This window comes from Mytilus californianus, unplaced genomic scaffold, assembly GCF_021869535.1.
Source record: "Mytilus californianus isolate M0D057914Y unplaced genomic scaffold, xbMytCali1.0.p SCAF_7, whole genome shotgun sequence".
NCBI lineage: Eukaryota > Metazoa > Mollusca > Bivalvia > Mytilida > Mytilidae > Mytilus > Mytilus californianus.
This window is the reverse complement of record NW_026262723.1, coordinates 97,986,237-98,130,415: the sequence shown is the minus strand read 5'-3', so window position 1 is coordinate 98,130,415 and position 144,179 is coordinate 97,986,237. Positions and strand designations below refer to the sequence as shown.

At 32.7% G+C, this 144,179-nt stretch overlaps 2 protein-coding genes and 1 long non-coding RNA gene across 4 annotated transcripts in view; all 3 read right to left on the bottom strand.

Annotated features, from left to right (window-relative positions):
• The window catches only part of LOC127708808 (glutamate receptor ionotropic, NMDA 2B-like), a 66,227-nt gene extending 33,764 nt beyond the window's left edge, over positions 1–32,463 (bottom strand). The window contains exons 1-3 of one of the 2 annotated variants that reach the window (XM_052213934.1): positions 32,416–32,463; positions 3,490–4,045; positions 917–1,119 (exon numbers count right to left, since the gene is read on the bottom strand). In XM_052213934.1, coding sequence (XP_052069894.1) covers positions 917–1,119; positions 3,490–3,903 — 617 coding nt within the window. In that variant the 5' untranslated portion in view covers positions 3,904–4,045; positions 32,416–32,463. Of the gene's footprint in view, positions 1–916; positions 1,120–3,489; positions 4,046–28,092; positions 28,487–32,415 lie in introns of those variants that run through there. The other variant, XM_052213933.1, reaches the window with a different exon arrangement.
• Positions 32,464–71,870: 39,407 nt separating this feature from the next.
• Positions 71,871–143,653, bottom strand: LOC127708812 (thioredoxin domain-containing protein 11-like). The gene is made up of 14 exons (XM_052213951.1): positions 143,480–143,653; positions 136,289–136,508; positions 135,412–135,532; positions 130,531–130,637; positions 128,472–128,562; positions 127,899–128,008; positions 126,474–126,542; positions 125,588–125,719; positions 124,321–125,001; positions 122,225–122,273; positions 118,731–118,873; positions 99,444–99,556; positions 93,654–93,734; positions 71,871–76,392 (listed from the first exon to the last, which is right to left on the bottom strand). Exons 1-14 carry the CDS (start codon positions 143,596–143,598, stop codon positions 75,927–75,929), a joined length of 2,502 nt encoding a protein of 833 aa, XP_052069911.1. The 5' UTR covers positions 143,599–143,653; the 3' UTR covers positions 71,871–75,926.
• Positions 140,491–142,731, bottom strand: LOC127708833 (uncharacterized). The gene is made up of 2 exons (XR_007985403.1): positions 142,055–142,731; positions 140,491–141,484 (listed from the first exon to the last, which is right to left on the bottom strand). It is a non-coding gene; the product is annotated as an uncharacterized LOC127708833 (long non-coding RNA).
• Positions 143,654–144,179: the final 526 nt, after the last annotated feature.

The window sequence follows — 144,179 nt, the reverse complement described above, 5'->3', positions numbered from 1 at the left end:
CAGTTGTTCGAATGTCTACATTTTACGGTTTTGTTATCGCGAACTTTGATCTTAAGATACCAAAATAGTCATCTGATCTGTTTATTTCCCGACCGAGTCTTACTGCGTAGCGTAGTATTGTGGATAAGTCTTGCTTCGCAGGCGGTTGGTGCATACAAAGCAGAATATGCTTCTCCTGTCGACAAACCTGGTTGTACTCCTTTTTAAATATTTTTCGATTCCCTCAGATATTCTCACTTAATTTGATATTCAAAAGGATTTTTTTTTTTTAGATTTGAGAAACATCGATGTTCTTCTGTTGCCTTATGGTGTTCCAAACTTTCTTATTCGGCATATCATGATAATAAGATTAACAAAACTGCCGATGTTTAATATTACAACCGCAATATATTCTGTGCACAGACGCCCTATATTTGATGTTAGGGCTAACAATAAACTCAATATAACAGAGAAAATTAACGGCATGATGTAAGCTACTAACATTAAACGAAATATACTATATTATTTTAAAAGAATAGTTGTACGTTTTATTTCATATATTATGAAGATTTCTTTCTAACATGAGCAAAATTGTACGAAATGAGGTTTACATACTTTTGAACTGACATGATGTATAGCAAACCTTTCTGAAATTGTCTGTTTATAAATATAGAAATGATTAATAAACTAAGGTTGTATCTTCCTCAGGCAAAGTTGACCTCAGATGGATTTGGCTAGTATTTTAGGTCCTTTTTGGTCATATACCTCTTCAACTGTTTCGGTTCTTATACATCCTTTTTGCTTTCACCTATTTGCTTTGGGTGTTTATGATGAAGGTGAATCCAGAAAAGAGCTTCGGACACATGAAATTTATAAAGTGTTGTTTCATTTTTATATAAAGCAAAAGCAAAATAATTTCGCTACATGAAACACCTACCTTGATAGACGTGTTATATGGCCATTTTCGTTGTGTTCTTTTACCAATAACTCGATGGAATTAAAAAAATCTAAATACTGTACAGATGTAGTTGAGATGATTGTAAACGATGTCCAGTTGTATCGTAGTAATAAATTAACCATGGCGTTACTCTCGTGTGATATTGTTGGTGCCATCTGTAGGATATGAGTGTTCTTCGCTTCCTACAATAATCATGTTATTAAAACTACATTTCATTATATTAATGTAGTATTCTAAGATACTTTAAAGTGATAGAATGGTATCAAAACAGTATCTTATTTTCAGTTCACTTATAAAGTAGAAATATGTTTTAATAAAAATGAAAAGCAAGATCAGAGTCTCAAGTTTTAATTACTTCCCTCACGAGTGACCGTAAAATCATTGTACTACGACTTACTTACTTGCCTAAAGAATGAACAGGTCAGAGTTATCAGAATCGTGTGACTTAATTACTTACCTCAAGAGTAAAGGAATAATTAGAGTCCAATGACTTAATTACCTGAAGAGTGAACGACAGATCAACGTACTTAGAATCCCATGGATCACTTGCCAACCTCATGGTTCCACAAATTGATAAAAAAAATATGAATATTGCCTCATGACTTGTTTCCTACATGAAGAGTGTACGGGAGCTCAGTTTCCAAGGACTGAGTTACTCATCTTACGAATGAACGGCAGATCATAGTCTCACTGTTACTCAACAATCTGTAGGGTAAACGGTAGATTAGTCCCACGACTTAACTGAACGGCAGATTACACTCTCAGGAATTTAAATCGCTTAACAGAAGATTGAACGGCTTACCAATTTCTTTCCCTAGACTTTATTACTAACTTTAAGAATGAACTGCAGACCAAAGTCCCACAGTTAAGCATTTACCTGAAGAGTAAACCTTAAAAAGTGAACGGAAGATCAGAAGCTCCATGACACAATTTATCACATAAAGAGTGAACGGCAGTTCAATCCCATGACTTCATTTCAGAGACCACCTGATTAAAGTACCCAAACTTCGGTGACTTTTAAAATTACTTGAAGTGAACAATAGGTTTTCACGACCTTTAAATTTCAACCTTTAGAATGAACGCCAGATCATATTCTCATGAATTAATCAATAATATGAAGAGTTTACGGTAGATTGATCTAACGAATTATTCCTAACCTGAAGAATGAACTGGAGATAAGGTTCCCACGACTTAGTTACTACGTGATACAACTTTCAACCTAAAGAGTGAATTTCAAATCAGTCCCACGACGAAGAGTTAATAGAATATCAGATCAACGACTTACCTGAGAGTGGGTAGAAGATCAGATCAACGACTTAATTGAGAATGGATAGAAAAGAGGGACGAAAGATACCAGAGGGACAGTCAAACTCATAGATCGAAAACAAACTGACAACGCCATGGCCAAAAATAAAAAGACAAACAGACAAATAATAGTACAGACGACACAACATAGAAAACTAAAGACTAAGCAACACGAACCCTACCAAAAAATTGGGGGTGATCTCAGGTGCTCTGGAAGGGTAAGCAGATCCTGCTCCACATGTGGCACCCGTCGTGTTGCTTATGTTATTACAAATCCGGTAAATAGTTTAATTCGGTAGGTCACATTCGTGAAAAGGGAAGGGTATTGTAGTTACGACATAAGGAACATATCCGATATCATCTGTGAAACGGTTATTCCATAACGGTCAACCAACTCGTGATGGCGTCCGTAAAATTGACGAAGGGATGATTTCAACTTCACCATTTGGAACTCTTGGTTTAATAGCTTTCTTGTGAGCAGCAATCCTCTATCAAGGAAATCATGATAGGAAATACAAGCCCGGGAATATCGTATCAATTGGGAGATATATACTCCGTATGCAGGCGCTGCTGGAATGTTGCTACATAGAAATGGAAAGTTCACAATTGGGAAGCTGGAATCATCTCTTTTGTCGTAAAGTTTTGTTTTCAAGCGACCCTCATTGTCAATTTCTAGATGTAAGTCAAGATATGAGGCAGACTTAACTGTATCTGTAGTATCCTATATCTCTAGTTCGATGGGATAGATTCGTTCAACATAGTCACCAAATGTTGTATCATTTAGTGAGAGAACATCATCTATATAGCGGAACGTAAAGTTAAAGGATATTGCTAACTTATTATCTTTCTTCCTAAGAAGTTCCTGTATGAAGTCAGCCTCATAATAATAAAGAAACAAGTCGGCAAGAAGAGGGGCACAATTGGTTCCCATTGGAATTCCGACAGTCTGTTGAAAAACACGTCCTCCAAACGTAACAAATATGTTGTCAATCAAGAAATCAAGCATAGAAGATCAGATCAACGACTTACCTGAGAGTGGATAAAAGATAAGATCAACGACTTATCTGAGAGTGGATAGAAGGTCAGATCAACGACTTACCTGAGTGTGAATAAAAGATCAGATCAACGACTTACCTGAGAGTGGATAAAAAATCAAATCAACGACTTACCTCAGAGTGGATACAAGATCAGATCAACGACTTACCTGAGAGTGAACGACAGAACAATCCAAGGAAATAATTACTAACCTGTAAAGCTAATGATAGATCAGGGTCCCATGATATAAATGGATATCCAAGATCCTGTGTTAAACTCATGACGTAATCTCCAGCAGAAAAACCTTTATCTGGGTTTATATTCAAAAACATAACTGTATTGATCTTTTTGGGGAAAATGTCTTCACAAAATATTTTCAAAATTTCGTCTGGATTTTCATTATGTAGAAATTTGCCTACAACTTTGAAGTCATAGATTCCTCTTATGTTCTTGCCCAATAGAAAACTTTCTTTTGTAACTTTCTGTGGAAGTTTATTATATTGACGACTATATGGAACTATGACTAAAAATTCAACGTCTATCAAACTGTGCGACGTCACAGGAAATAATCCTAATATGAACAAAACGGTTGTTGTGAAGATGTTACATAAGTAAGGTATGTTCATGTTGTCAGCAGTCTGTTTATGTACGGATCACGTATTCTGACCTCGTATAAACGTGATCAACTTTATTATCATAGTGCATAGTCTGTAGGCAATCTGTCACCACGCTGTGATATACATCATGAAGCTTTTGTTACAACAACATCTAAAAGAAAAATAGATATTAAAATACATTATCAAAATTATTACAGATAATTGTCGATTTTTAATCAAGCAATCGTTACGGACACAGAAGGAAAAAAAAACACTTGTTATTTGAAAAATGATATCATTAGATAGAACTGTTCCAATAGTAGAGAGTTTCGAGTGTTTTCTTTAAGTAACTTTATCATTCCTTAGAAATAATTTAACCACAGGATGTTTCTCCATCTAAATTACCAATTACAGAAAGGGTTAGAGATAGCAAGAGGACAATCAAAAACCATTACGTGAAGAAAAAGAGGCGACTCCACGACCAAAAACATAAACAACCAAAACATGCCATCAGCGGACCACAGGAAGCTAATGATTGAACAAAACGAACCCTATCAAAAACATTTTTGACCTCGGGTGCTCTTGAAGAGTAGGCAATTTACTATTGCAGAAGTGGCATCCGTTTCATATTCTTTATGCTCAATGAAATAAACTTTATCTATATTATATAATCAAACAATCAACATATTAAATATAAGTTTTTACACCGATATTTGACAAAGAATTTATTTCATTGATTGAAAAAAAGGATACATCTGGTATTGGGAAATGTATTCATATCGCATAAATCGCAATACAGTAATCAAACTCTTATGCATATTTGTTACATATCTATATGGTAACATGCAACAATGTTCGACAATACTACATAGAAATGCTATGTGAAAGGACAGAAACAAAAAATAAACAGGAATTTAAACGGTCATGTGCCAAGTTGGACTTTTAGGAACTTCCCGCTAAGTAAAAGGACAAGTTGATGTGATGATGTATATAGAAACCAAACAAAGGTACAGGTACAGGTACAGCTAGTACAGGAAATGATTCACTATCATCTACACCGGCATCTCATAATCTGATTTGTATGCACGTTGTGTAATATATGATGATACTAAATATATATTGCAGTTGTTGCCAATTTCATCACTGTGACTTGATATTGTTTGCCTCATTGCACCATACTTGGAAACAGACGCTTTGCTTGTACGTTTCATTGAGTGACGTATTCAATTTCTTACAAAAATGATTTTAGGGAGAGGACATAACTAACATTGCTATCAATATCATATGCTCAACAAATTACGGGATAAAGTATCAAAAAGTAAAATAACAAAATTTTGGCATTTTGGACTTTCCATGTTCCCCTAAATTACGGTAGATTAAGTGGTGTTGGCTTTGTTGAAAGTATATAAGAACAAAAATTGTTTCAGTCTAGCAAAAAGTAAAATAACAAAAATACCGAACTCCAAGGAAAATTCAAACGGAAATTCCCTTATTAAATGGCAAAATCATAAGCTCAAACACATCAAACGAATGGAAAACAACTGTTATATTTATGACTTAGTACAGGCATTTCCTCATGTAGAAAATAGTTGCTAAACCCTGGTTTTATAGCTAGCTAAACCTCTCACTTGTATGACAGTCGCATAAAATTCCATTATATTGACAACAATGTGTGAACAAAACAAACAGATATAATAGGTAAAAATGTCAAAAATTGATGTACAGCATTCAACATTGTGTTATAATCTTGATCACTATAAAAACAAACAACTGTGTCAACAAAGAAAAACAAAATGGCATAAATAAAGGCAACAGTAGTATACCGCTGTTCGAAACACATAAATCGATAGAGATAAAAACAAATCCGGGTTACAAACTAAAACTGAGGGAAACGCATCAAATATAAGAGGAGAACAACGACACAACAAAAACACAACATAAAGACACTCTATAGACAAAGCACATAAGCAAAAATGAAAGACAAGAATACAAAACAAAAATGACTATAGCACAATAACATAATGGCGGGATGTATAAATACCGAGCCACGCCAAACGGATATTACCAAAAATAGACTAAACAGTAAAGGTAAACAATGTACAAAGACAAATCAAAAGTCCACTATAACACGTAATTAAGATGCTAAACAACGTCAGTACCTAGAATCTATACTTCAAAACCATCATGTATTATTTGTGAAGTTGATACGGAATATTTATCAACAAGGTCTTAACTGTAAAAACAGGAACGGAGAACGAAAGACGAGCTCCTTAAGTAAAGTGGTTCCTAAAAAAAACCGGCATTCGTGTATAAAAACAGTTTAATAGTGTGCAAGTCGATCCAAAACGTCAAAATCGCGCAATAAGCCAAAATAATAAAAATGACACAAGAATCTAGATCCTCATGGATGTTCTGTTAAAACATTTATTTAAAAGAATATTTCAATAACAGGTCTGTAAATAACCTTTTTTATGTTTTTCGGTCTTTTGTTTTGTTTTGTTTTTCTTTCTCTTTTAACAAACAGTAACATAAAAACTCGAATACTTTTTTCTAAATATTGGAACTAAATTGCAGTTGATTTTTCTTCCGGTGACCGTTTTTTTCTTAAATGTGCATTAACTGTCAAATTCATGTTCACCGATAAGACTCAAATTCTCATATTTGATTCACAATATACTAAAATGTTTATCAAAATTACACAAAGTCATAAATAAACAATTAAAATGCATAGTCTCCTTATCAGAAATTCCTGTGTATTTTAGACTAAGACACCATCTAATTAACAAACGGGATGACCCCTAAGGATGCCGATGGTCATTTGACCCGATATAAACATAAATGTAAATATAAATTGACAGACAAGCTCGTGCAATCGTATAGTGACGATTTTCTAGGTCTGTTTGGTTTCGTGTCATAGATTTAAAGGATAGGTAAATCATCGTTTTACCTGTATAAGATCTTTTTTTTTTTCTTTTTTTTTGGGGTGGGGGGCGAATCAGTTTAAGAAATGCTTCTTCCTAGTAGCTCCCTTGTTTCACTTTTCAATGTTGATATTCTTTTCGTTTTAATAACTGAATTCGAACTTGCTTTACACATTGACTCGCAAGCCAATAAAACATCAGCATTGTTTTCGGCTTATTATGACAAAATTGGACTCAAACTGTTTCATTATAGCGAAATGATATAATTTCAATATTCCGCTTTTAGAAATTTTTGAAACAAAAAAATATCTTATCTTGATTTTTTTTTTTACATCACAGTTTATGTCCCAATAAAATACCCAGACATGCATTTAATCTAGAAAAAATTATGAGACATGAGGTTTAGGTTACAGTGTGCTCCAAAGTATAGTATCTCCTTTAAATTATAACAATGCGAAAATATTTTTTCGAACTTTTCTTGTGAATTTATACTTTGTTTTCATTTTGCGTGCGTTTAAAAAAGAAAACTGGCAATGGCCTTAAAACATAGCAAATTCAATTAATTTCCTTGGTATCATAAGAGGCTATGCTATAACCGACTACTTTTCCATGTCCGAATACGTGCGTTTTCCAACACTATAAACGCAGGTTTAACAGGTTTTAAAGCCAGAATTAATGTAATAAGCGTTTCATTAAGTTTGAAAGCATGCTGGGAAATCAGTTAATTGTTTCAACCCTGCCTCAGCCTCTGCTACGAAAATGTAATTACTTAGGCACACTTAGTCAATTTATTCTTTACATTATTACATAATTAATATGACTTGCTCCTGGACTTATTTCTCTGCCTTGTATAAAATATTTAAGTTACAAAGTTAATTGTAAATCCAGAAATGATCATAGTGTTATATAAATATTTTGCCTATCAGAGATTAAGCATCGATTTTTACTATAATACAAGTAATTATAGTCTGAGTGAAGAGTTCTTCTAAAACCCTCATCTTACGCCTCGTTTATACATTTTGTTATATTGATATTTTATAGTAAAAGATGTAATTCAATTTATTGGAAAGAAAAACTTCAAACTAACTCATCAAATACCATGACATAATGTTTAACTCAATTTTTGTTGATTCCCATTTTGACGTCACTTTTATACCGTTATTTCTCCTTTATATGATTAAACCCGTCTGTATTTGATCAATCAGTACCAATTGGTAAAGTTGAAACCGTAGCATAGATGTAAAAGATTAATTTGCTGACATTGTGCCGCTCAATTTGCTCTTCTGTACTACAAAATTGAAAACAAGATTTGTTTAACAAAAACCAATTTAAACAACCATGTCCTGTTATAAATCGCTAAAAATAACACTCTTAAAGATATTTGCGTTTTTCTATTAGGCATAGTTATTAAACAATCATTATGATTATAGGCAGGAAAAATTACTGAACTATATTTTATTACTATATGGATAAAACAGTTACAGTCTCAGTCTAGAAGATATTTAATTATAAGTTCTCATTCGATAATAAGTTAGGTTCGTTTTAAAAAACGATATCATCGTTAATCTTTAACATAGAGATGATGATACACTTTAAATACAATCACAATTTATATAACAAAGGCAATTGCTCTTGAAAGATTATTTTCAGATCAGTAATTAGTGATTTTAATCTGAATTTTATGGTCCAAGTGAACACAAAATTCAATGATGTAGAATTGGTCTAGCAAACATTCCTTATCCGGAAACAAAAATGTGACAAACGAACAAAATCAAAATGAAGAGGTAGATGAACGTATAAGTACACCTAACTCGTGTTAGATTTATAAAATGAAATGATGTATTTGTTAAAGATCAATTATATCTATGGTACTACAAAACATCTTTTCTTTCTTAAAACAATATGAAAAAATTAATTCGTCCTAGTTTAGTCTATTTACTAGAGTGATCATCAATCATATGGGAGAATGGTGCAATCAAACTTGTCTGAGTTGTCGTTTCAAACCAAAATGTTTAAGTACCTACTAAATTGATTGAGTGTTTCAAGAGTTCTTCTATGGAATCTATTAACCTTCAAAGCCTTGAAAATGAAGATTGATACTTATTTTAATTGATATATCATATAACCTTGAATGGTCACAAACCCTGAAAGTATGATATTATCTTACAATCGTCTTGAAATAAGTAAGGTTTCTAATCTGTTGTTGAATTGGAGATTGCAACTTCATGATAATTTCATAGCCCGATTTAGGTAGAGTGTGTATATTCTGCTGGTTGCGGGTTGCGGGTTGCGGGTTGTGATCTAATAAGTCAGTTGAACAATAAGGAGGGAAGAAAAAAAATCACCAAAACACTGTATATACTTGTAAAAGGTTCTATTTGTGAAACTTCGAAAAATTGTGTAAGAATGTGTACTATTATTAATAAACTTTTAGTGATTTATTGCTAGTCATTCATTATACCAATATATCAGAAAATAAATACAAAATATCAAAACCAAAAATATCACTTAATATAGAATTGATAAAAAGTAAAAATTGTTAACCAACTAGGCCAGTGCTCTAGAAAAAGCACACAAGCAATGACACTATTTAAAGTGTACAAAAAAAAACTTTTCAGGAAGAAATTACATAATTTTCTTAAAATTTCCCTGAATTAAGTGTGATAATGAAAATAATGATCATACATGAACAGAATTTTTTTAATAATTCAAGTAATTTAAAAGTGTCCAAAGATTGCTAAGATTTTATCTTACTATGATCCTAGATCATCTCATATTAGATCTATATTTGCCATACATTTGGCATACAGACCTTAAACTATTTATGTGCAATAACACATTGCTTTGTGTTGTTATATATTGTTATATTAAAGATATATTATCATTTTTCTTCCTATTTGTTTGTGTTTCTTTTTCTCCTTTTCTTTAGATAAAACATGATTTTAATTGAAACCATTAGATAATTAGACAGATTTACCAAATTTTTAAGGTCAGAAATTTATTGTGTGAATCGAACCATCTAATTTTAGGATGGATTTATTGGTTTTAGAGACAGATTCTTCAGACTAAATTTTATATAACAAGTTTGATTGTTTCAAATGAAGGATTTATATCCTTCTGTCCAAACTCATTAAATTAAAGCAAAGGAGGTGTAAATTGAATAGTTATGTGCAATTCAGCATCCCTTTGCATACATATAAAAAAGACCTTTCATCCTTTTTTTTTTATAAAAATGAAATAATTTTATAAAGTACTAAAACTTAAAGAAAAAGAAGCCATAGCAAGTGAATACAAAGTATCTTTGCAAGAAAGAAAAGAAAAGTTATCGCATAAGTCAATAGTTATGTTTACAATTATATATGATTGCAATCACCAATTGCAGTCAGCAGGGTTTAAGAACATCCGTTGTTCGACCTGTTAGTCAAATGCGTTTTGTTTAAATATACTTTTTCACTCTTTTGGTCTTTTGGAAAATGTTGTTTGTGCTGTATTTAGACCCCTCTAGTAAGAAATTTGTTTTGCATGTACACGTATAAAAATTGTGGTTTTTATCCAACGCAATCATAGGTTTGAACGTTGTTTTCAATTTAGGTTCATATAATATATATATATAAGTACGTCTGAACCAGTGACAACTCTACAACAGATTTATCCATGACACCAAATCGCCTGCACTGTATCCGACGCGCTAGACCACACGACCACCTAGGCTTCATAATAATAAAGCTTTCGGTGGCCGGATGTTACCTTTCCTCGTCAGTTTTAATCTAGCGTCGTAATACAGTACATGATATATAAGGCATGAAGATGGAATTGTTAGACGAGTTATATATATATATATATATATATATATATATATATAAACAAATCTAAATTGAAAACAACGTTCAAACCTATGATTGCGTTGGATAAAAACCGCAATTATTATACGTGTGCATGCAAAACAAATTTCTTGGTAGAGGGGTCTAAATACAGCACAAACAACATTTTCCAAATATATATATATTGTATATTTTATATAATATATATTGTCAGATACAATTGGTTTAAGTTCAAAATTCACTATTTTAATGTTTCATTGTTATGGTCAGTCAATATGTCTTAATAAACTGGAGAAACAAATAAAGGTTTAAAACAAAATAAAATAATGTATATTTTTTTTCCAAATTTGTGATAATTTAACAAATAAAAAAAACAGAAATACTTATTTTTTTTATTTTCATCATCAGGACAAAAGTCATCTTCTTTTAATATTCTTTCAATTATTTTTAACAAAATTTGATAGTTTTTTCATTTCTTTCCCTTTTTCTTTAACCAATTTGCATTAAAGTTTGGCGAATTGTTTATATCTATTGACGATTTATATATATTTTGGATTTTACATTTCCGAGTGATGTGGTTTTATTCATTAAAAAGGGGGGGGGGGGGTGTTTCCAGTTTTCGGACAATAACTCAAGAATGCTTTGAGCAGTTTTCATGATACTTTGTTGACTGGTTTATATCTATTGAAATAACCTCCCTTCAGTTTTTCAAATTTTCTGATATGACATTGAGAAGTTGTGGAACTTTATTCATTGAAAAAGCGACAGGCGTATCATGCGCTCATGGCACAGCTCTTCATTAACTTTTAACCTGTAAAGGAAAATTAGTATTTAGATTTTTATGTAACTTTGTAATTTAATGAAAAAGAGCAGCCCGCAACCCGCAACCCGCAAAATAGTGATACTGGATTTAGGTAATACTGATGATTTTGAAGGGCATTCTTCTACCAAAATCTTTATACAGGTTTTCCACTCAACATATGTGCAAAAACATGAGAAATAAACAAATATAGCTTCGTAAAATATCCCAAACAAATAAGAAAACGAATAGTGTAAAAAAGTAAAATTTCGAGTGCATGATGGCTTCCATTTGGACACTCCTGCTGTCGCTCTTTTATTAGTTTTGAGATTGAGATCGTTAACTATTATGTTCGTCTGTTTGAAAATAATTCAAATGACAACGGTGAGCGCCCTTCATATTTAACATGCTTATATTCATATTTCTAATCAATTTTTGTACAATTGGTAACAATATTACTCATAAATATGCTCATTTGCTCTTTCACAACGAGGGCTCATAGACACTGTAATTTTGACCTTTTTTGATGGTTTTTATGCTTTCACGCCTGTTATTTTTATAACGTTCATAAATCTTAATCTCGAGCTCACCTTATTCCAGAAACGTGTGTCGTACTAACAGAAATCGTACAATTGTCAGGGGCCAAATGATAGCTCTTACTCATTATACATCTTACTTAATTTTGACACCCTAATATTATTACGTGGCATATTTGTGCAAAATGGTTCTTAGAAGAATTTTCACGTTCTATACTTTTATAAGACTAGCCTTATCTTTTATAAATGTAAGGAGATACAACTGACATTTCATAGATTCAAAAGTCCATATACTAATGTGATTGTGGACTCAATTATTATTTTTTAACCAGAACTGTTTTTGGATTTATCAAATCAAACCTCAATGGACTTCCGACTCTTTAAATGCTATTGTAGAAATTAAAGTGTTCAAACTGAATATGCCATGTGTTGTCTAAGTATCAAAATGATATATTATGATTTGAATGCATACATTGACTTTATATTTTAAGGGGTCCAGTTGCAACATTTCAAACAAGTTAATTAAACTCGTGTAGAAATTTTTACACTTAGTAGCATTATGGAAACACTTATATTCGTTCACTATGTATTAAATGGTTCCTAAAGCACAACATGAATTTTGCCGATTTATATGTTTATTGAGACTGTCTAGTGAGCATTCATCCTCCCAACCTCAACATAATAAATAAGATTGAGAATGGAAATGGGGAATGTGTCAAAGAGACAACAATCCGACCAAAGAGCAGAAAAAATGCATTCCAACGAACCTTGGGTAATATTAATAACAGTATTAATGTGTTCCTCTTATTTTAATGGTTTTATATCATGATGGGTTTTTAAGTTTCCTTAGCAAATATGTATGCCGCCATTTCATCATATCATTATCTATCTATTATTTCAGTGGAACCAACATCAATATTTTCTACTAACACTTTGCAAATGCAATGAAAGTCAACTATTTCTGCAGTTAAACTATGTGGATACTCACGATTTATTTTTATACAGGAAAAGCATTGAGTTATTATTTTGTAACACCTTTGATATAATACGAAATCCTTTTTTGAAGAAACAAAGCAATGAACAAAAACTTAATAACGATGTTGGAACTTAACAAATCATTTTTACGAATTAAACAATAAATTCCAAGAGAATGTTATATATCTCTCACGGGTACAATCTTGATAAAACATTGTAAAACAATTAACACTAGTTCAGACTACATTTACACATTAGACTTCATCAGTTCTAAATGATGAATATATCAAATCTATTCCCAAAAGCTTAACAAATAATTATTAGGTAATCAAAGCAAAATATATTTTACAGATAAATACAGAATAATTTACGAGAACCAAACAGGCACTACTTCTTTACTCACTAACCACTGCCATCTGACTCCTCAGTGTTTTAACTTCTAATTTAGACTCATCAGTACAGCTTCTTGAATACGCTCATCTTTTTTACACTTATTCTGGTTTAAAAAGAAATGTTCTAAATGACTGTATTAATGAAAATTAATTTCCGAGATGTCCGTTACCATAAGAACTAAAGCATACTTTGATTAGATACTTACCCTTTGTACATCTCAACATCAAAAAACCTAACTAAGTAATTGCATCATAGCTAACTCATGTTTACTGCTCCACGTCGGAACCTTTATTTTTTATTATTCTTTTATTATCATTTCTTTATGTTTCTTCTTCTTATGATGACAATATAAAACAAGGAAATGAGATATGATTGCAAATGAGAAACCATCCAAAAGAGTTTAAATGAAGCAGATTTACGAAACTATAGGTTACCGAATGTCCTTCATTAATGAGCAAAACCCACATCAAATAGTGAGCGATAAAAGACCTTGACATGGCAAATTGTGAAACAGTTCAAACTAAAAAGCAAGGGCCTGATTTATGACAAAACAATAAACGTCAAATAAATATGATAGGCAGCAACCAACGACAACCACTGAATTACTGATTTGAAACAGGTCCAATCTAATTAAAATATAGATCTCTGATTTCGTTATCCTCTTATATATACGAGCACGCGAGTTAATATAGGTCTGAATTTTAATCAGATTGAAACAGGTCTAGATTAAATGTAGTGGGGTTAAACATGTTCGTTGGTACTCAACTCTCTCATAACCTCATGACAGTGGTGTAACGACACAACATAAAAGCAAACTAGAAAAATCAGTTGGAAATCAAATATTTCTTCTGCATACTATATGTCAAAAAAAATAGTGAGACATCGTAAATTGTCCTCTTTTGGGAGTAACTAACTCCAGTAATCCTGAAGAACGTTGCAAATGGTTAACAATGTCTAAACAAAGAATTAGCAATTAATAACAAAAGTCATACCATTATTTTCAATATTGGTGTCCGAGCAATGAATTTAAACAGGATTCTCCTGAAATTCTGGAAGGCGGCTTTATCTTTAACATTGAATAATCTAGCAGTTAATCGGCCCAAATTTGTTTTCTCCCTTTAATATTTTTAAAGGGAAATATTCTACAAGTTTATGCGCAATAATTTTGCTGAGATTAAACACTCCAGCAACTGTCAAGATAATGGACAGTAACAAAAATATGATTCTATTTATATGCATTGGTTATTTCCAGTATTTCCTTAGGAAATTGTTTCATTGACCTGAGATATGCTACATATATTTCATTGTCCTATGGTGGATGTAACATTGAATGAGCCAGATGCTCCAAGAAACAGGAATCGCTCATCTGGTAAAATATTCTAAATTGATATTAACATAAAAATAAGGACAAATTATCCATTATTTTTTATGTATTGCTGATGTTCTTTCTAAGTATTATTCTAGTTCTAATGAATGAGCAAAAATGCTAAAATCGTCATTTAGGACAATTATTTACTTTAGCATTTTGTAGATCTTGTATTGTTGATCATGTTTGCTGTGTCCAGTTTCTGTCTACTACAGTTTTAAATTTAATAGGTTAACATGTTAAAAGATGTCAAAAATAATCACTTAAGGGTAACAAATCCTGTAAGGAACAGACTAATGGTTGCAATCATTTCACGTTATAGAAGATCTTTTATTGCTAATCTTTTTTTGCTGTTTACATTTTATGTATGTCTATTATACTTTTCGGGATGAAAGCAAAAATGCTATAATTAGTCAAAAACTGGTCATTCTTGTGTAAAAACAAGCATTCGAAGCTACATTAGTAGATATGAAAACACAATATTTATTTGTCTATGATAAAATGGAATTAATGTTTATCAAATATTGTCTTATAGTTTCAGATAATAAAACAAAGTGAATTGAGCGTTTTATATTCAGCAGGAAGTACTTAAATGTTCCGATTTAGTTGAGTTCATAGTTTATTTTGGATCCCTTCTTAGCCATTAAAATTATATTTAACGTCTACCTATTACGAGGCCTTCTACACTGACAAAAGTGAATCAGTTTGATTTTCAGCAGAATTTAAAAAAAGGAAGGAGTGAACATCTCAATTTTTTACAGACAATTCTATAGAAGGACGGGGTGACAAAAAGTGGGACAGTAATTACATGTTAATGCAAAGCAGAAGTCTATTCCTTACATCGATTGCATGCCTCCTCCGTCAGTGTTATACATTTATATGATAGCAGGAATTACCAAAATTGTGTGACCACACCAAGCAGTCCATAAAAAAGGACAAACAACAACGAACAACACAAAATATCTGAAAGTATTCTCAAATCACAAATTCGTCCATAGCCTGAATGTGTAGAATCTTTATAATAGAGATTTTTTGAAATCATCATTCGTAGTATTAAATCATTTTCAAAATATTAACCTTAAGTATAGAAAAGAAAGCTGATAATTACAGAGGCTTGAGTCAAAGAAGTTTCAACAAATAGAGCCCGTTTCTTTTGAAAGACAACAACAATGGGTTCCTTTTTAAAGCTGTATGCATATTTTTTCTACAATTGAAAAATGTATCAGTTCGTCGTTACGTATGGTAAGTTGCATACTTTTCTTCGAAACGGCCATAAAAACTTCCGACATAAGATAAAATTTTATAAAAGTTATGGGAGTGAGAAAAGAATACTTATTTCATTTTCCCTAAAAATTAGGTTTCATGAATATTTTTGTGTGAAAACTACCGACAATCATGTAGTAGCATTTGAAAGGCTATTTATAGGATATTACTTGACCACTGTGGCGGCAATCTAACACCATAAGGATCAAGCTTGTTGAAAAAAAGATCTTTTAAAAAAGTTACCACAAACGACGGACGACGACAGACGCCAAGTGATGACAAAAGACGGGAATTCTTTTATAGATCCATATTTTAAATGAATTATACAATTTGTTATTGCTCTAAAAGCAATTATTTCAGGCGAAAATGTTATTACGCGTTTCTCGTTTCATTCCCCATGAGAACATACACTGTTATTTTAAGAAATCGTATCTATAAAATTGCTAAATAAAACTAATGGTTCTATCTTAAATTGTTATTCTTGCTCTTTATCATCAGACAAAGAGTGCTTGTTTCGAATATGTTAATAAGTGAAAATACTTTACCGAATTTAGTATACGACTAGACCTTCTATTGAAATAATTGAAACCTATTCATCTGCAATATTGAATCTGTTCATAAACTTATCGTATTCTCTTTCCTATTTAAAATGTCTTTGTTTCAAATGAAGAGTTACTTTTATCACTTTATATTTTATATTGCTATCTAAAATCATAATAGTTCATTCTCTAAAGCTAGCATCTATTGATTTTGTAATTTTAATGCTAATTTAAAAGGGGGGATGCCGTCTAACATCTTAATATTTCTTGTAAATGTTACACTTTGGTATTGTTTATTGTTTATTTGTGTATGTATTTAGTAGCAATCCGATTGTTTGGATTTCATACTAATAAAATATCTTATTTCATCTTATCTTATCTCATCTTATTATACCAGTAATGAATTAAGACTGGAAAAGTACCGAAGCAACAAAGTAAAAATGACAATAGTCTCGGAGACAAAAACAACAAAATCCTAGACATGCTGACGTAGAACAATAGAATGCTCTTCAAACGAGAGCTTTGGCAACACAATTTTTCGGAGTGATAGTCAATGCTCCGATTGTATGATTTACTCGTTGTTTTGAACAAGAGGTAAAGCAAAAAGTAAATTGACACAAACATTTTTAAACAGTAAATACAAAAAGAAGAAGATGTGCCATGAACTAAAGGATACAATTGTGGGAAATAACATGACTGGTCCCATATACGTGTCAAGTGTGCATAATATTGCTGCTTAGACGAGAATGAAACTATGATGCGAAAGTCGGCCCTTTTGTCATAGATTTTAGTACTGTATGTGAAATCCGGTGTATAACTTCAAGTAAAAAGCTGTATAAAGACAGCGAAAGCTGTACAGTTTCTACTTTCATCTCCAACTCTGGTGGCTATATCAATTGAATCAAATCAGAACATTATAGATTAGTAATGTAGAGATGATTTCCAATATATGTAAAAAAAAAAAAAAAAAACGAAAGATACTAAGTGGACATTAAAAACTTACATGTCGAAGAAAAACAGACAATGCCATGGCAAAAAAAGAAAAAGTATGAAAAGACGAGCAAGTCCTAGAAACACCACAAAACACTAAATGTAAGCGCCTAACCTCTTGGCATTTCTCTGTCTTTTATAGGTAAATGTATGAACGCAGACTCGTAAGCATATACAGGAATCGAAAAGGGAAACAATTGGTGTCCTTTCTAGTCCCATAATTTATTAATATATTGGCCCTCAATTGAATAAAAATGTTTTCAGCAAAAATTCGAGCCTACTGATTCTCTGTTCTTCTTTAGAAATTATTTAGCTTGTGTTTGCAATATTTACATTTTGTTAGTGACTGGTGAAAAGGTATGATAGTAAGACGACACTAGTTTACGGTGTTTAAATCTCTCGTTAATCGATTTTAAAGAAATCAATGTGACAAAAAAAAACTGATGGTATTGCATGATCTCCAAAAGGAGCGAGACCGAGGGTGTTCACAGGGTACGCATCTACTGCTATGGATGCATCACCCACCATGCTAAACTATATTCAGTTAAAATATCACAATCAGTAAATAACATATCATACGATTATACTGAAAATTTAAGACCTCGAAAACATGTTGCTAGTGAGTTGAGACACCGGTACATCGTAATTCGTGATAGTGACCGTGAAACTTATGTAGGGTCAATTTCAGTCGTTCTTCCTCATAACTCTGTATGAGCAGTTATTGCGTAAGGAGCACATCACTGTTAAAGAAGTCCGCATAGTGTAGACATACACAATCGTAAAGTATTAACTTGGATATTAAGCAGAGTGTAGACATACACAATCGTAAAGTATTAACTGGGATATTTAGCAGAGTGTAGACATACACAATCGTAAAGTATTAACTGGGATATTAAGCAGAGTTTTAACATACACAATCGCAAAGTATTAACTGGGATATTAAGCAGAGTGTAGACATACACAATCGTAAAGTATTAACTGGGATATTTAGCAGAGGGTAGACATACACAATCGTAAAGTATTAACTGGGATATTTAGCAGAGTGTAGACATACACAATCGTTAAGTATTAACTGGGATATTTAGCAGAGTGTAGACATACACAATCGTAAAGTGTTAACTGGGATATTTAGCAGAGTGTAGACATACACAATCGTTAAGTATTAACTGGGATATTTAGCATAGTGTAGACATACACAATCGTAAAGTATTAACTGGGATATTTAGCAGAGGGTAGACATACATAATCGTAAAGTATTAACTGAGATATTTAGCATAGTGTAGACATACACAATCGTAAAGTATTAACTGGGATATTTAGCATAGTGTATAAAGTATTTACTGGGATATTTAGCAGAGTGTAGACATACACAATCGTAAAGTATTAACTGGGATATTTAGCATAGTGTAGACATACACAATCGTAAAGTATTAACTGGGATATTTAGCAGAGTGTAGACATACACAATCGTAAAGTATTAACTGGGATATTTAGCAGAGTGTAGACATACACAATCGTAAAGTATTAACTGGGATATTTAGCATAGTGTAGACATACACAATCGTAAAGTATTAACTGGGATATTTAGCAGAGGGTAGACATACACAATCGTAAAGTATTAACTGGGATATTTAGCATAGTGTAGACATACACAATCGTAAAGTATTAACTGGGATATTTAGCAGTGTGTAGACGTACACAATCGTAAAGTATTAACTGGGATATTTAGCATAGTGTATAAAGTATTAACTGGGATATTTAGCATAGTGTATAAAGTATTAACTGGGATATTTAGCAGAATGTAGACATACACAATCGTAAAGTATTAACTGGGATATTTAGCAGAGTGTAGACATACACAATCGTAAAGTATTAACTGGGATATTAAGCAGAGTGTAGACATACACAATCGTAAAGTATTAACTGGGATATTTAGCAGAGTGTAGACATACACAATCGTAAAGTATTAACTGGGATATTTAGCATAGTGTAGACATACACAATCGTAAAGTATTAACTGGGATATTTAGCAGAGTGTAGACATACACAATCGTAAAGTATTAACTGGGATATTTAGCATAGTGTAGACATACACAGTCGTAAAGTATTAACTGGGATATTTAGCAGAGGGTAGCAAATACCCTTTTTAGTTGAAAATGACAATTTTATGAAACATATATAGTTTTGTTGTTACTACAGTAAATCATACTTCTTACAAAACTGTTAGCTTATAATTTTGTAAATTAGCAATAACTTATGTCCACTTATGATAGAGGAATAAATATGAAAAATGGGAAACTAACAAAAGGATAATAGTTTTTGTAAAACAAAATTATTAATACAGTACACAATGTAAGTAGGTGTCATAGAGCGAGTAAATTTGCAGATAATAAGGAGGCGTTTATGTGAAGCTATTCCACGACGTAATGAGTTCTATAACCCCCGTGATAAATCATTACAACTCAATTTCCTTTCGATATCACCATAATAATTAAGTGGAGTTTTTTCAATCAACTGTGACAAAGGTATTACATTAGTATAAATATCAGAGTACTCAGCCGAAAGTATTGGATATGGAAGTTGTACAAAGAACTGACGAGAAACCTTATACGTTGCAATTATACACTGATAACAGACTGAACAGTTCTCTGTAATGCCATAATATTCATCTTTGTTTAATCAACAGACTAGATTTTTAGATTTAGTACAAAATACTTGATTTTTTGGAGGGCGGGAAAAAAGTACAGCGTTTTTAAAATTGTTTTGTACTTTTATTATGATAGACTAGGTTCTTGGGAACATTTACCCAAAGCTTCTTTTTCATCCAAAGCAAACTTTAACACAAAGAACCATTACGAAACTAACACATTTTAAAAAGATTAAAGAATAAAGGCAATAACAACGTCTGGAGATTATGAAGTCATAACAAAATAATTACAAAAAAAAGGGTATCGCCCGAATATTCCGTCATGGCTCTTAAACGCTAGTCTTACAGGATTTGTTGCTATCCTCTTCATATTATTATTATTATTATTATTATTATTATTATTTGCTTCAAAACAATGTATAAAGTAGCACGACTTTGTGCTTCCGGCAAAACCAGCAAACTAAATAACTGAACAGATCTGGTAAACTTAAAAATCGTCCAAGCTAGAAGACCAAAGATGAAGATTATGCATATATATGGTACAGTTGATCTTGGCATTTATTTATTAAGAACTATCAAACATAGGTGGCTTTTGGATTGGTAAATAATTTGATTTTTATTATTACATGAATGATGCTACTAGAGTGTAAATATAATGTTTTATTTCATTATTTCAACTGTTTCCCAAATATTTATTATTTCAAAATAGAAATTCTTAATTCGAATGCACTTCAATACACTAAATGCAGATTATTGGCAAGAAACTGAAGATAAAATTTCACGTCTGGGAAATATAATGATATTTGTAAATAACTGAATTTTAAACTTCTCCCTTGAAAGGTAAATTATATAATTCGGTTTCAACAAATTTTTTAAATTGCATAAAGAAAGCCATTTTGAAAATTGCTCTCGTTCAAAAAAATTATTATAATACGCAGGAAAGATTTAGTTCAATAAATTGATTTGGAAACACAAATTCAATTAATGTAGGTTTATATTTGGAGAAAAACTATTATAAAATAAAAATAAATCACTTTTGGTAATCTCAGAAGTGTGCGTTTGGGATTTTTTATCCGCTTCACATGCTATTTGATAGATAGTTTGTACGCTTCAAACCTTGAAATTATGCTGTTAAAACAAACATTAATGTATATGCCATTACTAACGTACAAGCTTCCATTAATCTATAAAAATATCAATTTCTCAAGCATTAAGCCACAAAATCGTGCACTTTCCTGATGTAAATGATAATAGTTCAATTTTTATGTTCAATAGCAGTTTGCTAATAGGTGTTGCCAATGAAACACCAAACTGAAAAAATGTATGGTCAACAAAAATTGCGTAAACAAAACTCAATGTGCAAGAGTTTTTATCGGTTTATAGGGGGGGGGGGGGGGCAATACCTTTTTCTGTTAACCTGTTTTGGGCTATTTCAAGGTGTTGTTAACTGTTATTTGAAATATATATAAACTGTTAACTGTTTTCAACCCACTGTCTGTTATCTGTTCTGTTAAAATTGGAAATGTTGTTAACTGTTTTATATGAAAATGGGATTCATGTTATCTGTCACTTGACGCTTAAAGTGTTCACTGTTTTTGACATAATTCAAATCTGTTAACTGTTATTTAGAAATATTTTCAAGATTCACACTAATCACATTAAATTTGCTGTTAATCTCTTTCTTTACGGTACTCCCTCAAAGGAGTAACATAAACATTATATATGTTACTGTCTTTGGAGATCTTTAAGTTCATTTCCGTCTCCTTTTAAATTTATCCCAACGTTTTTCAATAAATCGTTGTCAAATAATATAATATCCCAGCACCCCAACTCCATAGATCACGAGGTGTTTTGAACATCTATTTAGACCAATTAGAATAAACTAATTGATCATGGCCATGTCCAACGTCAGGAGCCCAAGCCATTGCATGGTGTCACCTCGTGATCGGTGTGAGTGACTAATACTTTTCTATACTTTTTCTTTTCTGTCCATGTTTATCAATTTAACAAACACATTATAGAATATATTTTCATAATTTGCAACATGTTAATTACCAAGAGTTGCAGATGTTACTGTATCTTTCAAGTTGTTATGCCTACGGAAAGCGAAAAGAGGTCTTTTATCATGATACAAATTTTGCCTCTTCGTCATCTTTTAAATTATCACAGTGTTTTAAAATATTGTTCTTTAAGTGTGTTTTCTGTCTTGAAAACACTGGAGAATACAGAGGGAGGCGACTGTTATACAGATTTGGGTTTAACCAATAATGTGTCATTTCTTTGTTTTGTAGTCACCTCAGGCCTTCATAACAGTTTCAATTTCTTTTTCTTTATATCCCCTTATAATAAGGCTTTAAAAAAAATGCATATTGTGTTTGCAAATCTACTAGATCGTTCGTACATCTCTTAAAGCGAAGTATTTCTCCTTTAATTATGAGGACCTCTCTAAGTATTGATAATTTTCAGGGTTTTTTTCCGGAATGTCGTGAGGTCTAAGATTCCTGTTTCTCTAAATCTTGGACCTTTGAATACCAACACTTCTAAAAACTGCATTTTAGTTTGTGATTTCTCGTATTTAAATTTTAAAAGTGCATGGTGCCTGTTCGCATGTTCAAAAAATTGTGCTATTTCATCATCTGTACCTTCATTGTAAATAAAAAAAGCCACCGTCCCTAAACCTATAGAGGCTCTATATTTTCTGTTTATGTTGGAAAGTCCTTAAAATACTATTTAAGACTTCATAAACTCTCAGATCAGTAATTTCAGTTGATAAACTATTTCCCATTGGAACTTCAGTTGAAGTTTTGTAAAATTTATCATTGAACATATATTCATTATTTTCAAGACCTATCTTTAGAAGTTCCAATACATATCGCAGGGGAGGCAATGGTATCGCATGTTTACATTTAATTATCGTAGGCCAAGCATGTTTGACTTAGTCAATCATTTCTGCATGGGAAATTTTGTTGTACATTTCTTTTATGTTAAAACTGACTAAGTAGGCTTCAAGTTTTGCCTGCAATTTCTCAATAATATGAAATTCTAAAGAGTCCCTTAAATGTGTTTCTTGTACTACTGCCGGAAGCATGAATTTATCCAAATACTTCCCTATTCTCTCTTAAACAGTACCAGATAATGAAACAATAGGCCTCCCTTGAATTCTGACATTTTTAAACAGCGTAGGATTCTGTTGAACCCTTTGTATTAGTTCAGGGTCCAGTTTGTGCAATTCAGACAGAAGATACAACCTTCCTGGTTTAAGATTTCTCTTAGAAGAAAGATATTTAAATGTGATAGGATCATCCATGACCCCTTTTCTATACATTTCAAAGATGATATTATTGAATTCTGGTTGGTCTCTATTATATTTAATTTTTCAATTTCTATGAAGTGAGTAGCACTACTAAGTTGCCTAAGTCCTTCATTTATTTATTCTGTTTTATCCCATATCAGAGGAAGGGGGGGGGGGGGTATCTGCACGGAAGAACGCGAAAGAAAATTGCCATTTCACGATGAACGAACAATTAAAAATTTCTTGCACGTTGATCTTTTTACCGATTTCACGAAACACATTTTTCACGGCTGCACGTGAAATAAAAATGGCAAAACACGTTGCACCCTTTACCACCCTCATATCACTGTGGTGTTATTTTTATCTGCTTTTTCGAATAAGTATTTTTTTGTTTTGTTTCAGGGAAGAAATTGCCTTCTTTCCAGCGTAGTGAGATTATCATGGGCTTTTTGTATTGTTAAGCTATCTATCTCAATCTTAGTTTTGAATATGTTCCGGACCATATGAGTATTTGGACCATACGCGTATGGTCATGACCATCTGCGTATATACTCATATGGTCCGGGTAATTGACACGATGAACGTTGAAAAGGTGTCACATAAATAAAGAGTTTCTAAAAATGAAATTCTGACTTATTCAATCATATGGTAGTCATTTTACATGATTAATTTAATAGAATGAATATTACTTACAAGTAAGAATTATAGTTAAATAATTTTAACATGGTCATTATCGATTTGTCCATACGAAACGCAATATGTCGACTTTGGAAAATTACTTCAAGAAATATCTAAATGAACTGTTGAACAATAAGTAAATTGCTTAACTCACAGACACTTTGGTCATTGAACCCTCTTTCTTTTCTTTTTAAAATTTCTTTTGGTGTTTAAATTTGTTTTTATTAAATTATAATTTCTTAAAAATTTTGTATTGTTTTTAGTAAATGTGTTCATGTGTTCTTGCTCCTATTCATACGATCTTATAATGACAGTAAGATCGTATGAATAGGAGCAGGAACACATCAATTTAATGAAAATAAGTAGAAATAAGAAGAAATTTTGTTTCTGAAATTATAATTTAAACACTAAGAAAACAGTAAAAAAATCCATGCCCCAAACGCATGTGGTTTCAATATCGGAAGTATAAAGGCGATTTGAATTGACTCTTAGCGAATGCAAGATAACAGATATACCAAGATTTAGACAATATGTAAAAGATAAAAGAATTCAGATAGTACCTTGTGCGTTTTTTTGTTCAGAGAATGAGCTGTGTGTTCCTGCCAAGAACGATAGAATTATTCGAAAAATATCTATATGGTCTAAATACTCGTATGGTCTGGCCCGTTAATAACCAAACGAGTATAATACTCATATAGTCCGACCATACGCGTATGGTCGGACCATATGAGTATACGCATATGGTCATGACCATACGCGTATGCTCCAAATACTCATATGGTCCGGAACAAATATATATTTCTCAACTGCATCGTTTGAAAGATGGTTCGTATCCACATGGTTATCACAATCTTAACTGCATACTCACTTAGACAATTAATATTCAAAAACTTTGGAACATTTCAGGGAAATCCATGGACAAAGGACAAAACCGAGACAACAAGCAGACAGCATATATATAGGACAAACGGGGTATACAATGCACTAAAAGTACATACAACACATGAACACAAACCTGATCAAAACTGGAGTGAACTCAGGTGCTTTGAAAGGATGAACAGTTCCTGCTTTTTGCAAAACACTCGCTGTTTTGTTTTGAAAATTCCTCAAATTCATTTAGGACAATCAAATACCTTTACAGTGTTCGATTTTTCAATATGGTTGTTAAGTGTTATTGAAGTTTTTACACCTCTGGTATCTGTTATTCAGTTAAATTTGGTGTTAACTGTTATCAGCATTTTATATTTGTTGTTAACTGTTTTTTTCCAAATTCGAGGTGTTGTTAACATGTTAACGGACCCCCTATTGCCCCCTCTTTATACGACGTATCATGCAAAATAAGTCATCTGACGTTAATTTGACTTGCAAATTCAAAAACATTCAACATTTTTAACATTAAGGAATTTATTATTTAATACACGGGATGAGGTTTACAGATTAGAGAATAATGGGCAACAAATATAGAATTAAGTACGAAAAAAATAAAGAATTGGGGAAAATATGCAAAAAATATAAAGAATACACTGTGAATTTGAGATAAAGAACAGCAATCAAAGTGCTGTTCCTTTGCTTTTTGTGTGTTTTTTGCATGCACTGGGTTTGTGTCGTGGATGGATATCCCATATCCTTTGTTTTCTAACGAAGAATGAAAAAAGAAATAATGAAGAATAAAAAAATACCATAAAAATGAAAGAATACAGAAAATGAAAGACCCTCCCATCCAGACCCTTTAAGAGTGATGCAGATTACTGGCGAAACCTTCAAGTAACTGTCAAGATGAAGAGCAGTAATAAAGATATTTTTGTGTGATATATATATCTTTATTCCGTTTTATAAGTGAGGACTTTACCTTCCTCATGCATAGCTCTGATTCATGTTATGGCATTACTTTAGTGCATACATTAGGAATGGTGCTGGGGTACTACAACGTATGTATTATTATATTTGATGAGTTGATGTAGTCCTGGGGTACTACATCGTATGTATCTTTGAACCTGAACCAAGTTTGGCTATATCTGGGTCATGTAGTGTTCATTGTTTTTTGTCTTTGTTTGTACCTGAACCAAGTTTGGCCATATCTGGGTCCTGTGTTGTTCGTTGATATTTGTTTTTGTTTGTACGTCTGGTTTTTATGTGTTGTGTGGTATGTTGTGCTATCCAATATTTTTCGGTAATTTCTGTTCTCCTTTATTACTATTTTTTTTTCTTGCTTTATCCAACCCAAACAGAATGAAGACATTAGTTTAGATATCAAGTCGAAGAAAACTGACAACTCCATTACAAAGAGTAATTTATTAAAACACACCACATATGTTTCATAAATAAGGTTACAGTGATTGAAGATTTAAATTTATGCCATTGAATGCCTTTTTCTTTAAAAAATACTTCAAACAAAAAATACAGGGGTGATCATTTCAATCTTGAATCTTACACAAAGTCTTACAGGATTACATGGACAGTTGATAAAGAAAATTGGATGGGTATCTCAACGAAATGATATGATTTTCTGGTGATAATTACAGTTTTTTTCACATTATCTCTTTTTGGTGATCAAATTGAGTGGTTAGTCCTACAATTTATTCTGTAAATGTTTGTGTTGTGGTATATCCTAAAGTTGTGTCAACTAATGAAAACTTGAAAATACTAAACTTTTCGTCATTTAAGATATCATATATTAACTGAAATAATTAAATTTTGTATTAGTCTATTGACTGTTTCTATAGGCAACTATGTTTACATTTGCCTTGTCTTTGTCAAGTTTGCTCAAATTTGACTACCGATCGAAAAGTAAATAACGTGTCAAAAAGCAATTTGACGTTGCTAATATTTGATTTTCATGAAAGCAGAATGAGCAATTCGTTTTTTCTCTGCAGACAATGCACATCGTATGTTTATCTTCGTTAATTCATACACTTTTATGGAAAAATGCAATACTCTGCATGTCAGAAACTCCAATGTTTAATGCATTTTACCTGAACAATTGGACGACAAAGGAAGCTCATTCCAAAATATGTTTATTGGTTGTCTTTCGTTCATGTCTGTCATATTTGTTTTTCGTAAATTATTTTGTCATAAATTAGGCCGTTAGTTATCTCAATTGAAGTGTTTCATATTTTTCATACTGGGGCCTTTTATAGCCGACTATACGGTATGGGGTTTTTGTCATAGTTAAAGGCCATACGGGTGCCTATAATTATTTACATCCACTTCATTTGAACTTTGGTGGATAGTTGTCTCATTGGCAATCTTGCCACATCTCCTTATTTTTATATTCATATGAAGGTTCACGCATCTCAGGTATAGAAAAGACCAACGTTTGAGCAGAATATAAAGAAATTTGTATTATTCAACATCGAAATAATGTTTTATTTCGATACAATAAAATCTTCTATAAAAACTGTTTTGCGAGAGACCATAATGTTTCAGTGCATGTATAAAGTCTCTACTAACATATATATTAATTTATGTTGCCATTTGTATGGATCACTGAAATTATATATCATACAGATGTGACAACAAAATTGAATATTGTGTAAGACTTAACAAAATCTATGAAAAATTCTATTTTTCTAACAAATAATTTTTTGATTTTCAATTAGGCAAAATAATAAATCATATTACCTGTATTATATTTTAGTATAATATCTTTTCAGAATATGAAACATATGTTAAAATAATCATATTAGATCAGAAGTTCAGTTAAACTAATTATTTTTGTTCATGATGATTAATGGAATCTAAGTACGATTGAATACAACAGAAACAAATCACAAGTGACTGAAATAAAAAAAAATTAAAAAAAAATGAACTAATGTACAATCTTATCAGGTTTTTTTCTCGAATATTCAACCAACTCTGTGAAAAAAATGAGTTCCAGAAATTTAATTTTGCGCTACTGAGCTGTCACCGGAAAAAGCGAAAGTAAACCTCTCGAGAATATTTCACGGTTTACAGAAGTATTATTTAATATACATTAAATTATATAAAAAATATACTTACATCGGTACAAAATGTTGTCAAAAGAGTGAACCACGCAGCTCTAAGGATGAACAAAACCCAGTAAGAAGGCACCTTTTGACGTTTGTCAAATCCAAATTATTTCAATGCTCATATGAACTTTTGTTAATCATTAATTCTGAAAGCAAGTCTCAGTATATCAGACACAATTTAGGCACTATATGTACTTGTGTCCGCATCAATTAGATCACATGAAAGCTTGTAAAGTTCCTATATACGATTCAGTAATCATTTAGTATCCTTTTATAGAGTTTATTTCACCCTATTTTAACGAATTGTTGTTTTTCCTTCTTTTTCTTAAGATGGTTTGCAGTGGGAATAATTATAATGTAACTCTAAATACGTTATCAAAGATGCGTAGTTGTTCCTATATCGATCTGACAACTATATTCAACATCTGTTGATGCAGTCTAAACTATATAAATCACACCGTTGGTTAGTCAGTTATTATCAATACAGAGCTTAAGTGGTGTTATTGTTTTCATCTCAATGACCACAGATAAGACTTGGACTTTGTAAAGGTCTTTCCTAGCAAAAATATATCTCAGACAGAGATTTGTTTGTTCTTAATCTGTGCAATTCTTAATCTGTGCAATCTCAAAGATGTCTACCAAATAATCTTAGTTTTTTGTACTTTATTCCTTGCTTAGCTTTTCCGAAATCTGCAGGATTGTAGTTTAAATCAGGATATCGTAGGGAAAAGAGGGACATCTTTAATTCTTCGCCACCTTAGGGGGGTAATCAACACCTACATTAATAACGTTGTGTGATATTCGAATGTTGTAAAATACTGGTAAAATACAGTATCTTATATGTTTTAATGTATAATAAGTCTATAACATAAAGTATACACTTTAAAACATGTTAAAAGTTCGGAAACGTTCAGAATACAATTATTACACAACTAATTTGAAAGTGTGTACTTTTGAAATATTTATTATTATTATTATTATTATATAAACATTATAAAAGGTGGTAAATTGTTAATACCTGTGTCACATATGACCACGGATATGTTCCAAATTTTGTAACCATAATTCAGTCTACTTTTTTCTTGGCTGTGACATCACTGAAAGAGACTTATCGTCGAATTTGTACTTGCCATGATCAACATGACGTGTGCCACTAGTGGAGCAGGATCTGTTTACCCTTTATTGCCGTAATATTACCTTTCATTGCTTATACCCACATATTGTAATTCTGGCGGATATTTGTCTCATTGACAATCTCCTTATTTTTATATATATTGACATAAAGGCCTTTATTTGGTTCGGAATATATGTACTTTTTACCGAAAGAGTCTTATTGTAGAAGTTTGAACCTTCTGGATCCATATTCAAATAATTTATACATGTTCTGTGTGAAAAGTGCAGCTAACTCACTTTATAAAGTATAAAGTAATTACTCCATTGCTAATACATCTGTAGTTCAAGAACGTTTTAGAAATTAACTGTTTACTGAAAGAGCTATTAGTGTTCAAGAAATATTTGATTATATTTGATAATTATCATGTATGCATTTACATTTTAAAACGTGTTTAAGAGAAAATAACCTAAAATGGCACAAAGATTATAGATATTACAGTAAAAAGATAGCACCAAAGAATGATCGTAGTTACTGTAATAATTTACATAACAAAATTAATTACATCTGTTACTAGTACTTATCAAAAGAAGTTCGTTAGCCTGAGATTACTGTGTTATAGTAATCTCAGAATTAGCAAAATAGAGAGGTGGTTGCCGTAAAGATCTCCTTTCATTTTGATCAACTAACAGTATACTTTCTCCCATACAAGTTATTTTCATAAAATCTACCTAAAATACCATTTGATGTATGAAGAAATGCAAATCATGTCTTCCTGTACTGTTTACACATTGATGTGTGGCATCTTGTATGAGGTACATCGACCGATAGTAAGAGTATGACGGCATGATTTCTTATCAGTAGGTTAGGTTAAGTACTCTGAACTCGCTTTCAATAACATCAAGCATTCTTTGGTATGGTATTTGTTATTTATTTGTTATTTTTTGTTATCTATTATATCGTTATTTCAGAGTCAAGTGCTTTTCCTGTACTATTTTTTATTGTTATGTTTTATGTACGTTTTATTTACCCACTGATCGAGATTTAAAAAGGGTAGGGTTAAGATTTAAAACAACTAGTTTAACCCTAACTTAATTTCATGTGCCTGTACTTAGTCAAGAACCTCGTCAGTAGTACGTCATATCTTAATGTGTTTCGATATTTGGAGAATTTAGTGTTATTGGAAGATCTTTGATGTTTCTATTAAACTCATTAACAACTATTATAGTTTCTTGACTACAGTGCTCAACACATTCTATCTATATATAGACACATCTAAATTGTAGTCGTTTGGTTGCAGTCTTAGTTTCGTATCCATAATATGCAGACAGTTATGTGGCACCTTTCTTCTTTACAGATCGATCTATCGTATATCTAAATGTTGTCTTTTTAAACAATATGACGGCAAATATTACTTCACTGGATTAACAAATGTTTATTAGAACTATTATATCTTATATTTAGATTCAGATTCTGTGATCTGCATGCTGAAACACTGAACCTATAAATATCCATGGTAAAGATGCTATCATAACTAATTTTACTTAGAACGGAACCATGAAATATCAATTGACATAAATGGTCTTAAAAAGTAAAACCAGTCCATACTGTTATATTGTTTATACGGGGTTTTTTTTTCTGGACAGAATCAATTGTTATTGGCATGAGTCTAACTTGCCATTAATTCCGTCTCCTCTCCAGAATTTGGCTGCCAAGTTATATCCCTTGTGGCGACATCTGGAAATTTTTAAATCTATTACGATCTATAACAATTCCCCTCAGATTGGTATGTTAGAGATAAAATGAGGTTCACTTACAACATCTAGAAGTAGAATAAGTAGAAATGTCAGTAACAACAAAGATATGTCATGTGTTGGTTCCATCGACGTCGACAAACCTTCAAATATAATCTGTAGAAGCTACTAACGAGATTGTTACTGAAGAACTGTTTAATTAGATATTGCTACATTTAAATTTTGACTAAGAGGTTTGGTGCAATTACATGGTTTGTTATAGCGAGAAATTTCTAATCTCACACACACTGTTTTTGAAATCAGGAGATTCCATACAATTTAAAAACAACTTTATCAGTTGTAGAAATAAAACCATCAAGATTACACGAGAACTCATCCTTTAACAAAGACCTTTTTCGTGGAAATATCGGACTGCAATTTTTTGTCTTTTAGTTTGTCTGAATTTTTGGTTTTACTTAAAAACTTGTTGATAGTAAATATGAAATCATGTTTGCTACAGTCTAATATCAGTTGTAAGATCGGAGAAGATTTCATAAAGTAACGCCATAAACGGTATAGGAAGTCACGATCTTATGCAATGATAAAAGATAATAGAATCATTGAATATAGTTATAATAATCGAATAAACATTAATTCCAAAAAGTACTAGATGCAAAAATCAAAACCGGTATCAATAACTTTATTAAGCATTAATGAACGATTTGAACAACAGTTCCTACATTTGATTGCTTTTAAAATGATATTACTGTACACACTTGAGCGTGAAACACTATATTTACTACATTATAAATATAAAAATAAGAAGATGTGGTATGATTGCCAATAAGACAACTATCCATCAGAGACCAAATGACGTAGATGGAAACAAACATTGTCTGTCCCCAACATATAATCGAATGTCTACCTCCAGTTACATCTGATGTCAGTGGATATAACCACCTCAGAAATAATGATAACTATGTACACCTTAGATGTAGACTACGAATAACTAAAAACTCTTTCATTCCATCTACTGCCAGAATATGGATTAATTTAAATCAAACTTCAACAAACATACGGACGAACTCATAATTTTAATGGAAAATAAAGGGTGACCCATTCAAGCCTCCAACACATAATGGCGAAGGGTCCAGAAAATTTAACATATTGCATACAAAGCTAAGGCACCAATGCATCGCCCTAGATGCTGACCTAGACGAAATACATAAAGTAAACGATTCTAAACGTTATCCATTAATTTCTATAATGCCGATAACATTAAAACCAACGAAGATCTCTGGTAAATGATCATATATATGAACATACAAATTAATATTGAATTTCTATTGTTTGGAAAAGGTAGATGAATATAATTACGAAATTATATCTTAAATGTTTGCGTTGTTTCATTAAACCCTCAAAGAGATTTTTGAACATTCCGAGTTAGCAGTTTTGTCAGTTTTGTCTTGTTTGTTTGGTTTTTCTTTACCTTGTCATTCTTTCTTTTCTTGTTCCAACGTGTGACTCATTTGCTATGATTTCCTCAACTAATGTCTTATAATTTTCTATGTTTTGCTGTCATCATACATATGTATTGTATATGTAAAGGGGGTTGACTTAATATCAATTTCCTAATCAGTTGTGTCCAATCCTATTGCTTGATTATTGCAATAACATGTTATTAAATTAAATAAACATTAGTGATTATTTCAAATGATTTTATTTTTTGAAAAAGAATTTCGACACCACGCATGTATATTATTTTATAGAGCTATATACTATTTCAAATCTTTTATATACACATATGGTGCACAGATTATGTCAATATATAGATTGATTTGAAACATTATATGAATATGCACGGAATTCAAGATTAAAAAGCATCCATCGCAACAATGTTTTCGAAATCATTAAGACTTTTTTAAACATTCATTTGTCTGCGTTTCACATTCTAACATTGTGAAGCCAGCCGCGTTGTCAATGTTATAGCAGCCAATTTTATGATGTATCTAACTAACTATAGAAAAATTATAAGACATCTTAAAATCCTAGATAAACTATAATAGCACGTGCTCTGACAGAATTCAACATTTACACGTGTTGTCGAGACCCACTTTAGCTGACATTCAGATTTATTTGACAATGATGCCAGCAGCTCCTTTTTCTATCAACGACTTTTTCCTAGTCAATATTTATTCAAATGCAGATAAAACATCCTATTTATGTTCCACCACTTTTTCTGCTTTTGTTCATTGTTAGTGCTGTATATCACATTTGTTTTTCGTTTATTGTTTTGTACATAAATCAGGCCTTTAGTTTCATTTTCGTTTGAATTGTTTTACATTTGTATAGTTTGCTATGCGGTATGGGTTTTGCTCATTGTTGAATGCCGTACGATGACCCATTACTGCTGACTTGTACGTCATTTGGTCTCTGGCGGAGTGTTGTCCCATTGGCCATCATACCAAATAATCATATTTTTATATTGTAGGTTTGCAGCGGATATGGATTCAATGTTGAAATGAAGATCAAAAAGATTATTCAAGCTAGGTTGATGAGCATTTCCTGTTCTGCTATAGAATCCAGTCACATAGCCAATGCTAAAATTCGTCGGTGATAAGGCTCAATACCATAGCATATTCGTAGATGTCTCTTGTCTAAACATAAACATTATCAAATGCACGTAGTCATTCGGTTCATGTTTGTACGTGTGTCAGAACATAGTTCATCTTATTGCTATCCGTTTTGGTCCATTATATCGTATCGTCAATTATCTGTCTACCCCCATAAGAGTTCCGAATTGGAAATAAAATATGTTTATGTTTCTTTTCCTACCCTAAAAGAAACGAATGTGAATAAATTCTTAATACAGATTTAAACATGCACAAAGATTTGACGGATTGAAACAGTACAGATATTCAAAGTAAAATATCATAACACATAAAAGTTCAGAAAAGGCAATACGGAACCAACTGACTATGGCATATTTGTATGCCCCCGCCAGTGCAGATATTGATCTAAGTTTTGGTACATAATATGTAATGATGACTTACAAAATGAGTTTGCGGTTCGTTCAAGTTTATCGTATTTTGCAAAATTACTGCAGTACGTTGAAAATGTCATTAAAACTGTAACTGTCCGTATTTTTGTAATGCCAGCCTTTATGAACTTAAGACTTATTGATAGAGTTTTCATTTTGTTCCGGTTGACCGACTTTTGGTGGAATTTCCGACTGATTTTTCTCAAGAAAGATGCATTCGGGGTCATTTTTGTCGTATCGACGTATCTATTAGTTAATATGCGTTGCTAAGTAAGTTTTATAAATTTGTTTTACGGTATCCTTAATTTTCCGGACTATTGTCCACATGATAACTTAAAACGCAATGAAAATTTAAAATTCAAGTTTCCAGTTTGTCCTGGTACGATAACTTGCAAAGAGTAAATGCTTTACAACTTCAAAATTCAATGGATTTCAAAGTTTTCCACAAATATTGCTCTTAAATGGAAAGAGCTATTATAAAAAATACGGAATGATTGTAAGGTGTGTATATATATATATATATGTCTGGCAGGTTTCATCTGACCTTGACCATATTTGCATGGTTCATTGGTCAATGTTGAATTTCTCTGAATTGTTCGGTAAGTGTTTTTCAAATACTTTTCAAATAACTAACAACTCTTTAAATCTGCTCTTTTTTTCATATTGATGTGAAAAGGTTTTGACGTTTTATACAGACAATTCAAACTTTATTTAATCAATCTCCCACCTACTGCACAATGAGTTTCGTGTCAAAAAAAATTAAAAGAGTTATATTTGTCAGCATGTTATTCCTAAGTTAACTTGATTTGGATTGGGTATGATTAACCCGTTTTTTTAGAAAGAATTAAGTTACATATTCCAAAACTGCGTCTTTTGTCTCTTTGACAAAAGTATCTTTGACAGCTGCATGTACAGAATAAAGAATGAAAACGGGGAACGTGTCAAAAAGACAACAACCCAACCAAAATATACAAGTCAACCCAAGGCCAGCAATGGGTCTTCAACACAGCGAGAAATCCCAAACCCAGAGGCAGCCCCGAGCAGGCCCCGAAACACAATGTACACTAGATCAAGAAAATGGACGCCATTCTATGCTCCAAAACATATAGATGAACCAAAATTAAAGAATGTACAAGACCAACAAAGACTAGAGGTTCCTTACTTAGGACAGACTCAAAAATGCGGCGCGGTTAAACAGGTTTTATAAGCGTTTAACCTTCCCCCATCACCTCTAGCCAATGTAGACATATATAACTTAAACGTCTACAAGTTTGAGTGTCACTGCCAAAGAATAAATTTTGGGGTCCCTAACAAATATTGCCTCTCCAGCTGCCCCAAAGAGCCCACTCTTAACGAAATCTGCAGGAGGGGTCTTTTACATATATGTATTATAGTTTGGTTGCTATCTCCCTTTACGTATAAAGGAATATGACGCATATGACTGTGCTAGCTATGAAATTTAATAATGATTAAACTACAAGCCATCCGCTGTATTTCAAAAAGCTATCTGTTTCTTCAGAAAATAACCATACTTTGCGTAGTGATTATGTAAGCAATCCATTCATTTTTTACACGAGACTCAGATGAAGTCCAAACAACAAAAAGAATAAACAATTATTATACTGTATACAATTCTATAAGCAATCATCATTCAAAAATATTAAAGAGGTACACCAAAAAATTTAAATAGTTTTCCCCATTTTCACGCAAATCTAATTTTGTAACTCGCAACTTGACGTTCGCAACTCGCAACTCGACTTTCGTAACTCGCAACTCGACTTTTGTAACTCGCAACTCGACTTTTGTAACTCGCAACTCGACTTTTGTAACTCGCAACTCGATACTCGAAAACAAGTGAATCTCAAATTCATATTTAGTGTCAGTTGGTAATTTTCCACAGTTATTTGCTTTGGATTTAAAAGTCCAAAAAATTTAATTCCCTCATTTTTTTGTTAGCTATTGCTGCTCTCTGTATAGACACAACGCATTGCGTAATCAGTACTCTTAATGCTAAAATTGACTTGAATAGTTCGAATAAAGTTTTTTTAACTGGTGCCCATAATAGTAATGGCATTTTTATTGTTGTTGTTTTTTTTGTTGTTTTTTGTTGTTGTTTTTTTTTTTTTTTTTTTGGGGGGGGGGGGGGGGGTAGGGAAGTTTGATGATGTTTCTTTTGCTGTGTGACTTTTAATATCGTAAACAAATTGTTTTATCCAAACTTATTTGAGGTTGGCAACGTTCTGATGTTGCCATTTTTTAAAAAGTTTATAGTTTATAAAATGCAGAAGTTTGTTAGAATTTAACCAATTGAGTACCTAAAATCAGCGTTGATTGATGTTTTAATTGACGAGAAGAGGGATTGAATGATTGTGGATATCAACAGTTGAAAATTCGTAAATGTAAAAAAACAATCTACATCGGGTTATTTTGTCCTACTTAAAAAAAAAAGATCAGCTGAGCAAAAATAAGATTATTTTGTAAAAAAAAGAGGATGATTGCACACTAATATATACTTCCTGGTTAAAAAGAACTTCTCTAAAAAGATCCGAAGATTTTCGTAAACGTAAATTATATAAACAATCGTTATCACCTTTAATTCTTATATAATTACGCTGATAACGCTTGGAAATTCACGCATTTGTTGTATTAGTGTGTTTCGATTATATGACGTGTTACAGATTCATTTCCATTTTTTCCTTATAACGAACCTCACCTGCTTTAGTTTGGCAAATGACTTGGGTCTTAAGAAACAGGGACGTTTATTAATGAATGATCCGGACGCAATGAGCGCTCAGCTTCTCACATTAGAGAGGAAGTTACAGGAAGTCAATGCGAATATGTCATCGATAGCAACTGAAAATTCCCAACTAAAAGTGGAGTTGGTCGCAAGCAAAAAGCAAATAGAGCTGAACACAACAAACATACAGAATCAATTGTCGGATAATGGTATGTACATATTCCACAAAGTAAGGGTAGGGAATGATGCAAGGTACCATAAAAAGTTTGTACAGAAATAATGCAATTCTGAAAATGTTATTTTTAATTTCTTTTTTTTATAAACGTTATTTATTGTACGTTTTTTTTATACGTAAAATACATGAAAATACCTTAAACTGCAAGTGTCTGCGTTAGTGAATTTAATTTGATTTTTTTTAATTTCTAAGAAGAAAGGATTGTCCGAATGATAATGGTACTCAACTAGTTTATACAGGTATACAAGTAGATTACTGCGAACAAAGATCGTTTTTTACAGATAAAATAATAAACCAGAAACATGCATTATAAAAATCGAAGAAAAATGAACAACAGCGTCGTTGAAAGAAACGAATACGAACACGAATACGAACAGACTCCACTGAGCGAATGGACCTCATCAAATCAAAGCTCGAGTGATATTGTTTTCTCTTTTACTGCTACATATTGAAATATCTTCTATTGAAACATCTGGGTCATGTGTGGTTCTTTGTTTTTCTTGTCAGGTTGTACGTCTTTCTTTCGGAGAAATCGGGTTTTGATGGTTAGTATGATCTGTTGTGCTCTTCAATATACTTTATCTATATTCAATAAAAGTAAGACCAGAGTACACGAAACAACGTGCTAATTCTGGCATTTTTTTCAACTTCGAGAATTTTTTACTGTACTAAAATGGCATGCCAAATGATCTCTTTGCTAAGCTTCACATTTTTAGAAATGATGTCGTCGGCACCTGTGCCATTTTGAAAAAAATGGCTTTATTGTCTTCTAAAACTGACTTCATTTTAACTTCTAGGGCAACGTTCAAAATTATTTTATATTGGTTTTCTCTTTTGGGCTATCTTTTGTTGCATTGTATTTTGGGTGTGTTTATTCTGAGAAGAGCATTTGTTTTCACTTAATTCTTGATTTATACATCAGAATGGTTTCTTTCTCTGATATGTCTATGTAAATGGTGCCAGTTTTTGTATTAAAAAAATTAGTAGATTTTCTCGGTATAAAAGAGAGCCGAAAAATGTTGACAAATATAATGCCTACACATTTTCGATTTTCTCGGTATAAAAGAGAGGCGAAAAATGTTGACAAAAATAATGCCTACCCATTTTAAAATGAGCATAGAGTTGGCATGATATAATTATTTCGAATCTAATAGTCGATTTTCTTACATGTTGATACACATTTTTAGTTTTTATGTTAAGTACAAAATTAAAATTCATTCATATATATTTTTTTATTAATTTCTTTTTATTATTTATTCTCAATTATCATCGTATTATAATTCAACGTCATAATTATGATTCAGGTATAGCAGGTGGAGGAAGCCATGATGAGACCGGAAGTGGTATTAACTATTTATGCTTGCCACATAATCCCGATCAAAGTCCAGCACAATTTCCTCTTGGGCTCGAAACAAGTAATTATGTTGCACATGTTTGGGGAACCGAATATCAGTTCTCCTTCGGTATGGTCAAGGTTGATGACGACGTTCCTTGCGCAGTATGTCTCAATACAATGGCAGAAATGTCTTTGATGATTCCTGCAAAATCTACTTGTCTGTCTCTCTGGAAAAAACAATACAATGGATTTCTATGTGCAAATATGTATCATCATGCAGGGGCTTCTGAATATGCATGTGTTGACTATGATGCACAATATTTTGAAGGTAAACGCGATAATCGTAATAGCAAATTGTTCTATCCAGCTGTTACAGTCTGTGGCTCATTGCCCTGCCCACCTTATGAAATCGCTAAATATCTGACATGTGTTGTTTGTTCAAAATAAAAAAAAAAACAACTTTATTTTTGAATTTGTTTGAATAAAATAAAGCATATGCTCGAAAAATATTGATTGAGAAAACAATAATTGTGTCAATACATGCGAACTAGTGTCAAGCTAGCCGGTTATAACAGCTATCATTAAAGTACCCGGCGTAAATAGATATAAGAAGATGTGGTATGAGTGCCAATGAGATAACTCTCCATCCAAGTCACAATTTATAAAAGTAAACCATTATAGGTCAAAGTACAGCCTTCAACACGGTGCCTTGGCTCACACCGAACAGCAAGCTATAAAGGGCCCCCAAAATGACAAAAAAAACATTCAAACAGGAAAACCAACGGTCTAATCTATATAAAAAAACGAGAAACGAGAAACACTTATGAACCACATCAACAAACGACAACCACTGAACATCAGGTTCCTTACTTAGGAAAGGTGCCAACAAATGTAGCGGGTTTAAACGTTTTAAAAGGCGCCAACATTCACCCTACTGAAACAATAGTGTAACATCACAACATAGAAAGACACATTATAAAATATCAATTGAAATGGCTTAACTCAATCAAAAGACATATTAACAAAAAACAAGTGAACATACACTGAACGAATAAATTTGATCTATGACACAATGTAAATACAAAATTAATAAAACAAGGGGGTTTGTTGTTCCTAGTACAAGAAAAAAAGTGAAAATTTATCGTCATACTAAACACTTATCAAAGGTGGTATATATTAAAAATAGTGAGACGAGATCTAACACTAAATACGTAAACACTGAATAACAGAAATGCATTACAAATTGTATCAACAGGTCAAATTAACACGAAAGTACGATTTGAGAAAGCCAAAAACAATTAATAATAAAAAATCATGCATCAGAGACTAAAATCAACTAAAACACACCCCAGGGATTTAGTGTTTTAACGTCATGGACAGTCAAAGAAGACATGACTTGTGCAATGCCAAAACAAAAGTATCGACAGGCAGTAGGATAGTTAGGAGTTAACCTGTTAATAACCGTTGTAACTGAAAGCAATGTTGTGAAATATAAATAAGATTGATTGTTTTTTTAAATAGTTTTTAATAAGTTTTCTACAGGTACAGCCAAATTTACTAATAAAATCTTTGTATTTATGAAAGAATTGAGTAAAAGTTTTAAGTAATTTATGGTAACGAAATCCCTGACTTAATAGTTTACCAGTGATGCATTGATTACGTTCGTTAAAATCTATGACATCACTACACACACGGGCATAACGGAGTTGGGATATATAAACACCGTATGATGGCGCCAAAGGAACATCGCCGTTTTAAAAAGGAAAAGTAACAATAGGGAATGAAAAATCGTCTCTTTTGTCGTAAATTTTAGTATGGAGTTTCCCTGTAAAAATTGAAAAGTCTAAATCTAGAAAAGGACAACTACTGCTGTTTATGTTAGATTTATTTAAAGTAAGTTCCTTTGGGTAAATTTCGGTAGTATATTTAGAGAACTCTGGATATCTAAATGTCTATTTGACCAGCCTGCACTTATATTCAAGAGATTGGCATGCACGCGTTCGATGAAATGTTCTTGGCAACAATTAACTTTTATGATAAAATACATTTTACTCTATATATATATAAGAGTCAAGTCTAAGTCCGGCCTCAAATCTGAGTCCTTTCCTCAGATCTGTGTCCCGTGACGTCATCACACTAAAATCTTTAGCCTTTTGTCAAATCTCAAATATGTGTCCTTTCCTCAGATATGTGTCCTCTGACGTCTCGACACATGGTGACCCTTTATTTTTTCAAAGCCGTTTCCTTTTTATAAAGTAGACTTTCAGTAATTTGGCGTGACTAGGGACAGGCACATGCAGAATGCGTCGTGGTTAAAGCGCCCAACTCTGCTCTTATCTTGGACCGGCGTCAAACAACTCAAAGTAATGACAAACTGTAAAATCAGTTGGAAATGGCTTGACTCATCAGATCGACAGCAAAGCAATAATTCGATCAATAAAAAAAGACAGGACATCAATCTATTTTACTGTTTCGCCTTCAAGATTTTTTTTGACAACAAAAATATTTCCTCCAATATGTTTTGATAATTCTAATGTCATCACGCGCTGTCATCACATAGGTCATGACTTGTTGAGAAGGACACAGATTTCAGAATAGAAAGGACATTTAGTTATGACGTCTATGACGCAATATAGAATAGGATACAGATCTGAGGAAAGCACAAACATTTGAGACTAGACTTGAGGCTTACAATAATGTTGCACAGTTACATAGTTATATTACATGAAATTTATAAAATGTATAATTAAAATCAAACAAGTACCAAAGCGCTGGCTTCTAGTCGGATGGTATCCTCGGGGACTGACGGTCCACAAGCTATGAAACCGACCAATTGATAGTACCAACAATGAAAATGAAAGTCAACATGAAAAGAATGTTTCCGTAGAATAGATTACTAAAGTTACACCCCTTATGACTGAATATTTCCCGATTTTTTTTTATTATTTGACAGCGGGATTTTATTATTTGTCCCTAACAAAATTAAATATGTACAAGCCCTAAATGTGATCGGTCTTCGATATTTACACAGATCAGTCAAAATGGGAAGACAAGTATAGCTATTTATGAAAAATGCCGAATAACGACACTATCAACTGCATGAAATATTTAAATCAAATACATGTACCACGACAACTACAGAGGGAAACTAAAAACAAATTTCAAATATTACGATATGGCAGAATGGATTTGCAGCAGGATAAGGGGAGTCCGTTGTCTATTTGTACCATAGTCCAAATGAAATATTGCTGGCTTGCCTTTTTAACAGAGTCCCACATGTACCATAGTACTAAGTACCAGTGATAAGGGCAGGTATGATCTCTACTATCACAGTATCACAGATCCACTAGAATAGTGAAATAGCGTGGCTTTGCCAGTAGAGAAAAGGGTTTCCGGTGCATATATCACAAAGCCCAAAATAAGTATCGCTGGCTGGTCTCATAAAAACATATCGATGATCATGGTCCAGTTTATCTGGTGTCTGTCTTTTAAAATGAACGTGTCAATGTTTTCAATATCAATGAAAGCTGAATAACGGTCAAAGATTTCACAATTACATTGTACATGCCTAAAGACCCGAAAAAAGTATGAGTAAGCACATCTACCCGAGGCCTTATACATTGTCTTGTTATGCTTACGAAGAACTGTGAAAATAGGCTAAAATTATAATTAATAGACGTCCCACTTGTGATATGCCTCTGACACTGAAAATTGTAGAAAGTAAATGCAAGAATAAGTCAAAAGAAATTTACAGTATTGTAACGGTAATATGTTAGTAATATTTCTAAAATCTCGAAAAAGTTCCGGGTTTTTTTATAGACATGTTGGATAAATAAATGTATGTGAAACATTTTCATTGGCAATACAATGACTGCCGGGCGGGATGAAATCTTATTTCTCTCACCATTTAACTATTTTGACAAACGATTTATGATATCGCAATAATTTTTTGAATTTGCACTATAAAAGAGAAGATATCCTTTAATCAGATGTTCCGGAACAACGAACTGCTTGACTGACAAAGTCTGAAAACTTTGATATGTATATATTAGATGTAAGCTTCTCATATCTGAGTGGCGTTATATAGAAGTAATAAATGATTATCTTATCTTTGTTCTTGTTCTAAAAGAGCAATTAGTTTTGATAAAACAGGAAAAGTATCATTATCTCCAATTTTCCAGATGCAGTTAAAAACTTTCATAAGATGTTTTGTAGTTATGGATTTGGAATGAAATATTAATTGCATCTTTTTTTTCTGTCGTTAAATTGATACCTTATCACTGCTTTTGTATGGCATTATGAATCGCTGTACCATCTTATCTTTTTCGGGATTTATTGCCAAAATCTGAACTTTTTGCTGATAAGTGATAACACTTCTATGTAAATCAGTATATGATTGCTGTCTTATCAAATAACATTTTAAAATGTGTCAAATCTTTTCAATGTCAATGTCTGGTTCTGTTTGCCCGGGAAATATGACATTGAAAGAAAAATATTATTATTAAATGACCCAGATGCAATAAACGCACAACTTCTTGCACTGGAAAGGAAAATGCAGGAAGTAAATTCAAGGATGGGGTCTATAGAAAATGAAAATATGCAGACAACAAACAAGTAACTTTTACCGTATTTGTTTTATTGTTTGGGTTATTAAGATCTTCTAGAAAGGAAGAACATAACCTAACCTTTGTTAAATGGTCTTATCGCTGCGTTTTAAAGAATTCCTATCTTGCATATATCTGGGACTATTATACTAATATATGTCCCAGCATATATTTAGGACACACCCTTCCATGTTTGGTGGCGACAATTTTTATACCTCTGTAAATAAACTAAATAGTCAATGCTTCGAGGCGGGCATAATTCATGAGACAAATTAAGGTTTTTTGTTTAGGTCATTTGAGACATAATATTTGTGTGTTTGATTTTCCAAACTTTGTACCATAACAATATACAATAAAGAGCTTCGCCATGAACGCATGATACGCCCGTCTCCCTTTTAGTTTTGATGATTTTTCAACGAATACAGTTCCATAACTTCACAATGTCATATCAGAAATTTATAAAACAAAAATGGGGGGGGGGTTATTTCAATAGATACAAACAAGTCACCATAGCTTCATGAAAACTGCTCAAAGTGTTTTGAGTCATTGTCCTCAGTGTTGACGACGGACGGACGGACAGACGGACAACGGTATACCATGATATGTTCAGTCTTAGACGGGCGTATAAAACCGGATTAATCGAAAAGGTGTCCTTTATACAATAAATTCATATATATGATTTCTTTTTATAAAGGCTCAGAATTGATGTGAAATATGTTTGACACGTAACATTATCGCCACGTACATTCACAAAACCATATCAATCTACTTGCACATGAGGTTATAACTAACAAAGTATTGTTGAAACATTTCTTTCTCTAATATACCATTTTCTAGTATGCTTAACATAGTAATGACCAGGACGGTGAAATGTGCGGATTTAAGTAATATGCCGGAGGCTCATTCTTAAAAGAGAGTCGAAAGATACCAAAGAGATATTCAAACTCATAAGTCGAAAACAAACTGACAATGCCTTTGCAAAAGACAAAAATCGACGATAAAAAAACAACAGTGCACAAAACACAACATAGAAAACTAAAGACTGTGCAACAGGAACCCCGTCAAAACCAGAGGTGATTTCATATGCTCCAAAAATGGTCGTGTTTCTCATGTAAGTACAAACCCGGCTCTAAGTCTAATTCGGTAGGTCACATTCGGGAGGACGGGATTGTGGTGACGACAAGTGGAACATATTCGTCGTCATCTTTGGAGCAGATATTCCATAACGGTCAACCAACTCTTGATGTTGTCCATAAAATTTTCGAAGGTATAATTCACTACTTGGAACTCTTGGTTCAATAGCTTACTTGTAAAAAACAACCCTTTATCAAGGAAATCATGATAGAAAATGCAAACTCTGGAATATCTATCAACTGGGAAATATATACCCTATATGCAGGCCCTGTCGGTATGTTGCTACATAGAAATGGAAAGTTCACAATTGGGAAGCTGAAATCATCTCTTTTGTCGTAAAGTTTTGTTCTCAACCGACCCTCGTTGTCAATTTCTAGATCTAAGTCAAGATATAAGGCAGACTTAACTGTATCTGTCGTATTCTTTATTTTAAGTTCGATTAGATAGATGCGTTCAACATAGTCACCAAACTTTGAATTATTAAGTGAGAGGACATCATCTATGTAGCGGAGTTAGAAGTTAAAGGAAAATGCTAGCTTCTTTTCATTCTTTCCTAGAAGCTCTTGTATGAAGTCGTGTAAATATCGGAATTGTTTAGAGTATATCAAATTTAAAGAAAGATAATCAGCAAGCAAGTCTTCTCTCTGGGGAATTGATAAAGAACCTATATCTGAATCCAACTTTTAAAAGAGTTACTTCGGTCTGTAAAAGCACCTTAAACCCCCTTATTACTTTGAAATAAGTAAAATTTTATTGAAAAAAGCAGTTAGGAATGTCAAGAGAATTAAAACACAAAAACCCAAATTTGACTTACGATAATTACAGCTATGGTGTTGGCCTCTTCCATAGGAACTACAGTAAATGTGTTGTTATCACGGTAGATAAGTGAGGATTCTTAAGGAAATTTTCTGCTCGAATCGTCGATTTCAAATATCAATATGCATGTTTTTGTTAATTTTTTTTATATATCGCAGGTACTTGTACGTTTGTAATAAAAATAATTGATGCTTTGTGCCAACCTGATGACTCAAGCTATTTCTAACTGGTTTTTACAGTTGTTCTTGTGTTGTGCAGTCACATCATTGTCAATGTCAGGGCCTTTTTATCGCGGATTATACGGTATGGGTTTACCTCATTGCTTTCATCTACGTCATTTAGACTCTGGTGGATTGTTGTTTCATAAGAATTCATATTACATCGCCTTATCTTATATGCATATCAGAAGTACATATGATATAAATGTAACAATAGTCAACAACAAAAAACCCAAAAATACCGAATTCCAAGGTAAATTCAAAAAGGGGAAGTCCATAAGAACTGACCAAATCAAACGTTATCAATCAACGGAACGAATGAAAAACAACTGTCATATTTCAAAACAGCAATACACAGATTGTTATATGATCCTTATGATTAACTTTAAATCGCACCAATCGAGACAAATGATAGCATAACAGTGAACTTTGAAAAAAGGTAAACTAGAACTTAATTCCATTTATCAACGTTCACTAAATGATTAAAAAGACATAAACATTTGAACTTTCCATTAAGAAGTTATTGTCATTTTACCAACATGTGGTACTTTTTACATTAGACGTGGAAGAAAAGACTGTCCTGTTGTGATTTAAACTCATTTAGTATATGCTGGTAACATTTATGCTAGTTTTGTTATGTTATGTTATGTGAATGTAACTACGTTATACCTAGTGGTTTGTGTAAATATATAACCCATTTGTGTATATTTAGAATTATTCCAAACACAGACAGGTCAAGTGCATTACAAAAGTAACTAGATACCAAGCCGGGCAGAAAACGCTAATTTCCGAAGAAAATAAATGAAATTACAAAACCAGTCCACTAAATACTACACAGAAAAATAAGAATTGACAAAACAAACCCATCACAATCCGTGGTGAGCTCATGCGTTCCGTCAGGTCAAACAGCTCCTACATAACAGTTGCATCCGTCATGTCGCTAATGCCTAGCAAAAAATTGCGATAGTTATCAATCGCTGAAAGTCATAAAACTAGTAAAATAGGACAAGAGAGGGGCTAACATAAACGAAACATATCCGTAGTCACCAATGACACAGATAAATTTCAATATTAAAAAGAAAATTCATACTTAGTCTAAAACTTACTGGAGAAAAGTTATTTTCTTTACTTGAGTATATACTTTACCTGAAATGCTTTCTTTCATACTTGAACAGGTCTGTATTACCAAAGTAGCAAAGTAATATGAATGTTATTATGTCGTGAAGTAAAATGGCTGTTACGGAAATCATTGTTGTGGTTTCACATTTTTGATTTGCTAGAAAATGTAAACAGTTTTAAGCCTATCTAGAGATTCTTTTTGCTGAAATAATCTTTAACAATCGAAAATGTTTAATACAAATACAAATGCAAATAATGTATCAAGTGGCGCATATCAAATGCCCATTGGAGTGACAATCTTCTGTTGAAATACTGGCCCTTTAAAATTTAACAAATAACATCTTTATTAAATTGTTTATCAAGCAAACACTATATTTATATTCGCCTCAGTGTCAATTTCTTCTTTTGTTTCAATCAGTGTAAACTTACTGTAGGCAAATTAACGGTTGGAAAGTTAAGTGTACACTGAGCAACTGACCATTCAGATTGTACGGAGTATTAACAGATTTTTACTGATTTTCACTGAATTTTTCTTACAAGTATAGCTATTCAAATGTATTTGATTATTTAAGAAGTAATAAGTTATTGTATATACTGTATATTGTATATTGTTACAGATAAAGCCGGTGGTGGGAGCTAGTATAATGAAACAGGAAGTGGAACAAATTTCCTATGTCTACCTCATGATCCAGATTTTGCTCCGTCAGATCTTCCAATTACATTACAAACTGGTGATTTAAAAGCGCATAATTGGGGTGCAGAATTTCAATTTGCCTATGGAAATGTCAAAGTAGATGACGATGTTCCTTGTGCGGCTTCTTTAGATACAAATGCCGCCTCATCCGTGATGATTCCCGGATAGAAAATAATAGTCCCGTCACCTGGAAAAAAACAATATGCAGGTTTCTATGCGCAAATCATTGTGGACATGTAGGAGCTTCTGAGTATTCGTGTGTTGATGAAAATGCTCAATATTTTGAGGGAAGGCGGCAAAATTTAGACGTGAAATTGTTTTTCCAGTCATTACCATATGTGGCTCACGACGTCCATCGTATGAAAATTCAAAATATCTAAAATGCGTTCTTTGTTCAAAGACATGTTTGATTAAAATGAGATTATAGAACATCTTAGAAATTAATATAAATTGGTTATAATTATTATTATGCCTCTATAAAGTAAACCAGTTTTTTGCTGTAAAAAATCTGTATGACGAACTAAAATAACTTCTGTTGCAGTGTAATGATAGTTTCTTTCCACATTTTTCGCAAATATTAATGGTTTTAATCGAAGCAATTCATAAATGTGAATATTAAAGTAAGGATTTTTTTTCAACTTGCACATACCATACTGTAAAACCCAAGTTCAGCGAAATATCGTCAGAAACTAAGTCGGGGAAAAGGATGGTATGGAACAAGCGAAAAATACGTGCGGTTTTCTATATATTTATATTATATGCATATATTATATGCTACACATACTTTTACACTCTATCTTTAAATTTTCGTATCTTAAAGCGATTTACAGATTTTGGCGAAAATTTCGAGTAGTTATAAAATAAATCCAAATGCTATCTGAAGAAATTTCCGATCCAAATTGATGTATTTTTGTTTTGAGTATACGTAAATGCAAAATAAGTAAAAACCTGGAAGCACTTTCACTGAACTAGTACACAATTTTATTTAGGGGCCAGCTGAGGACCACCTCCGGGTGCGGGATGTTCTCGCTGCGTTGAAGACCCATTGGTGGCCTTCGGCTGTTGTCTGCTCTTTGGTCGGGTTGTTGTCTCTTTGACATATTCCCCATTTCCATTCTCAATTTTATTTCACACGCATATATATGTAAACGTAGAGCTAAATAAAACAAAAATTATGGATTTCTTCAAATATTCAAAGCTGACGTCGTCTCGCTAGAGGTTTATTTTAAGGAAAGAAAATACTGTTAAAATATACGAGGTCTGCAACGCATGTGCCTTAATTGGGTTATTATATATACAGTATTCTTGGGTTCTTCTGAACAAGTGACTAATATTTCTGAGACGTGTTCAAAGAGATAACATTGAATTTCTACTCTATAAATACACTTGGGGATTTTTTCATTAGAATTCACGCAACTCTCTCACCAAAAACAACCGTTTATCTACATTCATTAATTCTGCTGTCAGGATAAATAAAGGAAAGTGGCTATTTACATACTGTGGACTGTCATTTAAAAATCTATTTCACGAAAAAGAAGATATCGAGGATGCTTTCTGTCTCAAACACATCGCCTTTGCACGCAAAATATTCATTATTGATGGCCATTTGACCACATGTAATGGTCAAATAAGACCAACTGTCTCGTGTGACCAATTACATGGGAAAACTTTGTATGTTCCATTTGATGCTCTAATTTCAAACCGACTGTAATTGTATTCTTCTTTTCCACAGATTTAATCACATTTCAATTACAAACTGAGAAATACGTAATGTGATAGCTTTATTCCCATGAAGGCATTCAAACAAGTAATAACAGTGCATGTTGATTTGTTAAATAATGTAAGTTTATCAACCCAGGATATGTCTTTTTTGTATACTGCATTTCTTTCGGAAACTGAAAAGCAAGCTAGAAGTATGTAAAGGAGTAGGTCCGGTAAGGGCCGATTTTGGCCTAAAACTTAAGGTTCATCTGATGAAAGATTTTTGACATTTTTTAAACACGTAAGTGTCTACTTTAGTAAATTCGATTAGATTGAGTGAAAGATTTGAACTGGTTTAGTCAATAAAGACGCTCAAATTCAAGCTTAAATATTAAAAATCTATCAAATATGCCATAATATGTCACTTTTCAGATGGTTTTTGTCTAAAATGAAAGTGGCCGCATCCGTGTTCATCCTCAACCTTTATATATGTTATGCATTATCATCAAATACAACTTACATGTAAATATTAAGAATGAACACAAATGCGGCCACTTCCATTTAAGACGGAAACCGTCTAAAAATTAACTCAAATGCTAAAATTGTGAAGATTTCAGTAATTTAGCATGACTTAATGATGCTAGTACCCGATACATGTGCATTGTATTGTCAAAAACAGCCCATATTTATGTAACAGAAGTATTCTACTTTCCAATAAATAGCTAAAAGTTTACATTTTAACAATTTTGTAAAACTGCTATATTTTGGGGCCAAAAAGGGGTCTTACTGGACCTACTCCTTTATAATTGATATTGTAATTTATTTGTAACAAATACGAAACATTGTTCATTGGTAACAAAGCTGTTTATTGTTAGCAATGATTAGCTTTTAAAATATTCTATTTCTGAGGAATATGGTTATGACATACCGTTTTGAAATATTGGAAAGTCTTCGGTATGAAATTTACCGAAAAAGGTTAAACAGGCAAAAAAAAAAACTATTGGTAGTACATAAGGTACTGAGGAAAAGTGGATGGAATACCTGACAATACTGTAATATACCAAAATAAAGGTACTGAGGATAAGTAGATGGAATACCTGACAATACTGTAATATACCAAAATAAAGGTACTGAGGAAAAGTAGATGGAATACCTGACAATTCTGTAATATACCAAAATAAAGGTACTGAGGAAAAGAATATGGAATACTTGACAATACTGTAATATACCCAAAAAAAAGGTACTGAGGAAAAGTAGATGGAATACCTGACAATACTGTAATATACCCAAAAAAAAGGTACTGAGGAAAAGTAGATGGAATACCTGACAATACTGTAATATACCCCAAAAAAAGGTACTGAGGAAAAGCAGATGGAATACATGATTAAACTGTAATATACCAAAAATAAAGGTACTGAGGAAAAGTAGATGGAATACCTGACAATACTGTGATATACCAAAATAAAGGTACTGAGGAAAGGTAGATGGAATACCTGACAATACTGTAATATACCAAAATAAAGGTACTGAGGAAAAGTAGATGGAATACCTGACAATACTGTAATATACCAAAATAAAGGTACTGAGGAAAGGTAGATGGAATACCTGACAATACTGTAATATACCAAAATAAAGGTACTGAGGAAAGGTAGATTGAATACCTGACAATACTGATATATACCAAAATAAAGGTTCTGAGGAAAGGTAGATGGAATACCTGACAATACTGTAATAAACCAAAATAAAGGTACTGAGGAAAGGTAGATGGAATACCTAACAATACTGTAATATACCAAAATAAATGTACTGAGGAAAGGTAGATGGAATACCTGACAATACTGTAATATACCAAAATGAAGGTACTGAGGAAAGGTAGATGGAATACCTGACAATACTGTAATATACCAAAATAAAGGTACTGAGGAAAGGTAGATGGAATACCTGACAATACTGTAATATACCAAAATAAAGGTACTGAGGAAAAGTAGATGGAATACCTGACAATACTGTAATATACCAAAATAAAGGTACTGAGGAAAAGTAGATGGAATACCTGACAATACTGTAATATACCCAAAAAAAGGTACTGAGGAAAGGTAGATGGAATACCTGACAATACTGTAATATACCAAAATAAAGGTACTGAGGAAAAGTAGATGGAATACCTGACAATACTGTAATATACCAAAATAAAGGTACTGAGGAAAAGTAGATGGAATACCTGACAATACTGTAATATACCCAAAAAAAAGGTACCGAGGAAAGGTAGATGGAATACCTGACAATACTGTAATATACCAAAATAAAGGTACTGAGGAAAAGTAGATGGAATACCTGACAATACTGTAATATACCAAAATAAAGGTACTGAGGAAAGGTAGATGGAATACCTGACAATACTGTAATATACCAAAATAAAGGTACTGAGGAAAGGTAGATTGAATACCTGACAATACTGATATATACCAAAATAAAGGTTCTGAGGAAAGGTAGATGGAATACCTGACAATACTGTAATAAACCAAAATAAAGGTACTGAGGAAAGGTAGATGGAATACCTAACAATACTGTAATATACCAAAATAAATGTACTGAGGAAAGGTAGATGGAATACCTGACAATACTGTAATATACCAAAATGAAGGTACTGAGGAAAGGTAGATGGAATACCTGACAATACTGTAATATACCAAAATAAAGGTACTGAGGAAAGGTAGATGGAATACCTGACAATACTGTAATATACCAAAATAAAGGTACTGAGGAAAAGTAGATGGAATACCTGACAATACTGTAATATACCAAAATAAAGGTACTGAGGAAAAGTAGATGGAATACCTGACAATACTGTAATATACCCAAAAAAAGGTACTGAGGAAAGGTAGATGGAATACCTGACAATACTGTAATATACCAAAATAAAGGTACTGAGGAAAGGTAGATGGAATACCTGACAATACTGTAATATACCAAAATAAAGGTACTGAGGAAAAGTAGATGGAATACCTGACAATACTGTAATATACCCAAAAAAAGGTACCGAGGAAAGGTAGATGGAATACCTGACAATACTGTAATATACCAAAATAAAGGTACTGAGGAAAAGTAGATGGAATACCTGACAATACTGTTATATCCAAAATAAAGGTACTGAGGAAAAGTAGATGGAATACCTGACAATACTGTAATATACCCAAAAAAAGGTACTGAGGAAAGGTAGATGGAATACCTGACAATATTGTAATATACCCAAATAAAGGTACTGAGGAAAAGTAGATGGAATACCTGATAATACTGTAATATACCAAAATAAAGGTACTGAGAAAGTAGATGGAATACCTGACAATACTGTAATATACCCAAAAAAAGGTACTGAGGAAAGGTAGATGGAATACCTGACAATACTGTAATATACCAAAATAAAGGTACTGAGGAAAAGTAGATGGAATACCTGACAATACTGTAATATACCAAAATAAAGGTACTGAGGAAAGGTAGATGGAATACCTGACAATACTGTAACATACCAAAATAAAGACAGTAAGGTTCAGATCAATACTGAATTTTTAGTGGTACTAAGTCTTCAAACTGCCACCGATTAAGTTTTCACATGGAATTAAAAAGCACTATTCATACTAAAAGCAGTCACCGAATTTGTCGCCAATCTTACCTTCTTCAAAATACGTCTGGTAATCCCGGAGATGGTTGCAGCTAGTATCCACTTAAACAAAAACTAATTGTCAGAGTAAGGCCTAATGTTTTAATGTCAAACCCTTCGTTATTCACAATAACAACTATTATTGAGTTAAACTTATACAAACATGTGTCATTGATTAAGACCAAGTACAGTATCAAAAATAACAACTATCATTGAGTGAGACCTGTACTAACCCTTGTCATTGATTAATACCAAGAACGGTATTCACACTAACAACTATTACTGAGTTAGACCTGTACTAACCCTTGTCATTGATTAATACCAAGAACGGTATTCACACTAACAACTATTACTGAGTTAGACCTGTACTAACAAGTGTCATTGATTAAGACCAAGTACAGTATTCACATTAACAACTATTACTGAGTTTGACCTGTACTAACAAGTGTCATTGATTAAGACCAAGTACAGTATTCACATTAACAACTCTTACTGAGTTTGAACTACACTAACAAGTGTCATTGATTAAGACCAAGTACAGTATCAAAAATAACAACTACCATTGAGTGAGACCTGTACTAACAAGTGTCATTGATTAAGACCAAGTACAGTATTCACACTAACAACTATTACTGAGTTTGACCTGTACTAACAAGTGTCATTGATTAAGACCAAGTACAGTATTCACACTAACAACTATTACTAATTTTGACCTGCACTAACAAGTGTCATTGATTAAGACCAAGTACAGTATTCACATTAACAACTCTTACTGAGTTTGACCTACACTAACAAGTGTCATTAATTAAGAACAAGTACAATATTCACATTAACAACTCTTACTAAGTTTGACCTGCACTAACAAGTGTCATTGATTAAGACCAAGTACAGTATTCACACTAACAACTATTACTGAGTTAGACCTGTACTAACAAGTGTCATTGATTAAGACCAAGTACAGTATTCACACTAACAACTATTACTGAGTTTGACCTGTACTAACAAGTGTCATTGATTTAGACCAAGTACAGTATTCACATTAACAACTCTTACTGAGTTTGACCTACACTAACAAGTGTCATTGATTAAGACCAAGTACAGTATCAAAAATAACAACTACCATTGAGTGAGACCTGTACTAACAAGTGTCATTGATTAAGACCAAGTACAGTATTCACACTAACAACTATTACTGAGTTTGACCTGTACTAACAAGTGTCATTGATTAAGACCAAGTACAGTATTCACACTAACAACTATTACTGAGTTTGACCTGTACTAACAAGTGTCATTGATTAAGACCAAGTACAGTATTCACACTAACAACTATTACTGAGTTAGACCTGTACTAACAAGTGTCATTGATTACGACCAAGTACAGTATTCACACTAACAATTATTACTGAGTTAGACCTGTACTAACAAGTGTCATTGATTAAGACCAAGTACAGTATTCACATTAACAACACTTAATGAGTTTGACCTACACTAACAAGTGTCATTAATTAAGAACAAGTACAATATTCACATTAACAACTCTTACTAAGTTTGACCTGCACTAACAAGTGTCATTGATTAAGACCAAGTACAGTATTCACACTAACAACTATTACTGAGTTTGACCTGCACTAACAAGTGTCATTGATTAAGACCAAGTACAGTATTCACATTAACAACTCTTACTGAGTTTGACCTACACTAACAAGTGTCATTGATTAAGACCAAGTACATTATTCACACTAACAACTATTACTGAGTTTGACCTGCACTATAAGTGTCATTGATTAAGACCAAGTACAGTATTCACACTAACAACTATTACTGAGTTTGACCTGCACTAACAAGTGTCATTGATTAAGACCAAGTACATTATTCACACTAACAACTCTTACTGAGTTTGACCTGCACTATAAGTGTCATTGATTAAGAACAAGTACAGTATTCACACTAACAACTATTACTGAGTTTGACCTGCAACAACAAGTATCATTGATTAAGACCAAGTACATTATTCTCATTAAGAACTCTTACTGAGTTTGACCTGCACTAACAAGTATCATTGATTTAGAACAAGCACAGTATTTACACTAACAACTCTTAATGAGTGTAACAGATCTGCACTAGATGGTGACATTGATGTAGACCAACTTTGACGTATGTATTCACACTAACAACTATCATTGATTATTTATAGTAGCATATCTGTTTGTCAGTCACATCTAGTACTTACGCCAACAAATTTCACTGAATAAGGCAAATGTTACTGTCAATCTAGTACCCCTAAAAAACTTAAATGGTCTTCAGAGCAAACCTTAATATCAAGCATTCTCTCAACTTTAATAACTCGTTATTTGATATGTTATTTAATATTATGCATTATTACAGGTTGGCATAATGAACCGTTTGTTTATTGTGAGAAGCCGCATGACAACACGTGACATGTATATGTTTACAGTTTTTGCCAGTGGTCCTTTTGGCATTACACCGTTTGTTTATTGTGAGAAGCCGTATGACAACATGCGACATGTATGTGTTTACAGTTTTTCCCAGTGGTCCTTTTGGCGAGTACAAGAATAATATTCCGTTTCAGAATCCAGAAATTACAACATCCTTGAATGGTTATCATTTGTTTAGAGATTGTAAGCAATCACACCGGTCTGTGTACGATTTAGAAATATTACCAAGACTAATTTAGATTTTAAAAAGGTTAATTTGTATTTTTCTTTTTGTCTTTTACTTTTATAACGTCATGTTGAATTTTTAATTACAATCGTATGTTGCAGAGAGAGATACAGTTGCGATTAATGATTGCTCTGTGCAATGCCAGTTACTATAATAATGTGTATCTAAGATAATTACTCTGCGCAATGCCAGTTACTAATAATGTGTCTCTAATCAGTAGATTGTAATGAATCCTGACATAATATTCACAAGTAATTTTTTCTCGTTATATCTCGTTATGTCTTAGTTTTAGATACTAAATAAAAATGACTTTGCAACATCATCTATAAGGAAAGCAAGCTAAATTAAATAACTGTGCAATTATTTGCATTTACGCTGGCTATGACCACAGGGACATTCACCTCTGTCTTTTGCCTTATTGGTGTATTATCTTGTAGGGTATCATAATTCCAAGCTGTAAGGACTATTCATTCAACTCATGTTGTGGAACACTTCTGTTCAATAGGGATTTATGGTGTCAACTAAAGCATAGATATTCAAGAAATATTTATAACTAGATATACATGCAACGGAGATTTTGTGTAAACGTCAATAAGACAGCAATCCAACAATAATAAAATAAAACAATAAAAAAACACATTCAATCTAGTTTTAGCATGTAACCAGAAGAAATTTGTCAATAAAGAGAGGCAAAAGATACCAAAGGGACATTCAAACTTATAAGTCGAAAATAAACTGACTACGCAATGGCAAAAAAAAAAAAGAAAAAAGACAAAAGGACAAGAACAGTATACAAAACACAACATAGAAAACTAAAGACTAAACAACACTAATCCCACCAAAAGCCGGGGGTTATCTAGGGTGCTCCTGGAAGGTTAGCAGATCCTGCTCCACATGTGGCATCCGTCGTGTGGTAAAGGTAGACTTTTCTTCAATTTCATATTCAAAATCATGGAAGAATATATATTTATTCTTTCGTTACGTTTATCTTTGTCATTATTGTTAGAATGATCATAATGTGGTGAGAAAATAGACTTTGGCATTTCACCATGCATTATTGGAGTGAACAACATCAATCCGCAACTTATCCTTAAAAACTGAATGGGTTTCATTAAAACTTACAGAATATGGTCTCCATGGTGAATGCTTGTGCACCTTTTTTAAAACTAAATTATATTCACTTGGATGAAACCGAAAGTGAATTGGCTGTTTTCAAAATTTATGCCAAGGGGTAAAACCGAAATGTGAGTTATATAGACGAGAAAGCTCTGGTCTTCTATAGCATTATGTATGTTTCAAGCTTGGGAGTTATATAGACGAGAAAGCTCTGGTCTTCTATAGCATTATGTATGTTTCAAGCTTGGGAGTTATATAGACGAGAAAGCTCTGGTCTTCTATAGCATTATGTATGTTTCAAGCTTGGGAGATATATAGACGAGAAAGCTCTGGTCTTCTATAGCATTATGTATGTTCCAAGCTTGGGAATTTTAACCGAAGACGAGTTTGTTGAACTTCTTACTTTTCTCACATTTATGCAAGTAAGATGGTGGCTAAATTGTTATAAGTATTCTAAACTCGTAACCATTATCTTCATAAAGACACGTCAGGGAAATGGTCAATTCTCATTTTATTTCACAACGGACAAACATTTGAATATCAGACGTGGCATTGCTGACTATTCGATGATCTTTAATGTGGATAGAAAACCAAATTATTGTATTGTCTCCATTACTTATCACAACAGCAGCCATGATATAGGCTATCAAATGTAACGTAAATTAGCCATTACCACGAGAAAACTGTTAAAGCCCTAGATAGTGATTTGATTAAAGTAGTAAAAGCTGACCAATATAAGACGTCTACTACTGTCCTGAACTCATTATGGTCTATAAACTACTGTAATACCTTTTATAATCCAATTTCCTTCGTTAGCCATTTTGTATATAACTCTTGATGTGAAAATAAATAAAGCCGAAATGAAATCTAAAACCACCAAAATTTCTTTCTCATAATTCAATGATTTACACAAGTTATGTATACTTTGTCCATTTTTCTTTTGTTGTGTGAATATTGTTGAAAAAACAAGGAAATATTTGTATGCATCAGTCCACAAAAGATTTCCTTTTCTCGGTTTTCTTTATCAGTTAGCTGTCTTTAAGTTATCAACTGCTAAAACTAATTTTGAATAATTCTCATGTGATTTAAGGTCGTGTTGTCTAATTCAATTTTGGTTACATGAATTTTGTAACATAAGTCGTGTTCAGCTCTGAAGACCATTTCAAATTTTATTTACAAATAGTCACGGTAGAATTCAATTACATCTCATGACTTATTTTTGTTTCTCATGCTATAGATATTACTGTAAACGTAATTTTTCAGGTTTGTCAATTAAGAAAAACAAATAGGTTGTAAGGATTATATTCTAACTTCTTTTTCGCATCTTTATGGTTTAGTTTCATCCAATTCGTTTGTTGCTGTGCCATGTACACATTATTTTCCTTCTTAATTTGTAGCGGTCTGACATTCTTAAGTAACATGATACCTTATTTGATTTTTATCTTTAGAATTGTGTGTTTTTGTTTGCTTTCTATATCGTTATTAATTCTAGTTAACGCAACGTGACCTGGATATTGTTAAAGCCATCTAACCTTTAAAATAGTTACTGCTTATTTTGCATCAAAAAGACCCAAAGGATGGAGTTTCTTTTCTTCCTTTCCTTTTTTCATAGTTTGAAGTCTCGTAACATTATCCCAAACTTATTCGCTTTGTTGGTGTTTGCAAAGTCGCCATTGACCGTAAACTTGAAAAATTGTTTAATATAGATTCTCGCTACTCCAAACTTACATGTATTCTCGTAGAAAAGAGGATTTCTCGTGAAAGGTAAGCTATTCTGTACCTGTGGTAATCTTTGTTAAAGCAGGATATGACTTTAAAACGTGTGTAATTTACAAGTTCGAATAAATCAATAAAATTATTGATTGTATAATAAAATTGAAATGTAATATACATCTGAAATCATCTTTGCATTTATTTTCGTTAATACTTATTATTAATTGTATCTGTTTCAAACGGTCATTTTGACCCTTTTGGGTAAAATGATAAATACCCAAGCCTAAGAAACCGATATCTCTTGGATTACAGGAAATTTAAAATATCTTCGAGTACTCATAGGTCATTATTGTGTGCCTCTTGTCGTTTGTGCAGATGTTAATTACATGTATCTATGTACTTATCCGATGAAGGATAGGTAATTAAATTTGTTGTTGGTGGTTTTAAGGGGGGTTTCAGGTTATAAACGTATATCTGATACAGTTAATGACAATTTAAGTTTCCCCTGGTACATCAGTTTAAGTTGTCGATATAAGAATAAAAATATGTGGAATGATTGTAAATGAGACAACTATCCACCAGAGACATAATGACTAGATGAACGCAACTCTAGGTCACTGCACGGCGGAACAATAGAGAGAGGAGTGTGTGAATCCTTTTTGTTGCTTTTGCAAATAAAAAATATTTAAACTAAGTTCAACAATGAGCAAACCCCATACCGTATAGTAAGCTATTAAATGCTCCAAAATCAATTAAAAAAACCAAAAAACAAGAATGTGTCCATAATACACGGATGCCCCACTCGCACTATCATTTTCTATGTTCAGTGGACCGTAAAATTGGGGTCAAAACTCTAATTTGGCATTACAATTAGAAAGATCATATCATAGGAAACATGTGTAATAAATTTCAAGTTGATTGGACTTCAACTTCAGCAAAAACTACCTTGACCAAAAACTTCAACCTGAAGCAGGGACAGACGGACGGACGAACGAACGAACGAACGAACGAACGAACGAACGAACGGACGAACGAACGGACGCACAGACAGAAAAACATAATGCACCTAGGTGGGGCATAAAAAGCATTTAAAATTGTCCTCGTGATATATTTCTCTATTCATTTGATGTAGCTTAGATGTACTACCTTATTTTAATTTGTAATCATGTTTGTACTAGCTGCCTAGTTATCACATGCAAAACCATGTCAATACCTCACAATCTAATGAAAATCGTTTTAAGTTTACTTTAAAAAAAAGTAAAATCCTTTGCGCAATATAAAAGGGTCATGATGGGGGTCCTTCAATTCTGTATTCTCTAATTTTTTAGGGCATTTTCTCTATTCTTTATACTTGTTGCCCATTATTATCTATTCTTTATATTTTAGCAACTCATTATTCTCTTTTCTTTATGTTTTTGGTCCATTTTTCTCTATTCTTTATATGTTTGCCCATTAGTCTCTATTCTGTATACCCCCATCAACACCCTCATGTAAATATGTAATAATGTGTAATACCTTATTCAAATTTCGAGAAGTTACTATAGGATTAAACGCCTTTTTAAAGGAATTTATTGGTGTATAAACTCGACCAATTCACTCACAAACAAATTTGATATGTGATATGTTTGTGAGTGACTTGGTACAGTTTATACACCAATAAATTGCTTTAAAAAGGCGTTTAATCCTTATAATTCTTTAAAATTGGAGATAAGGAGTTTATTTTTCCACACTCGTAACCTCTATCACACGTAAATTGTATATTTGTGTCATTGAATAGGCCTGGCGCATGAATATATTTGTTGGTTAACGCAAAAATATGTACTCCATGAAATTTGCAATCTGATAAAAAATAAACTACAAAAACTCTTATTATCATTCAAACGAATGTTTTGTGTTTGTTATTTAATTTAACTATTAAGAACTATTAACGCGAATTGAAAATAAAATTTTGTTAACGTCCATCCGGATTGTGTCATTTTCGCCGCCATCTTGTTTACATTGGTTACGAAAAGTCGTCTATCGAAAAATAAACAACGTCAAGAACAACTACCGGAAGTTCTCTCAACCAATCATATCAACGTATTCTCTAATATGCAAATCATATAAGAATTATCACATGATAACCTTGTATGTATATACGAAGGAAAACTTTGATTTATAATACAGGTCACCCATCGTCTCCCCATAAAAAAAAATCGTATTCGGTCTAAACTTTATAATCTTAATTTTTTATTGTCTAAATTCATCATCAATATGACACGGCCGATATCGCCGATATAGACGTATTTACACTTGTATGCAAATTTGTCCGCCATTACGTAAAATCACACAGGTTCCCGTAAACTTTGACATCACAATTCAAAACATTTGACGTCACAATTAAAAAGTGATTGTTGCCTGACGTCAAAAGGTCATTCGGAGTAGATCTTAGGTCATTCGGAGGCAAAATATAGCTAAATACCAAAAGTGTAAATACGTTTATTGGCATATGGTTTTGTCTTCGGTGTCTAAATTTATCATTATAGCGATTCGATATCGTCGAAATCGAAATTTGGTTATGTCATGGTTGTATTCTTTTTCGATATCGAGTTAATATTGACAGCTGGGTCAGTATTTGACATGCACGTATGCATAATTCTAACCAAACCTTGATGTATTACGCAAGGACTTCATCCAGAGAAGTGTGATTGTAAAAGATAACGCTAGCTTAAGAAGGCCCTGTATGAATAAGTCCGTCAGATACGAATAAAGGAGCAGGTTCGTGGGAAAAGGTACACAGCTGGTTACCTTAGGAATGCTAAAAGTCTGTTGAAAAACTCGTCAATCGAACATAAAATATGCCAAAAAGTTTCAATAAAAAATCGAGGATCTTGATGATATCAGTTTAAAAAAAATTGTTAGAATAAAAGTGTTTTTTCAAATATAAGAAAATTTGAAACAGAGTGAAACGACAGTATAACAAATAAGTTATAGTTTTGATTTAAGTACGAACCTTTTGACTTTAAAGTTCACACCACCCCTAAATAAGACAGTTCTACATTTACTCCGAAACCCGGTTTCGCTTGCAGTAGTTTTTTTTTTTTTAGATAAACGGTTTTTAATAACACACGTGTTTACAATTTTTACCAGATAGCAGTGATAAAACATTTCTGTAGCCACATAAAGTACCTTCGATTAAACAAAATAAAACTTTAAAATACAATTTCCTATAACAGTAGTCTTTCGTCGTAATAACGAATACTGAATCACATTAGAACCATCATGGAAAAGAGATCAAATCTCAACGGAAATAATTTCAGCTCATCTTTTACTGGTTTAATTTAATTGCAAAATACTTGATTGAGTGAACTTGGCCCTCATCAGCACTTTGGAGACTCACTCTAATTTAGATAAAACGTTTAAGCGAGAAACATTGCACATAACATATCTCTGCTTGAATCGAACTTTCCGCCTTTGATTTCGATTATTTGAAAATAGGTTTTTTTGATTGGACAATTCTCTTCAAATAAGTTACAGATAATGTCTTTACTATTCTACTTTGAAATTAGTAGCCAGTTTAGTAGGTGTAGAACTTTAATTTGTATTTGTATTTTTATGTTATATGAAGAAGAAAAGAATTCATCGGGTTATTCATTTTTTTCTTGTACGTATGCATAAACAAAAAATACGTATACATGCATATTCAGGACGACACACCCTTTACTCCACAAATAGAGTGGGTCAGATTTTAACGAGTTTTTAACGAGTTAACTAACAAAGAATCAGTTAGTATGAAACATGTCACTGTATCCGGAAACTTTGTCTTTGTTTTGAGTGTTTAATGACTCGACTTAGTAGGGAAGCAGCAAATACCAATTTAAATATAAGCTTTTCGGCTTGACTCGGTCGGGGATCGCCCACAGTTCTTTATCTTCTTAAAAATAAAACGTTCAGTTCACCATCTGTTGTATTATCGAACTCAAGCGTAGTGCAGACCAACCTTTTAAACCAGTATTTACAATTAAAAATAGTTCACTAACTTTTTAACACAGGTTGGTCTTCTGCACTCTTGAAGGTGTCTAGTGATAAGTTGCACACTTCGGTAGATGATAGGAGGCTGTTCCATAATCGTATGGTTTCTGGAAAGAAAGAGTACTGGTTAATGTAGGTCTTAGTTATTAGATTTGGAACAGGGTTCCTTGAGCTGTGTCCTCTTAAGGTTGGTGCCAGATGAATAAGGCAGTTGTGGTGCGATAAAACATGAAATCCTTGGTTGCGGCTCGACATTCATTGTGGTGTAGGCCACTGTAGCTGTTGTGGTAGGTTTGTTGCACCATGAATTAATTAGAAGTCGTTCCCAATGACAAATCAAGCAACTCTTTGTTATACTGTTTCCAGGTTGTGCAGGGGCGATCCAGCCATTTTTAAAAGGGGGTTCCAACCCAGGATAAAGGGGAGGGGGAGTCCAACCATATGTCCCCATTCAAAAGCATTGATCGTCAATAAAAGGGGGTTCCAACCCCCGCAACCCCCCCACCAACCCCTGGATCCGCCACTGTTGTGATTGCTATTGTCAGTGTTAGTGTCCTAATTGATGTTGCATGTGAGGTCTAACGAGAGATGTATATCTGTAAAAAAAGTCATGTTGTTGTTAGTTTTCCCTCTAACACATTAAGCCGATTCGACTTCCTCCAAAACATGTTCATGGATGTTAAATAAATTTCTCACAGGTTTTCTTCTGTTGGTGATATGTAGGACCAGAGTAATCCAATGTTGGTAAAAGTGGCTACCAGTCATCTTTGAGATATGTTTCTCTTACTGGTTTACTGAGTGTGGCGACTGATCACATTTCTTGTATATATGATGATAGGTTGTATTAAACTAGAAATTGTAAATGAATATTCGATATAAAATCCGGTGATGTTACTATCAAGGAAAGAGTACAGGATTATGACTACAATAAGAACATGTCCGTGGTCATTTGTGACAACAATATACCATAACGGTCAACCAAATCCTGATGGCGCCCGTAAAACTGTCAAAGGAAAGACTTCAGCTTTACCACTAGAAACCCTTGTTTCAATGGCTTCATTGTAGTAAACTTAAATCTTCTATCTTTTAAACACATCTTCATGCAATTTTGCTATCAAGCTTTAGTAGTTCATATTGATACTTACTACATCTCTGTTATTGCAGATTTCTTTCCATTTTCACAACATTAGTCAATATAATGCTTTGATGCCAGTGGCACGGAACATTGTATTTGAAACGATCTTATTGTATTTTAATGCTGTGCTTATATCTGTATGCTTATTGGGACTGTCATTCCTTGTCACCTTTGCCTATATAAATTTTGAAAATGTTCATTTTTCTACTTCATTGTTACAGATTTGCAAATATACAAATTATTTTACCTATGTATACCTTATTTCCTGCCAAGTTATCACACTAGTATATATCTTGATGTGCCTTGTGGTTGTTTAAATGTTTGTATTGTTTACATATTATACTGTGAAATTAGATTTCTTGTCCACTGCAGTCTGCAATTTGTTTATATAACCCATCATCAGCATCTTGCAAAGAATTCCACCAACCTGGTGCTAGGGACCATTTGAACATACAGGAATGTGTTAACTTTTACCCTGTGTTGAGTGTTTTACTCTGCCCTTGAGAGGATTGATTGATTGTTGTTAGCTTAACGTCCAGTGGCAATTATTTCATTGACCTTGAGATGAAGAGCAGCAATAATAGTGTTTTTTGTTCCTTTGCTTTGAGTTCCATAAAAAATCAAAGCACTGTAAGCGCTGTAGGCAGTTATCCAAAAACCAAGGCAAACGTAATTATGAAAACTGTGGCAATGTTGCTTCAATTTTTTTTTAAGATTTGAAAGAACAAACATTAAACATTCGTATATTGTACATTTATGTTCAATAAATGAATTGATTATTAAGGCAAATTAATTAATATTTTATCAAGGTTTTCAAAAGCAACTCATATATCAATGTAAATGATCCCCATCTTCATCCCCAAGTGCATGATGTGACTCCATACCTAGTTTGGAATAAAATGACAGGTGATTATAAAACAGTTGGTCAAACATTCTTGGGCTTTACACTGCTTGAAAGATTTAAATGTTTTCTTTAAAATGAGCCATAAATGAAAATTATGATAGGCCCAGAAATAATTTAATAAACAATTAAAGTAAATTCAATAATCTAGACTCATTTTTTGCATCAAAATTTTTTTATAATAAACAAGAAATAATTGTAACAGGATGCCGTTACGAAGTCTCCCAAACAAAGCCCCCATAATTCGTCATTCCCATGGTCTCCTGACATTGGGCAAAGTCCAGTTCATATTGGTTTGGTCTAGTAAAGAGATATGCATATGTGACACCAAGGAGATTGACCCTGTATGTCATTCAAATCTTTTTGAAATGATGAACAGGAATAAATATGGTTTAGGTGTGGGTATCTCGACCGTTTACAAGTTCTCAAACAGGAAGGGGTGGGGTGACCCCCAGGGACTCCCCTATATTTCATTTGATTTGTTATATTGTACCATACATGAATACATATGGTTTAGGGGTGGGGATCTCGACCATTTCCAAGTTCTCAAACAGGGGGTGTTGGGGTGACCCCAGGGACTCCCCCTATATTTCATTTGATTTGTTATATTGTCCCATACATGAATACATATGGTTTAAGGGTGGGGATCTCGACCATTTCCAAGATCTCAAACAGGAGGCGGTGGGGTGACCCCAGGGACTCCCCAAATATTTCATTTGATTTGTTATATTGTCCCATACATGAATATATATGGTTTAGGGGTGGGGATCTTGACTGTTTACAAGTTCTCAAAAAAGAGGGGTGGGGTGTCCCCATGGACTCCCCCTATATTTCATTTGATTTGTTTTATTGTCCCATACATTAATATATATGGTTAGGGGTGGGGATCTCCACCATTTCCAAGTTATCAAACAGGAGGGGGTCGGGTGACCCGAGGAACTCCCCATATATTTCATTTGATTTGTTATATTGTCCCATACATGAATATATATGGTTTAGGGTTGGGGATCTTGACTGTTTACAAGTTCTCAAGCAGGAGGGGCGGAGGTGTCCCCAGGGACTCCCCCTATATTTCATTTGATTTGTTTTATTGTCCCATACATGAATGTATATGGTTTAGGGGTGGGGATCTCAACCATTTCCAAGTTCTCAAACAGGAGGGGTTGGGGTGACCCCAGGGACTCTCCCTATATTTCATTTGGTTTGTTATATTGTCCCATACATGAATATATATGGTTTAGGGGTGGGGATCTCAACCATTTCCAAGTTCTCAAATAGGAGGAGTGGGACGATACTGGGGACTCCCCCAAATTATTTTCCTTTGATTTCTTTTATTGTCCCATTCAAGTATATATATATTAAGTGTGGGTATCTCGACCGTTTACAAGTTCTCAAATAGGAGGGGGTGGGGTGACCCCAGGGACTCCCCTATATTTCATTTGATTTGTTATATTGTCCCATACATGAATACATATGGTTTAGGGGTGGGGATCTCGACTGTTTACAAGTTCTCAAACAGGAGGGGGTGGGGTGACCCCATGGATCCCCCCTATATTTCATTTGATTTGTTTTATTGTCCCATACATGAATATATATGGTTTAGGGGTGGGGATCTCGACCATTTCCAAGTTATCAAACAGGAGGGGGGGGGGGGGGGGGTGACCCGAGGAACTCCCCATATATTTCATTTGATTTGTTATATTGTCCCATACATGAATATATATGGTTTAGGGGTGGGGATCTTGACTGTTTACAAGTTCTCAAACAGGAGGGGCGGGGGTGTCCCCAGGGACTCTCCCTATATTTCATTTGATTTGTTTTATTGTCCCATACATGAATGTATATGGTTTAGGGGTGGGGATCTCAACCATTTCCAAGTTCTCAAACAGGAGGGGGTTGGGTGACCCCAGGGACTCCCCTATATTTCATTTGATTTGTTATATTGTCCCATACATGAATACATATGGTTTAGGGGTGGGGATCTCGACTGTTTACAAGTTCTCAAACAGAAGGGGGTGGGGTGACCCCATGGACTCCCCCTATATTTCATTTGATTTGTTTTATTGTCCCATACATGAATATATGGTTTAGGGGTGGGGATCTCGACCATTTCCAAGTTATCAAACAGGAGGAGGGGGGGGTGACCCGAGGAACTCCCCATATATTTCATTTGATTTGTTATATTGTCCCATACATGAATATATATGGTTTAGGGGTGGGGATCTTGACTGTTTACAAGTTCTCAAACAGGAGGGGCGGGGGTGTCCCCAGGGACTCCCCCTATATTTCATTTGATTTGTTTTATTGTCCCATACATGAATGTATATGGTTTAGGGGTGGGGATCTCAACCATTTCCAAGTTCTCAAACAGGAGGGGTTGGGGTGACCCGAGGGACTCCCCATATATTTCATTTGATTTGTTATATTGTCCAATACATGAATATATATGGTTTAGGGGTGGGGATCTCGACCGTTTACAAGTTCTCAAACAGGAGGGGGTGGGGTGACCCCAGGGACTCACTCTATATTTCATTTTTGATTTGTTTTATTGTCCCATACATGATTATATATGGTTTAGGGGTGGGGATCTTGACTATTTCCAAGTTCTCAAACAGGAGGGGTGGGACGGTACTGGGGACTCCCCCAAATTATTTTCATTTGATTTCTTTTATTGTCCCATTCAAGTATATATATTGTTTAGGGGTGGGGAACGCGACTGTTTACAAGAATAAAGTACATCTTCAAATTGAAGGGGGTTGGGATGACCCCCAGGGACTCACCCTATATTTTGGTTGATTTTTTGTATTGTCCTGTTCTCATTACTGAAGACTGCATGTGTCTATCACCTACTGAGTCATTTGAAAATTTAAAAATATAAAAATCCCATAGGGTTCTATAGTAAACCCCTCCCTTCTTGAGGCCCCTCCAAATACCCCTAAATAGACCCCAATGCACAAACAAAAGATTAATGGCTCCGCTAGACATGTTAGTCTCATATTTTTATCAAACCCTAAGTAAATCTGACAAACGGTCAAAGTTGTCTTCTTAGACGGTTTGAGTGGATTCGGTCCGACTTGTCTCGGGGACGAGTTGTCCACATTACTTAAAACATCCCATCAACGTCGATTTCCGCATCTGTTTTCATGACCTCGTTTCATTCATAAAATAACAACAACCTTATTTGGCAAGATAAGTTAGAAATTACCACCCACTTATATAACTTTATTTCCTCTATCATAGAGATTTGTTGTACATGAACAATATTCCTGCGCATTTTGCCATTTGGGAAATATAAACGACTTGTAATTACCGATTTTCGGCGATGAAATATTTCATACAATTGTTCTTTGACATCGTAGCCAAAAGCACAGGGGATAATAAACTACGTACGGATTTCTATTGAGCACTACTTCTTATGTGCAACTTCAAAAGTTTTGGGTAGTTCGACGATCATTTAAGGTTTTTCTGGTCATATTTTTTGTATTCCAGAAATAAAAGTATTAAAAAAATGTCCAATTAGTTATAAATAACATAATAGCCAGCTAGATAATAACAATGGCACGTATTTCAGCATTTATTGGGTAGAACACAAATCTAGGGTGCTCGCATAAGGCAGCTTAACTGCCTAAAAACATAAAGGGGTATGTGAGGATTAAATACACTGTATCTCTTTCTTTCTATAACATATTAAAAGGGAAAAATGCGCTCCACCTGGAGCAGCTGGATACAACCACAGAGGTCGAACTCTGAACAGTTGGGTCAAGTATGGACACAATATTCAAGCTTGATACAGGTCTGAATTTGGATTGTAATTAAATATTTGACACATTATAGGTTTCTGACACAGAATTAATGTAGTCAAAGAACTTGAAATTGGTAGTATGATTTGAATTTATATTCAATTGAAGATTTCTTGCTGTTGTGCAATACACTGTGCTGTTGTGCAATACTTAGTAAATCTGTTTTCAGACTATATACAAACGAATTGGCAAAATAAATTGTGACCCCCAATTTTTTTCTTTGGAAAATTGACAATTTCTTCAATCTTGTGGAGAAAAAAAATCGCCCCCCCCCCCCCAAAAAAAAAATTTTTTTTTTACCCCCCCTACATAAAAAATATTTTAAGAGAATTTTCTTTTGAGGAAAAAAAAATTGCCTGCCCCCTTCCAAAAAAAATGATTTTGAAGGAATTTACTTTTTGTAAAATGTGGTACAAATTAGTTATTGTCTGAAAACTAGAACAAGAGTGCACACGCTGAAATGTCTCGCCTTCTTTACTAATCATTGATATTATGTTGATAGTCCTAAATATAAAGCTTTACTACAACTATCACATACACTTAACATGATCCAAGAAAATGAGGTCAAGGTCATATAAACCAAACAAGAAATACATGTACACCTTACAATCATTCAATACACTAAATATAGTTGACCTATTGTTTATAGTTTCTAAGATACAGACTTAACCAAGAAAACTAAACATTGACCAATGAACCAAGAAAATGAGGTCAAGGTCAGATGAACCATGCCAGGCAGACATGTACTACAGCTTGCAATCCTTCCATACAACAAATATAGTTGACCTATTGCTTATAGTATTAGAAAAACAGACCAAAACACAAAAACTTAACACTGAGCAATGAACCGTGAAAATGAGGTCAAGGTCAAATAAAACCTGCAAGACTGACAGGTACATCATAAAATATTTCCATACACCAAATATAGATGACCTATTGCATATAGTATTAGAAAAAAAGACCAAAACTCAAAAACTTAACTTTGACCACTGAACCATGAAAATGAGGTCAAGGTCAGAAGACACCTACCAGCTAGACATGTACACCTTACAATCATTCCATACACCAAATATAGTAGACCTATGGCATACAGTATAAGATAAACAGACCAAAACACAAAAACTTGACTATAACCACTGAACCATGAAAATGAGGTCAAGGTCAGATGACACCTGCCAGTTGGACATGTACACCTTACAGTCCTTCCATACACCGAATATACTAGACCTATTGCTTAAAGTATCTGAGATATGGACTTGACCACCAAAACTTAACCTTGTTCATTGATCCATGAAATGAGGTCGAGGTCAAGTGAAAACTGTGTGACGGGCATGAGGACCTTGCAAGGTACGCACATACCAAATATAGTTGAACTATTGCATATAGTATTAGAAAAAAAGACCAAAACTCAAAAACTTAACTTTGACCACTGAACCATGAAAATGAGGTCAAGGTCAGATGACACCTGCCCGCTAGACATGTACACCTTACAATCATTCCATACACCAAATATAGTAGACCTATGGCATACTGTATAAGAAAAACAGACTAAAACACAAAAACTTAACTATAACCACTGAACCATGAAAATGAGGTCAAGGTCAGATGACACCTGCCAGTTGGACATGTACACCTTACAGTCCTTCCATACACCGAATATACTAGACCTATTGCTTATAGTATCTGAGATATGGACTTGACCACCAAAACTTAACCTTGTTCATTGATCCATGAAATGAGGTCGAGGTCAAGTGAAAACTGTGTGACGGGCATGAGGACCTTGCAAGGTACGCACATACCAAATATAGTTGAACTATTGCATATAGTATTAGAAAAAAAGACCAAAACTCAAAAACTTAACTTTGACCACTGAACCATGAAAATGAGGTCAAGGTCAGATGACACCTGCCCGCTAGACATGTACACCTTACAATCATTCCATACACCAAATATAGTAGACCTATGGCATACTGTATAAGAAAAACAGACTAAAACACAAAAACTTAACTATAACCACTGAACCATGAAAATGAGGTCAAGGTCAGATGACACCTGCCAGTTGGACATGTACACCTTACAGTCCTTCCATACACCGAATATACTAGACCTATTGCTTATAGTATCTGAGATATGGACTTGACCACCAAAACTTAACCTTGTTCATTGATCCATGAAATGAGGTCGAGGTCAAGTGAAAACTGTGTGACGGGCATGAGGACCTTGCAAGGTACGCACATACCAAATATAGTTGAACTATTGCATATAGTATTAGAAAAAAAGACCAAAACTCAAAAACTTAACTTTGACCACTGAACCATGAAAATGAGGTCAAGGTCAGATGACACCTGCCCGCTAGACATGTACACCTTACAATCATTCCGTACACCAAATATAGTAGACCTATGGCATACAGAATAAGAAAAACAGACTAAAACACAAAAACTTAACTATAACCACTGAACCATGAAAATGAGGTCAAGGTCAGATGACACCTGCCAGTTGGACATGTACACCTTACAGTCCTTCCATACACCGAATATACTAGACCTATTGCTTATAGTATCTGATATATGGACTTGACCACCAAAACTTAACCTTGTTCACTGATCCATGAAATGAGGTCGAGGTCAAGTGAAAACTGTCTGACAGGCATGAGGACCTTGCAAGGTACGCACATACCAAATATAGTTATCCTATTACTTATAATAAGAGAGAATCTAACATTACAAAAAATCTTAACTTTTTTTTCAAGTAGTCACTGAACCATGAAAATGAGGTCAAGGACATTGGACATGTGACTGACGGAAACTTCGTAACATGAGGCATCCATATACAAAGTATGAAGCATCCAGACCTTCCACCTTCTAAAATATAAAGCTTTTAAGAAGTTAGCTAACGCCGCCGCCGCCGCCGCCGCCGGATCACTATCCCTATGTCGAGCTTTCTGCGACAAAAGTCGCAGGCTCGACAAAAATGCTTGTTTTAGACCCTTTTTGGCCCCTAATTCCTGAACAGTTTGGGCAACTACCCCCAAAATGAATCCCAACCTTCTACTTGTGGTATTGAACCTTGTGGTACAATTTCAGAGCAATCAAAATACTTATACACAAGTTATTGTCCTGAAAATAGAAAAATGCTTGTTTTGGCCCCCAATTCCTAAACAGTCGGGACCATCACCCCCAAAAACAATCCCTACCTTCCTATTGTGGTATTGAACCTTTTGGTTGAATTTCATAGAGATCCATACACTTAAACTAAAGTTATTGTCCGGAAACAGACGACGCCGACTACGATGACAACGTGATAACAAAAATGCTCGTTTTTGGCCTCTCATTCCTAAACTGTTGGTACCATAACCCCCAAAATCAATCCCAACCTTCCTTTTGTGGTATTGAACCTTCTGGTACAATTTCATAGAGATCCATTCACTTAAACTAAAGTTATTGTCCGGAAACCAAATGTGTCTTTTTGGACGACGCCGACATGATAGCATTATACGAAGGCAAATTTTCTGCGGTCGTATAAAAACCTCAAACAATTCAAGACTTTAAACTAATCCTCATTAAAAGATTTGTATTTATTTTCAATTGAAGATTTTTTGCTGTTACACAATACTTAGTAATTACAAACTAAATATAATAATTTACACACCCTGTTTGGTGTGTATCTCCTGCCATATCAGTATTTGTTGTTTCTTTATATAGATCAGAAATAATTTGTTAGAACCAACTTAGCCAGTATTAGAAAAGTCTTGGTTTTTGGCCTCTAGTTTCTTAACGATTAAAGCCACAACCCACAAAATCAACCCCAACTTTCTGTGTGTGGTATGGAACCTTGTGGTACAATTTCATAGAGATCCATAGACTTATACTTTAGTAATTGTCCATTAACCAGAAAAACCTTGTTTCTCCCCCCCCCCCCCATTTTGCCCCCTAATTCCTGAACGGTTTGGGCCATAACCCCCCGAAGTCAATCCCAACCTTCCCTTCGTGGTATGGAATCTTGTGGTACAATTTTATAGAGATCCATAGACTAATACTTAAGTAATTGTCCATTAACCAGAAAAACCTTGTTTCCCCCCCTTTTTTTGCCCCTAATTCCTGAACGGTTTGGGCCATAACCCCCAAAGTCAATCCCAATCTTCCCTTTGTGCTATAGAACCTTGTGGTTAAATTTCATAGAGATCCATTGACTTATACAAAAGTTATTGTCCGAAAACCAAATGTCTTCAGACGACGACGATGACATGATAGCAATATACGAACGCGGTCGTATAAAAAGAACAACGAACTGGTAAGAAAAAGTTTTTTTAATGACTTGGTTTAAAATTCAAATATCACAATTAAGAAAATAAATGTATTTGACTTTGGATTGAACATTATAATAGTGCATATTAAAGATATAAATAATGAAAATAGTACAAACAACAAAGACATCTTATGACATGATAAATAAATAGCATTAAATCTGCTTATTGTTTTACTAAAAATGCCACGAACAGGAACTTAAATACATATATGAACCATTCAACAATAAAAGAACATTTTCTTTTATCTACTTTATAAGAATGTGTACAAATATTTGTCTAAAGAAAATAGCTTGTACTCAAACCAAAATGCAAAAATATTACTCAAGTTACATATAGATCATGAGGATTAATATGTTCTCGAACTCTGGGCCTAATATCGTTGCATTAATAAAATATCTGACAGACAATATATGCAAGTGATTGTAACCAAAGAGTAACACAAGTTTTCTTTAATGTATTCTTTATATGTATCATCATATTTCTTAAGAAAGAAACCTATTTTTGTATATCAAAATCAACCAATCATATAATGTAGCTCAAATTTACTGAAATGAAGTTAAAGTCTTGACAAATAATAATATGTTTGACCATTTTTGATGAAGACAAAACAAAATCTTGTCACAAAACTGTTCTTGTCCACTCCATTTCCATAATATCCTATGCCATCAAGGCCATGTACTTTTAAAAGCAAAATTATCAAGAAATAACATATTTTTCTTCTCTTATCCTTAACAAAATTTAAGTTATATTTTATGTACAAATATTAAATACTGTTTGTGTTTAATACTGTGAAACTGGAAAATGTTTCCCCTTAAGTGATGTAATTATTTGCTCTTTTATATGCTTGTTAACCAGATATACATTTCTAAAGAACATTTACTGTCAATGTTAGCATGCTAAAAGCAAATATAAAGTTTCATGGTGAATAAGACATGTTAAGTAAAAGTGTATGTCAATGATTCAATGTAAAGAGAGAGAATAATGCCCCTTAATGCATACATGCAATTATAGACTTTCAATAGATTTCTCAATTGACACCAATTTACTGTAGCTAAATAGATAAATAATTGTAAACAACAAAAGATAACATCAAGTGTTTATTCTGTATGGATTCTGGTTATTTAGGATAGGCTTGTTTTTGCTCATTTGTTGAAGGTCGTTTGGTGACCTCTAGTTGTTTACATGCACGTCTTATAGACTCTGGTGTATAGTTGTCTCATCAGCAATCATACCACATCTCTTTCTTTTCATACTGTCATTTTCACAACAAAAAATAAATTTGGTGCATGCTGATACTTTTCAACATTAAAGGGCTATGAAAATATGACACGACCAAAAAACACAGACAGAATCAGCTGAATATCTATATTGTACTGTTAATATTCACTACCAGGACAAAGAAAGTGTTAGTTTTCAGTTCAGTTGTAGAACATTATCATTTAGACAGCTACCATTAGACAGGAAATTGAATTCCAGTTTGAAAATTGAGAAATCAAAACACCACAATGGAACTACAAATGATTTGAATTCACCGTCTGCCAAAACATAATTAAAACTAGGACAGATTAAATTAGCATGAAGTAATCTAATAAAAATCACATTAATTCTTGTTGTAAATAGAGAACAGCTTTTGTTTTACGTCACTACTGAATTAATTCTAAAAGCAAAAATACTATTTTCAGTACATATGAATCTTGAAAACAGCAATAACTCCATAAGTAGTAAGTAACATTTCCAAACATACTTATAGTGCTATCTTTAAAAAAAATCATTTAAGACATGTTTTAGGTGCATATTATAATAATAATCATATTATAGATGCATACATCTTACAAAAATACAATTTTATTTTAATAGAGAGAGACTGTATCAAAATAGGTTAAATAATAACACTGAATCAACTATAAACACAAAAAGCTGACAAATGAATATAATTAATAAGATATGTGGGATATATGTCGATGCAGCAGCAACTCAACAATACAGTAACAACAAAGACATCTAGAGGTCAACATACAGTCCTCCATAATAAATAAATGAATAAGTTTTTTAAAGAAATATCTAATCATTTGAACAAATTGCTGGTATAGTTGTAAAGGATAATGGAATATTTGATAAAATATATTTTTTTATAAAAAAAAAAACATAGCTTAAATGTACCCAATCAATAAAGATCATTTGGATGTTTTTTTTTTTTATAAGACTGGAGGAAATTTAAAGTTAACAATATTGGTGAGTTAATATTGTGAAAGTCACCTGATGTTTCCCTGAAAGCAATTGAAAAAAAAATATACACGATTTTGTGGCACAATTCAATTTGCTGAAATTATGAAAAGGCAATTAAAAACTACAACATATATGTCTAATACTTTGAAATACTTTGGCAAAAAATCTTTTGTTAAAATGACCACTGAAATACAGTTTTTAAAGTATAAGAGTTTTAAAGCATATACATCGACATACAGTCTTGGACAAAAAAAAAAAGAATAAGTATTTAAGAAATATCTTATTATTTTGGCAACTTGCTGTTTAAGTTGAAAGGGATTATGGAGCCTACTACATAAAATATCATACACTAGTAATCATACGACATCTCCTTGATTTTATAGTTATGGAACGTCATTAAACAATAAAAACTGCAATTCCATTTATAACAGTCTGTAACCAATGATGTACGGATCTGCTAGTTCCAGCAGAAAGGATTTATTTTAGTTTCCTTGCAGTTGGGATAGATGGATTCTAAGGCTTTATTGACCAGGTGACTAAAAAAATCAGTATGAAAAAGACTTGCATTTTTAAAAAAATTTGATGATTATTCATAAAACACATTCATAAACCATACATTTTGGCAGTTGTCAAAGTTGAGCAAAAAAATATAAATGTGCTCATTTAAAATTTATATATTTGGCATGCAATGAGGTTTTTTTGAAAGAACTGTCAACTAATGTACTTTCCATTGTATTGTAATTACACCAGCAAAAAGTGTGGTACAATGAAAAGCAACCAGGATACTTACACAAATAAGTTTAAACATTCAGACAATCACAAAAAGGCTTGATTGTCAATGTTCTAGTTAAAATATTGGGAAGAGAAAACATGAATGGTTTTCAGAATGTACTGACTTATTGCAGTAATGCCAGTATTGGTTTTCCTTGAAATACTTTTTTACCCTTCACATCAAACATTCTAACAACAAAATATCATTGAAAATATCAACAAGTACTATAATGTACAATTAATCATGCTGATGGTCAAACAAATTGCCAATCAAGTCAACAAGTGATACAGTGGTTAAGGACAGCATAAACATTGATTTTCAACAGGAAAACTTGAGTGTACATGGCTACACAGAAACTGAAGATTTACTGAAAGTTTCAAGATAATCCTGTTAGTGGTTCTAGGAAATACTGGTACAAAATGCAGACGGATGAACAAAAGTACTTAAAAGGGCTACATCAATTGATGATCTTTAATCTTTACTTTTGTGTACAAAAACTTAGTTTACGAAATCAGATATAATTTGTCAATTTCCAAACGGTAAATGATTATACTATTTAAAGTGTAGGAGAGTTTTTTCAATTAGAGAAACCACATAAGAAAACTTGTTGAGTATCTTGGAAGACTCTTTACTATACATGTTATTTTAAATGATATGGAAAATAGTCGACAATGGAGGTACTTCTAATTATACTTAAAGAATTCCTCCTAAGAGAGAAAATTACCTCAGAAAAACCCTTATCCACGATCATCTATTAAGGTAATCTATTAAATCATATATATGACTAATGTGGGTATATCGTCTGATCATTTACAATTAATAAAATCATTCTAAACTCATATCAGATTCATTATTGCACAAATCTTCTAAATCTTTCACTCTATATTGATCAACAAATCAACTGATTCTGGCAGGCGTAAATGTAGTCAATGATTGAGACTTTACAAATCTAATCATGAAAGGAAGGTGACCATTCCATCTAAATTGAACCTCTCTGATGTCTGATCACATTTAGATAGGATTTAATTAATATAATCTATATATCATAATTCATCATGGACTTCATATCTGACTACAGAACTCGCAAGATCTTTTTCAATTATTATATTATTTTTAGTTTCAAATACATTTTTTAATTTGTCTTTATCTAAGATCTTTTGAGAGCTTTTAAGAAATTTTAACAAAATAAAAGCATTTCTATACTGCTTGTCAATTTTCTTTAGTCTTTTACTTAACACTTTGACACCTGATTTAAATCTAACTGAAGTCTGTCTGGTTTTATACTGAAGTTTAAGTTTTTCTATATGGTTTTCTAACAGTTGTCTCCTCTTTATGTTAAAGATGATAGCCTCTGATACTTTGTGTAGATTTTTCTCAATACATGACTTAGTGCAGACATCGACTGCCGTGTCCATCCTCAAGTCGTGCGTTGTATGATGTAAAACAAACTTGATCAGGTTTGGTAAAGTCAGTGGTAATGTCTCTGGATACTTTACACTCTCTGATTTCCTGAAATTACAAATTAATCCAATAAATAAGTAATGATATATTAATTTGTTCTAATTTTTCTACAGTTGACACTTTGTTCTTTAGAGAGTCGTTAATAAAAGTTCATTGTTTTGTGTAATTTCAATATCAGGAATCCTAAAAATAGTCGATAAATGTTAAAAATCTATTAACTTAAGATAATCATAATCTTCAAATTTATCTGTAAAGCAAATGAAACAAACCATCACGTTTGAATTTAGCATAAACATGAAAGTCAAGTGAACTTTACAATCATAAAACATTTTTTTAATACTATAATTTGAATTTTAAATAAAAGAATAGGAAATTTTGAACTTTCATTGGTAGTAGTTAGAAGAACATATTAACTGATGAAATAGATGGATGATGGACTGGCAGAAAGTCAAACTTTTATAAGCAGCTCCAGTGGTAATTGGTGCGTTAGATCTGGTTATTTAAACCTCAATGTTTCATGGCACTGTCTAAAAATTCTATAAATTTTGATCAGCAACAACAGAATTTCAAATGAATAATCATTCAATCACATTATCATCCTCACAATGAATATTCTATTATTTTTTTCACATTTTTTTCATAAGCAAAAAAAAATCAATTTTTAATAAGAAAAAAATATCTACTAATTCAACATTTGTAAGATTTGAAATGACTTCATGTACAAAATACATAACATTTTACATTTGCTACTTTCATTTTATATCATGCGGTATAAAAATTTTACTGAACAAGACAACTTAGAAAAAAAGTTGACTTCTGCATTACAAATGTATCTCAACCCATAATCAAATAATTGTACAAGAGGAACTTTAATCCATCTTCAAACAAATATATATCTATGTATAATTTGACAATCGTTGGTGACAAACGGATGATTGAATCTCCAATCAGAACACATGTAATTAGCCAATAAAACCTAGTCAAGCAAATAACTGTTTTAGGTGACTGTTCATTTCCGATATTCCAGCAGTTAAGATTATGTTGTCGTAAGTCACAATGTATTGATCTGAATAATTTTCCTCTTTAACTACTGTATTAACAATAAATCTACTCTAAAATCACCCATCCAAGTATAAGAAAACTGATGATCACTATCTTTTGCATATGATCATTTCAGTTCATGGGAAGAAATTTCAATTCTCTTCAACTCTAGTAGCTAGTATTACTCTGGGGGAATGATGTCATTCAGATTGAAATAAATAAGATAATTAGTTAAAAAGTCTTTCTCTTAATTCTTAGTTGATTTATGCTTTTCCCAAAGTCTTGATTATCTTTTAGAATCAATGCTTGATTCATTTTGTTGTAAGCTTTTAATTGGACAAAATTCAGTTGTAACATCAAATGTTCTTGCCTTATGATTTCACAATTGTGATTCCACATAGTTATACCACTGAACTCAGAGAAAGTACAATAAACCACATAACTCACAGAATGTACAATAAAACCACTGAACTCACAGAATGTACAATAAAACCACTGAACTCACAGAATGTACACTAAAACCACTGAACTCACAGAATGTACAATAAAACCACTGAACTCACAGAATGTACAATAAAACCACTGAACTCACAGAATGTACACTAAACCACTGAACTCACAGAATGTACAATAAACCACATAACTCACAGAATGTACAATAAAACCACTGAACTCACAGAATGTACAATCGTTGACAATCTTTGTTGTAAATCGGCAACAAAGTAGCAACACTTCATCAGCACCGCATAAGAAACATTTATGCCATGTTTGGTTTAATTCCATTCAGTGGTTCTCTAAAAGAAGACATTCATATGTATTGTCCATTGGGTCCTATGTTAAACAAAGTCCCCCGCTGGCAGCCATCTCGGATGATGGATCGGCTTCAAAGTAACAACACTTAGTCAGAACCTCAAAGCAACATTCATACCATGTTTGGTTTCAATCCATTAAGCAGTTTTCTAGAAGAAGACATTTGTATATATTTCCCATAGGGTCCTTTGTTAAACTAAGTCCCCTGTTGGCAGCCATCTTGGTTGATAGATTTGCTACAAAGTAATAACACTTGGTCAGCACCTCATAAGGAACATTCATGCCATGTTTAGTTTCATTCCATTCAGAGGTTCTCTAAAAGAAGACATTTGTATGCATTGTCCATAGGGTCCTATGTTAAAAGAAGTCCCCCGCTGGCTGCCATCTTGGATGATGGATCGGCTTCAAAGTAACAACACTTGGTCAGCACCTCATAAGGAACATTCATGCCATGTTTGGTTTCATTCCATTCAGTGGTTCTCTAAAAGAAGACATTTGTATGTATTGTCCATAGGGTCCTATGTTAAACGAAGTCCCCTGCTGGCGGCCATCTTGGATGATGGATCGGCTTCAAAGTAACAACACTTGGTCAGCACCTCATAAGGAACATTCATGTCATGTTTGGTTTCATTCCATTCAGTGGTTCTCTAAAAGAAGACATTTGTATGTATTGTCCATAGGGTCCTATGTTTAACGAAGTCCCCTGCTGGCAGCCATCTTGGATGATGGATCGGCTTCAAAGTAACAACACTTGGTCAGCACTTCATAAGGAACATTCATGTCATGTTTAGTTTATTCAATTCAGTGTTTCTCTAAAAGAAGGCATTTGTATGTATTGTCCATAGGGTCCTATGTTTAACGAAGTCCCCTGCTGGCAGCCATCTTGGATGATGAATCGGCTTCAAAGTAACAACACTTGGTCAGCACTTCATAAGGAACATTCATGTCATGTTTAGTTTATTCAATTCAGTGTTTCTCTAAAAGAAGACATTTGTATGTATTGTCCATAGGGTCCTATGTTAAACGAAGTCCCCTGCTGGCGGCCATCTTGGATGATGGATCGGTTACAAAATGTACAATAAAAACACTGAACTCATAGAAAGTACAATAAAACCACTGAGTTCAGAATGTACAATAAAACCTTAAAAACTTAACTTTAACCACTGAACCATGAAAATGAGGTCAAGGTCAGATGACACATGCCAGTTGGACTTGTACACCTTACAATCATTCCATACTCCAAATACAGTAGACCTTTTGTTTATAGTATCTGAGATATGGAATTGACCACGAAAAACTTAACCTTGTTCACTGATCCATGAAATGAGGTCTAGGTCAGATGAAAACTGTCTGACAGGCACAAGGACCTTGCAAGGTATGCACATACTAAATATAGGTATCCTATTACTCATAATGAGAGAAATTAACATTACAAAAAACCTTAACTTTTTTTTCAAGTAGTCACTGAACCATGAAAATGAGGTCAAGGACAATGGACATATGACAGATGGAAACTTCATAACATAAGGCATCTATATACAAAGAATGAAGCATCCAGGTCTTCCACCTTCTGAAATATAAAGCTTTTAAATAGTTAGTTAACACTGTTGCCACCGGATCACTATCCCTATGTCAAGCTTTCTGCAACAGAAGTTGCAGGCTCGACAATAAAACCACTGAACTCACAAATAGTACAATAAAACCACTGAACTCACAAATAGTACAATAAAACCACTGAACTCACAGAATGTACAATAAAACCACTAACCTAACAGAAAGTACAATGAAACTAAAACGCTCAATTTTAATCACAAGATTTGTTGTGTTCGAGCTTTGAAAAAGGAGTTTATCATATAATTTGTAACTGAGTTCCATAATGAAAGTCTCATTTGCATTCTAGTCACACTGTCTTACAAACAGTTACATGTATATCTTAACTTTAATAAAACTCTTATGCTACCTCTTTTGAACTTTGCGTACTGGATTCTGTGTACTCTACAAACTGATACGCTATTTCAACTGAACACTAAACTAGAGCAACAGATAGAATATGGCTATTTGAATTTCTAGTATATGTTGAAATTGTTTACAATTGTCTGTATAAAAGATCTTAAAACTCCTATGAACTTGTCAAGTTGTGTTCAAAATAAATTTTGATGTTAGACCTCCAAAGCTAGACATGTCATTTAAGGCTTATTCGTGTGTACAACATAAATTACTGCTATTTTGTTTTTGGTAATTACTTTTATGTTTGACTAGACAAACCATTTTAAGCTCATTCCTCTGACCTTTTTGTCCTATAATATTGCTTAGATTCGTACCTTATATGTAGTGCCAAGGATTATGGTAGGATATAAATATAGTACTGACTTAAAGTGGTTTTCGCAACAAGAAAATATAATATTGTCTTTATTACAAATTCTGTGACAGATTATCAATACTTCCATCAGAAGGAAAGGATATATTTCACATAAGACAATCTATTCTCAAACCTCCAGTAACATGCCAAGTAAACACACATTAACGTTATCTATCTTCATCATATATTTGTTTTCTCCTTCGAGATTCTTATAGGTTAATGAAATTCTTATTTGTCTATAATGTTTATGGGAAAGTTAGGTATTTATGAATTAATATCGACAAAAAACTTTTTACCTCAAACCAAACACCAATTCTCACGAGATGCACTAAGTCTATCATATCACTTTTTGCCGTGATATAAACAGGTTTTGCCATCATATAGCATGACTGCATTAAGCATCCAGGGAAAATCCATTAAAGACACTCATAAAGCATCATTTCAATCACATGAAAATTGAAAAGTTTTCAAGGAAACTAAAAGTCAGATTTTTTACAAGAACAAACAAGATGTAACTTCATCACAAGTCAAATTGACAGCTTTTTGTTTGCAAATTTAAAAATTAATTTCCTGTTCTTTGTCATTGTGTCATAATTTCTAGCGAATAGCATCATTTTCTATTGATTGTTCTGAATTTTATGTCATTTCAACAGCATATTAAAGATGAAAAAATAAATTAATAATATAGACAATTTGGTACTCAGTGTCCATGATATGTATGCAGAAATAAAACAATTGATCATTAAAACATTGCTTTTTACAGCAAAACTTTTAGTTTCGTTATTTGAAATAGTGGTGTATGAAAAACAAACAAGAATTCAAGACATTCTAAAGAAGAACTGAGATCAAACAAACTACATATGTTGATTATAAAAAATTATAAAAAATAATCAACTGGTCAGGGAAAGTATAAATGGACTTAGAATTCAGAGAAGTGCCAATTATGCACACAAATAAATCTAAAAGAAATATTCCATGCAAAAGAAATTCTAATGGTATAAATATTAAATCTATACTAACTAACAATGCCAGAAGTCTTGTGGTTTATGTTATACATATTATGACTGGATTTATCATTGTGATCCTCTTATTAGCGTGATACTTTTATACAAGAGAGGGAAATAAAATCCACTTTTACTTTTCCAAAGTAGATACTTTAAACTTTACACTGTCATGGTATTTTAAAAAACAACCTGTAATTTATACACATTCCAAGATATTTTTTCATTAAAGATTTGTAGTAATGAAACATATAGGCATGTATTGCAAACATTCTAAATATGTATCAGTCAGGCAGTTTCATAGGAGTGTTACATTAAAGAAGATTTATAAACTGGATTCAATGCATGGAAAGAGAAAAGGACAAATGTATGGAATTGACAGAAACCAGATCCTTCTCAACAGGATGTGTTACCATAGAAATAGAATGAGTGATGCAACTGACAGATCTGAGAACAAGTCGCATGTAAAGTGAAGATAAACAATTAAATAATAAAATTATAATCTTCAATATCAATATAAAGATTAATTGAAACTTTCACTTCTCTCATCAAGATCCTTAATAGAAATTGTAATCAACTTTAACAAAGTGTTCCCACTAGTAGGATACTAATTACAGAGATGTGTATCACTAGGGTTACACCAATCTAGCATATATATCAAAATCATTCCCTGTCAAAATTTGGACAAAAATAGCAATATTAATTTTGTAAGATTTTTTTCTTTGTAAGATCATAGATTATCTTCCATCAGAGTATGACAACTCAATTTACACATTTTCATATCCTCTCCAGCAAGTCAATAAATGCTGGGTAATTCTACAGATCAATACAATAGTCTCAAAACCTATATATTTTGATAATGACATTTTGATTTCTCTAAATAATCACCATTATACCAAACAACCGATGGAGTACATGAAGCATCTGTAAAATAAGAATTATTTTCTAACTTAATGGTCCTCTCCCATAACATTATACCAATAAATCATTGCCATTTCCATACCAAACTTACAAATTACTTCATATCCTATCTTTTACAAAATGATTTAAACACATATCACTGTACAATGGATTTTCTTTGCATTGTGTAAATAATTAAGACATCAAAAGTTAGATAATCATACAACCAATGAATATGTGATGATGGAAAAATGAAGTAAATGAACAAATTTTATGATTAGAAATGATCCTAGTTAACTGTTGATCTCCTTATGATTTATACTTTGTTAACCATTGTTGTCTTAGTGGGTTTTTTTCGCTTGTGGCCTATATTGTTGTCAGTTTTCAGAACATTTTGTCATATTGCTAGAGTATAATTACATGGGGGGAAAAATAAAAAATAGTTTAAATCTTTTAACGACATCATGAGTCATTAAAAAAAGTAATTAGATAAGTTTGCCTGTTTGTACTGACCAATTTTGTTTCAACATCTATATTGTTTTATCTAATAGTGTTTAATAAAATGCTTCGCTGGGGCGCAGCTTGATACGACCGCAGAGGTCGAACCCTGAACAGTTGGGGCAAGTATGGACACAAAATTCAAGCTTGATACAGCTATGACTTTGGATTGTCATTAAATATTTGACACAGCATAGGTTTCTGACACAGGATGAATGTGGTGTAAGAACTGGAAAAAATTTAATTTACCTATTATGGTGGAATATCCATAAACTAAATTGTTTGTTAATTTCAATATATCAAAGAATATGTAGAATTCAATGTTTGATGTAATGTAATAAAGTTAAAATTTGGACCGTTTTTGTTCAATGTGGACCAATTTGGTAACATGTATAAATAATCAAAAATCTAAATACATGGGAGCCCATTTAAATACATCATAAAGGTATTAAAATAGAAAGTGACATCATAGTCATGGCTAAAAATAAACAAAAATCCTTAATCAGCAACATTTAAAGTAATATCTAAAAATAAAATTCCTTTGTAACCATAAAAGCCCATTTAAATACATCATAAAGATATTAAAATAGAAAATGACATCATAGTCATGGCTAAACATAGCAAAAAACCCTTAATCAGCATCATTTAACAGTAATATCTAAAAATGGAAATTACATCATAAAGGTATTAAAATAGAAAATGACATCATAGTCATGGCTAAAAATAAACAAAATCCTTAATCAGCATCAGCAACATTTTATAGTAATATCTAAAAATAAAATTCCTTTGTAACCATAAAAGCCCATTTAAATACATCATAACAGATATTAAAATAGAAAATGACATCATAGTCATGGCTAAACATAGCAAAAACCTTAATCAGCATCATTTAACAGTAATATCTAAAAATAAAAATTTCTTTGCAACCATAAAAGTAAAATAGAAAATGACATCATAATCATAGCTAAAAATAAACAAAAATTTTTTTTATTGGCAAATTTTAAATGGAGTTTATTATACTAAAACAATAAATTTGCAACCATAAACATGATAAAACCCCATTTAAACACATCATAAAAGTATTAAATAATTCAACTACATCATAAGGCTATAAAATAGAAAATGACTTCATAGTCAAGGCTAAAGGTAAACAAAAAACCTTCATCAGCAAAATTTTATATTGGCAAATTTCCAATGAAGTTTATTACACTAAAATTGTTGGCAAATTTCCAATGCATTTATTAACAATAAAGTTATTGGCAAATTTCCAATTTACATAATTTAAAAGCAGTGTAGATGAGATATTTAAATGAGTTTGAATTACCAACCTTACACTGCTTTTAAATAATGTTCTTTACTCAATTATTTGTCTATTAAAATGGAAACCCTTGTTTTTTTAACCTTTTTTCCCCTTATTCCTTAAACATTAGAGCCATAACCACCACCCATGTGGTATGGTACATTGCAATACAATTTCACAGAGATCCATACACTTGAACACAAGTTTTTGTTGCAAACTAAAAAAATCCTTATTTTCGACCAATATTTGGCCCCTTATTCATAAATGTTTGAGCAATTAACCCCAAAACTCAATTCCTACTTTCTCTTCGTGATAAAAAATAACTAACTTAAAATGTAAATTTTAAACAAAAAAAAAAGGAAAAAAAAAAATTACCCCTTTTTTGACCCCCGCCCCCCTTATGATTCATCACCCCCACCCCCCTTTCCCCCCAAACCAAGCTCAATAACAGCCTTGCCTTTGTGGTATGGTACCTTGTAATACAATTTTAGAGAGATCCATACACTTGAACACAAGTTATTGTCTAGAAACTAAAAAATGCTTATTTTAAACCCCTTTTCAGGCCCCTTATTACTAAACGTTTTGGGCAATTACCACAACACTCAATTCCAGCTTTCCTTTTGTGAAATGGAACCTTGTAGTAAAATTTCAGAAAGATCCATACACTTACACACAAGTTATCGTCATGAAACTAGAAAAATGCTTGTTTTTTGCCCCCTTTTGGCCCCTTATTCCTAAAATTTTGAGGCAATTAACCCCAAAATCAATCCCAGCATTGACCCTTTGTGATATGGAATCTTGTGGTACAATGTCAAAGAGATCCATATGCTAACACAAAAGTTATGTCTGGAAGTTACAAAAATGCTTATTTTCGGCCCCTTTTTGGCCCCTAATTCCTTAACTGTTGGTACCATAACCCCTAAAATCAATCCCCACCTTCCTATTGTAGTATTGAACCTTATGGTAAAATTTCATAGAGATCCATTCACTTAAACTAAAGTTAGAGTGCGAAAACCATTGTGTATTCGGACGACGACGACGACGACGCCAACGTCATACCAATATACGACCTCAAAATTTTTTTGCGGTCGTATAAAAACGGGACCCAAAATTAAAAATCTAAAAACACGGTTAGGTTTGGCATATCAAAGAACCCCAATAATTCAATTTTTGATGAAATCAAACAAAGTTTAATTTTGGACCCTTTTGACCTCAATATGAACCAATTTGATAGCGGGCCCACAAATAAAAAATCTAAATACATGGTAAGATTCAGCATATCAAAGAACCCCATATATTCAATTTTTGTTGAAATCAAACAAAGTTTAATTTTGGACCCCAATTTGGACCAACTTGAAAACTGGACCAAAAATCTAAAATCTAAATACATGTTTAGATTCAGCATATCAAAGAACCCCATATATTCAATTTTTGTTGAAATCAAACAAAGTTTTAATTTTGGACCCCAACTTGGACCAACTTGAAAACTGGGCCCATAATCAAAAATCTAAACACATGTTTAGATTCAGCATATCAAAGTACCCCAAGAATTCAATTTTTGTTAAAATCAAACTAAGTTAAATTTTGGACCCTTTGGACCTTAATGTAGACCAATTTAAAAAACGGGACCCAAAATTAAAAATCTAAAAACACGGTTAGATTTGGCATATCAAGGAACCCCAATAATTCAATTTTTGATGAAATCAAACAAAGTTTAATTTTGGACCCTTTTGACCTCAATATGAACCAATTTGATAGCGGGCCCACAAATAAAAAATCTAAATACATGGTAAGATTCAGCATATCAAAGAACCCCATATATTCAATTTTTGTTGAAATCAAACAAAGTTTAATTTTGGACCCCAATTTGGACCAACTTGAAAACTGGACCAAAAATCTAAAATCTAAATACATGTTTAGATTTAGCATATCAAAGAACCCCATATATTCAATTTTTGTTGAAATCAAACAAAGTTTAATTTTGGACCCCAACTTGGACCAACTTGAAAACTGGGCCCATAATCAAAAATCTAAACACATGTTTAGATTCAGCATATCAAAGTACCCCAAGAATTCAATTTTTGTTAAAATCAAACTAAGTTTAATTCTAGACCCTTTGGACCTTAATGTAGACCAATTTAAAAAACGGGACCCAAAATTAAAAATCTAAATACACGGTTAGATTTGGCATATCAAAGAACCCCAATAATTCAATTTTTGATGAAATCAAACAAAGTTTAATTTTGGACCCTTTTGACCTCAATATGAACCAATTTGATAGCGGGGTCCACAAATAAAAAATCTAAATACATGGTTAGATTCAGCATATCAAAGAACCCCATATATTCAATTTTTGTTGAAATCAACCATAGTTTAATTTTGGACCCCAATTTGGACCAACTTGAAAACTGGGCCCAAAATCAAAAATCTAAATACATGTTTAGATTCAGCATATCAAAGAACCCCATATATTCAATTTTTGTTAAAATCAAACAAAGTTTAATTTTGGACCCTTTGGACCTTAATGTAGACCAATTTGAAAACTGGACCCAAAATTAAAAATCTAAATACACGGTTAGATTCGGCATAACAAATAAATAAATGTGGTCAAAGATTTTACAAATCTAATGCTCCATACTGTGCAATTAAAGATTACTTCTTGAAATTTTTCAATATTTGAAATTTGAAAAAAAAATAATATTTGAAGAATAATTCTTTTTAATTTCTGAAATCTGAAATGAGAAAAAATTGACCCCCCACAATTTCTTTTTACCCCCCCCCCCTCCCCCTTTTTTTCCCCCCAAAAATTCTTTCCCTCAAGATATGGTCATAATCTCAATTCAAATTTCCAATGGAATTTGCAACCATAATTACCCATTTAAATTTACCATAGTGCTAACTTAATCAATTTTATAATAGAATTTAAAATATAGTGTCAAATCTTTCATATGGATTTTTTTGTAAAAAAAAAGATGCAACATTTGCAGATATTTTTACTGGTCTTCCTTTATAAATATGCATTTCTTTAAACATAATTTAAAAGCAGTGTAAGGGAAGTAACCAAAACGTTGTATTTGGATTACCTCCCTTACACTGTTTTAAATTATCTTAATTGTTCATTAACCATTACTTTAAAAGCAGTGTAAGGGAGATAATTTCAATGATGTATTTGATTTATCTCCCTTACACTGCTTTAAATTATGTTTTGTACTAAAGTATTTGTCCATTAACCAGGACAACCTTGTTTTCCCCCCTTTTTTGCCCCTAATTCTTAAACAGTTTGAGCCATCATAACCCCCCAAAGCAAATCCTAACCATCCCTTTGTGGTATGGAAACTTGTAGTATAATTTCAGAGAGATCCATACACCGTTCCACAGTTATTGTCTGGAAATTAAAAAATGCTTATTTTTGGCCCCTTTTTGGCCCCTAATTCCTTAACTGTTAGTACCATAACCCCCAAAATCAATCCCCACCTTCCTTTTGTGGTATTGAACCTTATGGTAAAATTTCACAGAGATCCATTCACTTAAACTAAAGTTAGAGTGCGAAAACCAATGTGTCTTCGGACGACGACGCCGGACGACGACGACGACGCCGACGCCGGACGACGACGACGACGACGACGCCAACGTCATACCAATATACGACCACAAAAATTTTTTTGCGGTCGTATAAAAACTTGTCTGAAAATAAGAACTATGTATCATAAATTGCGTTGCATGACCTTTTTTTTATTTTCATTACTGTCAGTCAATGAATGATTCTTTATCTTTTTGCATGTTGTAAATAATTATTTATCACTTCGCATGTAGTAAAAAATTATCTACCAAACAAAGTTTTTTATAGACAATATTTAAGAGAAAGCAAATTTCTGAGGATATTCTATATGAGGATATTTTTGGGTGTTGTGGTGTTATCTTGTTTCTATGTTCTATAGCCTGCTGTTATGTGTTTTTGTGTCCCATATTCTCCACAGTTCATTTGAAAAAAATGTGTCATAACAAAAAACAGAAACTGTACCTCCATCATTTTGCATGTTGTAAATAAATTTCTTTTTAGACTAATATTCAAGAAAAAGTGAATTTATGACGGTAACTGGTACTAGACCAGAAGTGTTGGTTGTGTTTTTTTGAAAATTAAAATTAAGGTTTCTCTGTCTAGTCTTATTCTTAATGTTTGTCGTAAAATTTATTCCTTCATAAAATTATTGACCAGTCAAATAACTTGAGTAAAGTATGAATACTCAAGTAATTGCTTTTATATGATCTGTTTATTAAAAAATATTAAACCAACAATGCATTTCCAAACAGACAACAATCCTTAAAATAAATTATAGTTTTATTTTAACCTAATGGGCGACCTTAGGCAATGTTGATCAAAGACTTGGTTGACAATGTCCTTATAGTTTTATTTGAATGTTTTGGTTATTTATGAAATTAATAGGTGTTGATTGCAGATCTTTGGGAGTTTCTGTTTAAATTTTCACAATTTTTCTGGACTAGGCAATTCAAGCTTGATTTAATTTATCTGAGACATTGTCTATGTAGCTCTCTAGATGCATTATTTGTTGTCAGTCTTTGTTGTTAGATTGGGGTCTCATTGATGTATACCCAATGTCTCATGTTTATTCATACTTATTGACAGACTTGGCTGTTCTGTCTAGGCAGTTTTGAGATTTCCAAACTTAAGGTCATACGAAAGAAGATCCTGATTTTCATCTTAACATAATTTTACTGGACACAATTTTATTGTGACATTCAGCATAGTACTTTTGGTGGTTTGATATATTAGTTTCATGACAATACCTCACTGGTGAAAATAAACAACATATCTATCAGATAGTTGCAAGTTATATATTTCCATAAAGTCAGCACATACATCCTCAGTTATGTATTAGAGTCAAGAGGTTACTAGACCTGCTTCCACCTTCATTGAGGCAGGTAAAAATACTAGTCAACAAAATAATAAATACAAAAACTAAATACCCAGCTTCCTTCATCAATTTTTCAGTCATTGTCTGAAAACCAGAAAATTTATTTGACACCCACTAAGAAGTTATTAAATGTATACAGTGATCCTTGATCTCACACCTCATTAAAAACAAAAATTCTGATCAACAAACCCAGAAATAGTACTGTAAAATTGATAGATTCAAAAATTTAGAAAAATCAGTTTTTAAATACAATGTTAAAAAATAGCATCAAAGGCATTTAAACAAAAGATAGTTTTGGCTTAATACTTCTTTGAAAGTGGAAGGAAAGATAACTCCAAAATGTATGGCTCTGACATCAACAACATGTATCCCAAACCAGCATGTTAATGTCTTGACAAAAAAAAATATACCCATATGCTGATGATATAAATATTTCACCTCACCTTTATCATTTGGAGGCATCAAATAAGTCTGTAACATTATTATTTATTGATAACAAATTTATGAGAATGTTCTTCAAGTTTACTTTCCCTTAGTACCAGAGGGCAAAAACAAGATGTCCTTTCATAAAATAAGAGTTGCTATTTGATTTATGTGGTTGACTTTTTAATCAAATAACAATGCAAGTTTCTACAATTAAACAGCCATAATATAGCGATTGTGTGTTTTTAAAAACCAATGATAAATCATTCTTGTGATAATTAGATTTATTTGTATTCATCCAGTAACAGTGTTTGTCTTCCTTTATGAATGCCACATAAAACTCAAATACTTCTGGCATCAATATGTTCACTAAATTGTTTCAATGATAATTACAAAGAGTCAGTACATGTCCTTATTCAGACCAGAATCAATTTGCACCAATTATCCTTTTTAAAAAATATCAATTGTCTCACTGTCTAGTTTATTTATGGTACTAATTGTGCCAATAAACGGAATCTAATTTTGCGGTATTTATGTTTCATTTACCCATATAGATGTACTCTATTTAACCTTTCTACTTGTAAGGATGTCTGACATTTCTTTGAAGATGATAGAATATCATAGTGGGGAAACCTATCATCTCTTTGAAGATCACAAATTCTGTCAGGCATTTATAAAGAAAATTGGTGTAACAAAATGGAAATACATGGTGATGTCTTGTTGTGCAAGATTATTTACTGGGGAGTCTTGTACCATTAATTTGAAAGGTGAATTATACCATATCTATGTAACAAATGAACAAAAACCAGAAAAATAAATTTTGTGAACAATATGCAATAAAAAAAGTAGTGTAATTATTATCTGAAATTCATTACAGGCTTTTGTTGACTTTGAAGCCAATATAATATATGAATCAAGGAAAGGAAAATCAACAATAGAGAAGGAAATGTCATCCTAAGTTTGGTATGAAGAATACACTGAGAAATTCTAGTATCACTTTTAAAAAAAGACAAAAATTACTTTTTAATATTGGATTTAGTAAGTGTAAATTCTAGAAGAAAAATTTCAAAGGGATATTTAGAAAAATCTTAATAATTTAGTTCAAATATGTTGTCTTAATATCTGCAGATATAGTTAAAAGTACTATAAAGTAGTGGTTCGGTAGGTGTTTATGAATTAATCATAACCTGCAATTAATAACAGTAAATGAACAAATCTGCAATATCTGGGTCAGTGGGGCACAGTATTCCTCATATGAATACCAATCACTTGCCTTTCAAATTTATTATACAAAATAAAACATTGTGATATTCTGATTTTTATTACATTTACTAGTCAAAATACACCATAGAACTAACCTCCTTTTGGACCACTGAATGGACAAACAGACTGATGGACAGATGATGATGTTGCTATTAGAGTCTAACTGGGTTTGTAGTCCTTTAGGTATTAACTAGATATCATTGAGATGGGAGCCATCTCTGTGGGCCCCGCTGTGAATAATGTGTGGTAAAAAATTTGTATCTTTATCATTGGACATGGGGTTGTCAACTGAAACCAAAGTTTTTGACCTTGACCTAGGAAGCTGGTGTTGGTTTATATCAGACATGGGGTAATGCAAATTTGTAATTGTAATGCATGGTAATGCATTACATTTTCCCAAGTAATTGCATGTAATGTGTAATGCAGCAATTTTTGCATTACATGTAATTGTAATTTAATGCATTACTTTAGCAAAAATGTGTGTAATTTCATGAATTACATTGCATTACATGGCATTACTTTTTTGACATACTATATATCTTTAACATATTGGATGAGATTTACTGAAGCAGAATTTTAGATTTCTTTACTAACTAAGAACATAATCATTTGAATATTGATTTTCTATTTTCTATTTATTTTGTCATCCTTTTCATAAATCACTACTGAAATGACCAAATGACAACTCTATAAGTGAATAATACAACACTGTTCTGTATATCAGATTGAGTTCTTTGTTTTTTATTTCATTTGATTTCATACATTTTCTTACATAAAAAGATTGATACTTGAAAAGCATTACTGTATTCCATTGTTTTCAAAAGATCAAAGAATACCTTGTCATGATTAAATAAAAGATAATTGAACATTGTTGTAAAACACTAATTTGTTTGTTTTACAATCAAATGTTCACCAGTTTCACAATTGGTCATTAATTAAGCTCTATGTTTATTATATAATTAGGAAGGAAATTCTCAGTAAATATTTTGATTGAAAAATAAAAAAGTATATTTATAAAAGTATATATTTAATATATAAAGTTAACATTAGGTTAAAATAATTAAAAATGTAATAGTCGTATTGAATAGACATTTTACATGCATACTGAAATCAATACATGGGACAGTTACTGCATATGCAATTGTGACTTCATGTTGTTTTTCAAAATGTTTGATTATTCTATTCACTTAATTTACAAATGTAATGTGTAATTCAATGCATTACTTTTCAAAAGTAATTGTAATATAATGCATTACTTTGATAAATGAATGTAATTGTAATTGTAATTTAATGCATGGTTTTGTCAAAGTAATTGTAATATAATGCATTACATTGCAATGTAATTCGCCCCATGCCTGGTTTATATACATGTCAAGTATAAACTTTGAAACCATAACGGTTCTCAAGATATAGAGCGGACACGATCTTAACCATAGGACATGGGGTTGTCAACTAAAACCAAAGTTTTTGACCTTGACCTTTGACCTAGGAAGTTGTACATAAATTATGACACACCCTCTGGTGTTGGTTTATATACATGTCAAGTATAAACTTTGAAATCATAACGGTTCTCAAGATATAGAGCGGACACGATCTTTACCATAGGACATGGGGCTGTCAACTAAAACCAAAGTTTTTGACCTTGACCTTTGACCTAGGAAGTTGTACATACATTATGACACATCCTCTGGTGTTGGTTAATATACATGTCAAGTATGAACTTTGAAATCATAACGGTTCTCAAGATATAGAGCGGACACGATCTTTACCATAGGACACAGGGTTGTCAACTAAAACCAAAGTTTTTGACCTTGACCTTTGACCTAGGAAGTTGTACATACATTATGACACACCCTCTGGTGTTGGTTCATATACATGTCAAGTATAAACTTTGAAATCATAACGGTTCTCAAGATATAGAGCGGACACGATCTTAACCATAGGACATGGGGTTGTCAACTAAAACCAAAGTTTTTTACCTTGACCTTTGACCTAGGAAGTTGTACATAAATTATGAAACACCCTCTGGTGTTGGTTTATATACATGTCAAGTATAAACTTTGAAATCATAACGGTTCTCAAGATATAGAGCGGACACGATCTTTACCATAGGACATGGGGTTGTCAACTAAAACCAAAGTTTTTGACCTTGACCTTTGACCTAGGAAGTTGTACATAAATTATGACACACTCTCTGGTGTTGGTTTATATACATGTCAAGTATAAACTTTGAAATCATAACGGTTCTCTAGATATAGAGCGGACACAATTTGTTACGGACAGACTGATCACTATAGGGCGTCCGCCATTCGGCGGGGCCCTAATAAACAAAACTGACATGGTCAAAAAGAAATAGTATCAGATTCAGAAGCTTCAAATATATTTATTTATCTATGGAACACTCACTTTATCAAACTTATTTCAAAATATTACCTGGGAACTTAACCATGTAAGATATATATATATAAGTGTATGCCTCGTTTCATAGAACAGTTGTAAGACTTACCTCTGAGGTAACAAGAATGTATCCATAGTATATGGATGCCCCACTCGCACTATCATTTTCTATGTTCAGTGGACTGTGAAATTGGGGTCAAAACTCTAATTTGGCATTAAAATTAGAAAGATCATATCATAGGGAACATGTGTACTAAGTTTCAAGTTGATTGGACTTCAACGCACAGACCAAAAAGCATAATGCCCCTAGGTGGGGCATAAAAAGAAGCACAATGAAGAATATTATTGTATGATATATAAAGAAGTCTATAAAAAAGACATACCTGTGAGCTGGAAAGAACAGCAATGTAGGATATCTGTCTATTGTATACTGCCATGGTAAATCATTGTTGTCTCCATTTATTCTAAATGAATAAAAAGAAAGATCTATCATTAATTGAACTTCTTGACTTTCTAAAATGTACTAATTACAAAATATATCTATAGGTCAAACAGATTTTGTACAAAATTATGCTGAGTACATTATAATGATTCAAGTCTGTTTAAAAAACTTTCAACAAGTGTTATATAAAAGAAGAATGTGTCTGAGGACACGAATGCCCCCACTCAAGCTTGCTTATAAAATGTGAAAAAAACTTTTGGGACGGACAGGCGGAAGGAAGAAATCATGGATGAAAAGACAGATAGACGGATGGAAGGAAGGATGGAGGGTAACACTTAATGCCATAAAAAAAACCTTAATTTCAAATACTTCACTCTTTTTGACGAAGATAGATACTAAAATAATATATGATCATACTACTACATTTTTACTTAATATTTTTTCCTTAAAGAGAGTTAAGTATAAGTACATCAACATTAATTATGGAACAAGAACACCGAGGACACTATGCATTGCTGGCATTATCACATTTTTATTTTGTGAACCATGAACTCTGGGTCAAAACTTCTTATGGAAATCAACTTCATAATATACATGTGTACTTAGTATCAAGTTGATGTGAATACAACTTCATAGAATACTGCCCAGTGTTCCAGCTTGAATCTCAGGGCAGAAGGGTGCTAGTTGTCTGAAAGGACACTTTAGCGCAATAACCCAGATTGTAAAGGCACTGTTGGACAGTGTTTAAATTACCTTGAATATTGCTAGGCTCAACTAGAGGACATTTATTTAGTTGTATTTCAAGCACATTTAGAAATAATTGTGTTCTTAATATTGATTCCAGTAGGATTTTTTTTTTATCAAATTATCATACCATGATGCAAAGCATATCATTTTGATTTTAATCTAAACAAACTTGTACATTTGGTAAGGAAAATAATCATTAGAAATTTCAATGTTTTATTACTGCTACCAGTCTATAAAAATAAACAAGTAGTTTTGAAAGATGGAGGTATACATGCAAACATGATTTTTTAATGCAATAAAATTATGTAAATTTAAATTACTTGTTCAAACTTAAATTATATGTTATTGAAAGTTACTTTTTTCTCATTTAAATTGTTACAAAAAAGTATTTTTTAAGTGCACACCAAAGTGCTCCTAAGTTAGGAGTTTTATAAATATAACAGGTGAGACAGGATATGATAATATTTTACTAATGCATACATTGCAGAAGGTATTAACAGTTACCTTTTTTCTCCATAATTGTTATGAATAAAAGCATTTGTTAAGTGTTCTTATGTGAGGAGTATAAATACAAGAAGTAAAACAGGAAGTGGTGCAATTTTGTTTTTTGTTCAAAATACAAATTTCTTTAAATTTCATACTCAGGGTTATGAAACAAAACTTTCTTTAACCAATTTAGTAAAAGCTATGTTTGCCTTTAAAATTGTTTAACATTTCAATTTTATTTAATGCCTACTTTTAAAAATAAAGTTTTTATGTTGTACATCCTGTACATAAACATTACAAATGGATAACATGTGGACATTTTCATTCTATAATAAATATACCTAGTATTTGTTCAATTATCTTAAATCACCTGATTAGCAGTAAACAATCATTAACAGAGGTGATAAAACTGACAAAGGCAAGGTATTTAAATTTATGCCATTGTCAGTTAATTAAAGTGTTACACTCAGGAAACAATTTTACCAGAAACGCCGGTAGGCATGTAATTTGGAAAGTTTATTTTTTGAAAAGGCAGAAGGTGGCATTTTTAGGCTTTGGAGGGCAGAAGGGCGGGGGTAAGGGCACCAATGGCGGGCCGCCCTTCTATTTTGGGCAGGCGGGAACACTGCTGCCTTATGCCACTAAAGACCAAAAGTCATCGTAAACTACCTTTCACCACAACTTTAACCTAAAATTAATTAATGGAAGAACCACTTCACAGACTGGAAAACAATATCCCCTAGTATCACAAGCAAAAAATATACATCAAGTAATTTATTTCCAGGATATTACAGGGTACTAAATTTAATCATTTATTTTTTTATTTCTCAAGTTTTCCTTGGATCGGAGTGAGGATGTAACACACGGACCCTAAGTATGCTCTCCTTGGTTACTAAGCTAATTATAACAGTATAAATGTATTGAATTTGCAAGAAAAAAATTACAAAATTTACCAACTTATAAGCTGAGCAAAATATTGAAGATGGCATGTCATTTAATATTAGTATTCACTATGCTATGTACCTGTTATAACAGCAACAATAAAATGCTTCGCTGGGCGCAGCTTGATACGACCGCAGAGGTCAAACCCTGAACAGTTGGGGCAAGTATGGACACAATATTCAAGCTTGATACAGCTCTGAATTTGGATTGTGATTAAATATTTGACACAGCATAGGTTTCTGACACAGAAAGAATGTGGTCTAAGAACTTGAATTTTTTTAATTTACCTATTATGGTCCAATGTCCAAAATCAAAATACATGGTTAGATTCAGCATATCAAAGAACCCCATATATTCAATTTTTGTTGAAATCAAACAAAGTTTAATTTTGGACCCTTTGGACCTTAATGTAGACCAATTTAAAAAACGGGACCCAAAATTAAAAATCTAAATACACGGTTAGATTTAGAATATCAAAGAACCCCAATAATTCAATTTTTGATGAAATCAAACAAAGTTTAATTTTGGACCCTTTTGACCTCAATATGAACCAATTTGATAGCGGGGCCCACAAATAAAAAATCTAAATACATGGTTAGATTCAGCATATCAAAGAACCCCATATATTCAATTTTTGTTGAAATCAAAAAAAGTTTAATTTTGGACCCCAACTTGGACCAACTTGAAAACCGGGCCCATAATCAAAAATCTAAACACATGTTTAGATTCAGCATATCAAAGAACCCCAAGAATTCAATTTTTGTTAAAATCAAACTAAGTTTAATTTTGGACCCTTTGGACCTTAATGTAGACCAATTTAAAAAACGGGACCCAAAATTAAAAATCTAAAAACACGGTTAGATTTGGCATATCAAAGAACCCCAATATTTCAATTTTTGATGAAATCAAACAAAGTTTAATTTTGGACCCTTTTGACCTCAATATGAACCAATTTGATAGCGGGGCCCACAAATAAAAAATCTAAATACATGGTTATATTCAGCATATCAAAGAACCACATATATTCAATTTTTGTTGAAATCAAACAAAGTTTAATTTTGGACCCCAATTTGAACCAACTTGAAAACTGGGCCAAAATTCTAAAATCTAAATACATGTTTAGATTCAGCATATCAAAGAACCCCATATATTCAATGTTTGTTGAAATCAAACAAAGTTTAATTTTGGACCCCAACTTGGACCAACTTGAATACTGAGCCCATAATCAAAAATCTAAACACATGTTTAGATTCAGCATATCAAAGAACCCCAAGAATTCAATTTTTGTTAAAATCAAACTAAGTTTAATTTTGGACCCTTTGGACCTTAATGTAGACCAATTTAAAAAATAGGACCCAAAATTAAAAATCTACATACACGGTTAGATTTGGCATATCAAAGAACCCCAATAATTTAATTTTTGATGAAATCAAACAAATTTTGGACCCTTTTGACCTCAATATGAACCAATTTGATAGCGGGGTCCACAAATAAAAAATCTAAATACATGGTTAGATTCAGCATATCAAAGAACCCCATATATTCAATTTTTGTTGAAATCAAACAAAGTTTAATTTTGGACCCCAACTTGGACCAACTTGAAAACTGGGCCAAAAATCATAAATCTAAATACATGTTTAGATTCAGCATATCAAAGAACCCCATATATTCAATGTTTGTTGAAATCAAACAAAGTTTAATTTTGGACCCCAACTTGGACCAACTTGAATACTGAGCCCATAATCAAAAATCTAAACACATGTTTAGATTCAGCATATCAAAGAACCCCAAGAATTCAATTTTTGTTAAAATCAAACTAAGTTTAATTTTGGACCCTTTGGACCTTTATGTAGACCAATTTGAAAACGGAACCAAAATTTAAGAATCTAAATACACGGTTAGATTTGGCATATCAAAGAACCCCAATAATTTAATTTTTGATGAAATCAAACAAAGTTTAATTTTGGACCCTTTTGACCTCAATATGAACCAATTTGATAGCGGGGTCCACAAATAAAAAATCTAAATACATGGTTACATTCAGCATATCAAAGAACCCCATATATTCAATTTTTGTTGAAATCAAACAAAGTTTAATTTTGGACCCCAACTTGGACCAACTTGAAAACTGGGCCAAAAATCAAAAATCTAAATACATGTTTAGATTCAGCATATCAAAGAACCCCAAATATTTAATTTTTGTTAAAATCAAACAAAGTTTAATTTTGGACCCTTTGGACCTTAATGTAGACCAATTTGAAAACTGGACCCAAAATTAAAAATCTAAATACACGGTTAGATTTGGCATAACAAATAAATAAATGTGGTCAAAGATTTTACAAATCTAATGCGCCATACTGTGCAATTAAAGATTACTTCTTGAAATTTTTCAACATTTGAAATTTGAAAAAAAAATAATATTTGAAGAATAATTCTTTTTAATTTCTGAAATCTGAAATGAGAAAAAATTGACCCCCCACAATTTCTTTTTACCCCCCCCCCCCTTTTTTCCCCCAAAAATTCTTTCCCTCAAGATATGGTCATAATCTCAATTCAAATTACCAATGGAGTTTGCAACCATAATTACCCATTTAAATTTACCATAGTGCTTACTTAATCTATTTTATAATAGAATTTAAAATATAGTGTCAAATCTTTCATATGGATTTTTTTGTAAAAAAAAAAGATGCAACATTTGCAGATATTTTTACTGGTCTTCCTTTATAAATATGCATTTCTTCAAACATAATTTAAAGCAGTGTAAGGGAAGTAACCAAAACGTTGTATTTGGATTACCTCCCTTACACTGTTTTATATTATCTTAATTGTTCATTAACCATTACTTTATACATAATTTAAAAGCAGTGTAAGGGAGGTAATTTCAATGATAAATTTGATTTATCTCCCTTACACTGCTTTAAATTATGTTTTGTACTAAAGTATTTGTCCATTAACCAGGACAACCTTGTTTTTCCCCCTTTTTTGCCCCTAATTCCTAAACGGTTTGAGCCATAACCCCCCAAAGCAAATCCTAACCATCCCTTTGTGGTATAATTTCAGAGAGATCCATACACCGTTCCACAGTTATTGTCTGGAAACTAGAAAATGCTTATTTTTGGCCCCTTTTTGGCCCCTAATTCCTTAACTGTTGGTACCATAACCCCCAAAATCAATCCCAACCTTCCTTTTGTGGTATGTAACCTTATGGTAAAATTTCAAAGAGATCCATTCACTTAAACTAAAGTTAGAGTGCGAAAACCAATGTGTCTTCGGACGACGACGCCAACGTCATACCAATATACGACCACAAAATTTTTTTGCGGTCGTATAAAAAGGTCTATTTCTTAACCAAAATGTCCAGAACCACAACATATCATTTACTTTGAATACCTATTTTTTCATTTTCTTCCTTTTAATTCTTATGACTTTGAACTAATCTTCAGTAATAAAATGCCTTAACAACCTTTGAATTGAAATGTCTGACATTAAAAACAGATGCAATATCATGTTAAAGATAATGTTTTAATCTACATGTATAAATGAAATTAAATATTACCTTGAAAAAATAATGTTTTTGGCTGCTTTAAAATATCTTGCAAGACTCAGGTAAATATGAGCAAAACTGGCGCAAAATCCACACCATGGAGAATATACAAGCATCAGAACATCCTGTAAAGACAAAATCATATATAACTCTCTTCATCATAACATCCTGTAAAGACAAAATCATATATAACTCTCCTCATCATAACATCCTGTAAAGACAAAATCATATAAAACTCTCTTCATCATAACATCCTGTAAAGACAAAATCATATATAACTCTCTCCATCATAACATCCTGTAAAGACAAAATCATATATAACTCTCTTCATCATAACATCCTGTAAAGACAAAATCATATATAACTCTCTTCATCATAACATCCTGTAAAGACAAAATCATATATAACTCTCTTCATCATAACATCCTGTAAAGACAAGATCATATATAACTCTCTTCATCATAACATCCTGTAAACACAAAATCATATATAACTCTCTTCATCATAACATCCTGTAAAGACAAAATCATATATAACTCTCTTCATCATAACATCCTGTAAAGACAAAATCATATATAACTCTCTTCATCATAACATCCTGTAAAGACAAAATCATATATAACTCTCTTCATCATAACATCCTGTAAAGACAAAATCATATATAACTCTCTTCATCATAACATCCTGTAAAGACAAAATCATATATAACTCTCTTCATCATAACATCCTGTAAACACAAAATCATATATAACTCTCTTCATCATAACATCCTGTAAAGACAAAATCATATAAAACTCTCTTCATCATAACATCCTGTAAACACAAAATCATATATAACTCTCTTCATCATAACATCCTGTAAAGACAAAATCATATATAACTCTCTTCATCATAACATCCTGTAAAGACAAAATCATATATAACTCTCTTCATCATAACATCCTGTAAAGACAAAATCATATAAAACTCTCTTCATCATAACATCCTGTAAACACAAAATCATATAAAACTCTCTTCATCATAACATCCTGTAAAGACAAAATCATATATAACTCTCTTCATCATAACATCCTGTAAAGACAAAATCATATATAACTCTCTTCATCATAACATCCTGTAAAGACAAAATCATATATAACTCTCTTCATCATAACATCCTATAAACACAAAATCATATATAACTCTCTTCATCATAACATCCTGTAAACACAAAATCATATATAACTCTCTTCATCATAACATCCTGTAAACACAAAATCATATAAAACTCTCTTCATCATAACATCCTGTAAAGACAAAATCATATAAAACTCTCTTCATCATAACATCCTGTAAAGACAAAATCATATATAACTCTCTTCATCATAACATCCTGTAAAGACAAAATCATATATAACTCTCTTCATCATAACATCCTGTAAACACAAAATCATACAAAACTCTCTTCATCATAACATCCTGTAAAGACAAAATCATATATAACTCTCTTCATCATAACATCCTGTAAAGACAAAATCATATATAACTCTCTTCATCATAACATCCTGTAAAGACAAAATCATATATAACTCTCTTCATTATAACATCCTGTAAACACAAAATCATATAAAACTCTCTTCATCATAACATCCTGTAAACACATAATCATATATAACTCTCTTCATCATAACATCCTGTAAACACAAAATCATATATAACTCTCTTCATCATAACATCCTGTAAACACAAAATCATATAAAACTCTCTTCATCATAACATCCTGTAAAGACAAAATCATATAAAACTCTCTTCATCATAACATCCTGTAAACACAAAATCATATAAAACTCTCTTCATCATAACATCCTGTAAACACAAAATCATATATAACTCTCTTCATCATAACATCCTGTAAAGACAAAATCATATATAACTCTCTTCATCATAACATCCTGTAAAGACAAAATCATATATAACTCTCTTCATCATAACATCCTGTAAAGTCTAAAGACAAAATCATATATAACTCTCTTCATCATAACATCCTGTAAACACAAAATCATATATAACTCTCTTCATCATAACATCCTGTAAAGACAAAATCATATATAACTCTCTTCATCATAACATCCTGTAAAGACAAAATCATATAAAACTCTCTTCATCATAACATCCTGTAAACATAAAATCATATATAACTCTCTTCATCATAACATCCTGTAAACACAAAATCATATAAAACTCTCTTCATCATAACATCCTGTAAAGACAAAATCATATATAACTCTCTTCATCATAACATCCTGTAAAGACAAAATCATATAAAACTCTCTTCATCATAACATCCTGTAAAGACAAAATCATATATAACTCTCTTCATCATAACATCCTGTAAACACAAAATCATATATAACTCTCTTCATCATAACATCCTGTAAAGACAAAATCATATAAAACTCTCTTCATCATAACATCCTGTAAACATAAAATCATATATAACTCTCTTCATCATAACATCCTGTAAAGACAAAATCATATATAACTCTCTTCATCATAACATCCTGTAAAGTCTAAAGACAAAATCATATAAAACTCTCTTCATCATAACATCCTGTAAACATAAAATCATATATAACTCTCTTCATCATAACATCCTGTAAAGACAAAATCATATATAACTCTCTTCATCATAACATCCTGTAAAGACAAAATCATATAAACATCCTGTAAAGACAAAATCATATATAACTCTCTTCATCATAACATCCTGTAAAGACAAAATCATATAAAACTCTCTTCATCATAACATCCTGTAAAGACAAAATCATATAAACATCCTGTAAAGACAAAATCATATAAAACTCTCTTCATCATAACATCCTGTAAACACAAAATCATATATAACTCTCCTCATCATAACATCCTGTAAAGACAAAATCATATAAACATCCTGTAAAGACAAAATCATATATAACTCTCTTCATCATAACATCCTGTAAAGACAAAATCATATAAAACTCTCTTCATCATAACATCCTGTAAAGACAAAATCATATAAAACTCTCTTCATCATAACATCCTGTAAACACAAAATCATATATAACTCTCTTCATCATAACATCCTGTAAACACAAAATCATATATAACTCTCTTCATCATAACATCCTGTAAACACAAAATCATATATAACTCTCTTCATCATAACATCCTGTAAACACAAAATCATATATAACTCTCTTCATCATAACATCCTGTAAAGACAAAATCATATAAAACTCTCTTCATCATAACATCCTGTAAACACAAAATCATATATAACTCTCTTCATCATAACATCCTGTAAACACAAAATCATATATAACTCTCTTCATCATAACATCCTGTAAAGACAAAATCATATATAACTCTCTTCATCATAACATCCTGTAAACACAAAATCATATATAACTCTCTTCATCATAACATCCTGTAAACACAAAATCATATATAACTCTCTTCATCATAACATCCTGTAAAGACAAAATCATATATAACTCTCTTCATCATAACATCCTGTAAAGACAAAATCATATATAACTCTCTTCATCATAACATCCTGTAAACACAAAATCATATATAACTCTCTTCATCATAACATCCTGTAAAGACAAAATCATATAAAACTCTCTTCATCATAACATCCTGTAAAGACAAAATCATATATAACTCTCTTCATCATAACATCCTGTAAAGACAAAATCATATATAACTCTCTTCATCATAACATCCTGTAAACATAAAATCATATATAACTCTCTTCATCATAACATCCTGTAAAGACAAAATCATATATAACTCTCTTCATCATAACATCCTGTAAAGACAAAATCATATATAACTCTCTTCATCATAACATCCTGTAAACACAAAATCATATATAACTCTCTTCATCATAACATCCTGTAAAGACAAAATCATATATAACTCTCTTCATCATAACATCCTGTAAAGACAAAATCATATAAAACTCTCTTCATCATAACATCCTGTAAAGACAAAATCATATATAACTCTCTTCATCATAACATCCTGTAAACATAAAATCATATATAACTCTCTTCATCATAACATCCTGTAAACACAAAATCATATATAACTCTCTTCATCATAACATCCTGTAAACACAAAATCATATATAACTCTCTTCATCATAACATCCTGTAAACACAAAATCATATATAACTCTCTTCATCATAACATCCTGTAAAGACAAAATCATATATAACTCTCTTCATCATAACATCCTGTAAACACAAAATCATATATAACTCTCTTCATCATAACATCCTGTAAAGACAAAATCATATATAACTCTCTTCATCATAACATCCTGTAAAGACAAAACCATATAAAACTCTCTTCATCATAACATCCTGTAAAGACAAAATCATATATAACTCTCTTCATCATAACATCCTGTAAAGACAAAATCATATATAACTCTCTTCATCATAACATCCTGTAAAGACAAAATCATATAAAACTCTCTTCATCATAACATCCTGTAAAGACAAAATCATATAAAACTCTCTTCATCATAACATCCTGTAAAGACAAAATCATATATAACTCTCTTCATCATAACATCCTGTAAAGACAAAATCATATATAACTCTCTTCATCATAACATCCTGTAAAGACAAAATCATATATAACTCTCTTCATCATAACATCCTGTAAAGACAAAACCATATAAAACTCTCTTCATCATAACATCCTGTAAAGACAAAACCATATAAAACTCTCTTCATCATAACATCCTGTAAACACAAAGTCATATAAAACTCTCTTCATCATAACATCCTGTAAAGACAAAATCATATAAAACTCTCTTCATCATAACATCCTGTAAAGACAAAATCATATAAAACTCTCTTCATCATAACATCCTGTAAAGACAAAATCATATAAAACTCTCTTCATCATAACATCCTGTAAAGACAAAATCATATATAACTCTCTTCATCATAACATCCTGTAAAGACAAAATCATATATAACTCTCTTCATCATAACATCCTGTAAAGACAAAATCATATATAACTCTCTTCATCATAACATCCTGTAAAGACAAAATCATATATAACTCTCTTCATCATAACATCCTGTAAAGACAAAATCATATATAACTCTCTTCATCATAACATCCTGTAAAGACAAAATCATATAAAACTCTCTTCATCATAACATCCTGTAAACACAAAATCATATATAACTCTCTTCATCATAACATCCTGTAAAGACAAAATCATATAAAACTCTCTTCATCATAACATCCTGTAAAGACAAAATCATATAAAACTCTCTTCATCATAACATCCTGTAAACACAAAATCATATATAACTCTCTTCATCATAACATCCTGTAAAGACAAAATCATATATAACTCTCTTCATCATAACATCCTGTAAAGACAAAATCATATATAACTCTCTTCATCATAACATCCTGTAAAGACAAAATCATATATAACTCTCTTCATCATAACATCCTGTAAACATAAAATCATATATAACTCTCTTCATCATAACATCCTGTAAAGACAAAATCATATAAAACTCTCTTCATCATAACATCCTGTAAAGACAAAGTCATATAAAACTCTCTTCATCATAACATCCTGTAAACACAAAGTCATATAAAACTCTCTTCATCATAACATCCTGTAAAGACAAAATCATATATAACTCTCTTCATCATAACATCCTGTAAAGACAAAATCATATATAACTCTCTTCATCATAACATCCTGTAAAGACAAAATCATATATAACTCTCTTCATCATAACATCCTGTAAAGACAAAATCATATAAAACTCTCTTCATCATAACATCCTGTAAAGACAAAATCATATAAAACTCTCTTCATCATAACATCCTGTAAACACAAAATCATATATAACTCTCTTCATCATAACATCCTGTAAAGACAAAATCATATATAACTCTCTTCATCATAACATCCTGTAAAGACAAAACCATATAAAACTCTCTTCATCATAACATCCTGTAAAGACAAAATCATATATAACTCTCTTCATCATAACATCCTGTAAAGACAAAATCATATATAACTCTCTTCATCATAACATCCTGTAAAGACAAAATCATATATAACTCTCTTCATCATAACATCCTGTAAACACAAAATCATATATAACTCTCTTCATCATAACATCCTGTAAAGACAAAATCATATATAACTCTCTTCATCATAACATCCTGTAAAGACAAAATCATATATAACTCTCTTCATCATAACATCCTGTAAAGTCTAAAGACAAAATCATATAAAACTCTCTTCATCATAACATCCTGTAAAGACAAAATCATATATAACTCTCTTCATCATAACATCCTGTAAAGACAAAATCATATATAACTCTCTTCATCATAACATCCTGTAAACACAAAATCATATAAAACTCTCTTCATCATAACATCCTGTAAAGACAAAATCATATATAACTCTCTTCATCATAACATCCTGTAAAGACAAAATCATATATAACTCTCTTCATCATAACATCCTGTAAAGACAAAATCATATATAACTCTCTTCATCATAACATCCTGTAAACACAAAATCATATATAACTCTCTTCATCATAACATCCTGTAAACACAAAATCATATATAACTCTCTTCATCATAACATCCTGTAAACACAAAATCATATAAAACTCTCTTCATCATAACATCCTGTAAAGACAAAATCATATATAACTCTCTTCATCATAACATCCTGTAAAGACAAAATCATATATAACTCTCTTCATCATAACATCCTGTAAAGACAAAATCATATATAACTCTCTTCATCATAACATCCTGTAAAGACAAAATCATATATAACTCTCTTCATCATAACATCCTGTAAACACAAAATCATATATAACTCTCTTCATCATAACATCCTGTAAAGACAAAATCATATAAAACTCTCTTCATCATAACATCCTGTAAACACAAAATCATATAAAACTCTCTTCATCATAACATCCTGTAAAGACAAAATCATATATAACTCTCTTCATCATAACATCCTGTAAACACAAAATCATATATAACTCTCTTCATCATAACATCCTGTAAAGACAAAATCATATAAAACTCTCTTCATTATAACATCCTGTAACCACAAAATCATATATAACTCTCTTCATCATAACATCCTGTAAAGACAAAATCATATATAACTCTCTTCATCATTATGATCATAACTGACATATCCAACACATTTGAACAATTAAACAATATACACTGCATCTCTAGTTGATTTTATATTTCCTCCTATCCACAATGAAGTGGTCACAAGGTGGACACAATACCTTAAATCTTGATCATCCTGTCCAATTAATGTAGCAGACATACTAAGTTCTTTTTTGTTGATTTTATCATAAGACTTTAGACTGTACAATCTACTTTAAGCGGATATCATTTTCAATCACATTTTTCAAATCATGAGATGCAATTTTAGTGGAAATTTATTAAATGATTCCAGGACACCTTGACTTTTCCATGTGAACACCTTAATTTAAATAAAATATTCCCATTGTGTTCACCTGTCTAACTTTTTAATACATATGCATCAGTTTTGTATTTAAGCTTTTTATATTCATCGTGTCTGAAACACTCACATAAGAGGTGTCAAAAGCTCAGTCATCATTTGCATTATTTGTATTAAACATTTTAATTATCTATTGTATTATAAGCAGTATAAATATATCACTGAAAATACATCACACGATTAAAGATTGCTGCATAAAACTATACAAGATGATGCCTAAACAAGAGGTTTGAATGTACATGTAATTCACAGTACAGCATACATTAGATTTAGATTAGATAACAGTTATGCATTAAAGTACAACTTTAAATGGTGGTGTGTGAAAGACAAATGTCATGCTTCCAAGTAGCTATGATTAATTCCATTATTACAGACAAGTTATGCTTTTGTTTCTTTCAAATTTCCAAACTTAAGTTTTGCAAAGTTAAGGATGTAGTCTTCTGATGTTTCAGTCTCGTTAAAATCTTGTTCAGGAATTATTTCCAAAACATGTGATACAAGTGGAAAATATTAATGAATTTAAAAAATATCATAATTGAACTAAACTCTGTGAAAAAATTGTGTACTTACAAAAGTAGTTTCTGAGTAATAAAATTTTCAAATTTTATAACCAATCCGGAGTATGTCATCAGCCAAAATATTGAGAAAATGGGTGAGGGGAACAAAGAAATTATTTTACCAAAAATATGTACATGATGATGGGGTCATCCCATATCAATTTTTTGTTTTCAAAATTCTTAGATATGTATTTTTCAATCATTTATAACAAAGAAGTTGAAATAGCATGCTTCTTGTTCTAAAAAAAGAGAAAAATCCCAAATTTACAAAATTGACAGTATGGTCTATGACACGAAAAAGCAACAAATTTTTTATAAAACTTTCTTATATCAACACCAACCTATAGTTTTTTAAAGTCAAATGTATTCAGATTGGTCCACTTCATCTGTAGTGAAAGTATGAACACAAGTTTAATTGTAAAACTGTGATTTTTTTCATGATAATAGCCCAAAAATAGGTAAAAAATTGATGAAAATAGAAAAATCATTAAAAATGGGTACTTTCAAATGGCTGTAGCATAAAAAGAAGTGCACCACCATATGATTTTTTCTTCATCAATTACTTTCTTACAGTTTTATAAACCCAAAAATCAGGTTAAGAAAAAAAATTTAATTCTAGAAATGTTTGGCTCCTCAGAGGTGTACATCCTTAACAGGGGATAATAAAATGTGAAAATTAATAATACAAAAATGTACACAGCCTTCCCTTTGTGGTATGGTACCTTGCAGTACAATTTCAGAGAGATCCATACACTTGAACACAAGTTATTGTCTGGAAACTAGAAAAAAGGTTTTTTTTGCCCCTTTTTGGCCCAAAATTCCTAAACATTTAGGGCAATTACCCCCAAACTCAATTCCAGCTTTCCCTTTGTGATATGGAACCATGTAGTACAATTTCATAAAGATCCATACACTTACACACAAGTTATTGTCATGAAACTAGAAAAATGCTTGTTTTTTGCCCCTTTTTGGCCCCTAATTCCTAAAATTTGGAGGCAATTACCCCAAAAATCAATCCCAGCATTCCCTTTGTGATATGGAACCTTGTGGTACAATGTCAGAGAGATCCATACACTTACACACAAGTTATTGTCTGGAAACTAGAAAAAATGCTTGTTTTTTTGCCCCTTTTTGGCCCCTTAATTCCTAAAATTTGGAGGCAATTACCCCCAAATTCAATCCCATCATTCCCTTAGTGATATGGAACCTTGTGGTACAATGTCAGAGAGATCCATACATTAACACACAAGTTATGTCTGGAAGTTACAAAAATGCTTATTTTTGGCCCCTAATTCCTTAACTGTTGGTACCATAACCCCTAAAATCAATCCCCACTTTCCTTTTGTGGTATTGAACCTTATGGTAAAATTTCATAGAGATCCATTCACTTAAACTAAAGTTAGAGTGCAAAAAAACCAATGTGTCCTCGGACGACGACGCCAACGTCATACCAATATATGACCGCAAAATTTTTTTGCGGTCGTATAAAAAGTCAGCATAATTTAAAAGTTCTGGCTTGAAATCTGAAAGAAGAGTCAGCCATACTAGATGTGCAGTACACCCTGACTTTTCAATGTGACAGTTTAATTCTAATGAAATATTTGAATTTTGTTCAAACTTTTTAATACCCATGCATCAGTTATTGATTTAAGCTTTTTATATTCATCGTGTCTGAAACCCTCGCATAAGAGGTGTCAAAAGCTCAGTCATCATTTGCATTTTTGGTATTATTACAAAATATTTTAATCATTTATAGTATTACAAGTAGTATAAATACATTTATACCTGAAAATACATTTGCATACCTGTCAACGGCCCGGATCCTGTGGGTGTAGTAAAAAATATCACAATTTTCTAAATAATCTCAATTATCCCTTGATCAATCGTTTCACTGATAAATAACTGTCCATCAATAAATAATAATACTTTGAAATTGTCTCTCGCGTTGTGTTTTTCTTTGAAATACTGAGAACATGAAATCATTTAAAACGGAAATTACATTTAGCAATTAAAATCAATTAATGTCACTCATGAAATAAGAATAAAATTCAACTTTGCACTAAAACGCGTAATTGTCTATCAATTACATCACTAATGGTCGTCTTTCACATCATTGGTGTATCCACTTCCGTATGGTCTCACGGGCTTTAAGACTTGCTTTTCGTCTCGGTCTGTTCTCCATATTTTCCTGCTGATCATCTATTGGAACGTTAGAATTGTTTGTCATCGTTTGTGTAACTTCTAATGGATATAGTTTTGCGATCGGTCTAGTTGTTTCCCCATTGTTGGTCCTTATTCGTGCAGATCTTACAAGTCCGTCGTTACCTCTCGCCAGTTCGGATACGATCCCAATTTTCCAGTTTATACGCGGAGATTCGTTGTGAATTTGCACGATGTCTCCTGTATTTATTAATTGTTCATTTTTTCCGGTAGTCCTATGAAATTCACGTAACGACGTAAGGTATTCGGATTTCCATCTTTTCCAGAAATGTTGAATCAATTGCGTTTGTCTTTGTACACTTTTATTAAGATCGTAATGTCCCATGTAAGTCGGGTCGGTGATGTTATCGATTTCTGGTTGTGGGTACGGTAATGTTGAAATGCGCCTTCCGTATAGTAGATGAGACGGTGTTAAAGCTTCACAGTCTTTGATATCGGACGATGGATAAGTAAGCGGTCTGTCGTTTAAGATAGTTTCTATTTCCGCAACAATTGTTTGTAATGTTTCCATGTTAACTTGCGATCGTCCAAGCACTTTTTTCAAACTTGTCTTCGTAAGAGCAATCAAGCGCTCCCAGAATCCACCATACCATGGTGCACGTTTCGGTATGAATCTCCACTCTACACCGTGTGTTGATAAAGTATCTTTTACTATATCCGATTCACATAATCTTTTTATTTCCTCAGATCCTGCAATGAATGTAGATGCATTGTCAGATACTAGAATTTTAGGCAGAGATTTACGGCTAACAAAGCGTCGAAATGCCTGAATAAATGAATGTTCGCTCATGTTTGGAACTACTTCGAGATGAACTGCTCTAGTCGATGCGCACGTAAATAAGCATATATACGCTTTCTTTAAAGTTCCTTCTTGATCCCTTACGTATAAAGCGCCTGTATAATCGACCCCTGTGACGGTAAATGGCGAGGCTTCCTGTACTCTTATTTTCGGAAGCGGTGGCGGGTCCGGTTTGCTGTAAGATTTTCCCATAACTTTGCGGCAAGTTACACACTTATTCAATAACTTCTTAATAAATTGTCGAAGTGTCGGTACCCAATACGATTGTCGTACAAAAGTTAGCGTAGCATTAAGTCCAGAATGGAGTGAACGTTCGTGTGCGTCTATCACAATCAGTTTGGTAAGTGGATGATTCGCAGATATAAGGTACGGAAATTTGGTATTCTCTGAAATCGGTGCATTGTGAATTCTTCCATTGCATCTCACAAGACCATCGTCATCTATGAAGAGTCCTAATTGTCTTATTCTTGGAAATTTCATTGTGTTTTTATTTCGTGTGTCCTTTAAACTTTTTATTTCGGCTGAATATGAAGATTCTTGGCAATCTAATATCCATGAACGCACCGCGGTATTTATATCATATGTCGTCAAAATTCCACCTTTTCTCCGATGTTTGGTATATAGGCAGTTAGATATGAACCGCTGAACGTAAGCAGTTACTCGAATCAATTTCCTGAAAGTCCCATATTTCGAAATGTCTATAACGTTACTAATACCATAGTGATCAGTATGAACTTCATTGTTTAGAAATTCCTCTTCGTCGTTTTCTCCTGTAATTGTCATTACCATTTTACTTGTGGGAGTTATTTCTGGCCATTTTGTGCGATCCGTTAACCAATTTGGTCCTTTTTTCCAAATGACACTATCAATGTATTGATCGGCGTTAATTCCTCGTGTTAAGAGATCGGCTGGATTGCATTCTGTTGGACAATATCTCCATTCATGTTGATTTGTAGATTCCGTTATTTCTCTCACTCGATTCGCAATAAATCGTTTTAACGGTTTCAATGATTTTAACCAGTGCAATACTATGCAGCTATCCGACCAGAAAACCACGTTTTTACATTCGAAAGTCGATTGGACATGTGACGCTAGTCTAGTTCCAATAACCGCGGCCATAAGTTCTAGTTGCGGTAATGTTAGGTTTTTCACTGGCGCTACTCTGCTTTTTGCCATCAGTAACGCAGTTTCGGTTCCGTTGTTCAGATATGCGGTCGCTCCATACGCCTTTGGACTGGCATCGCAAAATACGTGTAGTTCAAGTTGTTCCGAAGTAGAATTACCGGAGAAATAATATCTCGGAAAGACGATTTGTGTCGCTTTCTCTAAGTCGCTTGCTACATTAATCCAAGTAGCCTTAAAGTTTTCCGGAACTTGTTCATCCCAATCCAGTCCACTTTTCCATAGATCCTGTATTAGTGTCTTTGCTCTTATTGTTACCGGGCTGAGTATTCCAAGTGGATCGTATATTTTCGACGAATGTTTCAAAATCTCCCTTTTTGTTTCAATATCTCGTATTGGAATATCACATTTCTGGTACATCAGATCATCGGATTTGCTATTCCATAACATACCAAGTACTTTTGTGTTTATGTCCATATCTAGTACATTTTCCGTCTTGGCTAGCTTGCGTATATTCTCACTGTTTGACGTCCACGATCGTAGGTTGAATCCGGCGTCTTTCATCATTGTTCTCGCTTCCTTATAATACGTATCAGCCTCATCCTCGTTCTGTAAACTTGTCAGAATGTTGTCCACGTACAAGTCTCTTTCCATCAATGTAGCTGTTTTACTGTTGTAACGTTGTAAATGTTTCAGTATTGTGGCGTTTAGTATAAACGGTGAACAAGTCGCTCCAAAAAGGACGGATTTGAACCTGTAAGTCTGTAAATAACTTGTTGGGTCGGATGGGTTACTTAGCCACAAGAAACGTGTAGTGTCTCGGTCATCCTCGTTTAATCCTACATGTAAAAAGGCTTTCTCAATATCCGTTGTTATGGCGACAGGGTTGGCTCTAAATCTCATCAGAATTTTTGTCAGGTCGTTTAGCTTCGGCGGTGTATCCAAGAGGCAGTCATTCAAGCTTTGCGAATTAGGCGACTGGCGACAACTGCAGTCGTAAACAATTCTGATAGGCGTAGTGCTTGATTCCTTCTGTACTGGATGATTAGGAATGTAGTGCAGTTTTTCTGAAGTTTCTGCTGTTTCATCCACCTTCTCTATGAATCCCCTACGTTCCTGTTCTTGTATGATGTTCCCGTACTTCTTTAACATATCTGGGTTTTGAGTAAGTCTTTTAATGACGTTTTCTGTCCTTCTCTTCGTGACTGCTAAATTTGTAGGCAATTCATCATGATCCTGTTTCCATGGTAACCTAGCGAAATATTTATTTTTTCGGAACTCAATTGATCTGTCCTGATAGGCTTTAATATATGCATCACCGTCTTCGTCTACCTCCTTACTATTTATTCCTATTGATTCTAAATTCCAAAATCTCTCTAGATTGTATTCTTCAACTTTGTGTGATATTAGAACATTAAACATGCTAGTTTTCGACGTGTTAGTTTTCTTACCGTATATAGGTCCCGAAAGCAAATATCCGATCTTGGATTTCACGGCGGTCGGACCGTTTCCCCGTACTATATGGTCTTCTACAATGTCCCAATAGTGATCTGCGCCTACTAACAACGATATTTCGAATGAATCTTGCTGTGTCATCGTGTGAGCTAACTTTAAACCACGCAAATAACCATTTTGTGTATCAATATTACGTATGTGATTCTGTAGAGGCACGGCTATCATCGGTACTATCAGTACTTTGATTGGCAATACGTGTCCTGCATCGGTTTTCAGATAGATTGTTGTCTTTTCTAGGTGTCTCGCGTTTTTCTCTTCACCTCCAAATGCCGATAAATGTATTATCTCTGTTCCCTCTATCTGTAAGTTGAGTTTATTCGCTAAGTTCTGCGTTAAAAACGATCTTTGCGCTCCTTCGTCAAAAAGAATGTTTGTCTCGGTGTAGAGCTGATTCAACCCTACTTGTGCTACGACGGTTTTCAAAAGTACATTTGATCGCGATTCTGTCGATTGTGAATACAAAATGGTAGTATCTTGTTCCGTTGTATGACTATCATTTACGAGGTGAACGTTTGTCGAATTTGAAGATGGTGGGTTTTGCGGGTTGCTGCTCTGATTATCTTTCGCGCGGAAATTCGTATGTGCTGAGTTACTACCCCCGTTTCTATGGCTTACCTCATGGACTGGTTTTATGCTGTTTGTTAGACGTACATTACACAAGCTTGTATGGTGTTTCTTATTACAATGTCTACATGTGTGTTTAGATTTACATTCGTTTAGTCTGTGTTTACCAAGGCAATTAAAGCATAACTTATCACGTTTTACTATGTTCATACGGGATTCTGTGTCGGTTATTTTACTGCAATGGGTAGGTGCGTGTATTTCGTGACAGAAAACGCAAGGTCTAGTCTCAATATTCTTGTAAGATTTGGACTTCGGGAAATTCGCTCCGGCAAAGAAAGACTATGTTGTGGGCAAATTGTGTGTTGACTCTATCTCTTGTCCTGCGTCCATTATATCTATCTCGTCTAATATGCTTTTACGGAGGTCCCGTAATATCCAAGTTTTTGTTCTGTGTTCTCGCGCGAGATGTTTTCTGACTTCCCCGGGTAATTTGTTCATAATAATGGGAACAAGTAACGTACCGTATGTTTCCTGTGTTTGACCCAAAGCTTCTAATCCCCTGACGTAACCTTCCATTTTATCGTAAAAACTTCGTAAGCTTCTTAACTGATTTCTAGGCGAAGGAATTTCTAATAATGCCTGCATGTATGCATTTATGATTTTATCTTGTTGACCGAACCTCTCTTTTAACAAATTTACGGCTTCATCGTAGTTTACATTTGTTAGTGCGAAACCTGCTATTGATCCTAGTGCTTCATGTTCTAGCTGTGCTTTCAAGTAATTAAATTTTTGTACATTTGTAAGTGACAGATTAAGATGTACGGCCGACTCATATGAGTCCCAGAAAGTTTGCCATTCTAAAATGTTGCCTGAGAAGGTTGGAAGCGAAAGTTTTGGTAGGCGGTGACTCTGATTACTAGTTGACGAAAATGTACTTTGTTGCGTGTTAAATGTGTGACTGGCTTGTACAGACGGGTTTTCAAACGACTGTGCGTTGTGTGGGTTGGTTATGTTGTGCGTTGGAACAAACGGTATAGTTTCTGGATTTAACGTGTGAGTTGTAGTATGTGATTCAATATGACGGGACTGCGGGGTTTGGACATTTTGTATGAACTTACGTATGTGTCGAATCTTCGTTTCCATAGTCAGTGAATATTCATCTGAATCAATAATCTCATTTTCCACATCTTCCGGTTCTGTTAACTTAAGAATTTGTTCATTTAAGTCCTCAAACAATGTTTGTTTTTGCACAAGTTTTCCGAGCGTTGCAAAGACTTCTTCTTCATCGAAATTCGTATTCTCCTTTGCTTCATCTAACCTGCGGAATAGTCTGGTAACAGCGCTTCTGTTCCCAGATCGAACTGATTTCAATTTTTCGAGATCCATTGGTCACGGTACCATAAATATAGATGATAGTTAGGCAATGTGTATAAAGACAACTGTTCAGCCATTACATTTTATATACAACTAACGTATTTCCGCCCAAGGCGACGTCACTGACAATACGACGTCGACAATGGACAAGTACAATAGTACGGACGTTATGCATAAATATAGATGATAGTTAGGCAATGTGTATAAAGACAACTGTTCAGCCATTACATTTTATATACAACTAACGTATTTCCGCCCAAGGCGACGTCACTGACAATACGACGTCGACAATGGACAAGTACAATAGTATGGACGTTATGTTCCCGCGACAATCTCAACAGGTGTGACCCAAGATTTTCACAATTCTGAGGGGTCACCCGGAACACCTGCCGGGTGACCAAATAACCTGGGAATTCGGAAAATAACCCGTTTTCACCGGACTCCTTAGCCTTCAGACTGATTAGATATAAAGTGATTTCAATGAAATACCGGCAAATTTGTAATTCTTCCTGGACAAGAAGTTCAACTAGCTGTGTAAACTCAGCTCAATTGACCCATTTCAGTGTATGGCTTCATTGACAGCTTTGGTGTCAAACACACTGTTAATTAACACCAATTACCTTAGCTTTAGGTCGTAAATAATTTGTGTATTTCAAAGTTGTTTTAAAACAATTTGAGTTACTTCCCCTTTTTTGTCAATTCACAATATACTCCTTAAACTTATGTTTTTTTTGTAAAAAGATTAAATCTAAAATGAATTGAATGCACAAACATATCAGAATAATACTTTTACTTGTTCTACCTTAGAACAATTAAAAAATAAAAATTTTGAAAATAACCTTTTTCATCTATACCTCCTTTAATTGTTTAACTTTATTTTATTAAACTCTAATATCAACCTATGATATGTTCTACTGTTTAAAGCTGCACAAATGTATGTAAAGAAAACACAAGTTGGCACATTGTATGTCATGGAATGAATATGAACAGGTATTAAGGCAATGTAACACAAATCTATCAATGGCCTCCAGGTGCAATGGAATAATAATATGTATAATTTTAAATTACTTAACCATGTGGACATGTTTTGGAAACTTTGATATAAATTATAAGAAAAATGTCCCCTAAATACTGAAATTCAGCTCGAAAAAAGTTAATACGCGTTATGACCTGAGATTTCACTCTTCTATGCAGGTTATCACCTGCATTTTCATTGTCATAGGTTGACAGGTATGCATATGTATGTTTTTTTTTAATTTTAGTTCATTTATATGTTTTGGAGTTTAGTGTGACGTCCATTTTCATTGAACAAGTACATGTTTGTTTAGGGGCCAGCTTCTGCGTGCGGGATTTTCTCGCTGTGTTGAAGACACATTGGTGGCCTTCGACTGTTTTCTGCTCTTCGGTCAGGTTGTTGTCTCTTTGACACAGTCCCCATTTCCATTCTCAATTTTATAATTTGATTAAAGATTGCTGCATGAAACTATACATTGATTGATTGATTGGTGTTTAACGCCACTTTCAACACTATTGTGCTATTTCGTGGCGGTCAGTTTTTATTGTTGGAGGAAGCCGGAGTGCCCAGAAAGAACCAACAACCTTTGGCAGGAAAACTGACAATCCTAGTCAATTAAGATTGGAGTCACTCACAACCTAAGTGTTGACTGGCTAGTGATACAGTAGTTGTGACTACTTAAACCACTCGACCACAGAGGCCCAATGAAACAATGATGTCTAAACAGTAGATTTGAACATACCTGTATATCAGCAAACATTAGATTAAGTATTACAGTACAACTTGAAATGGTTTTGTGTGAAAGACAAATTTGATGCCCTCGTGTTAGTTATGATTATTCCATTATCTATGACAATTAATTGCTGCTATTCCTTGAAAAGTTAACAGCGGGTAATAAAACGTGAATACTAATAATATCAAATGTACACCATGATAAAGCTATATGATGTACAACTGTTCTAGATGAATGATATACAGCTAAAACACCAACTGTGGCTTGAAAACTGTAATAAAAGTTCTACCTTGAAAACTGTAGGAAATATTAGCTAAACAAACAATGTACCCTGCATGTACAATTTCATCAAAAAATGACAAAAGTTTATCAGAAAAGATAATCAGAATTCTGGTAATACACACCCTAAGTAAAGTACAAAAAGTCAGTATAATTTAAAAGTTCTAGCTTAAAATCTGAAAGACTTTGAGAAGTAAGTCGTACTAGACATGCAGTGTTTGCATAATTTCTCAAAGAAATGATAAAACTCACCAATCTTGTCATTTGTAGAAAATGACAAAAACCTAAATATTAATTATATTCCCAACCTTTTCTTATGTACTAACACCATGCATGATATCCTGTGGGACACAGAGTTCGCGAAAACTTATTTTGACCCGTCGGTCATGGGACCGACAAAGCATGATTATTTGTCAGTCCTACAAAATTTTAGCCAGTCCTACAAAATCTGTCAATTTTATCCTGAAATAAAATTAATAATATATTTTATCGAAAAATAACTTTATTAATATTAGTTTTATTCTTCGCACCCACAGGCAAATTAACAATGAAGGACCAGTTCAGGAGGTCTTCTGATTGTTCTTATTTAAAGTCATCTTCACTATCCATTTCATCATCTGAATCACTTTCTCGGCTGTTACAGTATTTGTTTGCTCCATTGTAGGGTTCAATCGCCGATTGTTTGCCAGGGATGGCTCTATGCACAAATTTAGTAGGCCACGTGTAGATCGCCGCTTTGGTTTGTTTATAATAAATCCGTAAACCAGTACCGGAAATTGGCAGCGGGTACATCTGATAACCATGGTAAACACTTATTGGAAACAGTTGCGGTACATCTAATAACCGATGTAAAAAAGTGCCGAAATATGCACTACAACAGCCGTTTTTACATCGGTCATCGGGACCGGCACTAGCCTTCAAAATACTGGTCCGAGCCTCATTTTGACCGACAGGACCGACAGGACCGACCATTTTCGTGAACTCTGGGGACAGATAGACAGAATAGGTATAACAATATGATCCCACCCTCAACATGCAGTAAACCTTAGAGAAAATTCCTTAGGATAGGAAATCTATTTTTGTGCCATCTGTAATTTTAAGGAATGAATCAGAGAAAGTAGCATTTTATCCCACTGACAATCATAACAGACTTTAATTTTGTTTACATGGTTAATTTATTTGTGCTCACCATTACAAAATACAAACCAGCAGCTGATTTCTTGCCATCATGACAGTATCAGAACAAGAATATTTATTTAAGTTAACAAGGCTCAAATTGTTCCAGTAGTTAAAGAATCTAAGACTTTAAATAAAATTTATGGATGGACAATGGAAAGACTTCGGAATTCTTATGTATAAAACCATGGAAACTTTTTTCACAGGTAAATCCAGCACATCTTTAACAAAATGTCTTATGATAAAAACTGTTCTTAAATAGGCATCAAATTTTAGATACTGAACATTAGGCCAACAGCAATGATGCATACAACCAATCCTAAACTTAATGTTATAATTTAGAGCCACAAAACTTACTTTATCTTCATCCAAAACAATACTATTGAATGTTGTTGATGTAGCATCAGATACACACACCTCATTCACACATGACCCTCTGGTAACCTCTGACCTCATGTGACGAGGAAGGTCACCTCTGGTAAAATTGATAACAAAATTAGCTGAAATGAAAGGGAGAAAGCATTTTGTTAGAAAGTTTTGTTAAACTAGAGGCTCTAAAGAGCATGTGTCGTTCACCTTGGTCTATTTATATGTGCATATTCAACAAAGGACACTCACCAACTTCGTGATCTTGTATTGCAGATCATTTATTCTGTTTAGATTCTCTCTATCTTCTTTAGTTTTTGCTCAAAACACAAAAGAGGGTAAAAAAATTCCTCATTTAAGGGCAATCACTCCTATAAAGAGTCACAGTCTACCTAGCTATATCAGCAAAATTTAACTTGTTAGTAGATCTTGACTTGCTGATCATTTTTGTGATTTAAAGTGTCTATTTATCTATTATAATTTTTGTCATATAATGCAAAACGCAAAAAAATGGGTGAAAATTGTCATTAAAGGGCAATAACTCCAATAAGTAGTCGTCAGACGATTTCCTCCGTAATGTCTTAATTGTAGATCTTGTCTTGCTAATCATTTTTTCTTATTTAAGTTTCTATCTATTATAATTTTTAAGATATAAGGCAACAAGAATGTGTCCATAGTACATGGATGCCTCAACCACACTATCATTTTCTATGTTCAGTGGACCGTGAAATTGGGGTCAAAACTCTAATTTGGCATTAAAATCAGAAAGATCGTATCATAGGGAACATGTGTACTAAGTTTCAAGTTGATTGGACTTCAACTTCATCAAAAACTACCTTGACCAAAAACTTTAACCTGAAGTGGGACAGATGGACGAACAAACGGAAAAACGAACAGAAGGATGAACGGACGAACGAACAAACGGACGCACAGACCGAAAAAACATAATGCCCCTAGGTGGGCAAAAAGATTGGTAAAAATCGTCATCAAAAGACAATAACTCTAACTCTAATAAGGAGTTGACTGACGACTTTGACCATGTAGACTTATTTGTAAAGCTTGTCTTGCTGATCATTTTTGCATTTTCCATGTTTCTCTCTATAACTATCTATTATAATTTTCAAGAAAATAGGCAAAAATGAAAAACTAGAGGCTCTAAAGAGCCTGTGTCGCTCACCTTGGTCTATGTGCATATTAAACAATGGACACAGATGGATTCATGACAAAATTGTGTTTTGGTGATGGTGATGTGTTTGTAGATCTTACTTTACTGAACATTCTTGCTCCTTACTATTATCTCTATCTATAATGAACTTGGCCCAGTAGTTACAGTGGAAAATATTTTGTAAAAATTTACAAAAATTTACAAAATTTATGAAAATTGTAAAAAATTGACTATAAAGGGCAATAACTCCTTAAGGGGTCAATTGACAATTTTGGTCATGTTGACTTATTTGTAGATCTAACTTTGCTGTACATTATTGCTGTTTACAGTTTATCTCTGTCTATAATAATATTCAAGATAATAACCAAAAGCTGCAAAATTTTCTTAAAATTACCAATTCAGGGGCAGCAACCCAACAACATGTTGCCTGATTGGTCTGAAAATTTCAGGGCAGATAGATCTTGACCTAATGAACAATTTTATACCATCAGATTTGCTCTAAATGCTTTAGTTTCAGAGATATGAGCCAAAAACTGCATTTTACCCTATGTATTATTTTTTTGCTATGTCGGCCATCTTGGTTTGCGGGCAGGGTCATCGGACACATTTTTTAAACTAGATACCCTAATGATGATTGTGGACAATTTTGGTTAAATTTGTCTTAGTAGTTTCAGAGGAGAAGATTTTTGTAAAAGATTACAAAAATTTACGAAAAATGGTTAAAAATTGACTATAAAGGGCAATAACTCCTTAAGGGGTCAACTGACCATTTTGGTCAAGTTGACTTATTTGTAGATCATACTTTGCTGAACATTATTGCTGTTTACAGTTTATCTCTATCTATAATAATATTCAAGATAATAACCAAAAACAGCAAAATTTCCTTAAAATTACCAATTCAGGGGCAGCAACCCAACAACGGGTTGTCCGATTCATCTGAAAATTTCAGGGCAGATAGATCTTGACCTGATAAACAATTTTACCCCATGTCAGATTTGCTCTAAATGCTTTGGTTTCAGAGATATAAGCCAAAATCTACATTTTACCCCTATGTTCTATTTTTAGCCATGGCGGCCATCTTGGTTGGTTGGCGGGGTCATCGGACACATTTTTTAAACTAGATACCCCAATGATGATTGTGGCCAAGTTTGGTCAAATTTGGCCCAGTAGTTTCAGAGGAGAAGATTTTTGTAAAAGTTTACGGACGACGGACGACAGACGCTGGACGACGGATGCAAAGTGATGAGAAAAGCTAACTTGACTTTTCAGGTCATGTGAGCTAAAAAAGGTAAAATTTGTCATTTAAGGGCAATAACTCCTATAAGAAGTTGTCTGACAGTTTTGATGTATATGGACAATTGGTAGAGCTCAACATCCTGAAAATTTGTGCCCGCGTCAAATTTTCTCAAATTTATAACGGTTTTCAAAATAATAGACAAAACTTGCATTTTGCCCCTATGTTCTATTTTTAGCCATGTCAGCCTTCTTGGTTGGCAGATGGGGTCATCGGACACCTGTTTTAAACTAGATACTCCAATGATGATTGTGGTCAAGTTTGGTTAAATTTGGCCCAGTAGTTCACAGGAGAAGATTTTTGTAAAAGTCAACAGACGATGCTGGACACCAGCTGGTGAGCTAAAAATAAATAATTTGTTTTTGTTTTAAAGGGTGTATAAAGTAAATATAAGTGTTAGTCTGACGTGTGAAAATATCTCTTGCATAATATCATTAAGGTGTCATGCTCATATTGTATGATATTTTATTGTGTCATACTCTGACATGATTTCCAAGTTAATTTTACTTTTTGGTTACATTGTTAAACCAATTATCTCAGCGAAATTTATCTGCTGGTCAAATTTTCACATTCAAATGTCCCCTGAAGAAAAGTAAATACAAATTTTAAAATAAAATAAGTTTGTGCAAATTATGTTGAATTGACAATTGATATTTATCAATATTTTCATATGAAATGCAAATGACAATAGCAAGAATTTTTAGAAAAAATTTCCATGATTTAATTTTAATCTGATATAACTTTCAAGCAAATTGCATGAACTATGACAAATATTATTATATAAACTTATTCATAAATGTTAAAATGTTCAAATTTTCATAAAATAAGACATTTGCTGACATTTTATAACTATTATTTAATGCAAACGACTTAAATATTACAATCCATATCTAATTTTTTTAAACCTGATTAATCAAATATAATTGTCATATTCTATACATTGTACTTGGAAGATTGTGAGTAGTTCTTGACATCCATAGTTTTAACAGACATAAACAGTTGCCTCAAACTCTTATAGAGCCTTACCAATATTAAGCTTAGTAAATGGCTGCCTGAGAAAATGCTGGACTTCATTCTATAAAAAAACAATGCTTTTAATTAATTAAAAGAGAAAAATTATAAAATGCAATACAAACATGAATATGTGTACAACTGTAATTTAGAATATTATGAAATAGGTTTACATCGCGATTAACATGTGTACAGTTTGGAGTTGATGTGACAATGACTTCATAATAAACTACCGGAGCCAAAAACTTTAACCTGATATGGGATGGACAAATGCAAAAACGGAAAGACACACAGAACAGAAAACATAATGCCCCTTCTAGCACTGGGGGTGTATAAAAACTTAAATCATATCATATAGCATGTACATGTATGTTAACAATGCTCCTGATAAAGCGAGTGTTTTCATGCTAAAACCATCAATACTACCATTCTTAGACAAAATTCTGGAAGGAAAAACTTGTATGTATATCAGGGCTTCCAAAATTATTTTTAGCCAGCCGGACATTTTATATATTATCCCGATTTTAATCCCTTAAGACTAAATAAACAAAAGGCAATTATGGTAATCAGTTGCCGAGTTGGCCATCCCAATGATTGATATTTAAAAAAAAACGATATTAAAATTTCTTTGATTCAAATTCGAAGTTCTGAAGTAAACTGTTAAATTGGCAGTGCATCATCCGAAGTGTGCAACATCAGCGTACATAATCTGCCTTAGACTCTTTATTTGTGCAAAATAACGTTGTCAAAAACTTTACTTTCGTTTTTAAATCTGAAACCGGATGTTATCTTGACAATGGTAAAACATGGACCAGAGACGGATACGTAAATTCCATGTACGTTTGCAAAGCATGAATGAGTGTAAGTAGCTCATTCTACGTTATTTCTTCAAGAAAATATTCGAAATAAACGTGAGATAAAGGTATCAATGACAATTTAAGCATTTTTTAAAGAAATTAGGATGCATAATTAAATTTCACACCTGCGCACATGCACATGCGCACACGTGTACTAGTTCAAACAGAGACATGTCTCTGGTTCAAACAACGTGGTTATGACGATTTTTCATTTTCACCTCTTTAATTTTTTCATCAAATCTTATTTGTAAATGTATTTCTGATAATTTAAATCTCTTTGACTAAATTAATTAGATGCAAACCGGTGAAATGTAGGAAAATAACTTTGAATAGACCGATCAATGTCCGGTTCAAAATAGTTTACCCGTCACCTGAACAGGTAAATTTCAGCTGTTCGGCAACTAATTAGCCTTGATTAAAATGAGAAGGTATTAAAGTATGGGTTGTTTTGATAGTACTTAATGATCATGTCACTTTTATGACCGGAAATATGTGGCTGTTAAAGGCAAAAGGTTGGGTCAAAAAGATCGCGAATTATGTTAAAATGACCGTCTCTTAAGAAAGCCTTGAAATCTAAAAAGTAGATGACCGTTTCGTGCTTTGCCCAGCCGGACTTTTACCGGACATTATACAAATGTCCGGAATATATGACCGTTTTAGAAGCCTTGATGTATATATTTATAAAGAAAAATGTTTTCACTTGCATTTGGAAAGATTTTACATTGGCAAAGGCAATTTGTAGTGCCATAATATTTATCTATATGATTTTATTCCATCTTATTTGTAAATAATTATCTTTCATCAGTATCTTTTATATATATGTATATTGGTAATAGAATAAAGTAATCTGTATTCATAAATGATAATCAACTCCTTATAAAAAATAAGGAGATGTGGTATGATTGCCAATGAGACAACTATCCACCAAAGTTTAAATGAAGTGGATGTAAGCAATTATAGGCAACCGTACAGCCTTCAACAATTAGAAAAACCCAATAGTCGGCTATAAAAGGCCCTGACAAGAAAAATATGAACCAATTCAATTGAGAAAACTAACGGCCCAACTTATAACAAAACAATTTACGAAAAACAGATATGATGGACGTGAACCGAGGACAACCACTGAACTACAGGCTTCTGACTCTGGACAGGCACATACAGAATGTGGCCGGGTTAGCCCATCAATCACTGAAGTGCCTAAATATTTATCAATGCCAGCTTTTCTGTAGGTTATAGTGATAAAATCATACTTACTTGTTTATCAATGATCACAGATACTGAAATATTACTCTCCTTTGGTACAAATGTACCTAGTCTGTCTAAAAATGCCTGATGTTTGTTTTTATCTAATAACACAACATTCACTGTTTTATTACTGCGACATTTAAAACCCGTAAATTCATAAGTCAATGGATCCCGATCAATGTCAGAACTATGTATCTTCTGTTCAGAATCGAGATACAGTGATTTTTGGAAAGACAGTCTTTTGCATTTCAACCTTGAAAAATTATTGACAAGTTTATTTACATAACCATCAGTACTACGTCTGATGCTACAGGAATGACTAGATAAAGTATCACATTGTTTACATATCAACGTCCGATACTCATTCACATTATAATGTTGATAAGAATCCAAACATGATGGAGCTCTATAATTTCCAAATCCTCTTTTGGGAATGTCTTCTTCCATAGGAGAAAATTGACAACTGTCTTTGACTTGATAATCAAACGTGCGTTTACAAAGTTCACAAATATGTTTTTGACGGTGTAAAGATACACAACATGACATGTTGCTAACAAGAGGAGGAAGGCAGTCTTTGGGTAGCACCAATGATTTCATGGCATGTTCTCTCTTTCGTCTCAATAGACCCTCCAATAAAATGATGAATGTTCTGTTATGACAGTTTCGGTACTGTAATACCAATTCTCTCAACTGAAAAAAACAAACACAGTATCAAACATTGAACAGTTAAGAAAACAATTATTTTTTATTTACATTTTTTTTTATGTTAATTACATCTTCTTAGAGTTAACATAAGAAATTCTCTGAAGCTTAATTTATATATCAATTTTATTTAATCTTTCTCACCAAACAGAAGAACTTATGTATTCTGCAATTACTGTATGTTCAAATTCACTAAAATAAGTGATATCTGATGCAGAAATATAAACATCAAGTCTGCCAAATTCCCTAAAATAAGTGATATCTGATGCAGAAATATAAACATCAAGTCTGCCAAATTCCCTAAAATAAGTGATATCTGATGCAGAAATATAAACATCAAGTCTGCAGTCTTTTGTGGTCACCTCATTATAAATAGTGATAACTTTTGATCCTCTGTTTGAACCTTATATCAGAAATATCATCAACATATTTTGTTTGCAATATATTTTTTTTTAATGAAAAATATGTATTGATGTAATGAAACATGAAATCATGAAAAATACACTAAAATACTTGGTTTAACAAATTTGGTTGAAAACTTGTAAAATCCGCAGTCAACTCTTTAACAACTCACTATGAGGTGATAGAAGTCCACTGTATGCAGCCTATTCACTGGAGCAAAGACCAATAAAACTGGTCCCCTGTTTAATTGTGTAGATAACTGTAGACTCTTATGTCCTGGAACTGATATCCATTTCACTAAGTTCTATAATTTATAAAATAAGTGGATAAGTTAAGTACACTTTCACATACTGTGGATTCATTATTATTCGTGGGATACCGATTTCTGTTGGAACAGGTGAACCATAAGTTTAAATGTTCAACGATCTTTCTTTAGGCTTGTTTACAGACTTTTGTAAAACCACAAAATCAAATGTCCAAAATTTTACCTAAATCCATGAAAAAATACAATTTTACCTTAATCAATGAAATGAAAATTGCTATCCACAAAGATTAATGAATACACAGAGCAAAGAAACAAGAAAACCATATACAAAGCAATAGCAAAAGGGTGTAGTTAAATAATCAAATCCTATAATATGAATATTGTCTATCTGGAGCAGACATACATTCTATAACTTAAATGAGATTATATTATATCTGAATTACTTTCAATGTTTTCAAATCTGTTTTATACCTTATAATTGTCTACAAATTTAAAACTCATCTCATTTCATCAATTTCTATTAAATAAATGTTTCATATCTGGTTTTCATTGCTTTTTTTCCTTCAAATTCAGAACAAAAAGGAATATAATACTAAACTATACATTTTATACTTCGTACAAAAAGTAAGCGGTAATACACTTTATAAAATATTTTTCTCTGATGTCATATAAGTCCCCAAAGACTCCCAATATTAATTTATCTGAATATTATATAAATACAACAATAAAACATATTTTTACAAAAATACAAAAATATCTACAGAACCAAGTAAAACATATATTACATTCTCACCTCATACCTGTGTTCGTTAATCCACTTGACTATACCGTCAGCAGTAAAATTATTCTTCGCTGGATATATCTGTCAACAAAATTTATTTTTAATTTCCTTAATAAAATCTCACACCACATAAAATCACAATCCCCCCAAATAATTACTTTAATATTTCATTCTTATCTTATGAAAAAGAGAGATATAGAGTATAAAGTCAATGAGACAGCAAACACTTGACATCATACATGTGAACCTCCCGGCGGGAGGACAATAATCCCGTTTTCAGGGGTCTCCTCCCGTCCTCCCGTTGAAGAGAAAAAAATCCCGTGTATGAAATATTTCATGAATGAAAACTTTCAGGTGTAACTGACAATATCTGAAGTTAAATTTTACCTGTAAATCAATGAACATGCATAATTATATGGCTTCACTTGCCAGCTTGGGTGTCAAACATACTGGTAATCAACGATTTTTACCTCAGGCCAACTGCCGTTGTGTAATAAAAACTTTGTGTATTTAAAAATATTTGAAATAAATTTTAGGTTACTTCCCTTGATTTCTCCTGTTTTAAGTTACTTTCCTTTAAATAATGAAAATTGTTAAAAGAATATAAATGAAATATAAATTGAACAAATAATCATATATGGATGGTAATTAAATGATTTTAAATGTTTTAAGACAAATAAAAAAAACAAAAATTTGGAATTTATTTGAGGGTTCTATACTTCTTTTCAAGGCTTAAGTTAAAATTTATATAAAAAGTATGACATATAAGAAGTTGGAAATTTTTAGATAGCATAAAATAAAAGATATAAATAAACTTTCTAGCTTGAAAGAATGTCCAGTTTGCAGTGATTGTTTTACTGAATAAACTCAATAAAGAAATGAAAAAGCAACAAAAAGAAGAAATTAAAGAATGTTCTAAAACAATAAAAACAATAGATTGATTAAAGATAAAGAACATTTATAAGTACAAGTAACATAATACATTTGAATGGAAAGTTGAAGAAATAACACTTTAAAACACAATTTCTACATCACACTGTTACATTTGGGACAAAACTTATGTCCATAAAAAACCTCCTGATCTGAGTCCTAATCTACTGACCAAAATTTCCCAATCTCCTGATCTGAGTTTCACAGTCCATCACATGTATGTGACACAAAAAATAATTATATCTAGTATATTAATAATATTTTTCAAAATTAAGACATTACTTTACTCTAGCTATTCAACATTTGAATTTTTTTTTGGCTATGATTAAGAACATTAAGCAGTTAACATATGTGTAAGTTACCAGACCAAAAAGGTTCTCTGTATAAAGCCATTAAAACTGTTTAAATGAAAGGGAACTTACAGAAATAACACTTTGATTACCGAACTGTGGTAAAGAAGATTTTTTATTTCAATATAAAAATTTTCTTTTGTACACAAATACTCACAAATGATCCATTTAAATTAAGTATAACAAACTGTTTTGTATCATTCATCCCCAATAGCTGTGACAGTAAAGGTTTATTGACTATACTAAATTTTACAGGTTGAAGATGATCTGAAATTAAAAAGAAGTAATATTACAAACAAATTGTCTATTAAAGGCTGTAGACAACAAAATTTTGTCAAAAAGAGTATCATTTTAAGTTGAATAACAAGAAGTTGCATGTGATGTCATGCAATATATACCCCCACTTCTAATTGAACCTTGATGAACACAAATAAAGTGTCCATAGGACACCATGCCTCTCTTGCACTATCATATTTCCATGTTCAGTGAACCACAAAACCAAAACCCTCATTAGACATATATATATAACAGTTCATTTAATAATAAACATGTGTACTTAGTTTCAAGTTATGGTGACCAACTACCTTAAACAAAATTTTAACCTACCTTAAACCAAAATGTTATCCTATCTTAAACCAAATTTTAACCTGATTGGGAATGAAAGGATGGAAGAATAATACATATATACATAGACTAACCTTTATATATACTATTTATTATAGATACTTACTCCACTCAATCATCCTCATAGCTGATATATAGTAGGTTTTGTATCCTGGTGGTGTTGGGGTTGACAGATCAAAATTGCCAATCACAACATTCTGTAATAGGAAACAAGAATACCTTAATAAATCTGTTTAACTAGGGAAATATAACAAATACACTAAAAACTCTTTCCCCAGACTACATCAAAAGACATCAAGCTCTGTATACATGAAAACTATGGTCAGAGAAGGAAAGCACTTTAAAAAGTATTATGAATATGTGTTTATTTTCAACTTATTTTTACAGGTTTCTCAACACCCGTCTTATTTGTCTTTTTATTTTTGGCCATGGCCTTGTAAGTTTGTTTTCGATCTATGAGTTTGACTGTCCCTCTGGTATCTTTCGTCCCCCTTTTAATGAATACATTTGTATAACATTGTACATTGTAATATATTTTCAGGTAAAAGGAAGACAACTCAAATTCATCAAATTCATAAAATGTCCATAACCATTCAAATGTTTTATTAGTCCAAAGATCGCGCTAATGTCTGAGTCACTGGGGCAATGGGATGTCAGAGTGCAGTTCATTTTGAAAACATGAAAATTGCTTAGGCAAGTTTCTGTCACAAAGTTACAATAGGTCCATTATCAAGCTGATTGATCATACACCATTTCTTTCCTCGTTTGTGCTACAGGAGGGAAGTTGTTTAATAAATGTATGTACTATTTATTCACCACATACTCTCCTGTAGCACAAACTATAATGAATCTTAAGACAGAAACTTGTTGCCCCTAGCCTTCGTCTGCAATTTCCATGTTTCTACCTAGAATGCTCTCTGGCATCCGTGTCCCCCGCAAGTCCAAACCTACTGCCGTCAAAGAGATCAGAGCAATATTTGACTATACTTGAATTCCATTATTTAACAACAGGGGTTTTTCCTGGGTACTTTGGGAAAAAGGACCCTGGCCAGTTTTGGGAATTTTTTTTACACGATTTTCAATGAAACTGGGAAAACAAAAAATATACCAGATGTGAATTTTAGTGTGTTTAGTTCATTAAAAATTATCTTTTTTTGTGAAAATAAAGTAAGAAACTACATGATTGCTACTTATAATTTCATTTTCTGTTCTTTTTTTTTTAAACTTGACAACAAGGCACTCAATATAAAAATAAGGAGATCAAGTTTATAGTAGTATCAAAATATCATAGTTCTTAAGGGGCACATGTGATAAAAGTTTACAGCCTTTTTTATCTTCAAAGACAGTAACAGTTTAGGAATAGAAATAAGATGTATGTTAACTGGTCAAGCAGGCTTACTGCCTAACACTTTTCTAAATTCACTTGCTCTTCCAGATTTTTACTGGCCTTTCAAAATTGAGAAAAAATTACCTCTTGGATCTGTAGTTATATATTTACATAATAAAAACATCTAATATCAATATTTTTAGTGATTAAGAAAAGTGTCACATTTTATTGGATTTTGACATGAAAATTTGTGAACTAAAAATAATTTTGAGTTTCAGTATAAAATATTTCTTGTTTCTTATTTCTTTTTCATATATCTTTTGGTTTTCAATTCGAGAGTTTATATTTTATAGCTGTATTTTGTCACGTGCCTGGAATTTTTGTTTATTTATTGTAATTGATCGGCAAACCCGGAATTAGCCTTATTCGCTTCAGGAATCTGATCCAGTACTGTAATTGTCTCTGCTTTATAGCGGCCATTGCTTGTCAATGTTGTTTTTGTCAGTCAGATGTGTTTTACTCAGATTTACTCATTATTTGTTGGCGATTTTCTGCATGAAGCTAGCGGTTAAACAAAATGAACATCGCTGTCATGAATTATAAAGATGAAAATGAATTTTCAGATCGTTTGGGAATTTTGCTCCCAAAATTGGTAAAATGTAGGGTTTTTGCCATTGGGAATGGGTCCGAATACTGGACCCTGTGGAATGCTAGAAAAATCCATGAACAATGTTATAAAGTTTTATCATAGCTGTATAGTTTTACTGCAGTTCCAAAATAAATATACTTAAAATATCTTTATATTGTCTTGTCACCCCTGCCGTCTTAAATCACTTACATCATGTAAAGCTGAAAAGTTATTAATACTCTCTACAGAATGTAATAAGGTGATTGGATATAAAATATCTTCAACAAATCTAACAAGTTCATCTGCTGTAGGAATACCTGAAAAATACAAAATAATTTTTAATAGTGTCAATATTCATGTATTGTTTTCTTCTAAAATATATACAATCTGGAATGGAGCTGGTATGATAAGGACACTTTTTGAGCCACTTCAATTTTAAATAAAATGCTTCGCTGGGGCGCAGCTTGATACGACCGCAGAGGTCGAACCCTGAACAGTTGGGGCAAGTATGGACACAACATTCAAGCTTGATACAGCTCTGAATTTGGATTGTTATTAAATATTTGACACAGCATAGGTTTCTGACACAGAAAGAATGTGGTCTAAGAACTTGAATTTTTTTAATTTACCTATTATGGTCCAATGTCCAAAATCAAAATACATGGTTAGATTCAGCATATCAAAGAACCCCATATATTCAATTTTTGTTAAAATCAAACAAAGTTTAATTTTGGACCCCAACTTGGACAAACTTGAAAACTGGGCCCATAATCAAAAATCTAAACACATGTTTAGATTCAGCATATCAAAGAACCCCAAGAATTCAATTTTTGTTAAAATCAAACTAAGTTTAATTTTGGACCCTTTGGACCTCAATGAAGACCAATTTAAAAAACGGGACCCAAATTAAACATCTAAAAACACGGTTAGATTTGGCATATCAAAGAACCCCAATAATTCAATTTTTGATGAAATCAAACAAAGTTTAGTTTTGGACCCTTTTGACCTCAATATGAACCAATTTGATAGCAGGGCCTACAAATAAAAAATCTAAATACATGGTTAGATTCAGCATATCAAAGAACCTCATATATTCAATTTTTGTTGAAATCAAACAAAGTTTAATTTTGGACCCCAATTTGGACCAACTTGAAAACTGGGCCCATAATCAAAAATCTAAATACATGTTTAGATTCAGCATATCAAAGAACCCCATATATTCAATTTTTGTTGAAATCAAACAAAGTTTAAATACTGGACCCTATCTTGGACCAACTTGAAAACTGGGCCCATAATCAAAAATCTAAACACATGTTTAGATTCAGCATATCAAAGAACCCCAAGAATTCAATTTTTGTTAAAATCAAACTAAGTTTAATTTTGGACCCTTTGGACCTGAATGTAGACCAATTTAAAAAACAGGACCCAAAATTAAAAATCTAAATACACGGTTAGATTTGGAATATCAAAGAGCCCCAATAATTCAATTTTAGATGAAATCAAACAAAGTTTAATTTTGGACCCTTTTGACCTCAATATGAACCAATTTGATAATGGGGTCCACAAATAAAAAATCTAAATACATGGTTAGATTCAGCATATCAAAGAACCCCATATATTCAATTTTTGTTGAAATCAAACAAAGTTTAATTTTGGACCCCAATTTGGACCAACTTGAAAACTGGGCCAAAAATCAAAAATCTAAATACATGTTTAGATTCAGCATATCAAAGAACCTCATATATTCAATTTTTGCTAAAATCAAACAAAGTTTAATTTTGGACCCTTTGGACCATAATGTAGACTATTTTGAAAACTGGACCCAAAATTAAAAATCTAAATACACTGTTAGATTCGGCATAACAAATAAATAAATGTGATCAAAGATTTTACAAATCTAATGCGCCATACTGTGCAATTAAAGATTACTTCTTGAAATTTTTCAATATTTGAAATTTGAAAAAAAAATAATATTTGAAGAATAATTCTTTTTAATTTCTGAAATCTGAAATGAGAAAAAATTGACCCCCCACAATTTCTTTTTATCCCACCCCCCCCCCCCCCCCTTTTTTTCCCCCAAAAAATTCTTTCCCTCAAGATATGGTCATAATCTCAATTCAAATTTCCAATGGAGTTGGCAACCATAATTACCCATTTAATTTTACCATAGTGCTAACTTAATCTATTTTATAATAGAATTAAAAATATAGTGTCAAATCTTTCATATGGATTTTTTTGTTAAATAAAATGATGCAACATTTGCAGATATTTTTACTGGTCTTCCTTTATAAATATGCATTTCTTTAAACATAATTTAAAAGCAGTGTAAGGGAAGTAACCAAAACGTTGTATTTGGATTACCTCCCTTACACTGTTTTATATTATCTTTATTGTTCATAAACCATTACTTTATACATAATTTAAAAGCAGTGTAAGGGAGATAATTTCAATGATGTATTTGATTTATCTCCCTTACACTGCTTTAAATTATGTTTTGTACTAAAGTATTTGTCCATTAACCAGGACAACCTTGTTTTCCCCCCTTTTTTGCCCCTAATTCCTAAACGGTTTGAGCCATAACCCCCCAAAGCAAATCCTAACCATCCCTTTGTGGTATGGAAACTTGTAGTATAATTTCAGAGATCCATACACTGTTCCACAGTTATTGTCTGGAAACTAAAAAATGCTTATTTTTGGCCCCTAATTCCTTAACTGTTGGTACCATAACCCCCAAAATCAATCCCAACCTTCCTTTTGTGGTATTTAACCTTATGGTAAAATTTCAAAAAGATCCATTCACTTAAACTAAAGTTAGAGTGCGAAAACCAATGTGTCTTCGGACAACGACGACGCCGGACGACGACGACGACGCCAACGTCATACCAATATACGACCACAAAAATTTTTTTGCGGTCGTATAAAAATAAGTATTATAAATCTATCACATAAATATAAAATAAATGGAAAATGTGCCATGAGACAATGATGATGCCTCTGCTTGCATATAACATTATAAAGGGAACAGTAAAAGTGACGCCACCCAAAGTCGATCTTGATCTGTGTTTTATTGTAATAAGCATTGTGTACAAGTTTCATAACATTTGGTTGAGGCAAACTAAAGTTAAAGAACGGAAACCAATTTTGGGACAGACAAAAGTAACACTTAATGCCCCCTTCGCAGTGGGGGAGGGGGGGGGGGGCAAAATAGAGTCAGTGAGATATCAGAAATAATGTGTTTGATCCTGTCTTATATAATTGCTTTATGCCATCAAACTTCTGGAATTTAAGAAAACCTAGTTATAATGCCAAAATTGTCTCTTTTGCAGGCATCTAATTTATATTTAAATGTGATAAACAGCCTGACCGAAAAATGATATATTGCGTATGATGTCTTATACAAAGATTGATTTTATTCAAACACATTTTAGGGTACTACTGTGTTCAAATTTGATTCAATCAATTTTGATTACATATCCCAATTATTACATATCAAAAATAACATCTGAGCTGCCAACTGTCCCGATCTATGTGGGATTTCCACCATTTGAGCCCATATATATTCATTCAAACAATATAGTAATAGATTAAAAACACTTGCATGTACATGCATGACCATATAAGAGGAGCATTATGTCCTCTTGAGCCTAAAATCCCCCATGGAGATTTAGAAAATCTGGCAGGTATGTAATATTTCTTCTGCCCTAATACCATAGCCTATGAATACTGTGTAAACAATTAACTGTAGGGACACATCAATTTCTACTTAATGAAATTAAGAATCTAGTGATTTAAGAGTGGAAAATCTGATTTTTTACCATGTATTTTCATATTTTTACCAAAATATATAATAAATTGCTTCACCGAGCGCAGCTGGATACGACCGCAGAGGTCCAACCCTGAACAGTTGGGGCAAAAATGGACGCAATATTCGCGCTTGATACAGGTCTGTATTTTGGATTGGAATTAAATATTTGACACATAAAAGGTTTCTGACACAGAATAACTGTAGTCAAAGAACTTGGAATTGGTTATATGATTTGAATTTATATTCAATTTTTGCTTTTGTGCAATACACTTTGCTGTTGCGAATTGACCACCCCTCCCCCCACAAAAAAAATTAAAAAATTTACCTCCCCTTTTTTTTTTGCTTTTGTGCAATACACTATGCTGTTGTGTATTAACCCCCACCCCACTTTTATTTTGCAAAAAAAATAATTTTGAAGAATTTTTCCTTTTAATTTCTGAAATCTGAAATGAGAATTTCTTTTTACCCCCCACCCCCCCCCCCCCCCCCCCCACCCTTTTTCCCCAAAAAAAATTCTTTCCCTCAAGAAATGGTCATAATCTCAATTCAAATTTCCAATGGAGTTTGCAACCATAATTACCCATTTAAATTTACCATAGTGCTAACTTAATCAATTTTATAATAGAATTTAAAATATGGTGTCAAATCTTTCATATGGATTTTTTTGTAAAATAAAGATGCAACATTTGCAGATATTTTTACTGGTCTTCCTTTATAAATATGCATTTCTTTAAACATAATTTAAAAGCAGTGTAAAGGAGGTTATTCAAATGATGTATTTGAATTACCTCCCTTACACTGCTTTAAATTATGTTTTGTACTAAAGTATTTGTCCATTAACCAGGACACCCTTGTTTTCCCCCTTTTTTGCCCCCAATTCCTAAACGGTTTGAGCCATAACCCCCCAAAGCAAATCCTTACCATCCCTTTGTGGTATGGAAACTTGTGGTATAATTTCAGAGAGATCCATACACCGTTCCACAAGTTATTGTCTGGAAACTAGAAAAATGCTTATTTTTCGCCCCTTTTTGGCCCCTAATTCCTTAACTGTTGGTACCATAACCCCAAAATTCAATCCCACCCTTCCTTTTGTGGTATTGAACCTTATGGTAAAATTTCATAGAGATCCATTCACTTAAACTAAAGTTATTGTGCGAAAACCAATGTGTCTTTGGACGACGACGACGCCAACGTCATACCAATATACGACGTTAAAAAGTCAGTTCCATATTGCTCAAAATTTACAAAATCTGTTTTTTAGTTGAGGTAAAAATAAATTTAACTACCATTAAATCTGAAGCCATCTAGATTGGTATGATAAACATATAATTCTGGATACTTTAGAAATTTATAAGTGTTTCGACAGCTTCCTTCAGGCCACCAACAGTTCACACCAACAAACTTTACCTAAAAAAAAGGAATTTCTATTTTTAGTAATCAACTGATATTTTGATGCTACATTGTACATGTGTCAAATAATTTCATTTTATTTTCATAAAGCAACAAATATTAGGGATCAATACTGATTTGCGTTTTATAAGGCTTACTAAATGTTTTCTATTATGTATTGAAATGTTATGCATAAAATTTACCAAGGATATTGAAAAGGATAGTAATGCTCTACACTATTTAAAACTGTTTAAAATCTTCTTGCTCAGAATTAAGTGCCAATACTATGAGAACATGATTTCCATGTCAGAAGATGAGATCTCTTAGCTAGCTATCAGTAACAGTGCTTTCTTTTTTTTATATAGCTTTTCATAAAACCTATAGCTTAGTTTTGTCTAATTATAATACAGGAGCGAAATCTTTTTTTTTTCTTGAGAGTGACAATTGCACCATTTTCTGTAAACTTTTTTATTCCAGTAAACAAAATATTTAGAGGAAAGCTGAGCAGCTGAATTCTCAGAGAACTAGTGTAACCCCATTTTTTGTTGTTGCAGTTTTTGTTAGTCTATGATGAATTCATACACAACTGGTATAACTCTTGCCATAGTACAGCTTGACATAGGGTACACACACTTATTTACTATTGAAGCTCCAATATATATATGTGCGGTTCCAGATATGAATATATAACAGAGTTACACTAGTTTATACAGAACTCATACATCCCTCTTTAAATCTTGATCAATGGATTAACAAATGGTTCAAAAAAGATACCTTATCAATCAAATATTTTGCTGCCTTTTGAAATTCTTCTCTAACACTAACAGACTGGGCACACCAAGGAGCATAATACATTACAAATAGTATCTCTTCTTTCTGTAGGAGGTCCACTATGGGATTCATGTTTCCATAAGGAAAGTCTATAACCGCTGATCCAGCTGGGAAAAATCGGCGAGGAGGTTTTGCTTGTGATGTCAAAGTAGCTTGCCTCAAACTGCAAATAGAAAAATGAAAAGAAAGCTTGTATTGATTTATTGCTACAAGGTGAGTGTGACATAAATGACCAATGTCAAAGTTTACATGTACATTGTTTCATATCTGCTTCACAATCTTCAGGGATCTCCATGACCTGTTTTAAGATAGTGCACTGCCATCATTAAATTATCTTCCGCCATAGCAAATGATCCCCTCCATTGTCAAAATTTGTTTTTCGTTTTGCTAGCGGCCGCCATTTTTGTTAGCAATTATATTCAATTGCATAACCTTTTTTGAACTCGATATAAACCTATAACATAAATTTCATAAAAATCTGGCAAGAATTGTACACATTAGAGCACTCTCAAAGCAAATTTCCATATAATTGATAATTCCAAGGGCATAACTCTTTTTAAAATTATTGATCGGCACTGATTTTCGAACTAATCAAGGACATTGCTAATATAAACCTATGATATTTTCATAAAATTCTGGCAAGAATTGTACACATGAGAGTGCTAACAATGCAATTTTCCATATAAATAATGTTTCCAAGGGACATAACTCTTTCAAAAATTACTGATCGGCACTGATTTTCAAACTTGTCAAAGACATTGCTGATATAAACCTATGATATTAGTTGCATAAAAATTTGGCAAGAATTGTACAAATGAGAGAGCTAACAATGCAATTTTCCATATAATTAATGTTTCCAAGGGGTATAACTCTTTTAAAAATAATTGGCACTGATTTTCGAACTTGTCAAAAACATTGCTGATATAAGTTTCATAAAAATCTGGCAAGAATTGTACATGTGTGAGCGCTAACAAGACCAGACGGACGGTCGGACAGATGCCCGGTATTCCTATGTCTCCCGCAACGCATTGTGCGGGGGGGAAAAATCCAGTTACGAAGAAAAAAGTTTAACAAGTCGAACACATGCTTTTATATTAAATTACGTAATCAGCATCCCCCTTTTTAAACGAGTACAAATTAAGACATAAAACAGAGAACATAATTTCATGCCAAATAACACGAGTACAACAATTATTGATAATATTGAATCACTTTACAAGTTTAAAAAGTAAATACATGAATATTAACTGCAACTTGATAATCTGAAGAAATTTCGTATCTTAATTCCGAATTCATTTCGTAGTTTACAATCAAATTATTACATCCGGTTTACATTCAGAATCGAAAGATGCATGTTGCATAGTCTATTACTATGAAATTTGCAATTTAAAGTCATTAAAACCATTTAAGTTGTAAACTTTTGCCCTCCAACATGTACAAAACGTTCTTCCGTTTTACCAAACGGGTACGAAACTTCTTGTTGTTGATGCTGCAAATCGTCAATATCAGTTCATGACTTCTGAATTTGACAGAGAAAAAAAGATCCCCCTGATTTTTAAGTCCTAAACAATTACCAAAATAGCAAGAAAACTTGGGAACCTTAAGGACAGCTTGTGGTCATTCTTGACTAAGGGGGAGCCATGCAGGCTTGATATTGGAATTGTTACAAATGACAATGAATGAAAATATTGGTTATTCTATAATGAAATAAATATAATAAGCAATATATCAGTCTGTTCACCATTCCTTACATAGAAATGGAGGAATGAAATACTTTGGATCAGAACACGCCTTAGACATGTTAGACGTGGTGTTTTATCATGGTTTTTCTACAAATTTAGATTTGTTTCATTGATTTTGTTTTTGGTAACTTAAATGTGTTTTGCCCAAATTAAAGATCTAACCAAATAGGTGTGGATGGAGTGAATCTTTATGAGCTTTTTCCATTGCAAGTAATGAGGCCAAATCTTAACCCTGACAGGAGAGTCACATACAGGGTTATTTTAAATTAAATCTACCCAAACTGTACTGAGCTATACAAAACCCAACTACAGCAGACAACGTGTTACGCTATGCAGAGTTACTACATAAACAGAGAAGTTTTTGGATGGTGGATTTTCTGGACAGATGGATGGCTGCTTTAAAGTTCAGCTGCAAATTAAATGCATATAGACCACTTTCAAATTCTTGCACTTTCCCGTAAATTTCCTATGTCACAACGCTTTTGTTATTACGTCACAGTGAGAACCGATGACGTCGTTTATGATAAATGATCTCAGGTCAACCGGTGTAACTCATTCATGAATCAAAGCACGAAAGTGCTGTAAAGGCAGTTAATTACAGGTTGTGTGTATTTTAAGTCCACATAAGACTCATCAGTGACGTTCAGATCAAAATAGTAACAAAGCCAAACAAGTACAAAGTTGAAGAGCATTGAGGACCCAAAATTCCAAAAAGTTGTGCCAAATACGGCTAAGGTAATCTATTCCTTGGATAAGAAAATCCTTAGTTTTTTCATTGGCAATCATAACACATCTCCTTATTTATATAATGATCTATATTCAACGACCTCAGGTACAAAAAAAAAATATGTAACTAAACTATGATGGGAAATCTTTGACTTCTTTCTTTTATATAAACTTTTGATTTGGTACCATAGAACTATGTAGAGTAAATGTACATTGCAACATGTCAACTCTTTCAACTCCAAGCAAAATTATATTTCCAAGCATAAAGTAATTTATGAATGAAAAAAGGAGTTCTTAATTAAGAAATAAACTGATTCGCTGAGCGCAGCTGGATACACCCGCAGAGGTCCAACCCTGAACAGCTGGGGCAAAAATGGACACAATATTCAAGCTTGATACAGGTCTGAATTTGGATTGTAATTAAATATTTGACATATTATAGTTTCTGAATAAATGTAGTCAATGAACTTGAAATCGGTTATATGAATTGAATTTATATTCAATTAAAGATTTCTTGCTGTTGTGCAATACACTGTGCTGTTGCGCAATACTTAATAAATCTGTTGCCAGACTATAAACAAATAAAGTTCAATTTCTTCTCAATGTCATGTTTGAAATTTATGAAAATCAATAGGGAGATTACATGAATAGCTATAAATAATTCACCAAAGTTTCATGTGAACTGCTTAAAGCATTTTTGAGTTGTTGTCCAAAAACTGGAAAATCCCCCCTTTTTTAATGAATAAAACCCCATAACTCAGAAATGTAAAATCTAAAATTTATAAAATTCTAAAGGGAGCTTACAGATTGATAATTTAGTCTTAGATGCAAGATTTTTTTATCAGTTGTTAGTGGCTTTGAACTAGCTGTCAGTAACTGTGAGTACTCTCAGATCTGTACTTAGTGTTTTTTTGTTGTTTGGATGTACAACTACCCGACCATGTCCACTTGTATTTGTATTTATCCATCTGATGAGTTTAGCCTCTTTCAACTGATTTTTATAGTTCTTTCTTATATTGTACTGTTACACCACTGTCCCAGGTTAGGGGGAGGGTTGGGATCCCGCTAACATGTTTAAGCCCGCCACATTCTGTATGTACATGTATGTGCCTGTCCCAAGTCAGGAGCCTGTAAAAGTGTAATTCAGTGGTTGTCGTTTGTTTATGTGTTGCATATTTGTTATATTTGTTCATTTTTTTTACATAAAATAGGCCGTTAGTTTTCTTGTTTGAATTGTTTTACATTGTCATTTCGGGGCCTTTTATAGCCGACTGTGCGGTATGGGCTTTGCTCATTGTTGAAGGCCGTACTGTGACCTATACATGTAGCTGTTAATTTCTGTGTCATCTGGTCTCTTGTGCATGTGTGGAGAGTTGTCTCATTGGCAATCATACCACATCTTCTTTTTTATATTTACATCAACAGATATAAAAAATTCACCAAAGTCAAGGTGAGACAACAAAACTTAGTTGTAAGATCTCTGAAATTTTTTACAGGGTACGAGTTTTTCTCATTGTTGGAGATTGTACGGTGACAGTAACACCTGTAACTGCTTAAACCCATTTCTTATGCACTTTAGTTTGATAAACTCACTGAAAATCATACCACATCTCATTTTTATATGCATTACAATTTACATGTGCATGTAATTGTAAATATATATATATCAGAACAAAATTCATTGCATCACTTTTATTTATGCATCCTTTGGCACAATACAAGTTCTAAAATTACACAACATAAAACAACTAAATGTTATTTCAGATGAAAGTTTTGTTTCAGTTCCATTCATAGGATTTATTAGAATTTTGTATGTTTTGCAAAGTCCAATAATTCGCTCTATGTGACATAGAGACATAGTTGACTAAACCACCAGGTGTCGAACATTCAAGAATTTTCAGTGTTTCTGTTTTTATTTGATGAAAAGGTTGCCTGAGCTCTAGGAGCTTTAGTTTTTATCACGGGATATTCTGTGCTGTCAATAATAATCCAAGTCGTAGGAAACTTTAATTTGAAGTTGGATGGTGAAAAATACCTGACTAAACCACTAGATGGCCAAGTGTTAGCCTCACACCACTGTTTAGACATAAAAACAATCCATGTATACACAATGTTCTTAACACTAGATTCAATCTAGAATCTAGGCAGTTCAAAGTTGGTTGTATGATGCCTCAATTTCATCAAAGTCATAAAAAAACTGATTTTCAACTGACACCCTATCAATTTGAAAATATATGTATCTCAAACAATGTGCTGCTGGACCAAGTGTGGTCAAAACAAATAAAAATTTAGTATACAACTCTAAACCGGTATAAAAATGCATGGCTGTGTCACGTGTCTTCATTTCAAAATTCTCTGCTGAAAACATAGGCATTGATGGTGTTTGCGTAATTCCATCTGTGAAGCTCAACATTAGCTCGGCAGTTGGTGGTGGACAGTCATAAATCCTTTCTGCAGTATGAATGACTTCTTCAGGAAAACCAACTTTACAATCAAAACTTTCCTCTAGATTTCTACTACAATATTCATCAAGTTTAGTTCTTTTGTTTTCACAGGAAACTGCCCTGATTTTTCTTTTTGCGGACGATTCAGTCTCTTGCTTGGTCCAGGAAAATACAATGTAGGCTGGGAATGGCAGTAGACTTAAGTCTCTGTATGGTGGGTTTGCGCCCTGAAAAAGGTTATAAAACATTAGTTTTTTGATAATTAAATGAACTTCCATTAGCAATGTATACTTTGTACTACCTGGCGAAATATTAACTAGATTTATTCATTACAATCTGGATAAAACTATGTTTGCCTGATTCAATGTATGTTATGTAAATCCAAAGGACAAACAATGAGAGACTTATGCAACAAACGTACATTGTTTGTACCTAAATAACTATAATATAGATGAGAGCATGTCATTGTTTTGTTCCTGTTTACATTGTCATTGATATTTTTCAAGAAAGTCTATGAGGCATAGCTTATGCATTCCTGTCATTACTACATTAGCATAATTACTGCTAAAATAATTCTCAGTATGATATACCTCTTGTAAGAAATCATTATAATTGTAGCAATCACCAAAAAATCTCAAACAGATCACATTGAATCGTAATCCAAAAAATTATGACGTCTTGAATTACCCACCCCCTTTTATTCTAAAACGATAATTGCGATTGTAAACAGACTTTGGTTTATTCGCATGGCGATTACATATATAACTATATATTTCACAAAGAAAATAGAGTTTTACCATGAATAGTTTCCTGCACGTAGTCTTTTTCAGTAAAACGTGCCTTGCAAACAACAGCTGATTGAGATGGACTCCACGATATCATCGTGTTCTCGTCCAATCTGCGTATGGGCCATGGCGTTGATCCAACTTATCCTTCTTTTTAAGTCATTTGGAAATGCATGTCCTCCTCTTAAATGACATCCAGGTACACAACAACAAGTACTTGGCATCGTTAATTAAAAATATAACTGAAATAGTTGCACAGTGCAGAAACCGGAAGTAGAGGAACAGGATCCGCTACCACGGCGCCACCTATTCAGGAACGATAATTTGCTACTTTATATAACTGCGAAATTACAATAACGTTATACGGGTTCACGTGCATAAACAGAAATTCGCTTTAAATTGTATAATATAATTCATGTTCAGTCGACCTTTAATTATTATATCAACGACTGAAATGATTTAAAAACATCTAGATTGCAGATAACACTCGAAATTAACCCGAGCTCTTTCCACACGGAATTCAAATAATTCTAGTTTGTCAATCGGTTGACTGCTTATAATGCAAAATACTAATATATCAAAAGTTTTTAAAACTAACAAAACACAATGATCGTTTCTCTATTTCCCAATGTAAATGAAATGAAACAAAAAACATTTTATATCGCAATAAGAAGAGGAGAGAATTCAACATTTCCCGATCTACTTGGAGTCTAATGACCCCCCACGTAGATAAGTTGGATATCGCGGAAGGAAGGATTAACCCGGCAACTTGAAAGGCATTAAAGCACTGCCTTTAAAAACAACTCAAGATAAGTGTATTAAGGACGAGAATGTGTTAATGTTGATCTCAAGGTAATAGTCTGCAGGAAGACATGTCACCTTACACTAACACATTATTCTGACTCCCAGCCGACCAGGCTTTGCTGTTACTCTTTGATATGGCATGCTTAGCAGAGAAGAAGCAAATACAAATTTTTAAGTCTTTAGTTCGACCTGGCCAGGGTTTGAACCCACAACCTCCCCTACTTGAAGCGAACACTCTACCATCCGACCACTAAGGTGGTTCCTGACGGTGAATTAACTGTACTGACTGAATGTGGCAAAAGAAGATGTGTACTAATGTAAGTACCCTCAACACATATGAACATAAACAGATAAATAGTGTACTTGTATGCCCCAGGGTTTAATTTATTATCATTAATTGGAAAATAACTAGTTACTCCATGTACTCATGTATTTTCAGAGGAGAAATAAAATGTTTGTTGGACACTACATGGTTTATATATGAATGAAATGTTACAATTGCAGATTGCATTTTCTGTTGATGCAGATTTAAAACACATTTGCACCAGCTATAAGCAAGTTTCACTTTGCACCTTGTACATCATCATGTTGAATGTGAGCAGTATTTGTGAGAATAAGAAGTCATTTCGTTACCTGGGGAGCAATGCAAGAAGGGACAAAATAAGCCCCGTTGTACACACACATATTCTTGAATATCTAGCCATCCAACGCCCGAAACTCTTTACTGCTTTGAGACCCCTTATCGGCCTCATGTGTTGTTTTCGCCATTAGTTTACATCCACGTCAGATCACGTTCAATGCGAGATTTCAGTGAATGTGGCAAAAACAAGAGGCCAACAGCTAACAGTCGGCGCACTCGAATATTTTACAAGTGCCTTTTCCGTTCGAATATGCTTATCAAATAAGAACATAAGAAAATAATAAAAAAAAGAAACGGCATATATTCAATCTGGATCTCTATGCGTATGGATTTATTTCACAAACGAGCCCCTGAATTTCACCCGTCAGACAAGTTAAAAAAGTACAACCGTTGAAAAATACGAACCCAAAGATACATTAAAAAAAGAAGGAGTTCACGCAGTGGAAGTTCATAAAAAACTGAAAAATAAAACGTTTGACTTTATCAACCAACAGGAACGAATGAAAAAAAACTTGTCATATTCCTGACTGGTACTGGCAATTGCCGAAGAAAATGGTTGGTTAAACCTGGTAATAGTATACTGAAGATTTAAAGCATAAACACTGTTTTCTTTGGAAATCTGTTCGTAAAAACACATTTGAACACATTTTAAGTGAAAGTTCGATTTTTTATTGTTTAAAGGTAAGAAAATAG

Coding starts and splice junctions, on each gene's coding strand:
- LOC127708812 (XM_052213951.1), bottom strand. CDS start 143,598: ATGAGGCCGATAAGGGGTCTCAAAGCAGTAAAGAGTTTCGGGCGTTGG. Junction 130,638..135,411: donor AGATGGCTTCAGATTTAATG/GTAGTTAAATTT, acceptor TGTATTTTTCAG/GTATTCCTACAGCAGATGAA. Junction 93,735..99,443: donor AAAAACATTATTTTTTCAAG/GTAATATTTAAT, acceptor TTATTCATTTAG/AATAAATGGAGACAACAATG.